This window comes from Apteryx mantelli, chromosome Z (genome assembly GCF_036417845.1).
Source record: "Apteryx mantelli isolate bAptMan1 chromosome Z, bAptMan1.hap1, whole genome shotgun sequence".
Lineage (NCBI taxonomy): Eukaryota > Metazoa > Chordata > Aves > Apterygiformes > Apterygidae > Apteryx > Apteryx mantelli.
In genome coordinates, this window is record NC_090020.1 from 68,692,074 (window position 1) to 68,836,252 (window position 144,179).

Consider the following 144,179-nt stretch of genomic DNA (forward strand, 5'->3'; position numbering starts at 1 on the left):
ATATACAATACAATAGTTGGAAGAGCTATAATTATCAGAACTTTTGTTTTCCTATTGCAGACTTAAGGACTCTCTAGTGATTGTAAAGGGAGCTCATGGCCTGGAAACCTGAACAGTAGGTGGTCTGAATCACCTACCTGCAATTCCTCCTTAATATGCATTGAGATTAGCAATTCTGGCACCACGTAGGGTTTAGGCAGAAGGTGGGCTCCGTAAAATCTGGTAAAGGATCCAGGAAGCCCAGACTTTAGCAGCTGCCTAACCCCAAATGAACTTAAATTTACTTGTCACCTATGTTTTATAGCACGTATCATCAAAATTTAGAATATAATACCAGTATAGAAGCGCCTCTAAGAGCAAGGTATCCTTCCCTATCTGAGACCCACTGTGGTATCAGGGCCAGAGTGACAGCTGCTTCCTGGGGTGAATAACTTCAGTTCTAAACAATCAAATAATTTAATTGCATAATTAATTTCTTTTTATGCACTACCTATTTGTCAAATGTAAAATGCAAAAGCAGTCCAAAAGGGCAAACTCCTCCCAGCTACCTGCCCCAAACATTATTCCACAGGCAAGATCTGCCTTTGCTTGTCCTTCCGGATACATGAATATACATTCTGGGATAAGCAGAGAGCTGATTCCAAGAGCAGAGGTGGAGAGAGCTTCTCTTGTAGTGCTTTATTACCTGGTAGCAAAGACACTTCTCGAAAAGCGAGAGGGGAGCCTGAATTGCCACCAGCCTGAATCATCCCTTCTCAGGCAGCTACTTCTCGAGGCAGAGCTCAGGTAGATGCCAGCCTCCAGGAAGGACTCCCCACTGCAGCAGAGGACAGAGGCACCTAATGCAGGGGCCTTCAAACCGCCCCCTCTACCTAGGAGCTGACTGCAGGAGCCTTCCCGTGCTGCAGGCAAACTCTTCTTTAAGCACTTTAAAAGTGCCTAAATGTCTCTGCTGAGTCCAGGCTACCTAACTCTGCCATCCTGAACCACCGCAACTGGGGCAGGGAGCCTTGGTTTGGGGTGCTGTGGGACCATGTCCATGGGATGGCAGCAGCCGCTCTCCTGGCCTTGAACACGTACACAAGACTGGTGTATTCAGATGCCCATGGTCAGGTGGGTGACACGCTATCTCTAGTCAGAGTTCAGAAAGAAGTTATCTTTTCCGTAAAAAATGAAACTATTGTACATTTTGGAGACAGAGAAAAGGGCCCACGTATATTTAAGAAGTGTTTTCTGGAGATAATACTTGCTTCCACAAAAACAGAACAGTTGCTTTTTGTCTTCAGAAAATCAAAGTCCATTGTAATTGTAATCAACCTCTGAGAAAGACAACTCCGGAGTCTCTTGGAATATTTTCTTTACTGTATTTATTCAATAGGATGAACTGGCTTTGGGCAGTTTGGAAAAGAAAAGAAAACAAACAAACAAAAAAACCCCAGAGACAGCAGAGACAGTGAAATGAAAAGATATTTGGCCGGAGTCAAATGAATAACTATTATTAGCAAAGCTACTAAAGGACTACTATCCAAGCAGTGCTGATGGATTTTTTCTCTGTTTATTGTTTTGCCCATCTTAAGAATGTTATTTCTTTTTCAGTCATTTCTGCTATTCTAAATTTGACCTATTTCAGGCTCATCTAAATGGGAACTCTGTTTGGTGGGCATACTTCAACAAATTGTCAGGCCAGTTACTAAAATTATTTTTTCACTTATGAAAGGCTAGCTGAATTCTCATTTGAGAAATATCAGCCACATATGAGTTTAATATCTAAAAAACCAATCAGTTCTACACATACCTGAAGTATGGCACACATTGATAACCCAATTTTATACCACGCAGAAGGAGTTCTGGATTAAATTGCTCTCTTGTTAATTATTAGAACATTACTCATATTACCTTATTACAGTTTTCAGTTAAGAAAGTAGAATAAGTGAACAGTAATTTTATGAAAAACTATTTCTTAAAATGTTGTGCCTCTCTTCACTGAACAATTACTGCTCTCCTCATCTTGAAATAGAAAATGCAAATATTGATATACACACTGAAACCTTTTCCAGTTTTCTTGAATCTTAAGCATTCTCTATTGCAATGCTATTCTGTAACCTTCTAGAACACATTAGTTGATCAGGGACAACACACCATGCTTACTTCCACTTCAAACAGATCTGTACCAAGGGCATTTTTTCTTTATTTTACTTACCTTATTGTAGCACATTAGTATTAAAAAATCCTGACCACTATTTCAGGACCTAGTTGCCTTGATTCAGGCAACCACTTAGTCCTTTACCTGGTTTTAAGCATGGGGGTAACCTCACTAAGTGAACAGGACCAGCCCAGAGTAAATTTAGACTTAAAGTTAAGTAATTTACTAATCTGCTGTTTTAGCAGATTATGTAATTAAGTAGGATTTCTTACTCAATGCACTTTCGTAGCCCAAGGAAAACATAAACCACCTATGGCCTAACAGAACAGTCAAAAGAACAGTGAGATCGTGAGACGTGACCACTGCGTAGTGTGGGAAAGGCATGTAGCCCCTTAGCTAATTCGGCTAGCGTACCTGTGGGCGGCTGCCTTACTCTAGGTAGTGCAGAGCATGGCACAAGCACACCCCATAAAAGTGCCTGGCTCACAATTTCTCATAACTGTGCCCAGCACAGCATTAAGCTCACATGAGCTAAGTGCTGGTTCACTATTCCTCATTCAAATAAAAGTCTGATATTGCAGTCAGACAAGATAGTTCTTAATTGGTTATTCAAGACACTCAGGTCTCCTGGTCATCTGTAGTCTTACCTCTATTGATTTAATACAGTTTTGTATCGCAGCTTTAGCACAGCATCAACTGCTGCTGGCTTCCTTGTATGTGGGTCGCGTATAGACCCATATGTGACAGATACGTAGACAGACAGATAAATGGATGAACAAAGGTAAAAACCTAGTTCAACCTTTCCGCCTCCACCCCCAGAGAAAATGAACTCTTAAATAAATATGAAAACCACCCTCAGATTCCAGATTTCCTTAGGTAATTTTCTCATTTAAAAATGGTCCCTTTACTGTATAATACGCTCGCATCCAGAAGCATGTTGTTCACAACAGTTCTTCAGGAGCATTCTTTATCATCTGTTCTTTAGAAATAACCAAACATATTAGCCAAGGAGATTTATATGATTTAAAAAAAAAAAAACTGTATGAAATACAGGAAGAAAGAACGATGAACTTGGAAGCAGAATTAAAAGGGCAAAACAAACTGGGAATAAGGCAAGAGAGTTCCAGCATGGCTGTGCATAACTACCATGCCATTCACTCTGTCTACCAGTAATTTGAAAGGGACAAAAGGATCTGTGACATTCATCACGTGTGACATTCAAACATGCAGATGCCATTCGGTTATCCATAAAATGTATTTGCTCTTACAGCATTCAGAGAGTCCATGTTTATCTTATTTCTTTGACTGTATAGTTTCTTTTTTAAGTCCTATTAGATTTTTAAAGAATATGCATCTCCAGGAGAAAATAAAGCTAATTTAGTCCCTGAACAGCATTTTAGGATCCCAAGAGGACTAATTCTTATTCAAAGTAACAATTACTAGCACTCAATATTGTATTTATTTGATAATTCAGAACTACTAGCCTGTTTTGTAGGTTATGGTAATGCTCACACAGCTTGTATTGACTTCACTGGATGCTTTAATTATTCTTCACTTCCAAAAAAAAAGAGTGTATCATGAGCAGAAAGAATGTTATCTCATACTGCTTTATAGGAACGCATATTCACATGCGGTTAATATAGACAGAAGGTACCATTAATCCAGTCTAATTCACATTAATTTATTTTTATTACTCTTTCATCAGTGCCAGGAATAAGGGTTATGTTCATTAACTATTTTGTATAGCTACATGTGAGTCTTTCACTTAAAGGCTTATAAATAAAAATCCTTCTCCGTTACCGTTTTTAGCAGAAATGAAAACTAAGGCCAAGACGGTTCTCTGATGTCCTTGACTAATTTGAATGGGAACAGTACAACCAATTTATTTACACAAAAAAATAAGCTTATCAACTTGTTTTCTCTCACTTTACAGGGTCTGAAATCCTAACAGAGCTCTGTATCACAGGACCAGAGATCACTCTGTGAAAAAGAAGTCCTAAACATTAAAACCTACTAATGGAAATGTCCTAAAACAAGCCGATAACATGTGTTGGTATGCAAGTGCACGGCTATGCCGATGAGAGCCAGCCTGCGTCCTGTCTGCATTTCGCCACGGTAACCATGGAAATGGAAAGGGCCTGCACAAAGCCCAACAAAGGAAACCTTCAAATGAAAATAACGACAGTGGTTAGAGAATGCTGAAGATTTCTCCTGGTGGAAATGACTTGGTTTACGCATCTCAAAATGTATAAACTCCCTTCTACCTGTATTAGCCCTAAAGGAAAGTATTTTAGTCACATTTAGCTGTTTGGACATCCATCCATTACATTGGCAGTTCCAGTTCTTAGCCTTCAAGAAAAAATATCACATGAAATATATGCAAAAGCTATTTTCGTTCATTCAAAATTAACAACAGTGAAAAAGACCACAATGAATAACATTTATATAGTGGCTAAGAAAACTGTAAAAACAAGCAGTATCAGTCCTTTAACTTAGCTTCCTAAATGAAAATTCTGTAATTGAATCAAAAAAGTAAACAATTCAAAAATTGTTCAGAGTCAGGCAGCACATGCACATGGTTAAAACTTGTTGGTAACATCTCATGTTTACTTTGCCCAAATTATGCACAAATAAATATTAACTGTTAATGTATTTAGGAGTGTGAAGGTAATACCCTGCACACTTTTTAAAATAAACATCATTTGTACAAAATACAAGTCCAGCGACACAGTATGAAAGAACTCTTACTTCAGTGTGCCATGCTGTGAAAGGCAAAACTCCAAGAATAATATATAATAACGCTCTTGCTACCTGACAAACTCTCTTAAAGTAGGAAAAACCAGAGATAGTTTTGATTTCAGAAAAAGTGTGAGAGAGAGTGTGTGTGTGTGTTACAATCACACACTGCATTTTTATCTGCACTTTTGGCTTCATTTATTGTACAAAGTGGACAACTTTCACTTGCTATTCAGTTATCAGTTTTCTCTCTGTTGCCCAGTACGTTGCCTTGTACTTTCAAGATACACTATTCTAATTTACTGAATTAGCAGCTTCCTTGCGGATACATCGCTACATATTTTGGCCACATCTCTAAATATTTTGGCATCTATTTGCAAATGCAAGTGAAATTATTTTTGAGCACTTATAAAAAATGAGAGATTATACTCAGCCCCATTTATAGAAGGGAAACAAAAGATTAAGGTTGAAAGTACTCACCAGTTCTGGATATCTAACTTGATACAGCTAAAACCTTATTTTTTCAGAATGCTTAACACATTCAAAATACAATTTCCTTTGATTTCATTAACAGCTATGAATGCACAGCAGCTTTGCAGTCAAGATGCAGTTTTACAACCAGCTCAAGCCAGTGGAGGTGCTGGCTACTAGTGAAAGGGACTTTGCCAGCTTCCCTCCCACCTCTGGCCAGTGCTAGCACTTGAATAAATTGCACAAGTGAACAGGCTTAGTTTAACCAATCCCTAAAACTGACCTGACCCCAAAAAGGGAAAAGGTAACTCCTCAAGCAGATGGGTCCCTGACCTGTTCCCCAGACCAAGCTCTAGTGGTAGCCCAGGAAAACTGGTGGGAACAGGCAAGCAAGAGTGGGAGGAAGTCCTTGCAGCAGCAGCCCCACATTTAGGTCAGCTTAACCAGATGGTGAAAACACAGCTTCAGTTTTCAGAACCCCTGGCTGAGCAAAGAGAAAGGGAAGAACACAAAAGCTCCAACCACATGTCAAAGATTTGATTTAAATGACTTGCCTGAAACTGCACTAGGCTTTTGTGACAAAAAAACAGAGAAAGAATCCGATTCTGCAAGGAAAAAAAGATATCCTTTCTCTTCAGCCTACCCTTCTTCCTTATTCCTAGAGCACCTTCTAATTTCAGCAATAAGTGAGGCAGAAGTCTCAGCCACTTTTCTGATCACACTACCTTCCACTACTACAGGGAACTACCTGTGGCCAAAGCAGTGCGTGATGCACTGATGGGCAAAGGAGGCAAATCCAGATCGCTAACTTATTTCTGGCAGTTACTAACTTTTGAGTGCTTGACTGTTCTTTTATCACAGCTTTCACATATATAGTTCCCTGGGATTTAAACAAAAGCAACCTGAAGAAAAAGACTACTGCAGGGCAATATTAGTGGGATCTTCCTCTATCTCACGATACAGTCCCACAGCCCATTGCCTACAAGGTCAATGGGATCCTACCGCTTCCCTGGTACAACAGGATGCTTTTCATCAGCAAGGGTCAGATATTTACTGAATGACAGAAAAGGGGTTGCACTTGGAAAATTTAGATTCTATCCAAAGTTTCAGAGAAACCTCCTTTTACATTTTCATATAGGGCTGCTTCCTCTTCCAGGCTGCCCTGGATCCCATGGTGCGGTTATTAGCTACGTCCGCACCACTAATCCCCCCGGGCCCTCCTGGCCGCAGCCTTCGGGCAGCGTGCACAGCAGTTCACACCCCACTCTTCAGTGCCAGCCTCTGTAAGGGGACTGGGAGTACTGACAGTGATAGCACTTTGCTGAAGACTTTTTTGGTCCTCAAGTGGTACTCCTGTGGCCATAAAAACATAAAATTTAGTTGTGATTTTTCAGTTCTGAGTGCCTGAAATAGTGGAGGGGTGTTTGCTTGACTGAGTGGTGATTTTAAGGACATGTCAGAGTTATATTGTCCATGTCCTGGGTTGTGGCAGGATGGTGTGTGGTAGGCTTGAACATGAAGGCCTGCTGAGCTGATATAGATGAGAACACACTAAATCTGGTTCCCTCCATCATGCCTAGTCCTCCAACACTGTCTCTTGAGAATAGACTCTGAAGGATATTACTCTTAGGAAGGCACTGGGTTTTGTCTCAGAGGGAAAAAGTCGGTTCACCCAGAACCCAGGAACCAACTAACAGTATGCAGCATGGACTAGCAGAGAGCCAGGATCCAGAAGCTAACTAAAAAGCAGTGTGTCTCAACTAACAACACGGATTGTTGTAAAAATATTAAATAACAAGAGAACACAAGAGGGATTGTTCCTGTATTTACAGGTACAGACCCAGACTTCACATAGGTACAGCTGCACCCCACCAGAACTCAGTTGCACAGAAAGCCCAGCTGAGCTCCACACGAAGGACCAAATTTATATTAGTAAGCTGATAAAAATCTATTTCTTTCCGGAGGAATGTATTTTTCCAAAGGTTTGTTACTTGGCCAAATTTGAGTAGATTTTCAAGATGATGCACCTTACTGCCAAATTTTAAATATCTATTCTGAAACTTGAGGGCTTCTCAAAGAAAACTTTACCAGAATTGAACCCAGACACGGCACTGTATTTTGCACCAGCCTCACTCTCAGAAGGAGCTGGACTATTTTGACTCTGATTATTATGAACAGGCTAAGGAAGAAACCTGATACTGAAAAACGTACACTTAAAGAATAAAACGCGACAAACCTATAAACAATCAAAAACAGTGTCTTGCAACAGAAAGCATCAGGCTTTGTTGTACAGGCTGTGCTATTAAGTCTTTCAGTCACGATTAGTTCTCATAACATAATCTGCTTTTATCAGCTGCATACTTTTTGCCAGCAAGCAACAAGGTTGGTAGCACAGTTACATTATCAAAATGGTAGTTTTTCAGTATTTCTATTTGTTTTTGCAGTATGTAAAAAGCCTTAATCATTTTCCAAACACAAAAATACACACCAACAATAACTCAACTCACACCTGTCCTAACTGTTGCATTACTTTTAGTTGCGTTTGGAGCAACAACTCAATACCCTTATGTGATACATTTAATACAGCTGATAGTTCAGAAATGAACATAAAATCCAGCTTAAAATAAACTTGGCCTATTTTCTTACAGGATTGCTTGATTCAGCTAAGCTAGCCCAAATGAATTCAAGTAGACTGCCTTTGAAGGTGACTGAGAAATGATTATGGGAAAGCTACGATAGTATCACCACAGCAGCACCCTAAGTGGCTCAGAGATAACACTCCCTACCCAAAACTTTCTCTTCTTCCTACGGAGTCCTACAAGATCAAGGAAGGTGTAAGTGAGTATTAATTCAGCAATTACATCCACCAACATCAAACGTTACGACACATCTGAAATCAGAATTATGACAGCTTTGAACTATATAAATGAAGACAAATCTGCCTGAACTGCACGTATGCTGCCCAAACAAAGTCAACCTATCCACTTCAGTCAGCTCTCACTGTCAGGGGAATCTTGCTCTCACAATCAGTCCTTGTCTTCTACTTTAAACATCACTCTACAAAACTTTGCAAGTCTCAAGACTTTGACACCATGAATTACAGGGCATATTTATGTTCCTGGCATGCAGTGACTGTAACCAGGAGAATAAAGGATTGATTAAGCAAAAATGCAGAGTGGGGTTTTCCACTTTGATGCTTTAAGAATTCTTCTTTTTTAAAAAATTACCAGGTTGTTTGTATAAAGTATGTCTTACCAGAGGTTAATATTTTTGTATTTGATTTCATACCCTGCAGCCGCACATTCCACTGCACTTTTTTTCTATAGTTACTGAAAGAACAAGTTGGAACAGCTCATCAGTGAAAATTCATTTTTTATGCTTCTTCTTCAGTAACTTGGTAATTAAAGGTTCATGAGAGCATACAGAATATTTAAACCCTGAAAGTGCTTGGGAATTCACTCATCGCAAATGAATATGACAGCTTATAGTTCCCAGGAAAATATAAGTAATGGTAATTTAGTCAGCCAAGAGAAGATGTTTCAAGTTTCCCTGTCCTTTTCCAAGGAGCAACATCTGCCCAACAGGGTGGGAACAGACCTAAAGATTTCTTGCAAATTAGGAACAGAATTCATAATAAAAAAATATATAATTTTCCTTTTTATAATGGCACAATCGCTATATGAGTGTAAACTTACACAGCAAACTGCACCCACTCCACACACACACACACACACACACACACACACACACCCGCGCGCGCAGCTTCTGGCCCAGAAGCGCAGAGGGGACTGGGAGGGGGCAGGCGTGCCCAGCTCGGCAGCCCCCCGGCCCTCGCCGTCCCGCGCCGTGCACAGCGCCCCGCGGCTCCGCGCCGCGCCCGCACCCCGCCGCCCCGCGGCAAGACCTACCCAGAGCCAGCAGCAGCAGCAGCGGCGGCGGCGGCGGCGGCAGCGCCGAGCCCATGTCGCGTCGCGGAGCGGAGCGGTGCGGTGCGGGGGCCGGGCCGGGCAGTGTCGCTCCCGAGCAGGCCGCTCTCGAGCTGGCCGCTTCCCAGCGCGGCACTGAGCGCCACCTGCTCCTCGCCGCCCCGAAATACCCCTCCTCCTCCTGCCGCTCCTCCCCGGCCCTGCGCGCCGCGGAGCGCCGGCGGTGCGGAGCGGCCGGAGGCAGCCCCCGCCCCGCCGTGCCCGTGCCCGTGCCCCGGCGCCCCGGCGAGGCCGGCGGCGGGGGGCAGCGGCGCAGGCCGCCCTGCGCCGGGCCCGAGCGCCGGGCTGCGGCGGCCGCACCGCCCCGGGCTGCCCTGCGGCGGGGTCGGCCTCGGCGCTGCTGCCCTCCCTGCTTCCTCCCCAAGCTCGTGGCCCAGAGGAGCCCCCCGAGGTGCGGGCGGGCGTGCGCCCGCTCCGAGGCGCTGCCGCAGGAAGGACGGCACCTGGGCGTGAAGGCGCTGCCCTGGTGGCAAGGACAGCCGTGGGTACCCCAAAACAGCAGTTTGGGGGGGAGGGACGTGAATTCCCCTTTTCAAGTGTCATGAGTCATTTGAAGCTGCTGAAAATGCAGAACCATGATAAAACAATAATTTACGCAACTGTGTAAGAGTGGGTATCTTCCACATGTATTAAATTTCGTATTCAATTATATTAAGTCTGCACCTTCTCTTTTAAATGAAATTGGCTGAATGCTTATTCTGCAGCATGTGAGAGCGCAACAGGATCCAGGAAACTTGCCACACAACCGATGGGAAGTTTGCCATGATGCTGGTGCTGTATTGCCTATGCAGAATACTGGCCACAGAGTCTTAGGTGCCAGGCTACTATCTAGAAACACAGTATGAATTGAAGCCAGTAAAAATGTGAAGGTGAAGATTTCCACTTGCAAGTAAATCAGAAAGCTGTGTAAAGTGCAGGATACCTGTATTCTGTGTAGCTTTCAGCCTATTTAGCATTGTCAGCACTGTTTGAATACTGGATATTCAGAGTATTTGAGAAACGTTCCTTTTCTCCATCCCACATTTCTGATATGTATCAAAATCTGTGCTACTACCTTCTCATGTTGGATATATTCTATTTTGTAACAGTGATTTTTGATGAATAAGTTTAAACTTCCTGGTATTAACATGGAATGAAAAAGACAGTTTGTCTGGAAACTTGAAATAGAAATGCTTCCTTCCTCCCCCCTTCTCACCATCTAGGTCATGGTCTTTTTGGTGTGACACAGACCTTAGCTTTTGTTTCAGCAGTGTTATAAAAATACGTGTGTTGTCTCAGTTTCTCATTTCTTTTTAACATTCTGAGTCTGAATTCTAAGTTAAAATGAACAAGTCTGTGGAACAGGCAGAATTGTTCAATTGTTTGGACACTGCTTCTTTACAGCATGGCATAGTTAAGGAAAACTCCTTTGGGACATTAAAATAATTGATGAAAGTCTAGCATGGACCTGTCATTGTATAACACACATTGATTTCTTTCATGTATTTACCTTCTTAGGACACACAATTACTTACTCATTCTGACATCTGAACTTACACATAGGCTCACTCTCTGCGAACGCTCCCCAGATCATAGTCACTTCCTAACTCTGAAATATTCCCTCTGAACACTCAGTCAATCATTTACCGAGAATGACTCACATGTCTCTGAATACTGTCCCTCAGTTTCCTCTTCATGGTGTCATAAAAGTCGGGCAAACAGACACTTCGAGGTGCGGCTACCTAAAGGAGGAAGGACAGCTTGAGTATGAAGTGTGATGTACACACAAATTAAGATTGGGAGAGCAGTACTGGCTGCTTCTCTTCCAGTCCACGCCAAGTGCATGAGTATGTCTGCAGCTCTGCGACACAGGGGGAAATTTGTGCTTCCATGAGAAGAAGAGAAATACTAATTACTTGACACAAGCGAAAGGACAATAAAACAAAAATCCACAACATCGAGAAAAATGATTTCTTAATCAGAGAAATATACCTAGAATCCCCCTCTGCCCCACCTTAAAATAACCTCCACAGAGTAACTAAGATGTCTCCATTTTCTAAGAAACAATGTCTTCGATTCAGTTACATCATTCTAATTATAAATGTACCCTAAGGATACGAAACCTTCTTCCTCATCCAGACACACGCAATGTTGAAAAATAGTTTCTCCCACACAAAGGCTGTCTCCCAGAGTGTTGTCTCCCAGACTAACATTTATCTATATATACAAAGAATAGACTGTAGGAGAATAAATAATGTGAATTATTATATTCTCTAAGAATATACCCTTAGATGGATACTTCTGTTTTAAACAAATTGAAAGGCATTTGATAACAACACTGTCATATCATCCTGAACTATATATTGCATATTATGGAAAAACAGATTTTCTGTACTGTGCAGTATTTCTTCTCTTCAAATCTCTTCATCTACATTATGCATATTATATGTATTCAGAAAAAAAAAATTCTTATTATACTTCACCAACACTAGGAAAAAAATCATCCAGCGAACAGTTTAGTTAGTGCTGTTTATCTTTTGTAATTTAAAATGGGGCCTTGTAAACATCCTTTGCTCTACATGTCTTCACTGTTTAATGATGCCTTTTATAGCACCCTGTTGAGTCTGCTTGTCCAGTGATCATAAGGACGCTTGCCAAAAATGCCATATCTGTCTGATCTGATTTGCAAAATTTCAGTCTTGGTTTTATGCAAATATGGATTTCTTGCACATTAAAAAAATTATTTTATTGGTAAGTGCCAAAGTAACTTTCTTTTTTCAAGGCAAAGACTGAGGGAAGAAAGTAACTTGATCACTTCCACCACAAAAAGATTACTATAATATTTGTAATTTTCAAGAAGAGCAAAAAACTGGAAAGGGAAGAAGCTGAACAAATATTTGAACTGTTTTTTAATTTTATTTTTAGTGAATACATACTGAATCATCTCTTTTATCGTGGGAATTTACAACTAATGTATATTTTCATAGCTTTTTAATATGATGACATATTGCAAACTTTATGCCAACCTTCTCAGAAAAACATTCAGATATTTCCATATTTGTCATTCGTGAGGGGTGGCCACAGACTTACAGTTTCTGTGGTATGCAAAACGGATGATTATTTTGTTAATGCATTTCTGGGGGGGGCTCTCACAAAGGCGATCTGATTTGCACACAGTTACCCCAAGGTGTATGGCTCCAAGATACTCCTTTGATGTGATTTGTCTGAAGATGTTTGACAGAAGGGCTACAAATTATTGGAAGAGTTTGCCAGTAATAATAATGAAAGATAAAATTCAAAAGCCATGTATTACAACAGCAAGCTACTTGAGAAAAGATTGACAATCCAGAATAATATAAAAATCAGGTATCTTCCAGCTTGGACAAGACTCAGCAGAAAAAGTATCCCCACAGGAGACATGATGCCCCCAGAACATCATGGACTGGTGTCCTGAGTGTTCCTGACTTCCGTTCTCTGAGAATTCAAAGACAGTGAGAACCAAGTAGTTTGTACCTCCTTTTCCTCATAGTGTCTATTTCTGTTATTGCTTTTATGTTAATTAATTTTAGGCTGTTAAAAATCAGAATGTGTTTGTAGGTGTGTGTGCATCTGTACACAGATATTTGAGTCTTTGTAGAAAATGTAGCATAAAGAAAAGTCCCTCAGCTTCAAAAAGCTCCAACATACTCTCTCACAAAATCCTCAAGAGTCCATTTTGTGTTTAATGAACACATGAAAATCTACCAATTGTCAGTTATTATTTTTGGCAGATAATAGTTGTCAGACTTATGCTCAACAAAAACATTATGTTAAGGGCTGTACAATAGTATCTCCACTGAAGGAAAAAAGAATAAGCTACCAAAAAGTTAAAATCTAAAAAGGAGGTGTTAAAATTAGCTGTGAGGATGTCATTTAGACATTAGAAATGGAAAAAGCTCAAGTAGGGTAAGGAGGGTGTGAAATGGCCTCAGTGCAAAGGCTAATTAAGTAAGTTAAGATTCTTTAGTCTGGAAAAGAGGTATCTTAAGAGGAAATATAATAGAAGTATAACATTAGAAGGGGCATGGAGCCTGCTAGTGGGGTCAGTTGTACACTTTCACAGTACGAGAATTCGGGTTATCTGATAAAGCTAGCAAGTGGCAAGATCGGCATGAACAAAAGGACACAGTTCTACTCACGCGTGTAAGCAGGTGCCACAGAATGATACAGACGTTTAAAGTCAACTTGAATTCCCAGCCATGGGCAAGGAAGAGGAATCCACCATGGATTACTGAAAACATTGAAACCTTCCTGGCCTGTAAAGATGTTCAGCTGCTCCCCCGACCCCCCAGGCCCCTTTTGAGGCAAACTGAATCCCATGGTTTAGCGCCTGACCCTGAGCTTAGTATTCTCAGTTGAAAAGTCACTGTCTAACATCTGCAGCAGTTTATTATCACAGCTGCAATAGGTGACATATTCCTGCATTCTAGCTCTTTGGCTAGGCTTTTATGGACGCCTAAACCAATGTCTGTCTGTCCTAATGCTCCTCTTTGCCCTAGCCCTGTTCTCCCAACTGCAGTTCTTGTGGTGACTCTAGCACTTGAACAGCTGCATGATGAGGCACGCAGGGGGCCTGACGGGGCTGCAGACTAACACGCACAAAAAAAAGTTGCAGCTGCATTAATCCTGACAAAAGGCAGGTGAGTTTAGAAAGGTGTGGAGCTGTCTCCTCCACCTCCCCATGCATCTCAATCACTCACATCCATTTTAGGAAGCTAATTTTCTTACAAGGTACAAGATCTTTTCTTACAAGATCTTTAAATGTAATCCAGCCATGAGTAAAAATTGCAAACCAAATAATCTGTTTTCCACACAAACTGTTAAAACTGAACAGAAAAGAGCTAAAAGAGATGACAAAGACTCAAAACAGACAATGGCAAAATGTTTTTAAGTGCAGTTGTCAGCATGTACTTGGTTTCTTAACAGGGAGATATTAACTTTGTGGGGACTAAAAGGGATTAAATATTGAAGAAGCGAGTATTTTAGGGAAAAAACACAGAAGCCATAGTTTAATGCTTGTTTCACTCCCGGCAAAGAGAAGCATACCAGTGGCTTGATCTGAAGAGCAGTCATGCAGAAATAAGATTCAGAGCCTTCAGAGTGAGGCTGTTCTCTGAAAATTATATATGAAATTGATATTCAAGCAGGATTCAAACAACTCTAGTGGCTAGTCAGCCTATGCAACATGACTACAGTTGGTCCAAAGTAAAACCCCAAGAGACATATAGTGTGGACATCATGTCCTCAGCACTAGCTGTATCACTCTCCAGTTCTGCTCATTTTGCACTGCACTGCTTCCTACTTCATACATGTCAATGCATATTTACCAACTGCATGTTGTTTTGTCTGAACTACATCCCACCTAATATATATATATACATATACATATATTTTATATATATACACACACACACACACACATATTTTTATCGATTAATTTTCCAGTTGAGCAAAGTCTGTGATCACCACGGGCAAATTATAATCACAGGAAATGAGGCAGCCAGTGAAGAAATGTTCCCATTCACTTGTGGCCCTAAAAGTGAGGCACAATACAGGAGCCTGCTAATGCAGTTCACATAATTTCATGTTCTCGAAAACAGTCAGAGTGTTTCCCTAGCAGATTCAACCCATTTACCAAAGCATTAACCTTGATGCAATTCCAATAACCACTTGAACCCATAACAATAGTGGATATCTTCCTCCAAATATTACTCAGACAGGAGTTGTAAGTACATGATGGCAAGACTGGCACTTCTATCTCCTCAAAATATTCCTTTATTTACATTTTTCATCATTTTTATTTTGAAACCACATCAATTGTTTTCTAGTTTGTGGAATTAAAACCTATTTATTCTTCCTTTTTATTTCTCCATCAGAAAGCGTTTCTTAATCATTTGGTAGGCATTTTTTACACCAAACTTGACAATCTTAAAAATTCCCACTGAATCACATATGAGTTTTAAATGAGTAAGATGAGACGGATTTAAGACTTAGTGCCTTGTTGTTTTTTCTTTATATTGTTTGCTAGCTTAAACCTGTTAAGCTACTCAAAAATAATACTAAATCTCTAAGAAAATACTTTTCAGTATATTCATAACTCCTGAATTGGACCTATTCTCAACTGACTATTTGTTAACCTTGAGTTAAAGATGAAATATCAGATAGGAGGGTGGGAAAAATGTGGTACCAGGGTCAAGTATCATCTAGTTGACCAGATGTATCAAAAGTGTTGCTAATCAGATTGCAAAAATTTTATCCATCCCATAAGAAAAATTCTCTTAGCTGTCCATCAAAAACTGGAATGAAATCTGAAGGTGCTTTGTATTATGGTACAAACCATGTTGCAGCAGTATCTTATAAAACACATATTGCTCTCTAAATGTACTTGCTAGTGATTGTTTGCTGGTAGCTATAGGCATCTTTTCAAATACTGGAAATTTATGTAATAAAGAAGACCACAGGCTTTGAATGAATTTTGTAATCTGAGATCCTCAAAGGGCAGATCCCTCAGATAGAAGGACAAAAACAACTCAGTAATTTTTGAGATTCTCAAGACATACAAAACTGATACCACCAGACAGTTTTTGAGATATTAATGTCTGTTGTGGCATAGTGTAAAAGGACTGAGGCCAGAGTATTGCACTGTGTTATCAGTGACATTTTATGAGCTGGCAAACAACAAAGTGAACATTAATGGCTTTTAATTTCAGCCATCAAAGGAGAATACTCAGCAAGGTTTGTGTATACCGTTCCCCCAAAGCAATAAAAGGAATTAAATTTTTCAGTCTACTTAAAAGTCAACTGTCACAAAATCGCAAAACTTCACATGCCTGGGTACTGGCATAAACGGCAGGGTTTGGATAGCCGGGCCCTGTGTGGGAGGAGGCCATGAGCTGGCCTGTGCCCATCACGGCCACTTCCGGCCAGCTCTGAAATGGCAGCAAACAGCCCACTGCATGCCAAAACTTCAACTGCTCAGAGGAGCCCATGGCACCGCTGCTCAGGGACACACAACTGAGAAGAGGTGGTAGCACTAGGAGCGGGGGAAAGGGGAGGAGGAGGCATGTGAGGATGCATGTAAGAGGAGATACTGGAGGACACACAAAAAGAAAGATACAAGGCAACACAAAAGGAGAGATGTGAGGAGAAATGCAAAGAGACCTGTTTGGAGAACTGGAGGAGGCATGTGGAATGGGAGGTTGCTGGGGACATGGCTGGAGACACGCTACTGGAAGGAGGTGCTGCATGCCAGAGGAGATAAGCCCCCAAAGGGACTGCAGCTGAGGGGGATCCACGCCAGGGCGAGGACACCCCCAAGGGACCACAGCCGTGGGGGACACATGCCAGGGCAGGGACATCCCCAAGGGACCACAGCCATGGGGGACCCACACTGGGGCAGAGACACCCCCGAGGGATTGCAGCCATGGGGGATCCATACCGGGGCAGGGACACCCCTGAGGGACCACAGCCGTGGGGGACCCACGCCGGGGCAGGGACACCCCCAAGGGACTACAGCCGTGGGGGACCCATGCTGGGGCAGGGACACCCCTGAAGAATTGCAGCTGTGGGGGACCCACGCCAGAGCAGAGGAAATGAGTAAGAAGCCAGGAGCGGTGGTAGAAAAGAGGCAGAAGCACGGAGAGGCAGACAGAGTCACGGAGCCCACCTGCGCCGCTCGTCACCTCACCGAAGGACCTGGGCCTGAGTGTAATGTGGGGCAAAAGTAAGGGAAGTGGAGACTAGGAAGGGGGGACTGAAGCTGAGCCTGGAGAAAAGGAAGGTTTAGTTGTTTATGTCTTCTTGTTCATGCTTATTTATTTGTTTATGACTTGTTTCTCAATACCTCAATCAGTAATTAAAAGTTTATGTTACTTGGCAATAAAATAAATTAAGTGGAATTCCTTGAGTCAAGGCTGTTTTACCTATGACAGCTTTTCAGGGAAAACTGAGGATATCCTCTGTTAAGAAGAAAAGGCTCTATGACATTAAGAATATATGAAGGAATCTTTCAGAGAGAGATTGACCCTATTCCATTAACTCGGAGGATGAATGGTAGCACCCTTAATGTGAATAACCCTTAAGAACCGTATGCAATACTGAACCAGATACATGAAGTGTAACAGTAAATATATACTCAGTATCTTCCAGTCCTAAATCAAAAATTATAAGATGAACCGTAACCAAGAAGCAGGATTTCACAGTGGGCACCTCGGAAAGTGAACAGATAGCACGGAGAGAGGAAGTGTGCCAAGACAACTGACCCCCTGGATCTCAACAGGCAATACACTTTGAGCAGTTCTGCTCTCTCTCCCCTTTCTGTATAGCTGCCTAGGAAGTGAAACATTCAGTGAGTCCCTGAGGAATGTCTGTGATTTCTGAAAAGGCTTAAAACGCTGAGAAAAGGAGGCCAAAGGGCTAGTGCATGAGAGGTGAAAAGCAGTAAAGAAGCACTATACCCTGCCATGGCAGCACCAGTGCAACAGTGAGCAGAAGCAGCTGCCTGAGAACCTTTTCATCACCTTTTTTTAAGACTGGATATGCAATGTCCAACATTTCAGGGGTGTCAGCCCTGAGCCTTTGTAATTAAAACAAGATTGAATCAAGGATATCTGATTTCATCATCCATTTCTTCTTTAAATAGAACGTAGTTATGCTTTCCAAACTGCAATATCAGCCAGTTGTTACCAGAATTTCAGCAGTAATTCAATCTATGACTCTTCATTGTTGCAGCAGTCAAACGTATCCACTGCATGAACTGCTATTTCCCTCTAAGTGTTAAATATTAGGGATGGTCCCACTAGATGTTATTAATTATAATCCAGTTCTGTGCAACTGATACATTATACTGCACGAGTCTTGCTGTAAGAAATGGATTCTAATTTTTTAAAATTCTTTTTATATATAGTTTACTAAAAAGCAATTTAAAATAAAAAAGAAGTGGCTTTTCAATGATTGCTGTTGACATATTTCAAGGGAAAGTTTCCAGAAAATTCTAATTATCAGATATATACGGTGGTGTGTTTAGTAAGCACTCCCCTATGACTGGACAGGATGTTGTCAGGAGACTTGTGATTCACCATCAAAGTAGTCTCTGATGAGAGACTAATTACATATTTTGTAATTTTTTTTAAAAGTTAATTGTGACATAAAAGGCGTAATCTTTGTTTTCTAGGAAGTCTTGATGCAAATGTTTTATTAGGTAGTTAAGGAAGACGATGCGACTCATTTAAAACTATGCAAGACAACTGACTATTTGGGTTACAGGAATAAGTTGCAGAGAAAAAACTACTGGATAGGAAGAAAGGTTAGATGAGTAGATATGTCTTCTACTTTTATGTCTATAATGTCATGAAAACAAACCTGTGCCACAGAATCTCATTATGGTTGTTTGAAAAGCTTTCAAATGTGGCTACAAGCACAGAATCAGTACAATTAATGGCAATGTCCTTCTGAAAGCTTGACAGCTTATTTTAGTTGCAGTACTTCCAAAATTTCATTGATGTTATGCTGTGCAATGCTTATTTCTACAATAGCTTTCTATTGAGAGGTTGATAGATTTGGTTTTAGGTACTGATATTCCTTTATATTGATTCTGTGTCATTGGGAGGCAAACAAATACATTACAAAGGAGGTTCACTAGACCCATTTTTTATTTTTTTAATCAATAAAACACAAGGAATAATTTTACAAGAAAAAGAAATGCAGTGCAGAATGTTGTGATTTTGCTTTCTTAAAGAGGATGCAAAATTCCATCTTATTCCTGTTAAGTGGTATAATTAACAACAGCGCATTTTGATTCTCTTGCTCTGATTTTTTTTTCTGGATGGCATCACCATATTAAAAAAACAGTTAATCCAAGAAATTAAAACAATTAGATAATGTGGAACCATCAATTGTACATATATGAGCATGACCCTAACTCCAGCCTCTCTGTTCCCAGTGAAATGAGACGCCTTGGTTCCAAGGGAAGGTGGATTCACCTGACAAGCTCTGCAGAAGAGGGTCATCGTGCTTAAAATTACTTGGCCCAGGAGACGTACCAGGGGCTAGGGAAGGGGTCAGGATAGGTGAGGTGTGTGTGTACGTAGCAAGGGCTCAAAATGACACCGTACAGGCACTGTAACATAAGCAGCCGCCTAGGGAGATTTCTCTATTGTAGATGTGGCTTTCTAGGTCTTCCTAAATTATATAGGGGGATCGACAATTTCTAGAAACAGTTTCAGATTGAAGCATTTCAAGGTTCTTGCTTCCTTCCAGGAAAGTTCTGTCCTACAGAAAGAGCTTGTCTGTGCCTCCTAACGTTAGGTACTTAAGTGCTGAAGTTAGAAATTGAACTGGGCTAGGCTCTCTCAATAGTGTCAGCCCTGATTATACACCCAAACTTTTTTTTAAAGTTTTTATTTGAATGAAAAAAATGTTTAGCTCACTAGTTTTTAGAATCATATTACAACCCTAGTGTTTCTTTTTATAGGACTAAAACATATTACAGGCTGTTCTGATACTGTTTGTGCCTGCCAAATTTCTATGAGATGTTCCTGGAGTTTGCAATAGTGATGTCAGTAGACTTTTCTGTTGTATATTGTGAAAAGGAATACAATACAGGTCTTGCAGTGCTGTGTAGAAAGGTTCTATGGCAAAAAAAAGTGCTTTTAGTAATTTAGTCTGTGTGAAAGTAACATGTGCTATTGTGATATTCCCTTTACATACTAATATTTTAAGCAGATATTACAATTGAAAATCTGATAATAGGACAAAAGTGAAAAAGAAGAAAGCACCACAACAGAAACAGGAAAGCAGTGTGGTTATATGAAGCTTATTATTGCTTTCACAGTGCAAAGTGAGACTAAAAAGAATGGAACTCTGATCTCAAACGTACTTTGCAATGATATAATACTACTGTATTTTTATGTAGTCTTTATCTAGGGAAATAGACTGTTCTATTGATGTATATTATTCAGTTAGGCTGATCCTCTAAAATTAAACAAGAAATTTCATCAGAAAAAGTAAAAAGCTCTGCTTAACAGATTATCATAACTGAAAAGTGAAATGCTTAAAAAAATAAAAGTATGCTACAAAAAAATGATGTGTGACCTGCATAACTTAAGTAGAGGGATTAATTTTATGAAGCCAGGAAAAATGACCTTATGGTTAACAAACTGGGTGAATAATAATAAAAGTATTTCCTCTGCTACCACAGACTTTCTATTTGTCCATAGGCAACTCACAGTCCCTTCATAATTCTGTTCCTTTACAAAATCGACAGGATAATAGTACTGCTATGCCTTTACAGAGATACTGTAAGGATAAAGCATTTATAATTCTGAGGCATTCAGATCCCATGGTGATATGTGCTATGCAATTATTTCAGACAAATTGGCATAATCTTACATTTTTTAAAAATAAAACCTGTATCTCTCATTGGAATGAAAACACTTCTGCAAATATTAATTTAAGTTCATTGTTCAACAAGTGGATTTTTGCCTTCCTTCAAGGACTACCTAATTTGCATTATGAATGAAGCAGGGATCTTATCCACAACTCTTCTACTTCATTTTTTGCTTCCATTCAAGCTGTCATTCTATGCTCAGATGTTAACACATCTTTCAGATCGCTTCAGATCAGGTACAACTTTCAGATGTGCAGACGAGCACGTGACTCAAGTTCACTGACTCTGGTGACTTCATCGCGACTCTCAGGCTCTGCAAGGCACAGCTGCCCACAGAGTTCCCACCGAGGGCTTTGTCCTCAGCGCTGAACCCCCCTACTTTATACAAACTGTTGTTAATAACCACGTTTCCCATAGACACAAGGACAAATTACAAATGATTTCAAACATAACCATACTTGCTGTATTCACATAGGTTTCAGCCTTTCTCAGTAATTTCTAATTCAAGAACTAGATAGAAGGGACTTAAGAGTGACAGAATCTTTTAAATAATAAAACACGTTCTGGCACATTTCCAGAGTTGGACTTGCCAGCATGTATAATGCAATCCATGGTCTTTTCTTAAAGAAAAGAAAAAAAACTGTATAAAATATATTATTACTTCTTAAGCTATTACCAAAAGTCAGTGGAGCCTATCAGTATGTTACAACCTCTGGGGAAACTGCAAGAATTTTTTCATATCAGTGAGAATTGTACCAAGAAAAGGAATAAGTTATGCTGGCTTCTTCGGCAAGACAAAGGCATTCCCACAAATGAGTATATTTTATAGAAGTACTCCTCAACCTTTTTTGATTGATTGGCAATCTTGTATCATGCTGATGCAATGTTGCACTTTGCCTGCTGGCCCCCGCTTTCTTCTGCTAATTTTGTGTTGCTGCAAGAAATGTGGGAAGGACTCAAGGACAACATATAGTCCATGAACCCTTGTTGTAGAAGGAAAACAAGTGCGTGAATGAAAGGAGGAGGAAGTTTCCTGTTAAACTGAATGTTCTAAATAGGTTTAAAGAAATAGTTTGCTAACTACATTTCAGTGTATTCTTATATAAATTTTAAGTCTTTGACACAAAATAAACATCATTTGTTAAGTGCTTATTTAATATGCAAATTCTTCATCACTTCTTAAACTCATAAGTAACAAAGATGAGGTGTGACTGATAATACTAGAAGAAGCTTGCCAGTGCTAAGTTTCCTATCTGTGCTCCTGTTAGTTATCACTTTGTACACTTTCAACTTATTGGATTAAATAGACACACAATAAATTTACAGTGACAGTTTATAAAGCACCCTCCTAGCTACTCCAAGATATACAGCAACAGTCAAACTTTCAGGGTACCTCTAAATATTTTCTCTATAAATATGGACACTTCATTTTGCAGATACAATTGTGCCTCTGCTTATTTAAGTACAGTGTGCAATCAGATGGGCTTGAATATGTTTTGTGCATACATTTTTAGGCCTGCAAAAATTTGTTTCAAGTTCAAACAGTTATATGATTTAATGGCTCAATCCTTAATGGATCAATCCTTAATGGTCCTTTTGACAATAAAAATCTCTTTCTTGAGGTATCCTGGGTATAGCTGGACACACTAAAATGAGCAGAAAGAGAAGTCCATGGAATTTCAGTATTTTTTCACCCACAATCCTGCAGGTGCTTCTATCTTCTGAATTATCATTGCATTGATATACCATACAGGGTTTGATGCATTCTCAAAGTTTGAACTTTCTGCTTCACAAACTGGCAGTCCATTATAAGATATAAATTTTGAATATAGTGCTTTTTCCTTTCGAAAATCATGAAATGCGATAGAGATTGGGATTGCTACATACAAGCTGACTTGTTGCATAATTTGGGATGAAAAATGATTCCACATATGTGTATATACATATAAAAATATGAATGGGCATTCTTCCCCTATTAAAAAAACCTTAGAATCTTTGAACTGAGTTACTCTGCAAAAATGAGTAACATTTAAAGTTATGTCCTTGAGTATCATAGAATACCATAAAGCTGTTTCTTCTTCCTTTGCATCATTCACCTGTGTATTCAATTTGTTTGCTTGGACTTGTTCTGCTTCTTTTTTTCAAATGCACTGGAGTTTAGAAAACATTGTGAACACTGTATGTATATTTGAGTTTGTAATTTTACAGCCACATATTTGAGGCAGACCTGAGAAAAAATTTCTGCATTTTTTTCCTTCATTTCTCCATTTTCTTCTTTAGTGGTCTTTTGAAAAACCCAGCCTACAGAAGAGAAAAATAGTATTTAATAAATAGGATGCTGAAAGCATACAACTTGGTACATATTGGCAGCATTCACACACTGGTTCTTATTACTATTTTAATGTTTATGGATAAAATAAAAAGTCATTTAATTCTCTATCTGTGAAGTACAACATTGTTTTTCCTGGAATGGAAAAACTAAAGAGATATCTCATGAGAGCAGACAAACTGAGTACAGTTTATATACAGTGAGTGATTGCTGAATCATTGTTATGCTCACAAAATGTCAAAAACTAACAAGCTTAATTAGAGTGGTACTCATTTGAATAAATAATACTTTATTTTATAGTTGTCAAATTTTTCAGGAGAGTATGCATGTTGAAATTTATAAGATGTAACCTTCTAACTGAAGCATTAACTGTATATTTAGCCTGGAGAATACTGCCCACTTGTGGTAATACTTAAAGCACAGGCTTAGTATCTAGTGCAAAGAGAAAACGGCCAGGTTAACAAAGGCCGCAGCCGAAGTTAAAACAAAAAAAGCTTTGGAGTGCTAAAATCTATTTACATTTGTCTTTTCATAACATACTGGTAGTACAGGTGCCAACTGGTGAGCATGGCATATTACACTTCGGAAAAATGCAGTTTTATTAATTTACCATTTCTAGATCTCATTGTGCTTAATAGATAATATTAGTGTCTGTGAAGTTCTAGTTACAGGAAGAACAAGGCAGAGAATTTAAGCATATTTGTTTATTTTCATGAAGACGAGAATGTGCAGCTTACCTTCCACAAAGCAAATATAAGCAGTGCAAGTATCAGGAGTCCAGCAAAGACACTCAGGAGAATAACCCATAAGGGGACAGTACCCGGTTGGAGTTCTTTGGAAATCTTAATCATAGTCTGAAAAGTGTTAAGAATGTAAAAAAAAATAGCATTTCCCTTTAAAGTGTCAACAGAGCAGCATAACTTTTATCAGTAGGCACTGATTTTCCAGAGTACCATTTCATTTTAAATACAGGAATTTGTAGGAGGGAATTGAGAAAAAAAATCTCCAATATCAAACTTTGTACTTATATATCTCATGATGTATATTAATTTAATGAACATTGGCCCTGCTGTAAGTCAGTAATCATTGCTACAGAGGATTTAGGGAAGAGTAGCTAAAATATGAGCAGAAAAAGTCTATGTTAGGGAGTTTCTTTAGTAGAGTCTTTATCACTCACTGCCTGCCTCCCTGAAAGATGGCAGTAATTAACAAAGCCTCTAAACCAATTAAATTAAATTAATACAAAAGGTTGTGTGGATACTAATTTAATTTTAAACCAGGTTTGTTTGATGTAAACTAAACTGAAATAAGGAACATTAGAAGAGGACAGTAGTTTACAACAGGTAGCAAACAGTTCACTAGTAATGAATGACAATGAATGATTCAGTAGCAGAGTAAAGCCTGTGAAGAGTAAATCCATGAATTATCATGTGCTTACCTCTAGTTTTTGATGGTCTTTTCTCAAAATCAGTGATAAGTTTTCACTTCTAAGTAATGCTTTTACAACAAGGGTTAAGCTGTGAATACTTGCCTGGAAGAAAGGAGAAATGCCTATGGTTTATACTCGATATTTTGAAGTAGACAGCTTTGTAGAAATAAGAAGGGTGAGGGAAAACTTAAGGATAAAGAACAAAGTTTTGTGATGGATGCATACATAGTGGGGCATCTTTGTTGCCATTGTTAAATAAAATTGGGCAAAACAACAATTTTACTATTGAAACTAGAAGAGTGCTTAAACGGTACATTAATCCTGCCCTTGATGCTAAATTCTGTCCATTTTCAAGAAGAAAGAGACAAAGAAATAGCATACAGGGATCTCTGGCCCACCAGGACAAATTGTCCAGAATCCTCAGCACGTGGAAGGATGAGCCTCAGGAAGGGCTCAAATTCTGGGACTGAAATAAAAAGCCTGCAATTAAACCTGGGAGAACTTGTGCTGCTGCTGCTGCTGAAAAATGTGCGCACATAAAAGTCAGTGAAGGTGCTCATGCATGCCACCTTTAGCAGCACATGCTGCAAGACAGCAATATCGTTTTAAAAGAGCAAAGATCAGAGATGACAGAGAAATACTAATTAATCTTGACTACTTTGACCACAGAGACAGGCTTTTTAAAATTCTGCTGTGTGGAGGTTCCCCCTCCCCTACCATCCTGTTATTTTCCAGAAAAAGACAAAGACACAAAACACAAGTTTGGTGTCAAAGATTCATCAGCTGAGCAAAATAAACAACTTCATGATTATCATAAGCATCAGACAACACTGAGGTGTGCTCTGATGTCTACTCGCTGTCCTCTGTCTGCTCCTTTTGATCACAAATCCTTTCTAGACCTGAGAAATCTTTCCAGACTACAACTTAATAAAAAATGATAGGTTTCTATGTACCCCCCTTACTTCTGATGAATTAGAATTTTGGATGCATAACTAACTAATAAAAAAATGATCAGCATTACAGAACAAGTGAGGGTTAGTTTTTCTAATATGTGTTTTGAATATCTTGTTAAGTTCTAGGTACCTACTTTAAAGACAATAAAATGCATGCAAATTAATTTTGAGGAAATTTAGAAAATCGCAAGAGAAACAATTTCAAGTACTAGAGGACTATTGATACTTAAGATAATTAAAGATATAATTTCAAAAAGACATTACAATATCTTATTTTTTTCAGACCCAAGAGTATTATAAACACAAATGGGATTTACTTACTTTTATGATGGTAGGTTTCCATACTCTGAATGAAACATTCACTTGAGTTATGTCAGATGGGACCAGGGCACAATTTATAAATGCACAGCTGTATGTATCACAGTCCTGTTTAAAAGTTACCAGCATGAATTAATAGTAAAAGATTTTTAATATTACTACAATAAAAACATGTAAACACACTATGTAGAAATCATAGATATGCTGTGACATCAACACTAAGTTGATGTTAATTACTGGAGCTTTTTAGATGAAAACTACACTGCAGTAATTAAACAAGTTTTGATTTTCACTCTGTGGTAGAAAGGTCCCAGTTTTTACAGCATAAGCTCATGATCAGAGATCCCTGAAGGAGGCACAGCCTGCCCCCTCGAGAAGTGTTTTTCTGCCAAAACAGCTGTGGCTTCCTTGCAGTGTTTCTTAACCCTTTCAAACTGCTGGACGCCTGAACCTTTCACATGGGAAAAAAAGCTAAGTATCTTACTGCCCAGTGTCATTTGCTAGTTGGGAGGGTAAGAGAAGTTCAGTACTTCAGAGACATCTGCAAGGCTCTGATTACTTTCAATGTCCTGATGACCAGCACTCTGCAGCCCGTATGCTGAGACACCTACACCTATATCACCTCTGTGAAGGATGTATGATAGCATGGCTAAATTCTCTTGGCATAGCTTCGTGGACACCAGAAATTCAGCTTGTACAACTATGCCAAATATGCTGGTTTCTTCCTGACTTACTTACCAACATAACTATGTCAGCAAAATTGTACTCTGCAACTCTTCTGTCTCAGCTAGTGTTAAATGTGAGAGGCCAGTCCTTTTCAACTGGGATCATCAGTTACATTTCTACTAGTTGTCTAGAAAATCTGTCACATCAGAGTGGTAGCATTTGAAAGCATTTTTAACTGGATGTCTTAAAATTTTTGAAAGGGAGATGAGAAGCTTTCAAAATACTATTATTTGTTAATTACAACAGGTATACAGAAGGTAAAGATTTACTCAGCTATCAAGTGTGCTACCATGATTTACACATCTGCTAAGAACCGGTCCAAAATTCCACTCCATATACAGTTCTGTAGCCAGAAATAATAAAAATATATAGTCAGTCTGATGTAAAGAAGGGTATTTTCAGGGTATTAAGACAAACAAAGTCAGTTTCCATGTAGTTTGAGAGTCAATTTTATACTTTTATTGCAGAAATACTCAGCTCAAAAGATCTGGGTTAATACCTATAAGTAATATATACACTTTGTGTAGGCTTACCATAATTGTATCTTTTGTAGGTTCTTTTATGTTTTGCAACACAAATGGTTTCCCAGAGCTGATCTTTAAAGGGTCTACAGGGTGACTAGTTTGGCAGATAGCATTCTGTTAGAAGAAATACAAATATTATTCTTATTGCCTGAATATCCAGTCTTTTACCCCCCTCCCCCCAAAAAAAACCCCTGCCCTTCTTTCCTCTAAAGCCTAAAAGCTCTGTGTGATGGTGTGCTCTTCCCTGCCCCATGCCCTCACCTCTGCCCCCAACCTGACCTCTCCACAAACAGCGCATAGTCAGGGGCTAATTAAGCATGCACCCCCCCAAATACAGCTGGTATGCAAATATGACTACGAGTCACCCATCTTACGCCATAAATAGGAGGTAGCCCAGAGCCTGTTGAGCTCTCCTGCATGGCAGAATTACCTCTTGAGTAGGGATGCCCCTCAAGGTGATGGGGTTCCCTACCCATGACATACCCTTGGTAAGTGACTAATAGCGTGCTGAAACTTTGCAAACTTTGCTAAGTTGCATCTCTGATTGATTGTGCACATAATCCTTTAGATATAAACTGTTGACCAAGTCTGGGACTAAGACTGGATTCAGCTGCACCCAGACTCCTCTGAGAAGGAGTTTGGAAAGCAAGGAGATCCACTCTGAACCTCATGACTCATTGGGAGGGTCTCCTTGACACTTTTGTCTGACCCTGCCCTCCATGCAGTAAATAACCAAGTGTGCCTTGCCATTGTATCTTGTTAAATCAGTTTTATCTGCCATTGAACTTTGTTAAATCACTATCTTATCTCAGTAAAACATATTGCTGCTTCTCCCTTTAGAGTGAATTGCATCACTCATCTGTGACACTCTGGAAACAAGCTAAGATTAATAATATTTATTAAGTGTACTAAGCAGCTAAATGCAATAAAACTGCATATTGCAAGCGTGCAGAAGAGCAAATGCAGATGGCATAGCTATCGAAACACCATTTTTCAAACAAGTGAACTTTTTATGAGATAATTTAATCTAAACTCTGCCCAGCTACTTAAACATCTGCTGTAGAAGCAAATATGAGCTTCCTGTAAGATGACTGCTACATGAACCAGCAAGAGCTGGCTATTAAGAGAACTGAACAGCTCTTGGATAGGAACACGCCTTCAGACTTAGTTTTCCAAAATCTGCCTTTTTTTCTGTTTCCTTTATCTAGATAGCTTTGAGCTGTGACTGAACAGATGAGTCCCCTGGAAGCTAAAGAACTTCCTAATCCCTAGTATTTACTAGAGCATTTATGTTAGGCTAGATCTTCTTAACTGCAGGAAGGAGATCCACAATGAGCAAACTGCTCAGTGGATTCTGCCTCCGCCCTGCTGCCTGGGGAGGAGTGGGTGTGCGGACACAGCTGCCTGTCCCTGCCTCCTTCAAAAGTAGCTGGCAAACCCTTCAGTAGTGGGTGGGGGGAGAGTGTTTTTTTGGTCCCTTTGTTTTTTTGGTCCAGGTCATTTACTTTCAGAATACTAGTGTGAAGAAGGATTGTGAATTCCCTGCAGTGAACTTTGTCACAATACTATTACTAGGGGGTAGCTACAGGCAGGTGAATTATACCTGAAGAAAAATGCAGATTTGTGAAATTATGTAAAAAACTTAGTTCAAATGCAGTGATTGGCTAGGAATGAAATAACGGGGGAAGGAATTTAGGAACATACATAATTTCTTTGCATTCTAAACATGAAATATTTTTGTTTAAAGCAAACTTTGAACTTTCATTTTGACCCTTTGTTTTGTTTCTAGTGGTGCAACACCTCAAAACTAAATGAAGTATTTGCGATGTGAATGTGTGTGTGTTTCTGAGTAAAAAATACAAAAAAAAGGAGCTTCAGGTCACCACTTAGTAAGATTTGGGTTGTTCAATCACTAAATCATTCATGCAGTTCTAGTTTTAATACCTATAGGAACCATGGGACTTGCTGAAATTGTGATCTCTCCTGCTGCTCTACAGGAATGAAATGGAAAAACTAATCACTCTTGAAATATGGCTGCAGTGAAGAGTATTTGAAAGATGTGACCTACCACACCTTTAAGATGTCTCAGTGCCCCAGACAAGGAAGAGGTCAGAGGATTGCTAGTTTTCGAGAGCAGATGTACAGGAAGGCTACTTTCAGTAACAGAAGAAAAGATTACTGAACAGGAGACTGTGCTCTAGATTTAAATCTAGCAGGACAGTCTCTAGCAGGACTAGAGCCTTCTCAAGAAGAACTGCTAATAAAGGAGATATAATCATAGACTCAGTAGGCAAAACAAAGCAAGAAACTTGTATCTCTGATATCCCAGCCTGGACCCCTTGTCACTTGGCAATATATCAAATTAATCTCATTATCTTCAAATTAGCATTCAGTGCGCTTTTCAGTTTGCTTGTTTCCTTTTGAGAAACTTTGTTTCTGTCTTCCTATGCACACTTTTACCTTCTACTAAAACACCAGCATCTTGTCTTTTAGAAGAAAATCAAGATTAACCTTGAAGCTATGCATAAATCCAAGTACTTGCATTTTGAAATTCCTTGCAACAAACAAAATCTTTTCCAAATTTAAACACCAATAATGAAAACATAAATTCCTAGCTTACGTTGGAAGGTGACAAGGCAGTAAGGTAGAGAAGACTGTTCTTGACTGATGTTTCATTGGGGAATAAGATCTGCAGTGTGAGGTTTGGCATTGGAAAGTGTTCACCTTTTTCAATCTGTAAGAAACAAGAAAAATATGGTTTTGGGGTTCAGTACTTTCCTTATTCTATTGGTATGTGATTGTGGGTTCTTCCTTTTCTGTGGTGTTTTTTTTCTTTTGTGTTTTTTTCGCTCCCCACCATCAGTCATGCCAAAAATGAGCGTGATGAACACTATTACATTTTCCCCAAGAGTAGCCTGTTCTGAATTAGCAGACACATTCTCTTGTGGTCTTCGTAATAAAATGTTTTATTGAAGGAAACTAAGAGAACAGGTGGAAAGGGGTATTTTGACATTGATTCCTTCCTTTCATCTTTTTTTATTGTATCTGCTTGCAATCTGGAACTTCTATGTATAAGCTAATTTCATTGTAATTTTTAAAAAAGCCCCCAAAATGCTTTAACATACCAGAGGAGCCACTGCTGAGAAGGACAGTGACTCCTTGTGGTTCCTTCCCAAGTGTGCTTAGGCAACAGCCTTCCTGCACATCCACTCCTTTCCCCTCTTTTCCCTGACAAGACATGCATTCCCCAGGTCACAGGACACAATTATAAGCTGCAGGTCCTTCTGAACAGGCCTTCTGTGGCAGAGAAAATGCATCAGTGGAATTGGTGGCAGGCAAATTGGTGATCCTGCCTCAGAAGCAGATGAGCTTAATAAATACTCAGGATCCCTTTCATGTTTTTTTCTTCTGACAACTTATTTATGATAAGCTGCCTGCAGAGATGAGTTACTCTTACTAGATCCTAAATGATATGCTTTGCAGTCCAACAGCTCCCTTTTATATTAAGAAAGGGAAGAATTAGAAATCAGATGAATAATGTCTTAAACATCCACCAAAAGCCTTTGGACTACTGGATTTAGACTTTTAAGCTAAAAAGAGAAGCTGAGTAAACACTGTAGGTGGGCTAAAATATATAACAAAACCTTTGTCATTGCTGTATAGAGAGAGCTAGACCTTTCCATCGCCCATTTCTTATAGACAGAAAGTTGATGATGTAGAGACTCTTATTCTTTGTATATCAGACCCTTGCTCAGCTTTGGACCTGACATTGGGAAACAGGGATTCTTTTGAAATGACTAAGTTCAGTCCTATTACCCCTTGAGGCTGGACTTCTAGTCCACCAAATATCTTTTCCATTCCAAGTGATTTTAGTTTGCAATTTTCTGTCAATCAGGAAGACAATGTTCTTAAAGCATGGTATTTCTTTTTCAAAGCTGATAGGTTTTTGGAAATATCTGTTCCAAACTGTAATGAATTTAGGTTGACTTCTAATTTACTAGCACATGCTTTCTTTCCCCTGCTTAAGGCAGTCGCTCTAAAGCCCACTGGAATTATCCCACAGAAAATGGACCACAATGAAAACCTCTGACTCGCATTATTCCTAAGCAAGACAAAAAAAGAGTTAAGCACAAAAAGCTCATACAGAAGGATTAATGTATTGCATACCTGCTACTTAAGCAATAGGTTATCACATTAAGTGAATCAAAGTAGATGAAAATATTTGAAGCCAGTGCCTATACCATGCAGTTTTGTTTCTTACCCTATAATGTAGAGTAACTTCATCCCCAATGTTCTCAGTTGTGTTAATAGCAGTAGGGACAGTATCATTTGCTGCAATTATAACATGGTACTCTTTGGAAACACTGCAGGTTAAAAAACAAACAATATGTACAAAAAACCAATTAACTCTACCAGATAATTATATAGATCTTTTCATTATTTTATTAATCCTCCAGAGCTAATTTTGCCACTAAAGTACAATTCATCCATTTTCTGAGTAGTGCTGTTTTTAAACTATTATGTATATTTCAAATGTTTTCAGTTAAAGCTAGAAATAGGCAAATATTGCTCCCAAAAATGATGCATCAGGGCCTGATTATGTCATCCTTATTTTAGCTGTGCCATTCCTTATTCTAGTACTGCCATGTGAAACAGGCAGATTCCTAAAAAAAAAAAAAAGGAAAAAAAAAGGAGAGAACAAAGAAAAAGCAGAGCAAAACCAGCTAAGTTCAACCTTGTCCCATATGGGACAAATGAAGGCTGGATTTGAACTCTGAAACGCACTCAAAATGAATTTAACTTAATCATTCACTCGCACACCATGCACTGTATTCTATGACATTTTTTATACACACTATACCTTTTTTTCACAGACAGACTTTAACTGAAGTCCAGTTATTTCTGAAAACAAAGTATGCTACAAGACCTGCATTAATTTTTATCTGAACTGATAAAAAACCCTGCAAGAAACTAAAATTGAGGATAATTTTTGAAGGTGGAAAGAAAACACCATACTATGCATTACCACAGTGATAAAAATTCCTGGCTATCAGGAAGCTGGAAGTGTGCTTTCTTATGAACCTGAAATGCTTCTGAATGAATGGAGCAAAGTACAAGAGTCAACAAAAGCTGCTGTTGTGCTTTCAAACTGCAGATCAAATTTAGATAAGGCGGAGCCTGATAGGGACAGTGACTGCTCCATTATTTCATACAACTGCTGTTTTCAATTAAGCCTGTGCTTCTATTCAAGAGACTAGAAGCTGTCATTTGTAGACGCTTAATCAAGCACAGCTCAACAAGAAAGCAATATTATATTTTCTTTGAGCACCTGCTATTTAATATGCTAGCAAATAGAAGCTTGGAGAAGCATGAATACCTTGCAAATATTAATCCTACTTCGTATTTTATTGGAATTGTAACGTGTCCTCTGTTGTCAGTCAAGGTCTCAGGTGGTTCTTCACTGTCACTAAAACAAAACATGTGCCACTAGGGTCAGACTGTGACATTCATCTGCACACACAATAGGACTACTGGAGAGACTGAAATACTTAAAGCTCTGGGTACAAAAACACACTAGTCACTTCCAGTTAATTATTAGCTACTAAAAGTAAATTCAAAAAGCTATTTCCAGTAACTAAAAAGGTAAGCCCTGCATGAGTCCCAGCTCAGAGACACATCTTTGTTAAAAAGAGAATACAGACTGCAGCTGACTGAATGAACATGGATCACACCACGGCCACTATTCTTGCACCACTCCTGTATTTTCCAGGGATGGCAAACACCAAGGGCAAGTGAGGTCCATTGACCCACCCAGCTCTATCAAGGCAAACTTCTGCAATGCTGGTGCTGTTTAAGGGCTGAGCCTTTCCATAGCATAGACTGCAACTTATGCTAAAATCTATGGTAATTTTGTAAGTGATTAAAACTTTTCTGAAGCTAAAACTCCTGTGAATTCTGACTCATTTGTGACTCACAGGCTCTAGAGACAAACAGCTATTTAGTCTACTCGATTTACTGCTTGTTACTCTTCAGTACATCTCTAAAGCTGTCTGCTCTACAGATTATTTAACCTCTTCTGAGTTTTACTATGAAACACAAAGCTGCAGTGCTTTCTCAAAACAAAACAAAACAAAAAAAAACCCACAAGACAAAAAACAACAACTGCAACTAACCTTGTTGCATATACATGAACAGTAGCATTTTCCAGTAGATAAGATGCATTGAACTGGAATGATATTTTGAAGGAAATCTGTTTGAAGAAATAAATTACACATTTTTAAAGGCAATAAAGGAAATAAAAGCACACTAATAAGGTTTGATCTGATGAAAAATGAGCTAAATTTCGGTACTTGTATCTATGGAATCCTTATTCACATTTTAACCCTTTTCTATGAAGGAATCCCCTTTTTTGATTTTGCCCCAAACAAGAAGGAAATCTAATAGTCACCACTTTATTAAACAATAGCCTCAAATTTTCAGAACTGAGAAGTCTCAATAAAATTTCTTACATATGTATTAGAAATACATAGCTAAATGATTCTTAATACAACCCAGCTGATCTTGCAAGCAATCTACCAAAACCACTTTTTTCTCCACTGCCTGAAGAAGGAACTAAATGCCAAAGCCTCACAACTACAGTGGAGATGAGCTGCTTAGAGAAGGCTGCTGGAATTTCACCTACAGTGTACAGTAAAATGCCTAGAATACTGAACAAAAATGTTTACAGTGTAAATAAATGACTACTGGGTATCACAAAAATTGCCTACTCATTATAACCAAGGCCAACATGGATTCTCCTGGCCTTAGAACAACACAGAGCAAAGAAACCTTCCCCACATAAGAACATTTTACCTCTTGCGCAGGTTTTAGAAATGGATATCCCACTTTACAGGTGATGTTGTGATTGGACTCGCAACTATCTTTCTGAATATCCTAAACAGAAAAGAAAGTGAAATCAGTTTTTTATAGTTTGACCATGTGCAAACACTTGTTAAATTTTGACCAAGAAAATAAACCATCAATGGTTTATCAAACCTATATAACACTGTCACTTTTCATCATCAAAACATTGTAAGAGTCAAAATTTTAGCTGAACTGGAACTAAAATAGGAAGCCACAACATCTGCAAAACAATTTCCACATATGGACATCTACATCAGTTAGTTGCCATTATTCCCTTCCAGTGAAAGCATTTGGAACGTTAACATTTATTATATACAAACTGGACCTCATGTAAATTAGTCACAGGGTCTAACAGATCAACATATGTATAAGTACGTAGTATTTATGTGTAATTTTGGAAACTGTGTACCTAACTTGGGATCAAAAAATGACATTCATTCTTCATAAATTATGGCCACAGGGTCACCAACAGGGCTATGGACCCTTGATTTCTCATAATATTCTTCAGGCAACATGAAGACTGTTGACTGAAAACAACCTTCTCAAATGTTTATCACCTGAGCTGGGGTGAATTCTTAGTCTATATACTGAGTCAGGCCCTTTGGTGAACATAAGCAGAAAAACAGCTACTTTGGAAATGCTCTGAGGTAGGTATGAGGCAGGCACTGAGCCGTGCTGCCCTTCCAAGGCAGTGCTTTTTTTGTACGTGTGCAAAAGGAGAATTTGAGGAGCTCAGGAACTGTACTGATGAATAAGAAGGCATTTCTGGGTCTACAGATGTACAAAGGATTTGTGATTTTGATATTCATCTCTTAGACACAGGCACTTACTTTCTGCCTTAGTGTCATTGTAAAACTTGTGTCTGTCATTAAGGGAGGAGAAGCCATAGTCCACTCAGGTCAAAATAAATACACTATCTTAGATGTGTAAGTGAGGATGGCACTCCCAATGACAGCTCTTCCAATTGACTGAGAGGATGCCAGAGCAGTAAAATTCAGGCCTTAATATAATGGATTCCTCAGATCTCCCTAGCAATATAGATTATGATAAAGATAAAAGTGAAAAATTCCTACCTCAATTCCTGCAAAAATAATATTTGGAGAATACTGAACCAAAACTCTAGTATTATAGGCACTGTCTTTTTTGTTCTTGACAGATAGTTGGATGGTGAACTTATCATTTCGTGACTTCACAATGAATGGAGAAGAGCTGTAAAATAAAATAAGTTTGTTGGACATCTTAACTTTAAATCTGTTTTCTGATTTGGAAATTATGCCATAGTGTTATCTTATTAGAGTACAGAGTTTATAATTTACATAGAAATTTTGTACAGATATTAAGTGATACAGTAAATCCAGTGTAGTTACCTGTCTCCAGCTATGCTTGCTTTTACATTTAGAACGAGATCTGAAATGCATTTATTTTTGGCTCCACAATCTTTTCTGAAAGAAATCTGCAACAATAGTATTTTCTCAATTTTATTACATTTATTATCAAAATTAAATACTTGCATTTAATGCATTATCTTATTTTATATAATAAGGTCTTCTGTCTGACAGTCAAAGAAGTCTTTCCTAATATTAATCAGTACATGTAAAGTGTGCAGGTGAAACATAACCTTATAAGTTATTCCCTTATAAGTTACAAACATCTAGGTTACAAAAAGAGTCAATAGTAGTATGAATGATGCCTAGCACCACCCAAAGTATATGACTAACATTCCCCTGCTCTATCCACGTAAAACAGACAATAAAATTGCTTGTACTCTCTTTTATCTTCTGTTAACTTTGGACAGCTTTAAAACCCAGTGCTGATTCCCCAAGCTCATTGAATTGAGCTCTTCACTCCTGGAGACTTGTTTGGAAGAAACATCTTCTGGACAGGCTCAGCCACCCTTCCTCTACAGCCAATTTGTGGATGATACTTTCAGACCTTGTGTGGGCTATGAATTTTACCCTAAATACTTTGGGTATTAATACAGACTCTTACTGACTTACACATTTATATACTGAATTTGTCAAGTTGCTGTCAAGTACAGGTCCACTCTCTGGATCAGAGAAATTGAATTCCAGCAAAACCTTTACAGGGTCCTGAAAGTCAGGCTTGTCCTAGAAGATAAAGAAAATGAGATTACTGTTATGGACATTCACTTTAATATCTAAGCGACTGAAGGAGGATTAAAAAAAATACAGAATGCTGAGATAAAATATTTTCCAGTCACACTGTTGCCATCCTTACTGTGCTAGGAAAGCATTCAAATGCCTGTAACTGATGACAAAGCATTTAGTGTGTAAGCCAAACCTTATAAATACCTACTGTTGTTTTTGTGTGTCTCATCTCATCATAGAAATGTCACATAGCCCAAGCATTTCCAACACAGATTTATTTAAGAATGCCTCAGAAATGTCAGCTTGACCTTTTCTTTTTTTATTGTGCTTACAGGATCAGTAAGATGAACAGGAGCAGTATCATCTTGTGTGAAGTCAAAATTGGGAAATGTATTGCATATTCAAGCAAATACTAGGTATCACTTATCATTAGTTTTGAATTCAGCTACAGTTGTGAAACTGCTAATATTTTAAATGTAGCTAGCTTATAATATACATCTCTGTTCACTCTGCACATTAGTTATAATCTGGACAATTTCATACCTACAGTTGCTAATTACATTCCTGTTTTACAGTGTATTAGTATTCTTTATCTCAAACCTAATTTGAGACTTTTTTGATTATACAGTTTTACTAGAAGGAATCCAATATGCAAATTAGCCTTTCAGCCCCCATGCTCCTGCTGAGTATTGAACGCACCTAAATATTAACCACTACGGCTGCGGAATTCAACTAAATGTGTTATGCTCTTTCTAAACACAGATACATAGCAGAGACAATAGTAAACAGTCTTTACATATAAATAAATAGTTTATAACTATATGCATACACAAATATACAAATCCTAAATAGTAAATGAATTTCATGTACACTTCTTAATTATAATTCTAGATGCAGAATTTTCATCCAGTTTATAATTAATACAATATATTAAAGACTTATTACAATATCAACATGAGAAAAACATAGCCACTTTAAATGATTTACTTGCCAACATGTAGAAGTTATGTTTAATACATTCTGACCCTTTGATGGTAATATTTTTTTGCATTTTCCTCTCATGGCTCTCTGTGAACAAGCTTCGAGATATTTGTCTTTGTGAGTCAAGAGTAATCCAATACTGTAGACCTGCAAAGGAAGTTCAGATCAGCATTATGACCAAATTTACCTCTTTTTTTTTTGCCAATATTTTAAATGCACTTTGAATACTGAATTTAAAAAAGAGTTACATTACATTTTTTTGAGAAGTAAACTAATGTGAGTAGAGTAATGAGAGTAACAGTTCTATATGCAAAGATTCTATAGCTTGGTGCTTGTTTACTTACTGGATTCAAATACATCTTCCTTAGATTTTAGTCTGGTTTCAAAACAAATTGTGGCATTTATGCATATGGTTTTTCTTTTATTTATCTGACAGTTTTGCTGTTGGATATTGATTTCTTGGGGTGTAAACTGCATGGAAGCAGTTACTTCAGCCACATCACGAGACCTTAACAAAAAGACAAAAAGGGAAGGAATCCCCTGAAAATAACAGCAGCAACTTTTATAACTTTTTAAAAATGAACCTATAAAATGTGCAATCCTGGACATTAAAATACACATATTTGATGATGTAGACAGGTAATTAATAACACAGTCTATACAGAGTACCAGTAAACTATATATTAAAGATAAAATGGTCACAGGGTTTCTCTACAGTGCTGTACGTCTTATAGAATGGGGTACAAGATGAAAGGAAAGATTTTCAAAAGCGTTTAAGCAATTATAGAGCCAGTTCTGTTTCAAAAGACATTTTGACATTTCAGAAAGCTCCATTTCGGAAGACTCAGACCCATTCTCAGTAGCAGCCGCAGAGGAAGAAGTTACTACCCATGGAGGATAGCACGTCAGCTCTTAGGCTATGGGTAGATAAACAAGCCGCGATTCACTAGCAGCTTGCACCACTTGAGCTCCCCTTTGCCCTTCACCCCTGTGCCCGCAATGCGTTACTTCGCTCTGGCTCAGTTCCTTGTCTGAGCTCAATACGGAATATCCCAGCATACTAAACCAGCAGAAAGCAGCTGGCGAAGTATCTTTCTTCAGCTCTGTGATCCAAGCAGCGCAGGGAAGGGGCAGGTGAGCCCTGGCCGCAGGGAGAGCCTGGTGGGGGTGAGTAGGCACTGGGCTGGCAGGGAGAAGGACAGGAGCTGTGGCAGCAGCACGCAGGTCGCCGACCCGGCAGCTTTCTGAAGCAGCTTGGGCAGTCCTTGCTCTTGCTCTTATCGCCTCCCTTAACTTAAATGGATGAAAGTTTTGATGCTGCTGCAAGGTGAACAGACTGAAGCTCAGGTCGAAGTTAAAAAATGACTTTCAAAAATAACGGGTGGAAGGGGAGGGGGTGATCTTTGTTCCAGCTTGATCAGTTCCCTGTCCCAGCTCCCTGCACGGCTGCACAAGCATTTGGAAGGACTGCAGAGACCGGGTGTGATTGCTTAGCCAGCGCTGTCCCTGGCAGATGAGAATGCCAGGCTCTTCTGTATGAAGAAGTATGCCTGTGTCCACAGCAAATATGAAGCAGTAGGCATTAACTTAAACTTTCATGAAAGGATTTTAAGCAAAAGCATTTTACCTCCCAGTTACGATGGTCAGCTAGTGCACAGTGACTTGCCAAGCTACACCAACCTGACCGTCGAGCCTTTAAGCACCCTGGACCCCAAATCTCACCGAGAATCAGTGGGATTTGCACTGTGTCCCCAGCCAATAAAAATATTATTTAGAGAGTTCAGATCTTCAGAAAAAAAACACCCAAAATATTTGTTGCTTTTGATGCCTCCAACATATAAACTGGCAAACTCAATCATGCTGAAGGGACAATAAATTATATTAATGTAACAAGGCAAAAGCTGCTGTAAGCACTGCATACAGCTGGCAAAGTTGCAAGAAAAATGATTCTTTTACTTGTCTCAAGACTTACTACAGATCAGACATCCACTGAACCAAGTAGTAAAAAACTTGCAGAAAATATCATTTCCCCCTGGGGAAGGCCCTTGAAAGTCTTAATATGAATATCGGGTAGTTTGCTTATCATTCTAGAGGTGATCAGTTATGGAGAATTCTCAGCTTTCATAAAAATAAAGAAATAATCTACCTCATCATTATTTCAGAAAAAAGTTTGTAAATGTCATCAAAATTGAGGGTAGAAACTATAAAACAGGAAATCCCTAACTTTTTGTTATGATATTAAAGTTCAAGTCATGTTTTCATTCTGTGAGGACTGTGGGTCATAACTCTTAAAAGTCTGGAGTCGGTAACATTGAGTTTCCTTCCAAATCATCTTACAGTCTTAGAACCTGATCCTACAGAGACTTTGATGCATTCTTCTCTGTACTGAGAGCTGTCCTACTAGTTTTGTGGAGATGAAGTCCTAAAAGGCAAAACATCTGGGAAAGGCAATGCAATGGGCTAAAAGGGTAAAGGACAAAAAGAGCGTAACACAACGCAACAGGATGTATTTAAAAAGGATTAAGACTTTGTGTCACCCTTCTCATATGTTAGGCTGTAAGAGCTAAAAGTCAGGTGTAATTGCACAACAGTGAAAGCAATCAGTTGGCTTAGCAATTGCTTTTCCAGGGAGAAAGCTGTGAAATAGCTTTAGTTCTGCCTTAGGAAAGGGATTCCATGTTATCATGTTTATTTATCTTACTGGTATTTTTTTCATCTCCCTTTAAGAATATATTGCCCATTAAACCATCTGAATCATTTAATTTTGTAGAGAAAATGAATTCACTGTTCAGCAGAATGTTTAATTTAATATTTCCAAGTTTCTTGGTAGGGAGCCAAACTAGAGTTTTCTTAGTGACACCTTTATATTTGAACCTGCCCTTGGTATTGCTAAGAAGACAATATGCAATGCAATGTAATAAAGAGAATATTTTTTTTTTCTGTTATACTTTGTGCCACAAGTGGAGCAAGTTTCTATTCTGAACACGATCTAGGAGATGAACTTCATACTTGGCTATCAAGGTTTCTAAAACATTTCTGTGTTATTATTTTCCATTACATTTTATACTACTTCCTCCAGAGAGACATTAAAATATGATTTACAGCTAGTGTCAAAGTATGAGATAAAATCTGATATGATTAATAGATATCATACGATAAATTATTTTTTCTACCCTGACAGATGCTGCTAGTATCCATACCAGAAGAGGGTAGCACCACCAAGGCCTCCGATAGTGACATCAATCAGCCCGTCATCATTTAAATCCATTTCTCCATGCACAGACTGGCCAAAAAATTTCACTTTTTCCCCATCTCCACCTGATGGAATACGCTGTGAAAAGCATTAACAGGTTTATGCAGTGTATATTGATGAATATTATAAAAACCTTCAAGACGCATTTGTTTGCACTTACAGGGCTTTTAAACTCTTTAAATATATTAAGTTTTCATTAGAATACTTCTGAAAGGGTTACTATGGTGATGAACACACTATAAATTTTCAGAATTACAAAATACCTACTTTTCTGGTTGCAGAGAACATTTTAGAAGGTTTCTAATGAAAACATGGAAATATATTTTATAACAATATTAGAGTCAAATTTGGCTAAATCAGACTGAGTTTAAAAGTACAGAGCATTTTAAAAAAGAAGCTGCCATGACAGGTGAAGTCAGTTTGATCTCGTGTTGGAAAGACAAAGGAAAATGAGGATTGTGCTACATACACTTAAAGCAGCTGCCAGTCCTTAAAGTTTTACTCCATACCTGTGTATATTTTTTACTGATCGTGTGGCCATGCCCATGATAAATATAAACAGCTCCCCGATGATCATCCTCTAAGGGTGATCCTATTACAATGTCATTATATCCATCAAGGTTGAGATCCTTTACTGCAGCGATCGCAGTTCCAAAGCGTGCACCACAAGGCTCATTCTTGAGAACTTTGCAGGTATCATGTTTTAATGGAGAGCAGCATGTTTGCTTTACAGGTTCGAGACTCATCTGATATTCAAACTTTGTCTGTGAAAGAATAAATTTAGAGTTTGTGGATTTCCATCAGCATTTTGGCAATGAAGGTTTTTAAGAGCTCCTGTACAGAATACAAACTGATGAACTAAATGAAAAATTACATCCCATTCATAATGACAGTGTGCTGGAAAAACTGTCATTCTGGAACTATAATTCAAATGTTCTTTTTAAGAAGCTGATGGGAAAGTCTCTCTCTCTCTCTCTCTCTCTCTCTGTATTTAGATGCTTATACACATTTCTTGAAGTTGCAGGTTCACAGGAAAGCATACTATCATAACAGTGTTTGGATGATACTATAATTAAAACACTTAATTCTTAAGATACTGTACAGACTTTTTCCAAAGACAGTCTCTTAGTCTGAGAAGTAAGTCAAGTTTATGATGGATCACAGATGGCAGTACTCTAATTCCAGAACAAAAGACAGCATTTCTCTCACAGAGGCTGAATTCTATCCTCAGCACACACACATACACACACACAGAGTACATACATATTCCATGTCCTTACATATGTATTCTTCTGGCCAACAGTGTCCAATGTGCATGAATCCTAGATCAAACCCCCAAATATGGTACGCTATGTATCTAATCTATCCAAGAAAGAGATTGTCCCATGGGTTCCATGTTAGAAATGAACAGCAGCAAGAGGTTGCTTCATCTCCTTTGTTTGGAGACGGATAAAAGGAATCACAGGGAAAACAAATTTAAAACCCTTGCATTATTAGAGGACATGGAATTCTTGTTTTCTTGCCAGCCCTATTCACCAGCGAGTTGTTGTTAGCGACATGCACGTAGAAACTGGAACAGCTCCTTGTCGAACAGATCCAGTGTCCTCAGGCCTTTTTCTTGCAATAGCATTTCAGGATACCACTGCTGCTAGGACCTACTTTCATAACTGTTAAGGCAATACACCTTGGTACTAGATTAAAAGAAGAAACAAAGAAGAAAGAAAAAGCACTCATAGACGTTGAGAAGGAGGAACTTATCTATCCGCAGTCTCTGAAGTAGAAGTGATGTACAGAATGCTCAAATTCCCTTCAGGGACTGTAATAGAAAAGGGATTTAGTACTAAGAAGCAAGAGGGGCAGTATGACACTGACTTATGGATATATACAGGGAAGATACAGGCAGAAGCTAAATGCAGTTATCACATATATATACTAGGCTGACACAACTGAGTCTAGAAGAGCTCCCTAATGTGTGAAAGCAAAATGAAAATGTGGATAGAAAATTAACCCTATAAATTTGCATTTTATGCCACATTGCAGTTTGCAGGATATACTGCTTGTCTACACAAAATACTATATTAGAAAAAAGGTGAGAAAACAAGAGTTTGAGAAGAAAATTTTCCAAAAAATAATCTGTATTATACTCTCCTAATTGTCAGAATTATGTTTCTTTGTTTTCAACAGGTCATCTCCCCCAGCTCAAATTATCACATTTGTTTAAAATAAGGCTGTAAGGATAGAAGATAATAAGGAGCATGTTCTGTTCGTGTCCAGTAAATATCATCCTTACCTTGTTGAGAGCATACACATACACTTTTCCTTGCTCTTCTTTTTCAGTTCCCATATACATAGGAGCTCCAACAAGAAGAAGGTCTGTAAATGAGTCCCTGTTGATGTCTATTGTGGTAATAACACCCCCAAAATACGACCCAATCTGGAGGAGGATATAAGGCATAAATCAGAGGCATAGTCAGCAGCATAATGCAAGATTTCCTATTCAGAGACCTGTTTTACAGATGCTTACAACAATGTCAAATTTTAACCACAAAGACAGAAATTTTCTTTGCTACCTATCAAGGTTTTTTGTTTGTTTGCCTTTGAAACTTGTTTTTTTTGTTTTGGGGTCTGTTGTTGTTGGATTTTTTTAAGCATAATCCAAAAAAACTTTTAACTTTTTTGAGTTTGAAAGGTACAAATGGTGCCTCCTAGATGGTAAGGGGAGTTAGACCTCTCAGGTTGTATAGAGAGAGACAGCATTTGAATAGAAATGCCTTTGGGATGCTAATTTTCTCTTTGGTTCCAGCAATAATTAATAGAAGGAACAAAATCAACGGTTTTAGGCTAACCGGGGAAAAAGGTAGGAGAATGGATAAAATGCCCTGAAACAACACAGTGTAGACAATCTCCAAAATTCCCAAGTCACCACTGAATGCAGAGGAACAAGAGCTGCTCAAAGACCTGAGACATGTATAGACCAGGCACAAGGTGTGGGATTCATCTGATTACATTCAGCTGACAGCTAAGCTAGTCACCCTGAATTTTCTTTATAGTCAGCATAAGAAACAATCTCTTCTAGTGCATGATGCTTCTTATCCCACAGAAGGTGCTTCAAATAGGCCAGATCACTTAAACCTTAAAAATGCGTACTTTCCTAATTTCCTACTTTCTCTAAAGGGACCCAAGATTGATTAGGTGAGCTGTAGACACCAACTATAGATGTTGAAAATTAGGTAACCTGAATTCTACTGAAAGAATATTGTACTGCAGCCTGAGTAGACTTGAACAAACAGGTCTTTCAACCCTCTTGTGTGTAATATTATACTACCATCTATAATTATGTGATTACATGTTATTTTTTCCTGTAGGAACAGCTCTCAGTGAGCTGCTACTCAGTACATCAAGCATCTATTCAATATTTTTTGCTATCTCAGTTGATGATCTCCCACAAAACCCTCCTTATCACACCCATTTCCCACCCATGATATACCCCTTTCATTCAAAGGATGGACAGAATTACCAGTCCAGAGGCGGCTATAACCACTTTGATATCAGCAAAGGTTTACCACACACAGAGAAAATTTCCACGGGACTCTGACTGCTCTAAGTCCATTTACCATTACATATTAGATCAGAGAATCTACCTAACCTTTGTTTCTGATCTTGCTTACAACTTACAATTTCATTTGCTCTTCTGGTACAGAGTTCTCATTTGAAATCATTACTTCTATTTCTCATGCCAAATTTCTCTTATATGTCAATCTAAATACATACTTACTTGTTCTCCATTTAACCTCTGAAGTACTTGCACCTCTTTTCCTTCCATTTTGTAAATGATAACTTGGCCAGTGTGATTGTACCGAGGTTGCCCTGCTATGTATAGTAGGCCTCCAGGTGTCAAGGCTGAGTTCACAGTATATCCTAGGAAACATAAAAGAATACAAGATGCAGTACACATAGAACACATCAGAAAAACTTGCTGTGATTCAGAGCTCTTTTAAGGCTTGATTCTACAATTTGACGTTCAGCCTTACTTATTCTAGAGAATGCTAGTAGAGTCAAATAAAAGGGCTGGATGTGTATTTGCCTACAGTCTCACAGAGCCATGAACACCACTGAGCCATTAAACCTGTAGACAGGCTGATATGTCCTAACTTCAGCAGAGTTTTTGACACTGTTCACTTTGCCATTCTTACATACTGTAAGATGATGAGAGCACTGGTGAAATAACTGGTGAATAGTTGGTTGAAAAGCTGCTTTCCAAGAACAGTTGTCACTGGCTCACTGTCATACTGATAGAGCCTTCCAAGCATGATTCTGGGAGCATTTTGAACTTCTTCTATTTAATATTGTCACTAACAACTTGGATGATGGAAGACTTATGAAATTTGCAGATGAAACAAAACTGGGGTGGGGTGGGGAAACAGAATCATGAGAGGTATAAAGCCTCCCCTAGGGAGAAAGTAAGGCAACTGAGTACTTTTCTACAGTAAAGGCTGAGAGGAAAACAGTACTCTGCCAATATGCAAAACACACATAAAGAGGTTAGCGGTAATCTCTTGTTCTTGTCCATTGAGTGAAAGAGAAAGCAATTAACTTAATTTTCAGCAAAGAAGATTTAGACTGAACACTATATGAACATTTTCTAGCTATGAAGGCAGAGAAAACCTTGAGAAGAATACTAGGGAAATCTTCCTCCCTGAACAAATTAGACATCTCTATGGAGGACAGTCTAGATATGCTTAGGGCTGTATGCATTCTTACTAGTCTTTTGATTGCAGAAGTAATGATTCTTTTTCTTTTAAACAGCAAATCATTATACAGATTAAACATCCATACATTATAAATTTTCCCAGACTCCTAGAAAATAGGATAATATTTTGTAGGAGAATCTTTGTTAATGAGATTGAGAGAGGACTTGTAGCATTTGTTGAGAAGTGTTATAAGATACCTGCTTCTCTTACCTAGATAGGCTGCAAGGGGTTCATTTTTTTCTGAGTGCCTGTCACGAAAAGTGTCATTAGTTGGCATTGAAATACTACTGTCCTTCACCATGAGCACTGTGCCATTCCAGTCATATGCTCCAACTGCTCCAAGCATGACCCAATCCTTTTATAGAGAAAAACAAAACACCCTGTTCTTTACATGAACCATCTTTAGATCTATGTTAGTCATGATTTGCATGTTTGGTTAATGCTTCCTATATGCGTGCAAGATTTAGCCCTGCTTTTCCCACTATAGTATGGCCCCCCACAGGCACGATATATCTCCCCCTCTTTATTAAAAACAAATGCAACTAAACAAGCCTGGGCCAATCAGGAAAAGCAGCACAGTGAAACATGACTCCTATAATTTCGGTGTGCCATTTCATGCAAAATAGAAAGACAAAGAGGAAGTAGCAAAGCTCATTAGTGCATTAGTACATTAAATGCATTCCTCAGGTAAACTTTAAGAAAGTTGAACCTTTCCCTGTTGAACCTGTGAGGATTTAAAAAGAGCCTTTTGTAGTCAATGTAACACCTGACAAACAGTTTGCTGACCTTTTCTGCCTAAAGGCCTGAATATAGCCTTCTAGATAAGAAAGACACAGATCCTGATTCTGTCAATGTACCAACAACTGAAGACCCACTTCTGAAGTGAGACTCTGATGGCAGCAAGACAGTTCTTTAGCATCTTCAAGCATCTGCTCTACCAAATAGATTATTTTATGAATCTTCCTTGGGCTCATCTCAGGATGATATCTGTTTCTAGGGTCTGAATCATAATGTACAATTTCATAGCCCAGAGAGTAAAAACAGATGGAGAATATTTCTGCATTAAAGTATTTATGTCAAATCATATTGAATAATTTTTTTTTATTCTCTGTTTCACCAGTGATATGCTGACCTGTATACAAAGTCACGTTGCAGGTCTTTTTACGGGAGTCAGTTTGTCTTGGACTGCCCAGTGTTTATTCAGTTCAGTTACTCTCCTATAGTGTTATTTTCCACTGTCACTACTTTTTAATATCTTTTAATATCCTTTTGATCTCATGTATAATTTACATTTCATTTGTGTACACTAAGCAGATAATCATAACGGATATTTTCTGCTTTTCAAAAATAAATAAAATACGTAGGGTGTGATTTTCTGCCATTAAAAATTCCCAAGGATTTTTGCATACTAGTTTAACAAATATTTAACCCTTGAAAATTGAGGTATTCAATGTATTAATGGAACTAAGAATATGTTGTGTTACTAATAACACAGTCATATCCATTACAGAAACTATCCGTTATACACATCTTCTGTTTAAATGTCAACAATACAATACAATAACTACATAGTAATATTTATATAGAATACTTACATAGCTATTAACATTTTATATAATATTTCACTGATAAGAAAATGCTATGTGAACATAAAATTTAAAGTTAATGTGAACAAGTTACTTATTCTCTTAAGAACTCATTGTTTATAATTATTCTTTACATATATTTTACACAGACTAACTGAATTATAGGAAAATCCAAAACTTCCAACAGCAAACAAGTAACAGAACTGTACAAAGAATTCTGAAATACTCATTCCAAATTCATGCCATTACCAATAAAAATCTACACTGAAAAAGAATTTGTATCTTTAAACAGTTTGTTTACCTGAGAATAATGAGCACTGAAACCAGCTTGAGACATTTCCATTTGAAATGAGGCTGCCTGCTGGTCGGTTGTTGCTATTAAACAGAAATGTATAAATTTTAAAAATAAATAAATTTCAATTTGAAAAAATGTCTAAATAGTGTAATGAAAATGTTGATATGCTAGTAAGGGATAACATAATTAACTAGAATATTCAGAGAGCGTAGTTTGCTATAGAATTTTACAATAAATACAGAAAGTGCATTGTGTATTAAATGCTACCATTAAGTATGAGAAGCTGTTTCCATTTTAAGACTGTGGATTACAACTTGTCCAGCAAATATTTCTGGACTAAAACTGACCAGATTTGACCTCAGGCCGATGGTAAATATGTTTGGAATGTTTGTTTAATACGGTTAAGACATTTTCCACTCAAGCTAAGTGAACAACAAAACACCATCCATGCAACCCGGGCCTTGTATTCACATAACTAAAAATTTGTAGGCAGCTGGTAAGATTTAAATGAAAAATGTTTGATGTTTGGATTGTCTGAGCCTCCGTAAAAAACAAGGTAGGAAAATTTCAGCTGTCCAAGATTCATATGCTTCAGGGAGGGGCTTGGGAATTGTAATCCTTCTCAGAAAGCTGCATGAAAATCTTCCTGTTTTCTCTTAAGTGACTTTGAATAAAAAAAGGAGTTAGGTGATTTAGCACTACTGTCATTATTTTTTCAGGTAGTCAAATGCTACATATTAAGCTCTAAAGGGACTTCAGGTTTCTTTGCCCTCAGGTACACAGGAAATATCTTCAGGGAAGAGAGAGTTTTGTCTTTTCCTCTACTTAAAAACAATACCCAATGACTATTTCGCTATGAGAAACGCCAGAAGCAAGTTAACTATATTCTGCATATTGATTCCTCCTTCAGAGCAACATATGGTAACAGGAAGTGGAGGGGAACTATGAAAACTGTTCTGAGGCTTATCCAGGAAGAATTCACAATTTGGTGCCAGCTGAGTACTGAGGCAAACTTTCAACAGTGTGAAGGAAACTGATGCCTAGCAAGCCATGGTCGCATGAAGTTCAGGCATCAAGACTATCAAATAAAACTGAACTTGTGAAATTTGGCAACTGAACCACACAGGTTGTTCATTTGGACGTGGTATCTTTGCCAGTTGTGGGGATTTATGACAAGCCATGGGAGGGAGACATGATTTCAAACACAAAACGTTTGACAAGCAAACATGGTCCATCAAATTTCGCAAGATGTAACTGCTTTGCTAAGTCTGAAAAAAATATAGTCCTTTTTATGTATAAAATTCCTAAGCTTTGTATTGGCTGATAATTAATATTTTTCAGTGACAGCATTAATCATTCAATAAAGGATGTTCTTTAACGATCTGAGAAAGACAGGACGCTTGTAATTTCAGGCAGAGGACAATGCTGGCACTGTTAGTATGCGCAGTTCTGAAGGCTGCTTAGATAACGGCCGCCAGTCTAACTTTCCATTGAGTTTCAGACTGCCAAGCGTTCTACAAAGGATATTTTGTCAAAAACATTTGTGCCAGCCTACGGACCGGATAAAACATAAAACTGCTGTTAAAACCAGAAGTCCATGCCATTAGACACAGAAGCATATGAAAAAGATTATGTGTAAAAATGCACTGGCTGTCAAGCATGGGTTTTTGTTGGATTTGATTTTTAAACTCTCTTTTTTCCTTTGTTGATTTTTTTTAAAGACCAAAACCAAAAAGAAAACAAGATATCCAGGAGAAAATCAAGGTACTATTACATTAGTAGGAGGCTATTCAGATTGAAAACTTAAATGCATTCAGATACAGAATTCCAAGAATCACATTTCCTATGACCTCCCTGTTACGTACAGAAGTTAACTCAGCTACATTGTATACAGTTAATTCATCTTTTCCAAATTGCACACATCCAATAAACAGAATTTGTCATAAGAAAGCTGTATTGGACAGAATTAATCTATTTTTCTCCAGAATAATGTATCCACGGATGCAGCTGCAAATCTAGAATATCTCCTGGAATGCTTTGGATGGGACAGGAAACCACGGCTGAAGAATCAACAGAAATGGATTTAATCAGCATCTTCTAGCTCCAGCCTTACCAACCCTGGATACAACTCAGCCTCCCTAAGTTTGACATAAAGCTAAGATCCCATATTTCAATTCCGTTCTGATTTCCCATGCAGCCATTTCTGAGAACTCCACAGGTAGTGTAGGGGGCATAATTTCTTGTCTTGTATCATAGATATCTTATGTAGAAATCTTAGAGCAGACTCTGAGTTCCTAGCACAGATCTAGAAAGGGGAAACCAAGAAGTCAAGGAGTGTGGTGAAATTAGCTAGCTCCTCTCCATTTTTTTTGTTTTGAATACATATTTTTTGTAATACAACCATGTCTATCTAAAACAAAATTTGAAAATAAGGCATATATATCAAGCCATAGATATCCTAATAGCTTATAAAAAGTTTATGTTAACTAAAAATAATAATATTCAAGAAATACATATTTGCTACTGCATCTTTTGCAGAAAATTAAATCACTGAATTCAAGGACTACTGCAGAACTTTTTGATACTTAGAAGAGGTGTAATAAAGTACCAAAATTCTGAAGGACGTGGTGGCCAGGATTAGTCAGCTAATGCTTGGATATTTTATTAAGCTGCATAAACTGTTTAGTGATCAAATGCTTTCTCATTTTTTCTTCTGTTTAGAGGAACAAATTACTAAATCAGTGTGAGGTTTAGAGCTCATAATACAAAGCATCACCCATCAACAGGGAGTTGAAGTCAGCACAGCTCACCCCACTATTTGGGCAGGTTGGGGTCCCATGTGACAGCTAAGCCTATCCAACGGCTACCTACTGCTGAAAGTGGCCAGGTGGAAGTGTGATGAAGTGAGACTGTCTGTCCCAATGGCATCTAACTGTTCTGTGGGTTTAGCTGTAATGTGACACCTAAGTCTGAGTGCACATGGTGTGCTCATGTCCAGAAGTTCAATCACTTCAGATTTTATAATCATATCCTTAGTCCATTGTCCTGGACTAGTAAAGCAGTTGAATAACTTTTTATTATATATCCAACATATTGAATAGGTATAACTAATATATTTTACTAATAAAAGACAATAAGTCTTCTCACTTTTCTAACAGTACAAAGCACAAACTGAAAACTAACTTTTTGATTTTTTTGTCCCCTTACATTTGAAATATTATCTCTAACTTTCAACCAACTATTTTTTCACTGAAAGTTTATTCTTCCCATTAAACAGGGACTTAAAAGAGCCCCTATGCAATGAACTTGAAAATACTTAATGAGCTTAAGTGGGCTAAACTTTGGTCTTTAGAGAGATTAAATTCTCTTCAAATAAATTTGTCTTACAAGTGAGGAAACAAAATACTTCATGAAAGGAAAAGTAAAAGAATATATAAACTGGAAAAATATTTGTTAAAAGTCCACTGAAAATAGTAATATTTGATCAAGCAATCAAGATACCTAAATATGTCTAAGAAGTATAACTCCAATTTAAAATGCTTTAAAATAATCTGGCATATCTGTATTATTTCTTGACATTCAATCAACATTATCCTTTGTTCCAGCTATAAACTGCACTATTCCAGCTACTTGGAAAGTTGAGATATTGAAAAAGTAAGTCCAAGCAGATGTTTTCCTTGTATGACACTAATCCTTTCAGAGATAGCCAGTATAATTTATAACTAATAAACTTAGTCTTCTGTTACTAGTAGTGTGCTTGAAACAAACAGAGTTGGACAATGTTGCCTAATTTGGATGGAGAATGTAAGCAGACATTATGACATGGTGACTTTTCCCTATTAAAATCCAGATATCAGGAAAATTTCCAAAGTAAAAATATATCCTGCTAACTCTATACACCAAGTGCATGTTAACTTGTATATCAAAGTACATTGTAATTAATAACTAACCAAAAAGAGAATTTAAAAGTGTAGGCAGATGAACACATGATCATGGTGTAATCTAGGATATGATCTTCCAATGCTCTTTTACCTAGGGAAAGGCAACCTTGTATTTGACCAGGGGTAAAATGATAATGGTTACTGTAACGACCCTTATTCTCCTTCTAGGCTACTGTCTCCATCTATTCTAACCCATCTGAACATATTTCATGTCGTTTTCCACCTTTTTGATATTTATTGTTAAATATCTTTATGACCAGCATGATAAAAATATATGTATAATACTTTTAATGCAGCACAATACATTACAAAGGAAGACCAGAGCAGGTGGTCTAGTGTTTGGTTCAGCTGTAATGCAAGCATGAAGTAAAATGTAAAGAAATGTCATACCTTCCAGGGCAAATATTCTCTCTCCCAGTGCTTCAACAATAGTTGTAAGAGCTAATTCATCTGAGACATTGAAGAAATGTTTTTCAGTAGGATCACTGGCAATTGATTTTATTTCCTCCACAAATTTCTCTGTGCTTAAATTTCCTCTGCTGTAGCTGCCAAGAATCTAAAAAGAATTAAAGAGAAAGTCAAGGATACATTTTATACTTTAAAGATAAATTTGAGGCAAGCTATCAGAGAATACTGGGAAATCATTCTTAACCTTAATTTGTTCTATTAAAACCTCCCTCAAATTTCTAGTCTAAATTGATTTAAAGCCATTCTTTTTCAGTGAGAACAGAACTGTATGAGGTCTCAGTTTTTTTCTGAAAATACCGACCACAGCAACCAAAGCAACTGTATGGTGTAATGTCTGCTAACCTCAGCTGTCCTTTCTTCCCCTTCCTTTATAAAATTCTAATGACTTGTTCAAGTAGACTTTAGTTCAGGAAAAAAACAAAACAAAACAAAAAACAGAATACAAAATTGCAGTGGCTTCTGCATAGGTACCACCAGTTCTCCTCATAATGCAGTAGGTGGACAATTAATGACATGCCTAATTAGGCACAGGATAGTTCTTTGTTGCATGCAAATCTACAGCCCTATAAATATATAAAACAACACCATTTCCATTCAGCGTTAGTGACTCCATTGGGATAAAAGACTTCAGATTTAGTTTCCAGCTTTAACACTGCTGTCATAAAAACTCAGTTTGCTTCAGAACAAAATGACTCACTTTAATTCCCAGACTGAGGAATACTTAACTGAATTTCATAGGAAAAATTGCTCTAAAGACTTACTTGCTTTGAGAGGGGAATCAAAAACAAAGTTCCATGTCCTAGCATTCCTGGACACTGGAGCGACTGAAATTTGGTTCTAGACAAGGATTTTATTGTCAAGAATTACTGAGCTTCAGTAAGGAATTTTTTTTAACTGATCTCTAGTTTTATGAAGAAAACTAATGAAAACCTGTGTGCTACCACAGTCTACTCTAGCTTTATGCTTTTTTTAATTTAAAGATTACATCTTTTTTGAAAGTGTTTGGTTCCAAACTACCTCTTTGTAGCCAGTAGCCTCAAGCTGCTTGAGTATCCAGAGATTTAAGGTACAAAGAGGAAAAGGAAAACTTACACTATTTCATTTGTTTTTGGAGTTGGAAATTATTTGCTCTGCATTCAAAACAGGGAGCATTGTAAAAGAGGTGTTCTTGTTAGAAAATATATAGAGAGATATGAACAGAGAAAAAAAAATTCCAATATACTATAAAAATCAACCAGAGAAAATAGATGATTCCTGAATAGAACACAGGAACAATAGAGAGTTCACACAAAATCTGTCCTTAATGTCTCCGTATTTGTCTATATGAGTTAACCTCCATCATGCTCATCCTCCCGTTGAGCCACTGAGTTTGCTTAACGTGAAAATAACAACTTTAGACTCTCAGCACACAGAACAGCCGTGAATACACCTGCTTTTTTGTTGCTGGTTTATTTCCTTAAAACATAGTGGATAATGTGTCTTTAGCAAATGATCAGAAGATTCCAACTAATCCACTCTGTTCACTCCTGCTGTTAGCAAAAACGACCAGATTTTATAGGCCCATCAATCTTTCTCCTTTTCTTCACACGCACACACACACACACACACACACACACACACACACACACACACACGTCACCACCAGAAAGACAAACAGATTGCTTTTTCTTATGTGCTATAAAATCAGAAAGCAAATCTTTATTTTTTTTAAGCTTTTTTACCTCTCTCAAATGATTATACTTCCATAAAGATTCTGTGAAATAAACTTTTTCAGTCATTACATTTGCGAGATGAAACACGCTTTTAAGATTCAAATTTTTCACATTACATTTCACTTACAGCAATAGCAAATCTCTGAATCTTTTCATTTTCACAATTATCAATCACTTCTTTTAATCTGTAGTTGTCATGTGATTCCCCGTCAGTCACAATAACCATTACTTTTTGTACTCCTCTTCGTGCTCCATGAGCCTCAGTAAAAGCTTCTTTCCTAAAGAGAGTATAAAAGGGTTGAAGAAGGTCAAAGTCAGCATTTACCACACACATCATTTTACAGAGTCAACCATAAACTAAAACAAATATTAACCAGGAAGCTGGAAAAGGAAATGAATATTAACCACGAACAAATACAAACAACAACAATTGGAACTTATATTACAGTTTGTACCTGAAGAGTTTCATACGTATTCATTCATTACTCATATATTTGTGACTGATAGCATAAAACAATGCTGGATGGCAAAGAATTCTTCTCCTACCCAGATAAACTTTTGGCACCTTAAAAAAATGTGCAACTTTTCTTCCCCAAAATCCACACACAAAGAAAGAGAAACTATTTCCACCCTATAGCAGCACTTCAAGTGGTCAGGTTATTTATTCACCTGCCAGCACCTCCCCACATCTACAGGGCAAAATTTGATGTTGTGGATGTGGCAGAAGTAGGTTGCAAGTGAGTGGAGGTGGACGGGGGCGACCTGTTGATTTCTACAGCTGTGGATGGGGAAAGGGGCACTAATGTTTTTGGAGGGCTGTTCTTACAGGCTGGGGCAAGGCTTCGGTTATACAGAGGACCAGAAAAAGTGAGGCTGGCTTAGGCATCTGGAGGAGAAGGAAAGGAGCTGAGTTTCCTCTTAGAAAAAGCTCACAGAACTCTTCTGTTTGACACTGCCCACACTGATAAAAGCAAAGATCCACCTTTGACAACGGCCAAAAGTGGATGTGCAGTAAGAGTGCAAGAACAGAGGAAGCTTTTAATCATACTTCCCCTACATACAAATCCACAACAGTCTGTGGTGCTCAGTGACTTTTTGAGCCACATACGGTTTCTGTGTATTTAGTAATTCTCAACTGGCTCTGCTTTCATGAACTTGTTCAGTCTCCCTCAAGCCCCTACTTGTTTCTAAACAAAACAGCTGCTAAATATGTAGGAATTTCATCAGATTAAGTGGTAATATCAACAAAACTTGGGTCAGATAATCAGAATAGTTCATCAAAAAATGCTGCACATTTCAAGTATTTTTTTTTGGAAAGGGAGAATGTATTCTCTTCTGGAATAAAGTCATGCTGTCATGCCAGAAAAAAAAAAAAAGAGAAAAGAAAAGAAGAAAAGCAGAAAAGAGAAAAGATATGAAGTGTTCAATAATGCAGATCATTGCTGTATTCATGTATGGAACTGAGCTGGTCCATTTTTAGGTGCTAACACTATGCTAACACTAACTTTTTGTGCTAACACTATCACTATGAGCATTTTAAATGACTCTGGAAACAATTTCCTCAAAATGGACAACAAACAGCAAATTTTCACTGCCCATTTGAGCAAATAGTAGAAACTACTGATTTTAGTGAGTGCAGAATGAGGTCAATATTGTATGGTTTCAAAAGTGTCCCTCACTTTTTTGTTTATAATTGTTCTCTGGTTCCTTATCTTTCACATAGTCCATAATCAGGTTTGATGAGCTAGGAGTGGGAACAGATAGCTGCCTGTATCACTCATCTGAGAGTTTGATTTTGCATTTACTTTCTATTCTGCAAAAGTTGGATTTCATTTTGCTTATGAAGGAAGCATTCCTAAGTAATGCCATTGATACAATAGCTCTTTAATCTCCCAGTACTCCGTAAGCTTTATGGATTTGAGATATAATGTCTCTAGACTTGCTGACAAACATGGGCTCAAACTCTGCAGTACTCTTAGCCTCAGAAGGAAGATAAATTAGCACTAACAAGTTCTATTTTTTTCCTGTAGAATTCTCCTCTGAAAGACTTAATTTCCTCTATCCCTCTACACACACACAATTCCTACCTGCTCTGTGCAGACATCAAAAATTTTCAGCACTTTGCGTAGGTCTACAAGCATGTTCTGTGTCTTTCTCTTCCCCTATTTCATCCATTCAAAAGACAGCTGCCTTTTCAAGGTGCTATGCATAACTGCTGTAGAGACTGGACAGTCTGTTATCCACTGTCCTTCTAAAGTTTGTTTGCTTAGCTAAAACAAAGTCAGATGTCAGCCACATCTTATTTTCGATTTATAAAATCCGAACTATCACCATATCTGTTTATATTTGTTTCTACTTTATCCAAGACTTCATAATATTTTATGAACGTACCTTGCTGTATCTATTCCAAGGGCTGTCATAGTCTGTGTACCACCTCTCTGGACTATTCTCGTGGCTGCAGCCATCACATCTTCTGTTGTTGAGTATGTATTCAGGAAAAATTCATGGACTACAGTTTGTCCATACTGAACAATTCCAACCTGAAACATACAGTTCACGTTAAAAATCAGCCAACCTTAAAGAAAACATCTGTGCCTTGTCAGCCTCCTTCAGTGGGTAAAATGCCCTTTTGTACAGAAAGCCAGGAAAACTCTGTGTGTTTCCCCCCAAAAGTAAAACCTATTAGCATTTGAGCAAGACTGACTAATGCAATTCAATCTCATGAAACATTTTGAAGTCTCTAAATTGTTTTATTAAAAATAGGAACAAAGAAAGAAGCAGGCTCAACTCCTTACCATTCCTGACTTGCAGTAACCTGACATGCAGCTCTGCTCTCCTCTAGGCCATGGCAGAACAATGCCCTAACCATCAATCTCAGCTTTTCAAAATAGTTTTCCATATAGCATACAAGGCCGTGTTTCACTCACACTCTGGTTTCTTTCCAAATATAATACTTCTACATCCAACAGGCTATTTACCCTAACCCTGGACTAGGAATAGCACTGCAATGGCAAATTGAGGCCCTCAGGGTGAGAGGAAAACCAGTGTGCCCTTGTCTTGATGAAAACAACAGGACAGTACAGAGCATGGCCCTTCTCCCACCAGGAGGTAAGCCAAAGTAATAAGCCTGACAAGTACTTGAATAAAATGATGGGCTCCTGGAATGGAGGAATGAGAGGAAAACTCAAGATGACCTCAGCAAGACAAGTCTTTGTGTGAAAGATCAACACATGGGACTGGAACCAAACCACAGGTGCCTGAGAGAACCTACTGCAGATATGAAATGCAAACTAAAAGGAAGATAAGCACTATTCTTAAATATTAATTAATTTCTCTCATTCATCTCAGTCTGTTTTAATGCTCTGGCAGGTTCTTGACAGCTTTTGCTGGGAAGAATCCACACAATGTTCCATTAGCATATTTCAATTTTATGTTATACTTGACAATTTATAGGTGTGATTTAGGATAATGTAGTTTTATGTGGCATATTTACTTCTTACTCATCTATTATTAAAAGCACTCTAGCATTTAGGTATTGAAGATCAATAAGACCTGTGATGTTTATGCAGTCATTTTATTCTAGAGGTGGCTTAGTACATACTTGGCAATTGCTTTATAGGTGGTTTTTGAGCCCCTTTCATAGCCTCTCAGTTTGTGCACAATGTTTGTTTGTTGGCATTCATTGCTTGCATTTAAACCAAAAGGGTGACTTGTAGTAAAAGTGTTAGAGTTGGATAAATATCTGAAACTCAACATTGATATCATGCTTATTATAAAAAGCTAATTACATGAGATTATGGGTATAATTATAATAGTATGTAGTAGCAAAATCTATCCTGCTTGATTTCTATATCCTTTGGAAAATATAATCAAATTTGCAAGAACAGATGTATGTCCAAATTTACGACATTACATCCTTTTAAAATATTTTAATTCTCTCTCAGAAACATGCTCTTCTCCACCTATAACTGAGAATGCCCAGAGGCTGTTATGTTCCTGTGGACAGCAGCATATTGATTCTGCACAGTGTGTATCTCTTGCTCAGTTTACACAAAGGGCTGGGGCACACACAGTGTCATTGCTCCCAGGAGTGATTCTGTCTGTATCTGAAGCTGAAGATAAAATTCTTAACCCTTTGCCTCCAAGGCACCTATTTTGTGGCATATATCTAAAGTGCGAGAAACACTCTGAGGAAACTCGCTGTGATCATTTCCGTTCTGCGGATTAAGTCCATAACAGAGTTTTCTCTCTCTTCTCTTCCATTTCATGCAGCAGCAGTTAGCTAATTATTTCTAAGCCGTCATTATCTGACTCTTTCATACAAAAAATCTGAACAAGATACTGTTGGTCATATAAGAAGATCCCCATTAATTGGTGATAAATGACAGGTTTTCATCGTGCTTGCTCTGTTGGGAACGGGAAGAGTGCCTAATGTGTTCTAGGAACATGCACAAGTGTAGCCAGAGACTGATGTATGCCTGCAAACCATATATGCAGATTCATGGACTCCTAATCTGCATCTTTGAGGATTTAATCCAAGGATTAAATCAACTGTTAGCTGCTGCCAGGATTGGGGTGGAAAGTATCTGCCAGTCTTTCATGATACCTGGAACCCATGTAGATCTTGTCTTTTTCCTAAAAGAGGGATTAAAGGCTGAGACACTGAGTCGTATCATTTCCTATTTGAAAGGAAACGCTCTCCATGATCACAGCAAGTAAGCATTTTGAGCATTTCCTTCTCAGGAAGTGAATAGGAAGAACATCTGAATCTGAAAACTGCACTGTGCTGCATAGCTTGTAAATCAGGAAGGAAGGGGGCGGGGGGCATGTGGTTATCTCATGGGATACAATTGTTCTGTGGGACCCTTTACTAGGACTAAGTTTGAAAACATTGATCATCATGTTCTGCATATTTCATGGCATCAAAGATGAGTCATTCCTCACAAGGGGTAGCATAAGACTTCCCGGAAATGGCAAAATACAACTAGGCTGTATGTCCCGGTCTCCTGAAAGATGATAGAATGAAGTCCACCTTTTAAAATTAGAATGATATTCTAATAGCTAATATTAGCAATGAAGGTTTAGGCTTTTGCAGCCTTTTAATCTAATGAAAAACTATAAATGACACAGACCTTTGTGATGTAAATGTGCCTTTATGGGACAATAAGCTTATTCAAACTCCACAACTTTAGCAAGACACTAAGACTGATAATTACAAGCGTTGCATATCTTGATTCGCTTGGTTTAATTTAAATCTAGAAAATGCAGTAGTATTACACAGAAGGACATAAGTCTGTTCTGCTTCAGGAAGCCTAATATTTTTCCCAGCATTACTGACCACAATCTATTGAATATCTTTTTAATTCCTAAGTTTATATTCCCTTCCCTAGCATTTTATGGATTTTATACTACACAAGGGAATAATTCTTTAATTGTTTCAAGTTCCTGTGAAAAAAGTATTGTAGGAGAGAACAGGCAAGTGAAGGATTGTTCTACATTGAGACAAAACATTTTTGAGGGTAATTATTTATTGTTGTTCTTTTTATTAGTGAACACAGTCCCTTATTTGGAAAGCATATTCTGGCTTTCCCAATAAATTATGAAACAATTCTATTCATTAAAAAAGAAAAAAAAAAGAAAAAGAAAGGAAAACCATTTAGTATAAGGCAGTGATATACTAGGATTTTCCCCATTGGGATGTGTTGGAGAATGAGAAACCTTTTTGGCTGTAGACCACTTAAATCAGAGTAAAGGTAAAAGAAAACCAGAGAAGTCTTGGAAAACACTAAAGGAAAATACATTATATTGTATGGAGAGCTTGCTAAAAATTCCTGACTCAAAGCAAAGTTGAGTTAATTCCATTACATTTTGTTTGGTCTATGATGATTCCAGCGACTCAGACAGAAATTACCTTTAAACCATTCTAAAAGCCTTTCTTCATCCTGAATGTTTTAAATCTCTTTTATGCACTTCCATTTTTCTGGAGATAAAAGCGATCATAAGATTTAAGCTGCATGATCTAAGTGGCACAATTTAGTAGTCCATTGATACAGTCCCTTTCGAGATATAATAAGGTAGAGGCCAAACACCTGTAGCTGCTTCTGTCACATATTAATGGAACGATAAAAAGTGTGAAAATTTCTGAAAGCCATTCCAACATAGACCTAAAGCTGGAATTAAACATATTAAAATATTCTGTTTTCTCTTTTGATGGTCTTCTACTACAGAAGGCTGCTATATATATCCTATATATAGGATTAAAAATACACCCTCATGTTAAAAGGACAATTATCTCTATAGAAGTTAAAAGACAGGGAGAAAAGTGAAAGTGATCTTGCATTGCAGTTACATTAAAATGTGGAATAAGGCAGGGAGAAACATTTTGTTCCTCTTTTTTGTTCCATTTTTTCTCATTTCCTTCCTTCTTCCCCTTTCCTTTCCACTTCCCTATCTTCACTTTCCCTTTATTTCTCTTATCCCTATTTCAGGAGAAGGCTCTTAACCAGCAATAGAGCACTGTGGATTTTTTTGGAGAACAGCAGGAGGAAGGGAAGGAGGTACTTCTGGAAAAAAAAAAAAAAATACTGTAAACTTCTTTTGCACCTGAATCTTCTGGCTTTCACTTTCAAATTTTCTGAACCTGGAACACTGAGGTGTTCTCTTTTGACTTAGCCTTTGTTCATGGAAGGGGTAAACAAGAATGGAGAAAAAAATTTCCCAAGCCTCTAATCAAAACATAGTTTTGAACTAGTCACACCCAAACTGCTAAAGAGTTATCCTGTAATCACCTCATTCCTTTCCCATGCAAGAAAACACAATCTGAAGTCAATGGAAGTCCACTTAATTTCAACATGTTCAAAAATACCCAGAAGATGAACATGGTAAAAATCAATTCAGACAGAAAGTAAACAACTATTCCTTTATTTCTACCTCACTGCTCCCAGAAAAGAGGGGAACGACAAGCCTGCTCTGCTTTTTCTCCTCCTCCCTATTCAATAGTCATCTAAATACAATTTGTGAGAAAGCAGATGGTGTGGATGGAGGTGACAGTATAAACTTCTCCTCACTACCTTTGGCTATGGCAGGATTCTCAAACAGGGTGTGAGGGGAAAGGAGAGGGGACAAGGTGTAGGAGCTGTATTCTGGGAGGGGGAAAGGTAAGAAGTCCCAAGAAAAGTCCATCTAGCTTTTGCCTTCTATTCCCACTTTTTCAACCTTTCTTTCCCCTTCCCTTTGCCATTCTTATCTATCTCTCAAAAGTTTCTCTTCTTTAGCAACCAGTTGCCAAAGTTTGGCACGTGCTTGAGAGAGTGAATAAGTGTATGTTTGAGAAGAGGGGTAGCTTTCCCAAATCACGGAAAGAAGGGATTTTGTAGGTGGTGACGTCTGGATGTTGGGGTACAGACCAGCAAGTGGACCTTTGGTGTGTGAGCTGCACAGACAAGGCAGGATTCCAGAAATAAAAATAAGAGAGGTGTGGCAATGTAAAAATTTGAGAATTGCAGGGTGAGGAAAAAGGGTGAGGGTGCAGGAGAATTGATTGCCCTGTGTACTATTCACATGAAGCCCTTTGGGTATAAGGCAGTGATGATTTCCATGCAGCCATCACTCTGCGCTGGGAAGTTCAGTTTGAAATATTTTCCTAAGATGCCACGTGTTTCAGTAATCACCAGCTTTATGGACCAAGAAGAATTTTTCCTTCCTTTCTGGTAAATTTGACAAAGTGCTTTTCCCTCTTCCTCACAATATGTGGATGAAGAGTGTGTTTAGGACACAATTGTAAAGTTGAGAGTTTATAAGCAAGCTGATAATTTTATCAGCCAGTGTTCAGCACAGCCAACAGGAGAGCTGGGTGGTAACTTCCAAACCTTTTGACTTTGAAAATGAAGGGGATACTCTCTGCAGGCAGAGGTATCCTTTACATCCACTCACATTCTCCTTTGTGGAGGCAGTCTGAGGAGATTCAGACATGAACTGGAAATTTGGAGTGAACCTGAAGTAGACACTACCCTAAATACTGGCCTGCAGCATGTGAAATATCATAGATGACCCCAGAAAATCATAAATTTTCAGAGGGAGGAAAGGGAAAAATGAAAGGAAGGCCTGGTTTCCTCCATTACTGTTAATAAAGCTTTCTGTGTCAAAACGTATCCCTGTGCCTGTTACCCTCTTCCTTGAGTTTTGTTCAGATTGCTATTTACATACTCTGTTCAGCAGACTGTGAAACATATGTCAGATCCTCAGCTGGGCTAATTGGTTGTAGCTCCATTAATTCTGATGGAACTGTGCTGATTTATAGCAGCTGGGAATTTGGCCCGCTCCATTTATTATATAAATGCAGCTTCTGCCATTAATAACAAAGACATGCAGCTTTACAGTCACTCATTAATTATGATTTCAAAGGTTTAAAAGCTATATGCTCAGTGCTCCATGATACAAAATTTTGAGCACTGTTTCAAAGATCTTGTAATCCAAGACTATCTGAACCACATATGTGTGCCTTGGAAGAGCAGTAATGACATTTGTGCTTGTGGAGTGATTGTGGAAAGGAAGGAAATGGGGAAGGACAATGTTCAAACTGTCTCACTTTATGCACTTAACTTTTGTCTCTAGATTAGAAACTCAGTTTCTCCAAACTGCCTGAACAGCTGGGGAGACAGAAAACCTCCCTGACACAGTTACTTGGAGTCAGAGACTGACTTAGTTGTGATTCCAGTTATTTTGTTCCAGTATCCCACTGCCATAAGCTCTTATAACCACAGATGATGCTCTCATTCCATTTCCTGTAAATCCTAATTTTTTGAAAATTAAGCAAGAATAAAATATGCACCATTTTACCTGTGTTTGCTGGGGACCTATATCCATGTTTTTCAGGAGACTTTTTAGGAAGTCTGTGACACTATCCCATGGATAAATGCTGTTGGAACCATCAAGGACTATGACAATATCCAACTGGGTCTTACACTCTGCAACACAAATTGACACATAAGAATTGACACTAACAAGGATCACATATATACTCACTCACAGCTCCAGTTTCTGCTGTGATTAGTAAGAGGAACATACCCTTTTATAGTGGGGCTGAAACGTCCTGTTTCACACTAACTGTAATTTTACATGGCATTCCCTTTATCAGCAAGGCACCTTCTTGTAAGCAGAAATTTAAGAATTGGATTACATAATCACATAATTGGAGTATTTATCAGTAACCCCAGCTTTCTTCAATTTCACACTGTTTCTGTTTGATTTTCCAGTGGACCAGGTCTTTAAGATTTTATCTATATTACTGGATTGGGTATTAGGTCTTGAGAGCATACCATAATTATTTGAAAGAAGTCTTTTGGCCATAAGTAAAAAAACACAAGTGGCTATTTTTAGTAATTATGTTTGGATGTTACATAGCTCTCTAATGATTGTTTATACTGAGATAAATTCCAAAAGTAGCAAGAATTTAGGTTATATACTGACAATGAAAACATTTACTTAACTTGGTAATGCTGGTAGCTAAGGAAAGTAGTCCATGCTTTTTGGTATGCCTGTGTGTATACATTTGTCTTGCTTGGCACTTTGCATTTTCAGACATACAAGAATTCCTGTGGCATGCATACCTTGCACAGATGGAGCAATGGCCTCGACAGTTTCAAATTTGGAGCTGACATTAGAGCAAACTCCAGTTGTGTAATGCAAACGCCCACACTTATAAGCATAAAGTGGTCCACATGCCTTTAAAAGATGAAAAAGGATGAAATGTTTGGTATGGTACCTGGGGAAAATATAGACTTATTTTAAAGTTGGCAATAACGCCTTTCTTACCAGAAAGCCTCCTTTTGGGTTAGTCACTAAGGTTGTTCCAAGAGTCATGTTTTCTTTTACTTCCATGACGTTAGGAACTGAAGTAGCAGCTATAAATAGATTAAAATGTTAAGTATTTGAGAACGTGAAAACAAAATGTTAAAGTGTATATCCGCTAGCATAGAGCTTCCAGCCTCCAAAATATAGCACAGACTGACATTGGTTCCATCAAGTATTTTAGCACCCTTCCTCCTCCTCCTTCAACTGCAAAGAACAAGGAAAAATTCTAAGACTGGCTTTTATCCCAGAAAATTTGTCTGGGTCGCTGTCTCAAATAGTTTTCTTGAACCGCAAAAAAGAAAAAAGTAAAAATAACAGCACAATGAAAGCAAGAGATTACTGTTCAAAAAGTTTTGTTAATTAGAAAAAAAATTCATTTTTTTATCCTGTCCTGATATATATGAATTATAACTTTCATTAATGTAAAATAAAAATACAAGCATGATATTTAGGTTTTCGAGGGAAAAGAGGAGCTAGAAAGTAATCAGACATATATTTAGTGAAATTCATATATGTAGGAAGTCTCTGTCTGCATCCAGTATCTCTTGACACGAGCAAAAGAACGATGAATATTTACCTAAACCCTATTAAGGTGCTTCAGCCTTGTTCTGCCTAGTTAGGTTCTCATCAAAAGCCTACTGATGGCATTATAGAGGCTCTTGGCTTCAAAAAGCCTTGGAAAGGGTAACCCATTAAACTGTACTCCACAACCTTTCTGCCAGGACTGCTGACCACAGTCAATTAATGCCAGTCATAATAATGTTTTGGAAACAGAGCCAACTGCCCAGTCTAAAATTATCAGCATGTTTCTCAAAGGCAATGAGATGCTTTAAAAGAATTATTTTTGATGTTTACAACACAACTTCCTTCAGATTTAGCTTAGGAGTCCTAAACAAATTTTTGCGACAGAAACAGCTTTTTAGCCAAAAATCTCACAGATTTGACGTCTATTATTCCTCCACATGACACAATTTTATTTTCTTTCATACCTGGTAAGTTCAGTTTTATGCAGGGTGATTGGCTGTCCTTTCCTACAGGGCATTTGTATACATCTCCTGTTCTTTTCTCAGGTTGGCCAACTAACGGAGAACCAATAAGCACCCTGAGAATGAAACACATTATCTGAATTTTCTTTATTCTTAAAAGGCATGCAAGTTAGCAAATAAAACTTGCAGAGAGCACAGCTACAGCAAGCTCTGAATGAAGAGTATAGGATACAGCAAGAAAAGCATCAATTATGTTAGTTCAGATACAAGGAAAAGCAGCCATTCTATTTCCTCTGTAATAAAGGACACTGAAAGGAAGCCTGCCTATATACCAAATTACACAATAGAATAACATTAAAAAAATACCACTGGAAAATAAAAGGAGTATTGGTGGATGAAAAGTACTACAAGTAATAAAGGAAATATCTGCTTTATTTAATATCTCCTTGATCGTTAATGTATTTTAGAAAATAATACATTTTTAATGCTAAAGAGAGACCCAATGTCAAAGCAGATACTTATAGGTACCCAAACCAAGAATTTAGTCTTAAATAATGTAAGCCAGCAGTATAAAATACATTGTTTTCCCTCTCACTAATGATAAAATATTGTCATTACAATTAGTAAAAGCAATTACCTAATTTTAAGGCTTTTTTATCCTGCCTACAGTGTTTTTTCAAAATTTGATATGATCAGAAATTACTGTTCTCACCCTTAAATCCAGAAAATATTTTTCAGCAAGAAATTCTGCTGTTTAGAGATGAAGACTGTTTTGTTCTCAAATCTTCATTAGCTACACTAAATATCCCAGCACTACCCAGCAAATAACAACTGCCTCCATTTAATGTGTAAAGAACTCAAAATTAGAATTCACAGCATATATTGCAAACACAGAAATCTCACCATGAAGAATAATATTTCAGCAGGATTTGCTTCTGGACACTTAGGTGATTGTGAGGAGTTATTGAGTGAATAACTTCTACCTTTAATCATAGATTAAAAAGTCCAGATAGAAGATATCTGAATTTAAACTCAGTACACAACTCAGCTTCTAAACAAACATACTGGAACAGCTCATTGTGATCCATTAGGATTTTTTAATTAATAACTTCAAAAGCAAAATAAAATGCTCTGAGTATATGATGGATCTGTCTGATATTTTTTGAGCTATATGTTGCAATGTATGTACTTTTTACAATAAAACTTAGAAGCAGGCACCACACTCTTAAGCATCCTTGACTTCCATTTAACTGCAGAGAAGCTGAGTGTGCTTGACATCCCACGGGAGATGATCAATGCTCAGCAGGACCATGCTCCCATGCTGCTCTTTTCTCAGAAAGAGCGAGTGAGCCCTGCGAACAGACAGAGGTGGTTTGAAAAGCTGTTTTGCCTGTTTGCACTGGGGATATTTTTAGGGGACTGGTTTTCTTGAGAAACAATTGCAGAGAGGTTTACAGAACACCTGCTGCTGAAAAGCTCTATCTTTGTGGTATCTAGGTAGTGTTTTAACACTTGATGAAGTATCACAAAGCTTTGTATATTTATTTTTAACCATCAGCATACAGATTTCCTGCTCTGTGCATTGCTGTGCTGAAAGAAATTTGAAAGCTTGAAAATTTAACAGCAACTCTGGAGTTTAATGTCAGAGGTGTTCAGATCTAGCACACTAGTTTGGACTCGTCTTCTTTCAGCTACTGGAAGAGTAGCCATTTCTGGCTCATATTATTTTTTGCTTTTGAAAGGTTTCAGTACACTCTACAACCACATAGCTTACTTTGCAAAATCCCAGCTCCTAGAATGGATACCATTTCCTGAGGGTCTAAATTAGCTCAAAGATAATCAGTATCAGTCATTCATGATCACAGTGCAGATTTATATTTAAAGATCCTGCAAGCTGTACAATCAAGAACAACCATTTTCAAAATCAGACTCTGCAACTTTATTTTACTGGACAGTCTCTAGGGCTAATAGCAAATGTTGGGTCACCGTGGCGGACAGATTGCCAGAGGCCAACAGGCCCGGCACTTGCCGAGCGGATTAGCTCAGGCGCTGCACCGTGGTCCGACCCGCAGCCAAGCAGCCACGTGCTCTTAGTCACAGGCTGCCTGGGGGAGTCATGGGGGTTTATCGAGAATGTGAGATTACTGGGGCAGCTCTTGCAAAAACAGAGAAATCCGCATAGAGCGATGTCTCAGTATTCCCCAACCCTTTCACCATTCAACGTTAAGTCAGTCCTCCAGCCAGTCAGTAACCTGTGAAGTTTTGTCTGTTTGTTCTGAAAAGCGAAAATCCTTTGTAGCTGCTTATCGAGAGACCGAGAAGCAATGATATTAGTGAGCACATCAAAATGCAACTTCTAATTCAGGAGAACAGTTACAAGGAAAAGACATGTTAAGAAAGCTCCAAGTGCCAATACCAAGTAAAAGACATTATTAGTCAGCCAAAAGAGAAGACAGAGCACTGTGTTACTAAATATTCTGACACAGAAATCTTCCTACCAGTTAAAAAAACTCAGTGCAGATAACCACTGACAGAAACCATTATAAAAAATATATAATACAGATTAGTTAAGTAAAGTGGAAGCCGTCTCACTGGTGATATATTAACACAGGAAATGATAAATAATTTTATTCAGTAAATTGAAAAAAGTGGACTCAGGCACAGCATAAAATTTTTTCATCTCTAGCAGGGCAGTGAATGGTCTGCTTTGAGTACTTAGTTATGTCTTTGAGGAAATGAATAAAGACTTGAACTTTGCATCTTTCAGTCCCCCCGTGTTTGCAGGTTTCTTTGGGATGTCAATCAGTTTAACAAATATGACTAAGATTGACAGAATCCAACCCTCATTTATAGGGAATACTTTCCAATAATAACAAATAAATACTAGTATAATACTACCAATAATAGTATATAAATAATAGCATAGCATCTGAGTCACTGAACATCTGATAATTTGGAGTTTACACTTAAAAACAACTTACCATTTTCCTTCCTCATTTTCATACTGTTGAACTGTGTACCCAAACATGTCTTCCACAGGTCCACTGAAGGTCATTGCATTTTTCACATCAACATTGGAGGAGCCGATGAGGTGAAAGAGAGCTTTAAAAAAAAGTAATATGTAGCAATATGCATAAAACCCAAGATCTTTAAGAAAGCACGGTTCCATTATGGCCTACTGATGGTATAAGACTGCTGTTAAAAGTGGCATTTTGGGCAGCACTAACTTAGTTTTCTAACTTTCTCTTGTAATATTTAATACTTTTTTTAAAAAAGATGCAATTGTGGTTCTGTCTATGAAAACTTAATTTCAGATCTTATTTAGCAATTTTGTTTCAGCTCTGAAATTTAGATGATCTTTAATAGTTTAAAGGAAGAATTGCCTGGATTCTGGAGGAATGAAAAACAAGAATGAGGACCTTTTCCCAACTGGTAATAAACTGTGCTCTGAGCTAATTCACATATGAAGTATTTAGTTATTTTGTATTTACCACAGCTGGTAATGGGTTCAGGATGTACTTTCTCACACATACATATGCAGCTTTGAACATATTCAAAGATGCTAGCCACTGGACTTCTGTATCCCAAATCTAAACATTATTTTACACAGTCCATCACTCATTTCTAAAACACATTTACAATAATAGTTAGTAAAATAACATTCGCATTAATAGTAAATAAAATGTCATTTTAGTTATTTTTACTCGCTCTGTTTGCATGCATTTCTAATGTGAATAATTCACAAAAAATGTTCCTTCCCTCATTCAAGGTAGTAGTTTTCAAGCTCTGATGAATCCGAGAATTGACTAACTTATTTTCAGCTAGTGGCATAAGACACACATAGCAAAAGAACAAGAAAAAGCTTCAGACATACTTAATTTTACTCTAGATTGGAGAAAAGAATAGTTTTCTCTTAATTCTATTTTAGATTGCCTGTAAACCTTTCATATTTGGAAGACAGCACAAGAAATTTTTCATATAAGCAGATGTTGTTATCTCAAAAGTACCCGTAGGTGACTATTTACAGATATCCACCATTTATCTACTTAGGGAAAGTCGCTCTAAAACAGTGTTGGACTACAAAAAGATCAGTCATGAGAGCAGATGCCTCTTTGGACCGATTTCCCGTACACTAATATTCAGTGACAATCATTGAGGAAAATACTGCAAAAATACGACTACACAGCAAACTTCAGAAAGACAAAGCAGATAGAGCAAAAATCCCAGCTTGAAGTGATAATCATATCCCACTGTGAAACTCATTAAGAAGCCAAACTTGATATTTATACATAAAAATAGGGTTATTTAGCTGTTATTCATTCTATTTTTCTCCTGCAGTGATCTCTCCACCCTCGTACTGTTGAAATCAATTTCAAAACCAACCACTGACTTCCCTGCTGCAGAGCTGTGCATTTAAGCCTCCAGGGTCAAAAAGGAGCTGCATCTGTAGAATGACTTCAACTTGTCTTAAACATAGCTAAACACAACTTTCATTTAATTTTAGAGAAGCATTTCATGATCATTTGCTGACATTTAACAGCTACATAAAAATATCCAAATCCATAATACTCGCTGCATGTTGAAACATCTAAATAATGTCCAGATACTAAAATACACTGTTATTCACCACTGAGACGATGATATTCTCATAGAGAGCGCATTACTATGATTAAGCTCCCAAATGGTCGATGCTAATCTGTCTCTCTTAACATCTTATTTCCTGTGCAGTGTTGTAAAATTATTACAAAAGACTATTTATCAGTGAGTAGGTATTTCTGGTTTCACTGGACAGCAAAAAATAAAATAAAATAAAATAAAATAAAATAAAAATCCTTTTGTGTTATTTTAGTTTCTCTCTCTCTCCAATCAGAGCCAGGAAATACAAAGAAGCGAACAAATTAAAACAGAGTTTACTTTTATTCCTCAGAAAAGATTCATGGCAAGCAATAAGAATATTCCCTCAGACAGACTGAGGGAAATAATTTGCTGGAAAAGTAAATCATGCCTCTATTGTCTTTCTTAGACCTTAAAGTTTTCTGTTAAACAAATTCTGCTATGCCTGTTCGTGTACAAGAAGTGTTTTCCTCAGCTACTCTCTTGACATCAAAGCATAATTAAAATGACAAAATCTGCCTTTTGAAAATTCAGTAGAATTAACATTGGTGCCAAGCTATTCTGTTAAACCTCAGGGTAAAAATAATTGCTACTGTTATTTTTGACACTGCGTTGGGATTCAGACTGCTTCACTTAGACTCCCAAGTTACCTCTTTGACAGTGAAACAGTTCTAAAGAAATATTCCGCTAAAGCAAGAATCTAAGTTCCTTATTTAGTCAGAGAAGAAAAGCAGATGCCAAAGTGTCGCCTTGCTTCTTAAAGACCTCCAGAAGCCTGCTCACTTTAGTCCCCAAATAAGATGGACAGAACCTCCTTCTATAGGTCTTCAAAGACATGTTTCCTCCCCCTTGCTCACCTTATGATGACATTTAAAACATATTTTAATAGGAAACACTAACAGCCACAGATTCCAGCTCATCTCTTCAAATACATTCTCCTAAAGCTACCGAAGGTTACACATGCATTCTGTGCTCTGTATGAGTCCACCGTGATTCCATCATCTGCTCACAGACAGGGAATTTCTTCACAATAATGAACTATGGACGCCTACTGTAATTTTTATAGTATACTCACTATACTAAATGCTCTTGAAGTTTCATGAATCTAGGTTAATGCGGCGTTTTCAAATTCATAATTTGAAAAGAATACATTTCTAATCTTCATAGCTACAAATAAAAGTTTGAAAATGTGAAAAGCTAAAACAAAAAACTTAGAAGACAAATAAAAAACGCCAGCTGTTTGCTACTAGCCCCCAAGCCCTCACGATGCTGAGTGAGGTCAAACCAGAACTGGCTATAACGGTAAAGAATCTCCCCCAAAAAATGCAGCTAAAGGAGCCAGGAGGGGCCAGACTGATCACAGACGAGAGGAGGTGACTCTCCACACAGCAGGAACTAGCTCTGTGGAAGCTGCAGACGAAGGATGTTTTGGATGCTAGATGTTATGTAAATTCAAGGGGTAACCGAGCGAGTCCATGAAAGAGAAAACTACTGCAGGTTACAAACCACACAGAAAGCACATCTGGCTAAGAAAATCCCCTCAGCTGGAACCATTCGGAAGCTGGAAGAATACAAAAGAGGAATATTACACATGCTCGTCTAGGTCTTTTTTCTCTAGGTATCTACTTACATTTACTGCTAGAGCCATACTGGACTAAATGCAGTCTTGATTTGATCCAGCATGGCTACCCTCATGCTTTCTCAACTTCTTGCTCTATTTCAGCCAGAAATTAGATGCTTTAAAGTCTGATTTTGTATACAAATCAGGTGGCATGTTTTAATATACAAATGTATTATATGACCTTCTGTGGATTCCAGGGGCTATGCAACAGCATTAGCCTAATGTTTTTGAATAAAAGTTTCACGATCAGCAGCATAAGATTAAATTATAAATAATTAATAAATTTAAAGCTATCTTATTACATTTTCCACAGATTCCATAAAAGGAAATCTTACTAGTCAAAGATACGTTCAAATCCACAGATGGTAAATGGAAAATAGAGTTACTGTGACCCCCATTACATGGTCAACTGATAATAATTTACATCCTTTACTTAGAGTAACCTGGAATTCGCAATTTGTTTCATTTTTAGTGCAAAGAATATTGCACAACATAAGCTGATGATTCACAACATTTAAAAACATTAATGACTGTGAAAATCATATTTTATATTAATAACAATATGTAGCTTGTACTCTTCCAAACTTCCAATTTCTGTCTGATATATACACATTCTCATCTGTCTCTAGCAAGGTTGTGTAGATAAAGCGAAGAGACTATTGGCAGAAGCAGTGGAAAATGTTGAGCTACAGGGAAGTTGAAGAGAATTCTTTCGAGATTTATGTGGATTGAGGAGAAAAACACATTTTTGTGAGGCATGTAGTATTTGACTACATACTTAAGCACAACCACTATACCTAAATTAAGTTATCAGGATTTTGAAATACTTCACATGGTGTTAACAAGAATCACTAAAACAAAATTCAGATCAAAGGACTAATCAGAAACGCTGAGAATGAATGTGTATCAAGAGATAAAACTCACATCCCAGTTTTCACGCTCTTGTTCAGTAACAAACTGGGCAGCAGAGACGACCTAGGACAACCTCCCTCTCACTGCTGATTTGAACTGAATTAGAAAACTATCTAGTGCAAGAGGCATTCTTTGCCGAGCACAGTTTGTATCTACACACCAAAGGTTAACACTCAGTCACCCAGACAACAACCCAAATATTATTTCTATTGTAAACCTAAAGTAGTAGCATATACTTGTCTAGTAGCCACTAATACAAATTTTTCAGTTACAGGATCTTTTAACCAGACTTTCACACTGAGTCTGCCTGGTTCTTCTGCCTCTAAACTGTTTGTACAAAAATGCTTAAAACTGAATTCCCTGGCACTTGTCTGTGCGCGTATGACCTGGCCACTCTAATCTCTAGCAGAGAACTGCAGAATAAGTACTCATGCTTTCCCAGAATAGACAGATATAAACACAACCAGAACAGTAGCACGAAGTCTAACACTTGGCTCCTTTCTGAGGAAAGGAAAATCACCACAAATCACCCACAATAAATGACATCATGTTTACTGACTTAACCCAGAAAAGAGAGTAAATTCAGGATAGGTTATTTTATCCATGTACAATCTGAGGCAAATAACCATTGTATGCTCCATTGTGGTTATTCTGAGAAATACTCATGTTTTTTGCAAAACTTGGAAAGGAAAAAATTGCATTTGGTATTCAACAGGGGTTACACGTTTACAGGGATTACCTCTCTGTTACCTTTGTTCTATTTCTCACTTACTAGTATAGCATTTCAGATGCCTTTACTAATTTCTCTGTATTTTTCAAGAAAAGACTGAAACAAGCAGGTCTGATTGCAATAAAGGAGGAGAACAAAACAAGTAGAAATATCTTGCAAAAGCGTGTATAACTGGAAAATATTGGGAAACTTCAAAAAAAAGCTTTTAGGAGAAAAAAAAACAGACTACATCTATCCTGGGCAATAAAAGAGGACAGAGAAATTTAAGATAAAGATTAAAATATTTTATGGAGTTCTCTTATTCATGGATCTCTTGCAAAATAAAATACTGCTATAATATCTTGTATAGCACATAGTACATCAAACAACACTGTAAGCATATTTTAAAGACCTGCAAATATAGAGGAGTGCATCTGATAAAAATGTACTGATAGTTAAGTAATATTAGGAAGGATGTCTGAGTTTATAAGTCAAATATTGAGTGCCTTCTTACCGTATTTGATGTTGATAAAGAAACAAGACTATAGCATTGCAAAAGTCTGCCCACCTCTGCTTTTATGAAATACATGAAGCAAACACAATAAAATGAAGTACCTCGGTTGTTGGTGGGCTATTCAGTGAGGTGAGCAGGACTGGGTATATTGGTTCAGCCTCCCACAAAAGCTTGATGAGGAAAAGGTAGCAAATAATATCAACCTTTGCACTTGAGGAAACTGATAGCATTGAGTGTGTGGTCTTTTGTATGTATGTGCAAGCTTGTACTGCTGTTCCCAGCTAGCTGGAACCAAGCCAGTTATAGAAAAGCAGTGCTGTCCTTGGGAAAGTGCAGCACTGAGCCCAGGCAAATGAATTCTCCTGGAATTTGGGTCTTCTAGCTACAGCAACACTACACTGTGGATTTAGGTTCAGAGCTGGACTGCAGCTGGCTGGTAGCATGGGAAGACTAAACATGCACCTGATTGTAAAGACATACCTATAAAAATGCTACTTGTGAAGTGATGGGTCAAACATGTGAAAGCGGATTCTTTGCTGGTACAGGAAGTGGAAGAATCTTCACATTTTGTTTTTTGCTTCATATGTGATAATGCCACTTCTGGATTATATAGTCTTGTCTTATGAAAAAGAGTTGTAGTCACAGACTTTCCAAGTGGAAGAAAATATGGATGTGTGGGACAATTGCTGTCTGTGGGCTCGGAGGCTGGAGTACCTTGGTCTTACTGCAGAAGGCCAAGGCGGCTGTGGTAGGAGTTCATGCTGCATTCAATTCTGGCTGGCTAAAATATCCATGCATTTCAAATAAAGCTGTATATTTTTAAAAAAAGTTTTCAACTTGTCAAACATTTTTCAGCAGAGCTTAAATCAAGCCTTTTATTTTTCAGGGCCACAAAAGAACTTTTGTATAATTTTGCCTGCAGCTTTTTTTCTTTAATCTTTAACCTTTGAAGAGCAAAAGACTGACTGCCTGGAATGAGTCCAAACACTTGGAATCCAAAAAAAAAAAAAAAAAAAAAAAAAAGACTTTATTATTAAAAGTAGATAAATATCCCCAAAAGACAAAGAAATATATATTTGAAAGTGGTTCCAGATTCAGTAGCCACAAGCTTTTCAAAGCCAGTTAAATGTTTTCTACAATCCATTAAATAAAGCTTCCTTTGCTGGCTTTGGACCAAATAATTTGTACTGGAGAAGAGCTTTAGAAGGCCTGAAAATGTACTGAATCAAAGCTTTGTAATGTGGTCCTAGATGAGTAACACAATGTAAAAGACAAAACTTTTAGAAATACAATAGTAGAGTCCAGGAATACATGCCCCACTCAGTTGACTGTCAACTGAATAAAACCATTTTGTTTAAAAGTTTGGAAGAAGTCCTCTCATCAGTACAATTCTTAGCACTTTGCAATTTCTCCTGGAAGGGAGAGAAAGCCTTAAAGATGTGCAGTCACATATGGAAAACTTTGTGAGGTCACTTATGAGACCTGCACAGATGTATGCAAAGAGGCTTAGAAATCTAGCAGCTTGCTGAAGGCCAAATGGCAACTCCTTGACAATGCTTCAGCTCATCTCCTGTGATCTCTAGTCCATCTTTTGGACAGAGCCTTTCCATCAACACTTAACTCCATTCAGTTCCCTACAACCTTAGTGTTCCTCTCCAGGCCATTCTCCTTTGCTCCCAAGACCATTTCCTCTTGAACATCCCACTATAACTTTTGTTTCCTACCATCTAGCTTTATCTACAAGCCCCCAGGAACCTTTACCTATTGACTTTTTATATTTTTTTTAAAAATAACACTATATTTATAGTCATCTATAACTCACTCAAATTTCACATAGAAAATGTGGTTAAAATGACTGTGTAGTTATTTTCCTGAAATAAAACACAGAAGCTTAAAAAGCAACAAGAGATTAATTTCACGCAAAAGGTTAAGTGAATAAGCATGGGCACTTTAACCTAAAGAAAAATGTATTGTTCACAACCCTCTCCAAAACTGCTCATGGACCATCCATTTGGAGATTTTCCTCCACAACAAATTTCTCTAGGTTGACAGGAAGAGTCAAGTATGATGTGTCAGCTTGTTTTATACAAGCTTCCTTGTATAGTGCAGTTTTGCTGAATCTCAGTTTTGCTGGCTGCTGTGCTGCTGCTGTAAGCTTTCCTCTCTGCAGCCTTGTCAGCCAGGTACAGCTGTCCCTGCAGGATACACAGTCTAATCCTTAGCAAGCCCCAAAGCTAGCATCTCTTCTCCCATAGTGATTTTTTCATCCGACTCCACACTGTTAACAGGACTGCTTTTCCTACATTAAAAAGCATAGTTAAGTATTAATGATTAATTCTGTTACTGTTACCCTAAATAAAAAGGCCAAGCAGGTTCAATATGAATCTTATGTTTTATTTTGAACAAAAACAAGTATGATGCTACCTGAATATCCAAAACCTTATTATTTCTAACGTGCTATAAAATTTCTAAATATTTTTAAGTATTCTTTTCAGAGTCCCTACAAAATTAAATTCTGTAACACTAGCTTAATTGGAGGAAGCAAATCCAAGATTTTCACTCAGAAACAAATGGCCTCCATACCTTCTCTAACTTATATAATCACATAAATCACCTCAGGCAAGAGTTTCTTCAGCATTATGCCTATGATATAACCCAAGATGTAGCTAGGTTGTGCAATAGGTAGCACAACCAGTTAGGGAGGTCAACTCAGTCACTACGTGCCAAAAGTATGACTCTCCTTACACAGCACCCCTCCACTATGGCTAAAGATCAGTTAGCTTAAATGTATCTTTGAATTAGGGAAGCATTCTACAATTCCAGAGTTGAAGCTCATGTTAAAAGCACAGAAAAGCTTACAGGAATATATCAGAAATTCTGAGGCAGAGATGTTTGAGCAATATAACAGTATGTGTTATGCCTGTCCTCTACCTAAAGGAGAATTTATTTTGCTAAGATAGAGAATGATGACTTTTGCCATTGTGGAACATGCTCCTGCGCTTTTATGATCTATTAGTATAGCGTGAAGGAAGGAGAAAGCACTGAATAATCATCACACTGTGGCCAAACCTCTGAGCTGGAGTACCACCTGTCAATATTCAAATGTGAATTGCAAATGCCATTTTCTACATATTTTTAAGTTTCTTTTGAATCTGCACTTTGTACTTATGCTTTCCCTTGCCAGCTAGCATGCAATCTTTAAAAAATGAAATAAAAATAGTCTGTCAAAAATTCAGGGAAAACTGCCAAACATTGCAGTCAAATTAACATACTTCTGAGGATGGATACATTGCCACTATTCTGATTTTTAATGTATAAAAAAATACTGTTCTCTTAATATAGCAAGAACATGAACCACATGTGGATGGCACAAAAACTGCTCTTCATCAGTCTATCCAAGTGAACTTAAAATCACCCATCTATAAAACTCCCCAGGAGGAGAGAAATGATCACAATTCCCTTTGAACATTCTGGGAAATGTAATAATCACAGAACTGATGTAAAAATAATGCCTGGTTGAAAATTCATGTTACTCTCTCCCCACCAGGACCAAAGGCACTTTTGTTTTTGCCTTTCTGACCTATTATCATTATTTGTTAATTAACTTCCCCAACTGCTTTTATGGATTTCTGAGTAGATTTTCTCAAAGGTCAGCAATCTTAGGGCAAATATCAGAGTGGAAACGCTTTGGTGGCAATAAAAGCTTTCTGAAAAGCAGCAACTTTTTCCATTTCTTTACTTCACAATGGCTACAAACTCATGTCTTTCATTGCCTTATGCTCAGCATAATCACTGGCTTGCTCTCAGCTGAATCACTAAAGGTTTCAGGAAGAGAAGAAATCCTCCAGAAGGAAGTACAAATATCCTGACATGACCCTCTCACACTCAGCTGGCCAAAGCACCATAAAACTTAAATCCAAGCCAGTTATTATATAGTACAGCAAAAACACATGCAGTCAGCACGCATGCTAAAAGCTATTAGTCCATAGACTCTGTTTATCTGATGTCTCTGAAAAGCATCAATATCAATTCAGCTATTATCCAAGAAAACTGTAAAAAGTGCAGTGGAATGCACAAGATGGAAAGTCACAAATCTCTCTCTCTTCCTTTGACCTTATATACCACTTCTGTGCAGTGTTGTAGTGGAAAAATTACCAAAAACCAGAGAGCTTGACCAAGGAAAACTTGAAGATCCCAGCGGGGATATAGACACTTCACAGTTAAATCTCAGATGTGCATATTAACAACAACAACAAAATCAACGTGCAAAGTATAATCAAGTTGTACACAGAATGTCTTTCCTAATATTTTTGATAACAGATCTATGATAATTTTCACTGGATTATAGTAGAATAGTCATTTTCTTATCTGAGCCACCTTCTACTTGAGTAAGAGGGAATCATTATGCTACTCCATCTTCTTATGTCCTGACTACATAGAAAAAAAAATCCTTCCTCCCCCCACCCTCCGTTGAAAATATTTACTTCCTTACTTTAATAGGGACCTGAAAACTCTTACCTTTTTAGTGTAAACACTTCAGAAGAACTTTGTATTCAAAGTGCAGCTAACAAAAGTTGCAGCAAAATGTAAATCAAAAGGATTTAAAAGAAACCCTGAACTCTGGTTGAATTGCATGGGGAGACACTACCGCAGCCTATAACAGAAAGCATTTTTACAGAAGTAAATATTCTAGTTAAGTTTAAACTGATGTTTGCAAATTTAAATAACGATACTTGCAGTTTTCTGAGAGCAGAACTGGAAAGTAAGGGATGAAATTTGCTGTTGGTAAAACAAATTTTGAAAAGTTAAAAATATTCTTGACATTGAGTTTAGACTGAAAAAAAGGACCATCATCCAAACAGATCTGATTATCTATTGCTTTTAATTCTTTGCAAGGAATAAAGTGGTATCATCAATAATATTGTTCAAGATGTTGTTTTAAGCATTTTCTCACATCAGTAACTAGAAATCATGACTGCAGTGGGAATATATTTGCTAAGACATTGCTACAGGCAATAATGGAAAAGAAAGTCATTATTTGTTGCAGTGTTGGAATTCTACCAAGAAAGGGCCCCAGATGCCAGCATTTCTCATATCATGAGGTCAAATGGAAGTGCCTCTTCATCCCCAAATGCACAGCAGAAATTCCAACATGGAATAGTCTGCTCTGCTGTGTGAGAACACAGCACAGCAGACGCTGTCTGTTTAAACGGATCAGTATTAACCTACTTAGTAGCAAAATCTGAGCTATTCTTAAGCATACATTGGCCCGGACAATCACAGTATCAGCTCTCTACAAGACTTTTAGAGGTCTTCCAGTTTGCACCTTTTTCCTGTTCATTAGGGAAAGGGAGATAATCCTCAGCCAGTCTCTTTTTTTACTCCCCTCTTCAGTTTTATGCTCCTGAACCTATGAATTGTTAACTGTGATAAAAACTCTTTGCTTGCACTGCACAGTTGAAAAATATGGCTCAGTGACAACATACATTTTACATTTTTAACTGAGAAATCCAAGCATTTAGGAATGTGGGAATGCAAGTGACCACAGTGGTCATTAAATCCTATCTTCCATGAACATAAGTAACCATAAAATAGCTGCCTAATCTAGAAATAGCCACAAAAACCACTTCCACATACCACAAGTCACAAAAGATACTGCACTCTAAGAAAAAAACTTAAGAATAGCAATACAGAGTTTGTTCATCATTCTACACTCCACTTTGACAGTTGCACAGAAAATGACACAAGAACAACCGGTATTGCACTAGGCAACTCAAACTGCTGCTACCTAAGCAGCTTTACTCATCTCATGGCCTAAAGAAAGCACAACAAAGACTTTTACAAGCTCCCCATTTTATATATTAGTGTCTCATCTTCAGTGTACCTACAAAGTGAACATAATCTACAGGCAACAGACAAAAGCTAGTTTTTATGTGAATGAATCAATGTACCAGTAATTCAAGGAGTGGCATACAGCGTCCAACAGGGCTAATCAAAAAACCTGATGAAGTCAAAATTCCAACTTTGCACCAGTATATCTCAGCTGAAATGACAGCACAAAATAATTCTAGCATATGTTAGAAACTTACTCCCTGAAATTCTCATGTGTGATGTCTTTGATGTGGAATATACTCAAGATATGTGCCCCTACCATTGTCATTTCACAGTGCAGTTTGGGAAATAAAGTCATTGAAAAAAAATGCGTTAACAGTTTATAAGGGATTTAATATTATTCTTTTCTGTGTTGTATTTTGTACACATATTTTGTTTTTAACTTCAAAATTTAATACATTTTCCAAAAGCTAGAATAACACCATAAATTATCAATATTGAATAACAGCATATAATATATAATATGCATATAATAATATGCATCATCAACCGTACCTACTAAGTCTGAAAGAGAAATAGAAACAGATACTCTAGCAACAACAAGAGCATATACACCTCCTTCACTGTACCGTTGGTGGAGGGATTTTATCTGCAAGCCAGTTAAAAGCATTACAGAATTAATCTCAGGTCTTTTTACTGCAAATGTTCCTTTTCAATGGTCAATGAACAATTCAGGGAAATTTGGAACTAGCCATGAAGAGAACATGAGAGGAAGGTTTGTTTCCCCCCCAAAATTAAAGTCAGACTGTGGAGAAAGGAAAAACATCCTGTTTTTTAGATGCAGTTTAAGATAGAGCTTTCGACATGAATTACTGGCGCTAATATTTTACATTTCCCACCCACAGCACATGAAGTACACTCGTGATTTTAAGATATCTGTCCAGCCCAGTTCCGTTCAGAAAAAGTATTCTAGAATTAACAACTGTTCGATAAAGATTCGGTTGTTCTTTCTTTTAAAGATCTGTGTCAACTTCGCAGAAGTACCATGGAAGTTTAACAGTGAGGAAATGTTATTTTCTTGAGTAGACATCTCTTGTTCAGGACAAATGGAAGTCTGAGAAGCTAAGGTCAGCTACTCCATTTCTGGTTATATTTAACCATGACTGAATTTTCCAAAGTCAACAGGAGCTGCAAGTATTCAATACTTTTTTTTAAAAAGGACCTTTTAAAAAAGGCAAAAAGAACCACGTACCACCAACCTATATTTCACAATGCTCCTAGAACTTTTGCAAGTTTTTGCTTCCATATCAAAGATCTGCCATCAGCTTTACACAAATAACATCTGACCTACAGTTTCAGCAGTAGTGAAAGAGCAGCAACCGATCGCTTTCAGTCAGCTGAAGTTTGAGAAACAATCCCTGCTACTCCAGTCCTGACACGAGTTCTGTACTGCTTTGCAAACTGGTCTATCTTTTGAGATGCACTAAACATACGTACTAAGAATTAGACTGAAACAACAGCAACAAACTGTCCGCTTCTGTTCGGAGCATAGGGTACAGAACTGCTGAGTTGATTCCTATCTGTCGCTGACAACTACAGCATATTTGTCAGGGTAAACAAGCTCCATACTAAAGAGACCCTTTGCTCTGATTATTCTTACCAGAAGGCTATTTCCACTTCTCATTTTTCCAGTACTAGAAATCTTACACACTGCAGCATACAGTTATTCCTGGCCAGTTCTTCTGTCAAAATAAAAGTATTTAAGCTAGAGAATGAATTAGTTTTGAAAGTGTCCTGGAAGTAAAAGTGAAAACATTCAATATCAAAATACTACTGTCTCAGGCTCTAAACATTTTCAGTGACAATTCAATAAATGCCCCCCTTGAAAAAAAAGACTCCTCTAAATTTTTAAACCTATCTAGGCTAGAAGGACAGGTCTTCAAAATTAGGAAGGGTTACATTTGCAGTTGTCAGTGCAACATTAATTTGGTTCTTTCTGAACACTTAATAATCTTTGTATCATAATAAAAATAGCACATAATAATGCGAGTAAAGACTTGCATAAAACATATGCAGACGACTTGCAACGGCTTAAGCAATCATAAATCTGTTCTTTACCAAGATCAGACTGCTTGACTGGGCAACTAAATGACTGTCTATCAGTAGATTTTTAATAACTGATTTTTGAGACTTTTAAGAGAAAAAAGGCATAAAAACTTACCATCAGAATGGCTTGACTAGTAGTCTGGTAATTTAGAAAACAATGGTTTAGTTCAAATATAACCTGAAACACCTGTTAAAATTAAAAAATTATTAAAACCTTTCAACACGATCATTTTTTTCTGCCTTTCTCTTACTGTTTCTTCTCACTAAACTCCTGTTCAAAAACCCTGGAGGGTTTATTTCAATCATCTTCAGTTGATTTTCTATGTCTTTTTAGCAAGTTTTCCTTTGCCTATCAAGCCAATTGCCACCACAACACATCTGCCTGTTTCATAAAGCACTACATACTAATTTTGTTAAAAGAAAAAAAGTTGCATTCACAGACGGGTACAAAAGAAAAAAAAGGCAGTCTTTCACATCCCATAGGTATATCAATGACTCCACATGTAACATTTCTGTAGCAGCCCCATCAGAAATTATAGTGACTACACAGTGACGGGATTGGCAAGGTCTCTTGAGCTCTCAATATCAGGCTCAAGGCTTCTCTACCTTGGGTACAAGCTTAATCACAGTAGCTGGTACCTTACTGTTGCCCTAAACTGAGGATGAGTTGTTGGAATCAAGTGCAAACATTTGAAACATCCACTGCTGCTCTCTTCAGGGAAGAGGTCTTATGCTCAGCAGTTTCTCCTTTTTTTTTTTTTTTTTTTTTTTTACAGAACCATAGCTTTTTTTGTCTTTCCTCACTGCCCTGGAGGTGGGAAGAGCTCCCTCACTGAAGAGCCGCTCCTCTTCTCCCTCCTGCCACCTGCCACCACTGCACTGGCAGTTTCCAGGTACCACCTCACAGCAAAGGTGGCCACCACGCCAGAGCACTCAGCCATCCTGCCAGGCACTGATGCTCCCCCAGGAACATATTTAAAGAAAGTCTATTTAAGCATCATCTATTTAAACTTCTCTTATCTGTACCCTACAGTGGTACAGCAATTTCCATTCAGGAGAGGCATAACCTACACAGGATAAAGCAGTCAACTTCACCTAAGGGAACTGAAGTGGTCTTAGGGCAACTATTTAGGTAAGATGAATAAATGTAATTAATACTCTCACAGCTAAATGAATATATTTATGCCAGTATCAAACAACTGAATAAGTCACTAAACATTGTAGATCAAAGAGGATGCAATTCTCTTTAGCAAAACCTGCTGCAGCTTACAGAGTGCAGAAACCTTTGAAGGAAAAGTTCATGATCATTTGTTTGATAGCCCACTGTCAGACATCCTAAATGTAGTAGTTGTTACCAAGCTCTTCCAACCGTAAATGCTTCTTGAGGTCTGAAGATATAGACCAAGCCTGCATCCTAAATCATTCCTTCAGCTACCAAACGGAACTACAAGCTAAAAGTCAAGTTAGAGTCTTTTAAAAAGTTTATTAAGTTACTACATTCTTTGAGACTTCTTTCTTTCCTCCTTCCTTCCTTTTTTCTTTTTTTTCTCTCTCTCTCTCATACACTTTGTGTTTCATTTCCTGGGTTTTAAGTCCTTCAAGTTAAAAGTCCTGCATAAAAGTTTGTCCTAAGTGGCTAAAACTTCTAAGGATTTGTATTGAAGCTGTATGGGAAATTATCCGCCTGTCTTTGAAAGTTGATTTACTTGACTGCCATCAAATCCAAAACCTTTTTGAAACATGGAGCCCTACTCAGGGCTTTTTTCTGAAACATGAAGACCACGGTTGTAGTATATTAGGCAGGAACAGTCCCAGCTTTAAATCACTTTCCTGTCCTGTTCAGATCAGAGATCTGAAAATCATCTCCTGCATCCCAAGAGATATCCCACACGAGTGAGACGACAGTTGTGGTTCAGTTGTCTCAGCCAAAATATATTTAGTTATTGGTAAGTACTATTCCACACTATAAAAGAGACTAATAGAAAAGGGAGCATCTTTAGCCTCTTGCTAACTGTCTAAGGCTTCATATCTTTTGTCCCATATGACTCCTTTGCTACTCTAAGCTTGGCTTTGATTAGATATTCCATTTTGGACCAGAGGGGGGGAAAAAAAACCTGTCTAGTCTGATATGTACATTCCTAAAAGGAAGGACTGGTTTCAACTAATTAAGATTCTTCAGTGAAAAGCTATTTTGTCAGAGGATTCCTTATCAGCTCTGAGTTGAATTCTAAGTAATTATTAGAGCAGCATGACAGCAATTACATTATCTGTGAACATTGCATTTCTAAAATTGAGAACAATAAATCAGAGATCAATACAGAAAAAATTGACAGGAGCTGGCAGTGCTCGAAAGCTGCTGCTTAATGTTGGATTTCCCAGACAACATTGACTTGGAAGCAAGTGCGGCTCTGCTATCAGCTCCCCTCTGTTTCTTGTACAGCCCTCAAGTGGGACAAGAGGAAGCATTATTTTCAGACAACAGAACAAACAAAAATGATTACAGAGACCTTTTCATCACACTCCACTTTAGGCTAAGACACCTTAGGAGAGAATTTTTGCCACAAAAGTTATACTGCATTTCTGATACAGTCAAGTTGATAAGTTTAGAGAAAATACATGCTACAGTTTGGCGTTATAATGGAGACATTTCTTGCCTTTATATTCTACATCATGGAAGCGGTAAACTTCAAATCAGTCTCACCGCACTATATGAGTCAAGTAGAAAAAATTTGGCTGGAATAAACATTATGTTATTAAGTCACACAAGCAACTTGACAGCCTATGTTTACTCTTTCCACTACTGAAAAAGCTCAGGCTTAGCCCACGTCAGAGCTTGAATTAAGAACTATAATAATAATCAAAAGATCCAAGTGCTTAGGCATTTGCTTAAATCTAAATTAGCAGAGTTGTAAGTTTGTAGAATATGGTTTTCCTACACAAAAATTGAATACAACAGTCTCTTAACACAGGTTGTGGCTGTAATAAGAGAATCACAGAAGCTTCAAAATCAACTAGTGTAATGTCATCTCTCTCTTCCATTCCCACCATAAGCAAACCAAACTAAAACTGAAAAATCATAAGCTCCAACAGCAAACAGCATTATTATTTAATGACATCACAAAAATTTGCAGGTGCATATTTAACGAGAACTGAGGTGGGAGAGAATGGCTGTCTGTAGAGCTGTAACCTCCCCCACATTAGCACAGCTTGACGAAGAAACTTTTTTCTTTTTTTTAAATAGTCATCAGTCTGAACCACTCCAGATCCACCTGGCTTTCCATTTTAAGAACTTCATTCCATAGTAAGTATTTTAACTGCGTATTAAAAAATGGGGATTGACAGAAACAACTGGTATATCAGAGAGCAAGAAAAAAAAATTTACATAAGGCAAAACTTCAGACTTCAAAGTATGGAGCTAAGTGGATTTCTGAAGCCATTCCTTCTTTTTTTTGTTTTATTAATTTATCTTGAAAGGATTCCAGTTGTTGTTTATAAACAAGGATTCTTAATTGCAGGCTTTCAAATTGCAGTTTCACATTTTGCATGTGTGCATTTTTCACATTTCCTGTGTAGAAGAAATAGACCAGACAGTGCACAGAAGTGGCTTAGGATAAAACAGCATAAAATTTTTGAGAACATGTTTTTCCTACAACACTAGACATTTTGTTTATGAAACAAACTTATTTTCTTTAAAAACAGAAATATGAAAACTTCAGAGAAAAGAAAAGCTTTGGCCAACTAAAAAGTATCACATGCACATAGTTTTACCTCCCACCTTGCCTTTATAGAACCAAACATAATTTCCAGATGGATGATGCAGCTTCCAGACAGAAATTAAAGAAGCTCAAACTATTAATAAGTTAACTGAGAAGGTAGCTATTACATACTTTCACAGGAAAAGGCAAACCAAGGTCAGCAGCTTAGAAGTAAATTCAGTAAATCTTCAAAGGGGAAGACTGATTTTACTTTCAGGGCTACTTAACCTTTAAGAAAATAGTAGCGAATGATCAAAATTACTTCTGACATTTACATGGCTTTAAAAATAACATGCTAGTTACATCACAAAGTAAGCTGAAGTGCAATGGCCTGCCTTACACAGATGGTCAGAAGGATTCCTCTTGCAAGATCATTTATTACCAGCATTTTACTCAAGTAGTCTACACTGGGGAATACAGGAAGGAGGAAGATGGGGAACTCCCAGGACAAGTAAAGGGCTTTACAACTTTACTAAGAGATTTATGTTGTATTTTGCTATATACCTAATAAGATTCCTTAGTCTATTGCTTGTGGTGACCTTAAGTTTTGCACCAAACTTTATCCTATAAAGGCCTACAAAAACCTGATATAATCACAACAGGATTTAAATGTCAAGGGTGACACAACTAAAGAAACTCGGATCTGCTCCAAAGTATGAGTTTGCAAGAGAAGCTCTATGACCTAAATCAATGAAATTATTTGCATCTTTGGAGCTAACTGCAGACCAGACTTCAAGATCAAGCGAACTTTGTATTTTTTAAAGCTTCCCACAAAACTTAATAAATATTAAAAAGTGTTACAACGTGTAACCATTTATTTTGAAAAAGGAAAAAGTGGAAGATAAACCATGTTATTAATTCACAGAATTACATCAGAATCAATCAGAAGCAAAAATTAGAATATTGTTTGAAATTACTAAATACTTTAGTATTTAGCACTCTTTTAGTTCTCTTAAACCTAAATACTTTAGGTTTAAGAGAACAATTTCCATTTTATGGACAGATTTTAGTTTATTATTTAGTATGTCTATTTCCAAAGAAAGGACAAGAAAAATATTTTCCCATGGCTATAGCACTTACTGATTTAAACTGCAGATAATATGCATCTTTGTAAGTGCTATTGCAAACAGAAGTTAGGGTCTTTGTTAAGCAAATATCTTTGCCAATACAGACTTCACAAACCATTCAAAATTCCCTTAAATGTAAAAGATACTAACATCCCTGGAATTTTGCCAGGTAAAGCATCTACACTACTGAGCATAGCCTACTTTCAAAACCAAGCCCTTAAGCTGTTTCCTGAGACAGGATGCATTTGTCTACATAATGATTGTGTATCTACTCTACTACAAAAGTGCTTAAAATAAAAAAAATCTCACCCTCCCATATTTTGGGCAACTAGATATATTTCTTTCAGAGACTTAATGCTATGACAAACAGTAGCTAAAAAAGGAAAAGTCATGATTCATAAATTATAAAGTTGGTACCGAGTTTTAACTCTAACTCTAAATATTTCAAAGAATCATTATGAACAAATTTTCTTACCTAATGCTTGCTGTTATACCTTAAAAGAAATATCAAACAACAAAATGGTAGTATTTTTTCTTACTGAAACACTACAAGACACAAAGACTTGCAGAATTGCCACTGTAACCTTCCTACAATGTGCAGCAAAAATTCTTCACCATTTCTTTTTCAACATGGAGTAACTTGGCTCAAGTTGGTCCAAAAGAGTAAAACATCCCACAGTCTGGGAATAGTTTGATTCTAAATAAGTTATATTAAAGTGTTTTATGCCTCTTTCAGTTTGCTGGGAATTAAATTAAGAATTAAATTAAGACAATTTTAACCATAAGTAGCTTTAGCTTACAATGGCAACAAATTGCCAAAACTTATAAGCACAGAAATATTAATATAGTAGTTTAACTTAAAAAGAGAAATTAATAATTATTTAGACTGTATGAGACTGTTTAATGGAAGTATTCATTTGTTAAATAATAGTTATTGAAGGTCTGATTCTTCCAAGTGTTGAATACATTCTTTATATTTAACTTAGAGTATACCAGGAATCCAGGTGCTTGAGAACTTGCCAAATGTTTAGGCATCTTAGGCAGACTTTTATAAGAACAAACAACATTTTTAAATTAACCAGTCCTAACAGTTAAAAGAAGCCCAGTTAAGGATTCTGGCATGGATGGCATTCAACACTACTCAAGACAAAACTAAGGCTCAAACAACATAGTTGTTCTGTACTCTAAGATAACTGTTATAGGGCTTGTCTTCACTGACAGGAGAATTGACATCCACATAGACTAAAGAGTGCATGAAGAGAACATGAATTAGAGCTTCACTAACATTATGTGAAAGACAGGATGGAAGAGGGCTTTTAATTCAAAACGACTTCCCCATTAATGGGTTTAGACTAAAGTTTCAGTTGCTACAACTTAGCAATAGATAATATTATCAGATTCACAGAGCTGGCATACATCAGCATTATGGGAGTACCTTTAAAAATACTTTTCTCAAGTAATTCTGCCTAGACTGAAAGTTAAAAAAAAAAAAAAACTTAAGTTTTTACTCTTCCATTATTATGTCCCTGTTGGTATTTCACAAGCCTTTGGTAGGTTTTCTTAAATTTGATTTTCATTTTTGGCAAGTTTCTCACATCACCTCTCATTTAAATAAATAAATAAAGCTTATTTACACACATAACCTACACCATCAACCTGGGGTTTAAATTAAACAATCCCCTTTCAGGGAATCTTGTCAGAATCTGAAAGTAGCTTGTGTTTCCTCAACCTAAGATATCATGTTCACTGAAAACAAAACTCATCCTAGTTCTGGGAGTACTTTTGTTATATTAAACAACTGAAGAAGCAACACTGACTTTTACAGTTATCAGTATCTTAGGCTGAAGTTGTGTTTATAAAATTGCAATTTATATATACAAGCTATAAATTGGAAATAAATATTTTTAAATGGGTACACTGGTAATGAAATAACAGATTATGAAATTATCACAACTATTAATAGTCAAAAGATTCCTAACAAAAACCAGGCATCTGTTTCTGTAAACCATAATTATATTGATAAGGTTCTGCAGAACTGAGCATGAAATAATCCCAATGCCAATTCATTAGAAAACAGTCAATTGAAAAATATAGCATACCTCTTGTTAGCCCTCAGAACAATGTTCCAAGAAATCATCATTTAAGAGACACCTCAAATGAAATTACTGAGCTCCACAATTTGTCCTGCATCTGCTATTACATTAGGGAGGAAATAACTTAAAAGGTCTAGTTCCTGAAAGATTGCTTCAAATATCACCAAAAGCATGCAAGTGTACAAGTATACTCATGCACCAAAGAAAGCCCCTGAGAGAAGACATTCATCCCATTCCTCTGCCCTTCTTCCCAAGATGCGAAGAGTGAGTACCTAAGAAGATCAAGCTTAGTTTGGAAAGGTCTTGCCTGAGGAAGTTTTTAAGATTTATTTTGTAATACTGCTTTCAAGCACTTAAAAACAGAAATAAAGACAGTCTGGCATGTTTTTCCCTCTTAATTTATTATATTTTCATACATATTTCAAAACATTAAGCTGCCAATCTGCATGAATATGCAAAAAGAACAGCTTTTGGGAGTGAAATCAGTTTCTTGTATTGCTGAAAGACCAGGGTGTAACTTGCAAAAACAATCAGCTCCAATCCACAGCGTATCCATAATTTGTCATAGAACAGATATCTGTTAAGAGCGCTGAGCAGAGCTGAGAAATGCTCTAAGAAACGCTATCACAAACTTAAATTACATGTCATGGCACATCTGCACATAGTCTTTAGGAAGGGAAGGCCTTTGTTGTCTTTTCAACGTGAACTGGGAAAAGAAAGGGTGGAATGAAGTCACCATTATCAATCTTCTTCAGAGCTAGATTCATCTTCCTGGTCAGAGAGCTCAGCAACAGGAAAGCGCAGGATGGCTGCCACCCCTGTCAGCTGCCCAAGCTGCTCCCCAGACACATGAAGGCTGGAGAAGATGCGCACTGTGCCCATGTTCTCCCGTACACTATCTACCAATTTAACATATCGAGTGCGTGTAGCCACATCCTGGTGCCGGAAGAGCTCATCACTGATCAGCAAGGTGTCAATGGCCATGGCTTCATTGGCCTTCTCCACATGTTTTAGACCATAAAAAGCCCGGTCTGGCTCATGCTGCAGCATTTTATAGAAGTCATCTAAGGCTTTGACCTCACCAGCTGCCTTAGTGTCAGAGAGACGGCTAGTTACAGCTGGGTCACAAAGGGCTTCCTTCAATGCGTATTTATGTCCCGAGGAAGAGTGGACCTACAGTAAACACAGTTAAAGATATATATTTTTAAAAAAGGACCATTTTATTGATTAACCAAGCACAAACATAGTTTCCACTCTACATAATATTTATCTCACTAATTATGGTTATAGCTTTTATTTGAAATGTAAATGATTCTTTTCCTAGAACAGCTCCTCTCCTGCAACCCCAAGCTTAACCCAAATCTCTCAAACTTTATATTTTAGGAAGTTTAGGAAAGATGCTTCTCTTATTCAAAGACTGTCCTATATAAGCAAGGTATTGTACAAAGCCCCAAGGTACAACCATGTGGTTCTACTGAGAAACTAGGTCTTCTTTAGCCTTTAAAGTATTTAAAAAGAGGAAGACCTCTTAAGGTTGCAGAGATATAGTGCAAAAGCATCAAGCCTTGCATTAGAGGTCTGCAAACACACTAGCTATGCAGTTGTGTACATTAAAGCCTTTCACACTTTTTGTTGTCATTTTGCTACAAATGCAAAAACAGGCTATGTGCAATTTAAGACTCCTAAACTTTGTGCCCATTAAGTACTGGAAACCCCCCCCCCCCCCCATAGTTCTGAAGGCCTAGATTACAGCTCTGCTGTAATTCAGAAGTGAGATAGCCCTATGAAACTTCTCTTTTTTGTGCTGACTTTGCCTTTTTTAGTGAATGGGAAACAAGACACTCAAAGAAAGAGATAGCTAAGCAACAGGAAAAAAGTTGTGGTTTGCATAATCTTTACCTATTCACTACAAAACAGCAACATTAACTAACCTACACTACACCCAGGTACTTCAATATTTTTCTTTTTAAAAAAAGCTTTAGAAAGCTGTTATTAAACTTACATGCCACACAGCATAGCAGATTAACAGTACAGTTAAACCATTTTCCAACTTGTACTTTAGTCTTAATGAGGCAATAAATACAGACTTTAAGCTGGTTTCAAATATTTAGTATTTTCCCTGTTCCCCTTTAAGCTGTCCTAGAAAAAAAAATCTGTCTTGCATAATTAGCCTATAATTTGAGAGGCACCAGAATAATTTCCTCATGATGACAGAAATTTATGTTCTCTAGAGAGTGAATTACTTCCCACCATCCTCTTAACTCTATTCCATTACCACAAGCAGCTCCCAAACCTCTGTGATCACCCACTATGGAGGCAGTTTAGCCCCTTACCTGCAGGAACTTGGACCGGTTCTCCAGCAGGAGCTTGTTGTCGGTTTTGACTGCCTGCTGAAACATGTAGTCACAAAACTGCTCCCGCACGAAGCCTGGGCTGGCCACCAGCACACACTTCACCACCTCGAAGTTGATGTGCCGCTGGATAGCCTGCACCACCTGCTCATAAAATCTCTCCAGGGCCCGGTCGTGCTGAGAGCAGTTCCCTTTCCGCTTGCGAGGGATGTTCACCTCCACTTTGGCACGCGTGAGGGTCATGCTGGGGGTGACGAGGCAGATGTGAGCGAGCCCCTCCTGCATGACCACGGCCGCCACATCGGCACTCCAGGCCGGGTCGCAGGCCTGCTCGATGCGCTCCAGCACCACACTGTCCCACTGCTTCTTGGCCAGGGTGAACTGCCGGTTGGGCTCCAGCTCAATGGTGTGGTAGGCACCCATCTTGACGTACTCGTTCTCCTGGATGTTGGTGCCCTTGACCCGCAGCTGGCAGGCCTGCGAGTCGAAGTCGATGGCCTCCACGCAGAGGGTGAGGGTGGTGCGGATGCGGTTGCTGCCCACGCTGCCCGTGGCCGACTCGGTCTGCACCTTGCGGATAGTGGAGGCCCGCAGGCTGTCGCCCACCTGCAGCAGGTTGTACGTGTGCCACATGTCCTCGGGCTCCTCGGGGATCAGCGTCACCTGCCCCGCGTTATCCTTCTCCAGGTCCTTCCGCACCAGCTTCATCCCGGCGGCTCCCGGCGCCGCCGCGCCCTCGGCTTCCCCTCGGCCGCGCCGGCAGGCCCCGGCCCCGGCCCTGGCCCTGCGCGCTCCCGGGCGGCCACCCGGCCCCGGCGGCCACCCTGCCCCGGCCCCGCGGCGGCGAGGCCTGCGCTCAACCCCGGCCGCAACGTGTCGGCCCCGCTCGGCACGGGCTCCCGGCTCCTCGCCCCGCTCCTTGCGCATGCGCCCCCAGCCCCCAGGCGCTCCCCTCCCCCCGCGCATGCGCGCAGCGCCTCCGAAAAGGCGCCGGCGAGACCCACGGCTCCCCCGCTTCTTGGCCGCTGTGCCCGGCACGCATGCGCATTACAGCCCCCGGCGCAGCCGCGTCAAGAGCTGGCGCATGGGCACGGGCTCCTAACCGTCAGTGAAAGCGGCGAGGGCCTGTGGTAACCCTGCCTGCCGGGAGGCGGGGGAGGGGGGCAGCCCTGCGCCTGTCCCTGCCCCCTGCCCCGCGGGAGGCGGGCAGGACGGTCGGAAGAGGAGGGGGAGTCGCGGCCAGCCGTGGGCAGGCAGGCGGCAGGGATCTCCGAAGGGAAAGCTTGTCGGGGTAACGCACCTCCATGCTGCGGGGCGGCAGCGGGTCAGGGCCTTCGCTGGCCCTTTCCCCTTTAGCTCTTGAGGTTTTTGTGCTGTCTTGTGTTGTGTCGGCACATAGCACATCAACCCATTTCGAAAAGAGATTATTCAGGCTTCCAAAAGCCTTTAACACAGTGCCTCACAGGTTAAAATAAGAGAGCTGCGTAGCTGTGCAACTATGTAGGTGTGGAAAGGAACTCTTACAGATCGAGGAAGAGGCAAGAAAGAAGTAGGGCTAAATAGCCAATTTTCTTTGGGGCAATAAGTGAATGCCATGGTACTTCAGGGTCATGGACCACAGCCAGTATTAGGTAACATCTGTTGATGTGGAAAAGAGGCCACTAGTTTGATAACATTTACAGAGTGGAATGAAAACCAGTCCCTGACTGGATCAGAACCCAAACTGTTATTCTGGCATTGCACTTAAACCATAACTGAACTTCAGCCTAAAGTTTATGGTTAGACTTGCAACATCCTAGCTTCAGTTACACTTGAACCTATACTGAAACAATTGAAAACTTGACCAGCTTCCTGAATCTACAAGTTATTTCAATAAGAATGAGACAGTTTTGAGAGAAGCTTTAGGGACAGCTAAGCACATTCCAAATGAAGATTGAGGTTAATAAAAGTAAGTAATATTCATTGGAAAAACCTGTAAGTTATCATTAAAATGTAGATTAGTTCATTGATATTTGCACAGAAAAGGGACCCGAACAATAACAATATGCAGCTCAATGGGCAGCCTACCAGAAAAAAAAACAACAACCCAAGATTGTCTAGGGAGTGGGATTAAAAAAACCCAACAACGTTATAGTGCCATTATATAGATCAACACTGCTGTTTCTTCTGAAACATGGTATGTGGTACTGGACACCCCTTTTCAGAAAAAGTGTTGCAGATTTAAAAATAGGAAAAGAAAAGGAAAAGAACAGAGAATGGAAAAAATTGTATGAAGAAAGATTGAAAATATTTAATTCAGAAAGCAGACAAGCTAATGTGCCAAAATATATGTATATAAAATGGCAACTGGAATAGAGAAAGTAAATCTGGAGTGTCTGTATACTCAGTCTGCTAATAGAAAAGGAAATTTAAAATTTTTAACAGAAAAGTTTTTGGATTTTTTTTTTGAAAAACCACAGTGTGGACTGGCATGGGATGGCTTTGAGGTCAAGGACTGAATGAGATATAAGACCATGGTAAGCAGAAATTATCCCATATCTCCCACTGTGGTGTATATATGTTTCAATTATCTAGCACAGGTCACTGATTGGGACAGGACACTGATCACAGGTCAGGTCCAGTAATGTGTGTTCTGTGTTTATAAGGTTGATACTGATGTAAAAACAACTTTATCAGATATTACATAACAGGATTTATTTATGAGACCTCAGACTCTCTTCCTGTGAACACATATGCTTAGCTCTGTTAGCATGAATAGTTTTACAGAAGGAAACAGGACCACCCAAGGGAATATAAGGTAAGCACGTGCATAATTGTTTGTTAATTTTGGGCTTGTATACGCTTGTTATCTTGTGTCCATATTTTGTGGCTTAGGCAGAGGTCAATATTTTGTAGCTTCAGCTTTTCTTTAGAAGTCCTTTCACTTATTTTTGTAAATGCTGCATGGTGAATTTTCTTTATGACTGTAAAATTGCAGAGGTAAACCTCATGCTATTCTCTCAAGTAAGATTAGCTGTAGTGCATTTTAACCTTTCAAATTAATATTTATATGTCTGTACATATTTTTACTATCCATTTACAAAGTTCTTCGATCATTGGTTCCGGTCTTCTAATTCTTATATGCAGCCTCACATTCCTTGTGATGCTATGTATTTCAAATAAAGGTTTCAAGTTGGCATCCAGTGCCAATAGACAATAAAGATTCAGCTCATGCAAGCATGTAACTTGCTGCCAAGGATAAATACAGTTGCCGCATTAAAAAAAAAAAAAGAAAGAAAGAAACAAACAAACAAGGTTGAAATTCAACATATTAAATTGACTCTTGCTGAGTTACAAAAAACGATCTGCAAATATGCTGTAGCAACCTTAAGCTTGAATGATGCTATCCACAATTAGCAAGACCATCATTGCCTTAAAAAGGAAAACATTTCTGAGATGATGATGCTTTGCCTGCTATGTTAAAAAGTAGCTTCTGGTTGTTGCTATTCATTTGAATGTTAAAGAATGAGCAGTAGAAGAAAGAAATTACGTGTCCAAAAATTTAAGAACCAAATAACTATTAGTTTGAAAATTCATGCTAATTTTGATAAGGCCAAGGAGGAATATGCATTTGATTTCAGTAGTGCCAAAACAAGCAGATACTCTACATACAATTTTAACACAGAAGTTCAAAATTACATGTTCTGTTCCTGTATTGGTAAAAGAATAAAACTAGATGCAGAACCTGGGAGTTCTTGTCCTTTATAATTTTTTAAAAATGATTTTTTGAGATACTAATACTTGCAGCAATTTGGCATCTCTTTTCAGACTTTCTTAAGCACAGTACAAGACAAGATAAAACGCTGATAGCATATATTCACTAGATTTTCAGAGCCATGCTATTTTTGCAAGATTGTTGTTTTGAAAACATATGAGACACTGCCCTACACCTTCAGGTGACTTAGACCTCCTTTGTGGTCCAATAGTCTTGATCAGCTGCTTTACAAAGAAGGGTATTGTACACATTTTATGCAAGACAAAGTAATTTTAATAGGATCCCTCCACCCCTTGTTAAGCCATTGTAACTAGAATTCATGCAGAAGATACCTTAGTCCTGTGTAAGAAAAATTAGCAGGAAAGCGTCTCACACATAGGGAGAAATCTGCTGGAAAATGTTGAAAGTTTTTCTTACAAGAGCGAAGGAAGTTAAAAGATATAAAAGGGTAGAGATAAACTCAGAAAAATGTGTGCATTTTCACCCCTTCCCCACATTGCGCTTCTTTCCTGCCTGTGCATGGTTCTGAACAGAAACAGTTTTCTTGTCCGCCTACAGTTCTGTTTGTATGGCAACTGGCTTTTTCTATGACAAAGATGAGTACTCTAGTACCAACAACACGACCATCATCACCAGGAGGGAGAGGGCTGAGAGTAAAAAGAAGGAAGTGGAGTTAAAAGCTAATGAAACTTTCTTGGGTTGATTTCTTTCTTTCTGTCTGTTGAAATGTAGGGCTAGGATCCCTAGGGATCCCTTCAGCAGATCCCTAGTCCAACCACTTACACTGAGGTGAGACGAAATAAACCTCAGCCATCCCTGATAGATGTTTATCCAACTTCATAAAAACTTTTAGTGAAGGAGATTATGCAGTATTTTAGGTAGCCCCAGTTCTAATGATTCATTACTTGAAAAGTGAGAAAGTTCTACTGAATATTCCGTAAACTTTCTGCATAGCAAATTAGGTAGATTTTCACTTGTCCTTTGATGGACAAAGGGAAGCAACTATTCGTCAGTCTCTTTATAAGCCAACATATGCAATACAGAAAAAAAAAAAATCACAAATGAGTACTCTCACTCAAGGAAGCAAGCATTGACTTGAAAAAATATTCTCAGGTAATACTTCAGTAAAGATGCATATTTGCAATGCTCAGTACTCTTTGTCTTTAGATTTCTCTTTTCTAGATAAAGAAACCTAATTCCTTCAGCCTTTCTTCACAGTCATATATCCTCAACTTTTATCAAGCTTGTCACTCCTCTGTGCACCCTCTTCAGTTTGTCAGCATCTATTAGCCTTCCTGTACTCCGAACTGTCAGAGGCCTCACCAAGTTGAATAGAACATAAAATCAGTATAAATACACAAACACACACCTCTATGCACCTCCTGTATACTACTGTTCATGCATGCCAGAATGAGATTTGCCTTTTTTCCCCCTCTCTTTAAGCAAGAGGAGCACATGACCAATTTCTATTTTATTTTTGATTCCACTGTAATTCTTAAATTCCTTGTCCTTATTTTTATGACATTTTCATTTTGTTTATTTAGGACTATTGGTCTTATTTATCTGAGACAATTTGAATCCCATTCCTGTCTCTGTAGTGTCTCCTTATATTTTCTAAGTATATTTCATAGCAAGTTTTAAAAGAAGAAAAAGAAAGAGGTAAGATTTGGATGGGACCTCCTTGAGATGTCTTCCTGTCTGACAATAAAACTTTTTTCTTTACTGATGAATCATCTGCTGGTAATACCAGTGGTAACACTGCAAGCCTGAAAGGAAGTTGTGGCACACTAAATTGTTGCTACTGTACAAAGACCCCTCTGTAAGGGAACACAAACAAAAGCATATTTTGGGGAGAATATCATTATGCAATAAAAGTAGTAAAGATATCTATGAATGAGGGCTAAGTACAGAAAGCCAAAGTACTACATTCAGATTTTCACATGCTCCTGTATCTATCCTTTCTTGCACAACAAGCACGAAGTAAAGGGGGAAAAAGCCCCACCTAGTCTTGCCTTTCCCCCCCTCACTGCTGCTTGCATTTTGATGATTCTTATGAAATGGATTTCGTCCTCTGTACTGCCTCACCGGTGGAGTTCAGACTGCCTCAGGTTCACTGTGTGTGCTGGTTGCTAGCTCGAGGGCTGCTGGGGAGCTCAGTGTCAATGTTTCAAAGCACACGAGTCTCAGCATTGCCTTAACCTCTTTCCCATTTCTTGGATTGCCCTGATTTCAGATCCAAAACGTTACCACTAGCTAGGGAGGGCGTTACTTGCAGTGTTTGTATTGCTGTTTTGCTAAAAAAAAGAAAATAAATCCCTAACAATATATGAGACCCTAAAAGGAAATATTACATGTTTGATCTCCGGATCTTTCTGAAGTTAGTTGACTGCAGTTAACTGCTTCCTCACTTCCCCTTTTACCACTTAGAACATCTGCAAGCCAAAGGGAGGAAAATAGAACAGCTGCCCTAAGTAAAAAAAAAGTTGCCAGCTGCACTTCTTTTCCCCAACAAGGTTCAATTACAGTATTTCTTCTCACCCATTCATCATCATCATCTCGCAGTCTCTTCCCCCCCCCCCCCGACTGTAAGATTATTTTAGGAATCAAAGCCCCAGTGAGAAACAAACCCAAGAAGTCTCTTAAGAGCTCCTGTTGGCTCGGGCAGGGCATTCCCAGGGCACGGAGAGATCAAGGGAATGCCGAGGGGGGGATGCTGTCCCTGCGGGTGTCAGCCCCGGCACGTTCATCCCCCCTTCAGGAGGGGATCTCCCTACGGCGCCTGGGTCTTCCAAGGAAGAGAGAAAGGGTTTTTTCCTCACCTGTCAGCATCCAGTAGGAGGCAGCCATGCCTGGGCTCCTGCGGGCCGGGGTCGGCAGCCCGGGCCGGGGGCAGGGGCGGCGGGAGCGGTCCTGCCGCCGGCGCGCCCGGCGGTGCCTGCGCTGCGAGTGGAGTTCAGCGCTCTGCGCCTCCCGTCCGCCTTGCAGCCGAGTTAGGCATTTCCTGTTTGTTATTCAGTCTTTACGTTTTTTCTTCACGTCAAGAAGAATTTAGCTTCTCCCCCCCACCCCCAGCACACAACTTCCCTCCCACCCGCCCCCCTCGCCCCAAAGACCTCTGAGCTTTGGACACCCCCCCCGGAGAGCGAGCCCAGCACTGAGCTGTACAAATAAAGTCAGACCTTCCCCCCCCCCCAGCCTCCAGCTGCAGCCTGCGGGGAGCTGAGCAGACCTTAAAGGGGCATCTGCCCGCTCGTAATTAATCAATAGGTGTCTCCCGCCAGCCAGCCCCTCCTGGTAGGGCAGGAGGAAGCTGGCCTTGCCTCACGGCCACGTCTCTCTCGCTCCTCAGCGGGAGAAACACATCGCTGAGGTAGGGGATGTGTTTGGCTGGTCAAGTTTTATTTCTCTTACACCACCCCTTAAAAACGCGCTCTAAGGCCGGTCATTTGCCTGCAGGAGGAAGCCAGCCACCCCCTCCCCATTCTCAGTGGCTCTGGGGTTGCAGTAACTCTTACAAGAGAGGACGATTTTGCCAAGTCTTTGCTACTCCCTGGGCTTTGCTGTGCTAATAAAATACTAGACAACTGCCTTTGCCCTCATCTACCCAACGTTTGCATGGCATACTTCCCCTGCTTCCCTGCCCCCAGAATGACTTCACTAATAAATCACTGAATAAATCGCAAAGGTAATAATCAGCCAGGTTCAGACCCATAAGCCTTGATTTTCAGGGTTCATTAAACACCCAGTGAAAGAGCAGCTTGCAGTACTTTTTGTATTTACCACAGCGATGGTCAGGTGGGGTGACATTCCTTCAGCAGTGTCTTGAATTCTCACACTGGACCTGCTGAAAAATCATTTTGTTGTTTATAAAACAAGAGAACCCCAAGATCTCTATAGCAAGAAAAAGAGCGGTCAAAATATTGCTAAGGATTTGTGGATCTTGGTCCTATTAGAAAAAGCACCTATTTTCTTTGAATTGAAGCAAAGAATGTAGTGAATAATTGGAAGTTCATGGATGTTTTGTCAGTTCCTCTGAGGCTAATAAACTACAGCTGCTAATCATCACTACAATAGTTAAATACATTTTCCGACTTCTGTTGTGCATTTTATGAGAATACGCTGGGTACACTTTTACTTGTAGACTCCGTGGAAATGCAGATTTCAGAAAACAGTGCACAATTTAAAATCTGGTTTTAACAGTAAAAGTCCTGATCCAGCAATAATTTATGCACATGCTTGACTTTATACATTCTAAAACGTATTTAATTACCACAGTGGGACTACTCAAAGTTGATGAAATTAAGCACATGTGTAAGTTGTGCAGAATGGAGATTTTAGCTGTGTTAGTACCAATTAAGAGACTAAACACATTTTTTCCATTTAAAAGTGTTCTGCATAAAATTAAAGCAAGCCAAAGTTGTATTCAAGCAAAAAGACAACTGAGATTTTGGAAAAACCTGTATTTTTTTTAAGTGTACAATTGTATTAGTACTGCTGGTTTTACCCCAGTTTCAAAGAGGACCATGATTTCCCATATTTTTTTTTTTTAAAAAACAAATCTCTGTGTTACCTTTGTTTCACTATATTTAACTAAATGTACAGCCTATGGACTAAGCTAGTCAGTTCAAAAATCTTTGAACTATATGGGATGTTCGTTATGTAGGTGGGGAATGTACATTCCCCATGTATCATGATGTATACTCATCGTGGTGAAAAATAAGACTTCTTGACCTTAAAAAAAACCTTTCCTGGTGTATGATTATTCCTAATTTCTTCAGAACTATTCTTGGTATTATTATTACTTTATTCATTTATTTTTTGTGGTAATGTCCTATGCATCTTGTATCAGGTAATGTCAAAAGAAAGACACTGGAGCAGATGAATCACTGGACTGATCTAGCATTTCTTATTAACACATTCAAAAAAGTGAAATACATCACAGACCATTACTTATTTTGGAATGCCAAACTAATTCAGACAAAGCAAACACCTATTCATTGCTTATAGAACAGCCATTCTGCATCTTTTTACAGTCTTTATTGCTTTGGGCTCATCATTCAGGCGACTGTTCAGAATATATAGCTAAATACTCTTGTTTGAGTTTAAGATTTTATACACTAGTAGTAATGAATATGTGTATATTAAGCAGGCATCTCCAGATGAGATATGCTAAGGCTCAAAAGTAATTAAGATATTGGATAATTTCAATGTCTGCACAACAAATATTGTTAATTTTAGTAGATACAATTAGTACAGAAAATCATTGCCTATAATGATGAATAAAATAAAAAGGTGAAATTAATTTCAAGAATATCACTTTTTTACACATTCTTTTATGCCTTTCTAATATGACACAGAATGATGAGGAAGGATTTTTTTTCTGGTGCTATAAATTAAGCATGATTTTCCTTTTTGAACTCTGCCTTCCAATCCAGTTCCAGCAAAGTATTTCACAATATGCATAATAAGTACATGAGTAGTTCCATGGAATCTTGTGGAAATATTTGCGATTGCAGATTAATTTAAATGCTTTGAAGGACTGGACCCTGCAAAGACAACAAAATTTAAAAATTTTAGAGACCCAATTCTTCTCTTTTTCAGTGATCTCCTTTCAGATTATTCCTACAGAAAACAGTGGAAATGCATTTTATTCCAAAGGTGAGGGGATGAAAGAACAGCAACCAAAGCTTTTAAAAGTTTCGAAGGCAGGCAGTCTTCTAAACAGTGTGACTACAGTGTACCTGGAACTCATTTTCCATGGAAACTGTTTTTCCATTCTTATTGAGGATTTGAACAGTTTTGATATGTTTATTAGGTAAAAGGATCTCTAACCTGTAGCACACAGTGAGGAATGGAAGACGGACTTCAAATAGCCAGAAGTATGCTTAACTTACTTCCATTAAAGGAATAGTATGACAACATCAATAATTGTAATAGAGACGATGTGATGTTCACTGTTGTTATTACACTATATTATGTACTGCTGAAAAAACACTACAGAGCTTGCTCCTATACTTTCTCGGTGAAATTTTGTCATTGAAAGCCTGTATTATCATCTCTGGTGGTTTACATTGTGCTGTAGATTAGTGATATTTACATTTAAATTTTTTCTTACAGTTGCTTCTGCATGGTCTCCAAGATGTCCTTCACCTTGATTGCTATGTTGTTCATTTTCATAGTCTCCGTTTTTTCCTATCTGATTCCAGGACCATGTTAGAATTTACTTGGCAGAACTTGTGGAGCTGTGGTCTTATTTTTATTATGTCTGAGATACTCAAGGGCTCCGTCTTGAAGTATCAGAACTAAGACCTTGCAGGATTTGGTATTGTTCCAACAATACTGCATGCATAAATCTTCATGTTTTACAGCTCAGCTTTTAGCTGATACTTGATATTCTTGGAGAATGCCCATGTTCCTGTTCCATCTATATTAACCAGTGGTACAAATGTGCCAAAAAACCTTTTTACTTTAGAAAAGGATCTTCATAAAAAATTGTTTTGCAGCTTGTACTAGTTTAATTAAAGTTAGTAGGAAACATTATGGAAAATGTCCTTTGTGTTTTGTGTTAAATTTATTCTCTACCAATTTCTTTTATGTCTTCTTAGTTTGTCTTTCTTTGTCTATCACAGAGTATTCCTGAACCAAATTAATATACATTCTGTATCCTTACTAAAATAAAATAGTCTGATTTTCCAGTTTAATAGATTGTAAGTATCTCACATCCTTAGTCATACTGCTTTTCTTTTCCACAATTTCTCAGGGCACTTTCTTTTCAAAATTTATCCTAAGTTTGTAGAGCCTATCATGATTAAAACTGGCTGTATCACAAAAATACAGTCATCTAAAATTCTCTGTAATTTTTTATTCATTTGACCTATTTGCATGTGTGATGATCTTAGAGCTGGAAGAGATGAGTTTGTATGGCATTATTTACTATTATAAATCTGCCACCAACCTCTTTATTTTATGAGTGCCATTTTACTTTCATGTAGAAGGATTTCTATATGAAATAGCATTTCAGATTCTTACAGAAGATGCTTCTACTCTTTTTATTATATCTGTGCTATTTCTATTTCCATTGAGTCAGCTTCTTACAATGAAAACATTTTATTTAAATCCTGATTCAGTTTTCTCTTGCAACATAGTTTTAACTTTCTGCTTGCTTATTTACTTTATTTATATATTATGACAACAATATGTCTTTGACCTTTCTGATGTATTACCAGACCTTAACATGAAATATATTTCTTCAAAATGTAAGCTACAGATACAGCTAGGAAAGCACAAACTTGTTAGCTGTTCAAGTAGAATGAAGTTAAAATCATACTGATCTCTCTTACCTCAGTATTTCAGCCTTTTTCATGCTGAAGCACTTTTTCTTCAAAATTAAAGCCACTGGAGCTCTGGCATTCATTCTGAGGGGAATGGAACTGGTAACTTAAAGTCGGGGGGAGATTTGGGGACCAAATTTAGATTTGATTGCATAAAACCAGAGGACCGTACTAGAAATTCTAATAAAGATGCAGGTAACGTATCAGCTAATGTTGGCCTATCTGTGCTTTAACTCTGCCTTAATATACAGATGAAATTTTATGAAATGAGGCCAGAATTTAGAGACAGAATTAATTTATCGTTGTTATCATCTTGGGCTTTCTGCGCTCCACCTGTGTTTCCTTTTATTACAGCATTTTAATCGTCACAGTTTTTCTTTCAAGTGGCTACTCATGGGACGTTGCACAATATTATTTATTCTTCAGATATATTCCAATTATGAAACTATGTAAAGGGATCATTCTTACTTCTGAGAGGGTACCTTGTCTTATGAGATCTTTGAAGGGGACTAACTAATAGATGACAATAATTTCTCAAAATAATGACGTAGTTAGTCTAACGGCTTCTTTAAGATTTTTTTACCTTGCATTGCATTACATTCATTCACAGCTGAGCTGCGTAATAAAATTACTTACTACTCTTTGGTTACAGAAAAAAGGTAGCTGTGACTGCAATAATTATGTTGAAAATCCTCACTTTGTTCACTTTTCTTTCTTCCTACTCCAGTATAGTTAAAAACTTTGACTCCCCCCTTTTTCCCTGATGCACACACACATTCCTCTTTCATTTCTGTCGTTTTGCTCTGTAAGAGTTAATGCAAAAGCAACATTTAAAAACAGAGCACTGCTCAGGTTTTCCTTTAATCTTCATGATCAGGAGAAAAATCTTGCTTTTACGGGAATGTGAGCCTGTTCATGATGCCAGTATGTGTTTTATGGCATACATTAAAGAAAAAAAACAACACCTGCATGCAAGGAAAATATCCCTGTAGTGCAGAAATTTCGGCTTTTGCAATGATGGCTTTTTTATTTTTTAACTATGTGACAAAGTATGAGTCAACAAATTATGAGTTTGCCACAATCCGTCTATAAGGAGCAGCATATTGCTTGTCCATATCATGCCTTTAGATATGTGATAAGTGTGTGTGTGAGCTCATGTGATGAAAAAGGGGATGCCAGGCCCTCAAGAAAGAGTGTGGCAAGAGACAAGGCTGTCAGGACAATTCATTTATTATGCTGCCTGTTCTATGGCCATGTTCAAATAGCCTTCAGGCAGCCAGAAGAAGGGACTAAACATGAATTCTTGTGGTCTGGATCCATTCAGTCAGTACAGGTTAGTTCACTCATATAAGAGTGTCCTGAGCATCATATAGAGTGAATAGTCCTAGGAGAAGGAACAAGAGATCAAGACTCTATCATCACTACAATGAGGACATAGCCATCTTGCCTAAGGATTCAAATTTGGGAGATTTTCTTTGGGGTGCAGGACGTGGCTGTGAATGTGTCCAGGCTGAGAAGAAAGTGAATTCAAGTCTCCCAATTTCTGGATGAATTCTGTAATTGTTAAGCTGTTACAAAGAAGGTGGACTCAGCCTCTCCTTCTGGCCATGCCTTAAAAGCAACCACAACTGCAAAAGCAACTGGCAAATGGATTTTGTGAGCAGACCAATCCTGTCAGTTTGTTCTAGGCATGCTCTGAGTGTGCCTAGAAGGTCTGACTCTCCAGGAAAATTGAGGGGAAGAATGTCTGGTCTGGAGATCTGATCCAGACACTACAGTGCTTTTGAAGCACTGTTCTCAAATTACTTTGGAAGCAGCATTCTAGCCATACAAAACAAAAATACTAAATGCCTGGAGAACCTTACAGACTCAAACAGGGTAGCATCCAGAGTAGGTACCTCCAGATCTAGACAGGAAGTGAAGAAGAATTTTTAGATCACAGTTTTGGATGTAAGCACTTCAATTTCAGTTAGGAACTGTTTTAAAAATATCATTGTATCTGGATCTTGTGTCAAGCACAGCCTCAGTCTTAACATATAGAGAGATGTCTTACAATATTTTAATCAAATGGTGGCAATCTTTCCTGAAACAAAAAGTAAGCAGCTGTTTTCCATTTCTGTGAAATGATCCTTGGGTATAACAAATATAACTTTAGAACTTCCTAGAAACTGTTTAAAACATATAGTCACAATGAAAGAGCAAGTTCTGCTCTGACAAGATGATAACAGTTTGTGATCAATAGCTTTTTCTTAGTCTGAAAACTCATCTTCTGTGAAACAAAACAAGGTTGTTCTTGCTCTATTATTCTTCTTTTTAGCTTATTGGCAACTGAGCTAGAAATTAATAAAAATCATATTATGTGTGTGTCATTGTTACACCATTCGTCTGTTGTCTTTAAACATTTTCTGTTCATATAAAAGTATTATCTGAAAAAAGGGAGATGCAGATATTTCTTCCAGCTGGCAGGAACTTAGGACAGACTTTAGAGACCAGAACTAACTAAATACTCAAGGAGCAAGAAGAAAGTTATTACTTAGGTAGAAATCTTCAGAACTGATGGTTATCACTGTTATAAATCAGGAATTCTAAGGAAAGGTGTGCAGTATAATTACCCTGCAGGGTAATGTTGACTCACAATACAACATTAGTAGAAATAGCTCCAGAATGACCTGTTTTTTGTACACAAGTGGAAGGCAAAAAAGTCCTTATTTTCTATATACACTTGTAAGATCTAAGGAAACAGTTCTTTTCATCTTCAGGATGTTCCCTAGTGTAAGAAGCATGAACAAATCAACCTGTTCACCCAGACTATGTCACAAGCTTTCTCTTTAAAGAAATTGTGTCCTCTTTATCAAAGATGGTTTATTAGAGTATAGCTGAGTCCAAAATTTGAGTGACCACAACGGGGTTGTGGTCACTGCCAGAGGCAGAATTAATTTTATTAATAATATTGTGCTTATTAGTGAGTCAGTAGATATAAGTATTATGCCTGGATTAATTTGTGCTTACTGTCTATGGAAATCGTGTTTCTCCAGTTGGGCTGGGCTCAGAGCCAAGACCTTGGTTCAGGTCAGCACCCTTTGCAGAGGCTTTAAAGCTAGCTCAGCAATTCACATAACTCTCTGTGGAGCAATTCAGGAGAACATTCCCCCAAAACTCTGCAGCCAAATTAGACTTTTTGACCTTGTTCAGAACTATTACAGGTTGCAGCTTCTTGATTAACTCAGTCTGGCACCATTATCAAATACCTGTGCACCTGACGGGCATGTCTCTGCTTGAGATCTTCAACTTTTTTAGAAGCTTTCCAGGCTCTAGTGTAAGGTCTTGGTTTAACTGTGGCTGCTAGAAGAACAGCATTTGCTTGTTTTCATGAATGCTTTTTGAATGCTCTTGCTGTGCTAACATGAATGGTTATACCCTTGATCATGTTTGTTCTCGTTCCCATTTCCTTGCCCGTTCAGAGGCTCATGGCTTTTCTGAAAGTATTTTACCCAGTCAGGGAGGAATACATATCTCACAGATGTCAAAACTTTATTTCTTCTAGGAAGCTATTGCCTCAGTTCTCAGCTAAATAATTATGGCTATTGCAAAGCTGGTTGAAAAAGCCAGAAGAAAATTATTTTTGTAAGTCTTTGCTGAGATGTTGAAGTATTCTGTGGAGATGAGATAATTTTCCAGGGATGGTCCAAAGCTGGTTTCTTACAAGCTTGCCTACCTGACATCTGCAGCCCATGGGGCCAGCCATCAGGAAGCCCTAGCAGTCATGTTTTGTAGATTCATAGCACCTCATCAGACATGGTTCCTAGGCTCCTGGATTATTGGTCTGACAGGAAGCTGAATTCCAGCTTCCAGGTTTACCATTTCTTGAATACCATGGATATTGTTGTGTATAGATCCAAGGTAGTATGCTAGGTGGACCGTACCAGTCAAGAAAGTGAGGCTTGTGGTGCTATGGGGAGATGAGCTGGTCCACATGAAGGATTTCACTAACTTCATGGAGGAGATTAAGAACTTGGCAGTGTTCTGAATTTAAATGAAAACAAATTACACAGGATAAAAATCACTTTTTCCAATACAGCTGCTTAAATTACATTGGCTATACTGCAGTCATTCCTATAACTTGTGTAATCACACTTGAACTGTTTCATAGCTAATTTTATAGCTACATTTAAACTAGCTATATGTTTGAACCGGGAAGCCAGCTAGTACTCAGAGCAGCATGCAAACACTGCTAAGTGGCAGGAGGAAGAAAGGGGTGCAGAAACAGGAGAATTTAGACCATGAGGATCACCACAGTGCTGTGGCTTGTACCTCACAATATCTAATTTAAGTTAAGACAGCCATCTTAGCTGTAGCTATGACAACGAGATTCGCAGTAGTGATTACGATGCTGAAACACCATTGTGTGTTTCACATAGGAAAGAGCATAACTGTGGAGAAGATAGGGCCTTGAAAAGTCACTGAGTTTCTAACCAGAAAAAAATAAATCCCCTCAAACTAAAAGAGAAAGAAATTTTAATTAGAGATCAAAATTTTTTGCCATTATTAGCCATCTGCATCAAAGAAATTTAGGCAGCTAGGTATAGGTATATAGTAAGATTTTCTAAAATGACTGAGCAAATTAAGAACCTTACAATTAATGAAATCTGATCTGCTCATTTGAAATTTTCTGCAAGGCATCAGTATGTGTTTGTACATGAACAGATAAAGTTATGAATTAATGTCAAGACCCTTCTGAACTTGGTGACTTATTTTAGTGTTACTGACTTTTCCATAATTTATTTGCATACAAAGCTTGATTGGCAAATTAGTAAGGCATTGGTTTATAGATCAGGTTGATAGTAAATTCATTCATTTATTAGGATAAAATTAGAATAAATAGTATAATGATGTAAGTACTGCAATGATAACATTATATGGTAAAACTGGCTTATAATTTAATTTAACCCTTCTTGATAAACGGCATTACTTTTATGCTACATTTATTGTTTACATCTTGTTATCACTGTTTGTTTTTTAGAGACTGTTAGGGAGGAATAACCCCATGCACCAGTACAGGTTGGGGGTTGACCTGCTGGAAAGCAGCTCTGCGGAGAAGGACCTGGGAGTGCTGGTGGACACCACGTTAAGCATGAGCCAGCAATGTGCCCTTGTGGCCAAGAAGGCCAATGGTATCCTGGGGTGCATCAGGAAGAGTGTTGCCAGCAGGTCGAGGGAGGTGATTCTCCCCCTCTACTCAGCCCTGGTGAGGCCACATCTGGAGTACTGTGTCCAGTTCTGTGCTCCCCAGTACAAGAGGGATGTGGCACTACTGGAGCAAGTCCAGCGAAGGGCCACAAAGATGATGAGGGGACTGGAGCATCTCTCTTATGAGGAAAGGCTGAGAGAGCTGGGCCTGTTTAGCTTGGAGAAGAGAAGGCTGAGAGGGGATCTTATCACACAGAATCACACAGAATCACTGAGGTTGGAAGGGACCTCTGGAGATCATCTAGTCCAACCCCCCTGCTCAAGCAGGGTCACCTAGAGCACATTGCACAGGATTGCATCCAGGCGCATTTTGAATATCTCCAGAGAAGGAGACTCCACCACCTCTCGGGGCAACCTGTTCCAGTGCTCTGTCTCCCTCACAGTGAAAAAGTATTTCCTCATGTTAAGATGGAAGTGTCTGTGTTTCAGTTTGTGCCCATTGCCTCGCGTCCTGTCGCTCGTCACCACTGAAAAGAGTCTGGCCCCATCCTCTCGACACCCTCCCTTCAGATACTTGTACACATTGATAAGATCTCCTCTCAACGTGTACAAGTATCTGAAGGGAGGGTGTTGAGAGGATGGGACCAGATTCTTTTCAGTGGTGCCCAGCGACAGGACGCGAGGCAGCAGGCACAAACTGAAACACAGGCAGCTCCACCTGAGCATGAGGAAAGACTTTTTCACTGTGAGGGTGACAGAGCACTGGAGCAGGTTGCCCAGAGAGGTGGTGGAGTCTCCTTCTCTGGAGATATTCAAAAGCTGTCTGGATGCAATTCTGGGCAACATGCTGCAGGTGACCCTGCTTGAGCAGGGGATTGGACTAGATGATCTCCTGATGTCCCTTCCAACCTCAACCATTCTGTGATTCTGTGATTTTGGTGGGAAAAAAAATCTTATAAATTCAGAGAAATGCTTTATTTTGTGATTTATTTAAGCATTAAAAATCCAATATAGAATATAATATTAGAATAATCCAAGTTATTCAATCAATCTGATTTTTTTTCTATTATATTATCTTTGCCCTTCAGAGATGCTGTTATGTTATGTTAAATAAACAGTTCCTTGGATATGTTTCAAGACATAATTTATTGACTTTTGCCAAATCTTTAGGTCTGCAAAATGCATAAGAAAATCTGTCACAATGGAGAAATTGTATTTTCAGTGAGATGGCCAGAAATCTATTTCAGGTTGAACAGATTTTAATGCCAAGGGAATTATTATGGCTGTTTAGTCTGACCTGTTGTAGAGCACAGAGTTGGTAGATGCCACCTGTGGTCCGTAAAGAACTACCTAGTACATACTGGCTGTCCTTGCCTGCAGCTGAACTAGGTCCTGTGAGTAAGGTTTATCTGACTGGATGTAAGTATCTTTACCTGAACTAGTCACTTTAGGCTTTCCTTATAATCAGTGAAGAGAACAGGCTCTCTCAATGGGTGAGAGGTGTCATATTGTAAGAAGACTAAAACAGATTAGATAACTCATGACCTGAAGCACCCTTTTTCTCTTCATTGCCTGTAAGGCACTCTGGTGATAGCCAAGATAAGTAAGTCTGTACCGTAGATATGTAAATTAAGGAGTTCTCCAGCCTGAGAGTGAAATCCTTAATTTAGAAAATTCTATTACAAAACTCCTGGTGACTTCAGTAGGGACAGAATGTCAACATGTATTCTAAAAGGGACTTACATACCGTACAGAAGGTAGCTAAGATTGCAAAAAACCTGTTTTTCTACTAGATTTTCCACCTATGCAATTGATGTAGCTGCCAAAAGTTTCTTATGTGCTCATTTTTAGGGAGAGAATCTTTCTTACATTATGGTAAGATAATAGATTAATAGATATACATAATAGATATGTGGAGATTTTGTTGTTCAAAGGATTGTGAGAAGATTTAAGAGAGAAGCCACTTCTGACATTATTTATTCAAAGAATTCCAATGGGCGTTTTCAGAAAGAGAAATGAGTCAGAGTTAAAATGTGCTTGATGTGCATCTATAGTAGTTACCAATCTTTTGTACATATGTTAATGACAAAGGAAAATTCATTACCATAATTAGGAAGGGAAAAAGAATATAGTTGCTTTAAGGTAGCCTACAACAAATACTGTTTTCACATATGTTGTGATGGCTGATATCTATCAGTGTTCATTGTCTGGAATACATTACATGAATATTGGGCCAAACTTTATGTTTTGCAGTGAGGTCCCCTATCATAGAAAGAGAAAAAGGGAAAAAAAGGATGAATAATGAAGTGGGGAAAAAGGGTGTCACAATATGGATAAGGCTCTGGAAACCCATCAGATAGCTTTTCTTTTCAGCTTCTCCTAAATATTTATTTGGTCCATGTTGTTAGCCTGGAAGTGGCATATATAGAATTCAGAGTCATAGTGCCTAATCTTTGTCATATCCCTTAAAGGAGATTTTTTTCTCTTTTCATTCCTTTGTCCTTACAAGGGCCCTGCTAAAATGTAAGAAAATTTTGAATAACTCTGGTGACCCCATTTGGTCAAGAAAATAGTGTTTTCCAACAATGACAAAACTATTCCTTTTTTAGCTTTTGATTTTCCAGCTTTATTTTTATTCTCCCTTCTTGAGTCAAGGATTGTGCAATTATGCTGTCAGCTTATCAGTTTGATTGCATATCTCTTATTTCCCCCAGTAATCTTTGAACCTAGCAGTCAATTTCAGCTGATTCAATTTGAGGGAGAAGCAGAGAGAGGACTAAGAGATAAGTATGGTCTCACAAGTCTGCGAAATATTGGTCATTATTTAGAGGACTGGGAGCAAGCTAGAGACTCATCTGTTCCACCAATTCCCCTGAAAGAGGATGTTAGAGCCTCTATTTGGCAGTAGACATCTAATCAAGCAGTATATCTTATACTTGATAGCTAATTATTATGTTCATAAGTTCAGTCTAGCACCAGCGCTGTTGTCTCTTGTTTGTGTATGACTGGGGAAACGTGTTTGTTAGGAGATGGGGGCAAAAGGAAAGAAGGAAAAATTGAGATTGTTGCAGTAGGGGAAAAGATTTATGAGACAAATCCACAAAAAAGCCAGTTTTCATTAGTTTTGTTAATCACAAAACATTTTAAGATTACAAAAAATTTACCTCATTTATTTTTAAAAGTTTGATGCAAAAATACTAAACCTTTTTTGTCTTAAATCAGCTTTCAATTAGATTTGAATGTGAAAGAATTCTATTCTTTTTATCAGAAACAATAAAAGACTGAAACTTTTGGACAATTTATTGGAGTTCTGTGGCAATATTTAGGAACCAATTGGGCAAATGTATCCATTTCTAGTTACCAAACAGTTTGGATGGCTAATGAAAAAAAGGTGTTCTGACTCTCCAGCCCTTGTTTTGGAAAATATGAATATATTTTAAAATTTTCAAGAGATATTGAATTCCTGGTTTTTACACATATAATATTGAGCAAAAATCAGATTTTTGGTATGCTTAAGTACATTTAATAACATTTTAAAGAAATTATTTTGAAATAACAGCCATTACATGATACATGATATTTTTCTATTTTTTCCTCTGTTGAATTTTCTCACTGTGAAACAGTGAGCAAAATCCTATAAAAGCCATAAAAAAAAGAGAGAAACTTGAATTAGAATAACAGGATAACTGTTCTAAATAAATTATGGTATGTTTTTAATTTTGAAATAATTAGCAATTTGAATTTGAAGTAGTTTTACTCACTGTTGGAGTGCAACATCTCTCATTAGAGGTGTAACTGTAATATGTATTTTTAGTTACTGAGTCAAATAGTTACATAATGTGACAAGTTACATTGCATTTTTAAACAATATTTACTTACTATTTGCTTATCAAGTGTTAATAAAATAAGCTGATAAAGTAGATTTGTAAAGTTCATTTTCAGATCCAGCCTAACAGCTTGTTTCTCCAGTAACTTGAACATAAATGCACAGATTTGCACCTATGTCTTTCTGCAGTGGAACTGTACCAGTTGTACTGTGACACAAACCGTCCAGGACTGCAGAGAATCTAACACAATAGCAAGAAAGCCAGGATGTTATTTATGTTTTTTATCACCAGCATTATTGGGTCACTTGTCGTCTATTTCCTGTCACAGAGGTCAGTATAAAAACAGATGCTATAACAATTAATAGATGTTATTTTCACATCTATGACAGACAAGGCAAATTTTCACATTAGTTTAAGTTCTATGATGTATCTAGAACAGATACATTTGAGTGAAAACCGTGTACTATATTATGCTGTAGCAAAAATATAGGAAGATATATATTATCAAATGAACAGAAGTTCAGAAGTAAAAATAGAAGTAATAAGAAGTGGAATGGATTTAGAAGCTTTACAACAAAGCAAATTCCTTGTAAACATAGTTTTCAGGAAATTTCGTATGCAAGTTATCCACGCCTTTTCCTGACAGTGCATTGTATGATATCTCTGAAACCACAGTTCTTTATCCCATGTCTAACACTTACAAGGATTTTAGTTATCTTAAACAAATAGAGGGTCAAGGTTTAGTGGTTTTTTTTTTTTTTTTTTAATAAAGTGCTGAGGAGTTTTACATGAAAGAATAGGTGGTTTTTCAAACAATGTGTAGATGTCAGTACAGAGAGTGCCTTCAGATTTGGTGGAATTTATTTTCTCAAACTAATCATAGAATAATCCTATTTGTGTCACATGCTCCTCAGATCTACTGGCTAGTTCAAGCCTTTCATAGTGCTTGAAATATAAAATCTGGTTTTCTAAGTTAAGTTCATACTATATTTCCCATGAGAGATGAAATCAGTCTAATGAAATTTCCCTGGCTCTGTTTTTACTGAGTCAGATAACATTTTTTATCTTCTTCCCCCAAAATGACAATTTAATTTTTAAAAATCCTCATTCCATTGAATAGCTAAGTTATTCTTTACCCTTTAAGAAACAATTATCTGTAAAATGTGCACTATTCGCTTGCTGTGATGTCTCATCTATGTTAATTTTTACCTTACATGATAAAATTATTTGACAAAAACAGAATTCTTATATGAAACCTAATAGATTAGAAATATGATCCTTTGAAGGCTGGAAAAGGGACATAAAATCTGAACAGCAGCCACAAATAAATCAGATTCAGCCTTGAATAAAACCAGTACAGTGCATATCAGACATAGGGATTATGATCATTGTTTCCGTTACAATTCTGAACAGCCCTCACCCTGAAACTCCTGTGGACGATTCCTTAGTAAGTCACACGATTGCACTTTGTGGTGAGATTCATCATTCCCATGTGAAATCTAGCTGTCTAATCTAAGCCATTTGTCAAGGCTTGTCTTACAGTCAATGAAAAGAAGAAAGTATCCTCATAGGCAGATCTAGTCTACTTTTCGTGACCCAGGTACAGATTCAGATCTTCTGTACCTTCTTTCTCCATCAACTCCAGAGGGAACCTACCTGCTGTCTTAGGCTAAGAGTTTAACATTTAGATGGCTAAAGGCAGGGGAAGTGAAGTCTACCTTTTGTTGAATTTCTATGTCTATATTTAACAAAGAAGTATTCCCGTTTTATTAATAGGAAAATATCCATTAGTATCAACTGGATCATGGTTTGATATAAATGGACATTTTTGTTTATTGCTTGTTTCCTCCTCCTCCAGTTTTCCAGCTTTGGAATATTTTATTTTCCCTTGTCAAATCCTTTTTTTACTATGAAAATTTGATTAATGTTTTCTTGGAAATTGTTCATAATTTTGGGTGTGTTTCTTTTTGTTCCAAGTTAATTAAATTGGAAGTGAAAGCAGCTAAACAATGCATGACCTTGAATAAACTAATGTGATTTTAACACAATGTAGGTGAACCTCCTGTCCAAAATAAACAATATGGCAAGTTGCTGAAATGATACAACACATGCTGTTAACCATTAGAAAAGCACTGTGTGAGTAACTGCACATCTGAGCTTTCAGGATACAAATGATTCACACCTTTCCCACATTCGCTTCAACATTCAGTCATGCAAAAAGACATTCTATTGCTCGTCTTCCAGTAGGAGGGCTGCAGTGATTTAGAAAATGAAGAGAGAGCTCTTATTTGCTGTCAGGTTTCTAGCTGGGCAAATAGGCTGAAGATAAGAGATGACAATTATATCTACTGAGGTTTTGCCTTCAACTAAAACTTAATCCATGCGTGGATAGAAACTAGTGTAGCTACTGCACAGGATAGAATAGCTTGAGAGGTTTTCAAGCAGCTACATAGAAGATATAATCTTGACTGGAATTTAAGGGGATTCCTCATTTAACCTCAAGAATTTGGAATATTGTCTTTTCTTTTTCAGTTCTTAGCTAGATCTGAATTAATATTTCTGACATTGACATGTTAAAAATACTACACTCAATCCTCAGTTTTGTTGAGCCTCAAACTGACTTGGGGTTTCTACATATGTTTTGCTAAAAGTAGGATTAATTATATCTAATCTTTGACATCTAAAAGAGAAGTTTAAGATAGTCACTTAAGCTTCCGCTGCAGTTAAAGAGGAGGGAGAGTTTCTTCAAGAGCTGATTCCTCCTATCTTGAAATAGGTGCTATGAACTGCTCTCTATAGAAGCTCTCTCTTTGAAGTGTATATAGAAGGAGCCTAGACAGTGAATTTAGACTAGCCACCTAACATATAGATGGCTAAACTTAGTAAGACGAATCACACCCCAAAGGTATATAATTTATAGCTTGATAATAAATATGAATCTTCTCTTTGCCTTCAAGAAGTAAGTCTGAGTTTCATTTGTAAATATTGTCTCCAAACTAACCCAATCCCTTAGAGGAGTCCTACTCAGAGAAAACAGAATCTCATAAGGGACAGTTATGTCCATTGTCTTCCTTGGAAATTGCTGGCAGCTCTGCTACAATTATTTTTAGATGGGTAAATCTTTTTTCTTTCCCTCTATGAATAGTTCCAGGAGCAATGACATACTAGGAAACTCCTATTAATGTGTTTATTGTGTTACTGTCTGACTGGAATATGGTGATTCACGGCCAACACGTGGATCATTCCAGTGTCTGACAGATTTCTGGAAATCAGTAAGGATGTCTGAAAAAAAAGCATATTTCATAAATGAAATATCAGTTTGTGAGGTTTCTCACCCAATAGAGGTAAAAACTATGGTCCCTGAAAGCCAGTTTCAGAGAAACTTCTATTTCCATCTTAATATGAGTAAGGATTCAGGACTGGCATCATGGGCAGTATTTCTTTCAGGAAGTCATGATTTGACTTTCATTCTGGCAGCCGTGTGTGGGCTGTGCCTCATATTTGGAAGTTGTGTCACTTTCTTTGACAAAAATTACTACAAATAAGGATGTGCGTTAGGTTTTACTTCAGTAACCAGCATTGGCTGTCCCAGTTTCAGGTGGACTTCCTTATAAAACTGGAGGAAAAGGCTGCTGGCTTTGTTACAGTTTGGCTGATGATTACCTGATGATTTCCTTAGGGACTTGATAGGAAACTCCAATGGTTGTAAAGATGACTGCAATGCAAAAATTGCAAAAACTGCAGACAGTTTTTTTGACTATCTGAGGCGAAAAAGAAGATGCTTGAGGAGTAAAACAGTTTTGAGTGAAAAAAGCCCCCAAACTTCAAGAAGTATCTTTGCTCTTTCTGCCGATATCACAGCAGATCTGAACATTAAAAGCTGGGGGGGTCATCAGGGGGTCCATCAGTCTTCATGTTTATTCACATTCTTAGGGGCATGGATATGTTAGTAAGCAGAGGGAATTGGTTTTGTCTCATTTTTGTTTTTCCATTCTAAGTGGAGAAGACCTGTACAAAGCACTTTTATGCTTGATAATCATTTGATGAACTCTTTCTGCACATAGTTGAAAATGATGGGGTTCTACAAAAATAAAAATTTGAAATAGCATGTGAACTTTTAAAGCAACAAGAACATTTTAGCTGATTGCTGACTGCAGTGGCTAAATCCTACTTTCTGCTGAGTCAAGTAATGACCGCTAGTTTCTTTTTAAAGGGAAAGTTCATAACAGATCAAGGCAATTATTGCAATGCTAGGGAGGACAAGGCCATTTGGCCTTCAGCCTTGCAACAACAATTACTTCTTTGTGCTTTCTATTGTGTAATTAACAATTATTACTGGTAGAGAAGCAGTTATTGAACTATGTACTTAACTAGGTTACTGTAGTCCCCCTCTAAGCAGCCCTGGTGAGGCCACATCTGGAGTACTGTGTCCAGTTCTGGGCTCCCCAGTACCTGGCACTACTGGAGCAAGTCCAGCGAAGGGCTACAAAGATGATTAGCGGACTGGAGCATCTCTCCTATGAGGAAAGACTGAGAGAGCTGGGCCTGTTTAGCCTGGAGAAGAGAAGGCTGAGAGGAGATCTTACCAATGTGTACAAGTATCTGAAGGGAGGGTGTCGAGAGGATGGAGCCAGACTCTTTTCAGTGGTGCCGAGCGACAGGACGCGAGGCAATGGGCACAAACTGAAACACAGACACTTCCATCTGAACATGAGGAAATACTTTTTCACTGTGAGGGAGACAGAGCACTGGAACAGGTTGCCCAGAGAGGTGGTGGAGTCTCCTTCTCTGGAGATATTCAAAACGCGCCTGGATGCAATCCTGTGCAATGTGCTCTAGGTGACCGTGCTTGAGCAGGGGGGTTGGACTAGATGATCTCCAGAGGTCCCTTCCAACCTCAACCATTCTGTGATTCTGTGATTATTTTCTTTATTTATTCACAGAGCATATATACTTGAAAGAACTACTTCTTGTCTATGCAAGGAGTCCTTTCAAACTGATTACATTTATTCACATGAATACATGTTGCTTTCATAATCAAAGATTGCAGCATTGAATTCCAAATCTAAAATGTTTTATTTCTTAGTTTGGATCTATATAGAATATAAATTAATGATTAAGTTAAGATTATTGAAGCAACCTAACATTTAGAATTTCTTGATTTTAAACTGGATTTTCTCATATGGTTATGTTAATAATTTTTATACTTGTTACAGAGGCATTCATGTCCTATTGCTCTCATCCAAAAGAAACAAGAAAATTTACAATGTGACTTGATTCCTATTCAATTCACCCCACAAAATTATATCCATACTTACCTTAGTGTCAATGGCAACATATAACCAATGGGATAAATCTTAACTCTTTTCTCCACTTGGCTATGAAGACCTTAGCAAAAAGTCTCTCACACTGAGTGAAATTTAGATTTATGTGGTGCTTAGCTATAAGCACAAAGATTAATTTCATTGACTGTAAATTGCATAGAGAAGTTTATGAAGGATGAAGGAGCAAAGCTGTAGCCTAATACTTTAATAAATCTCTGTTTAGGGTGCCACACTGTTTTATTGATTGGCTTAGATTCATCTCCTGTTTCATGATTTGAGTATATGTGAAGCCTGGACTTTTCTTTACCCCATGACAGCTTATTTGATACATTACGCATAAGCAACGCTTCTGTTTGGACTACTTTTATCCCATTTTTTCACTAAGACATACCAGCAGAAGGGCCTTCCTTTTCTTTGATTCTGGCTATCCTCCACCTCAGTCTCATTAATAAACTGTTGAATTCAACAATGCTGACAACTGAGCATTGCTGCTCAGATGGAGCTGAAGTCTGAGCTCCATGACAGTGCACACAAGGAAGCTGCATTTCCCAAGTGCTTTTCATGATCTCAGCTGGATTCAGAGTAAGAATCTGTCAAGAGTATTTGGACAGAAATTCATTTTTAGGAACACATGGAATTTTGTGGTCTAATTTAAGTAGTGTAGTTTGGAGTTATTATGGATCTGGATTAATGCAGGACCTGCATTGGGAAGAAAGCCAAAGGCAGTAGTGAACACCCTGGAGTCAAGAAAGGCCCTTCTCCTACCATAAGAAGCAATTCTGTTTGGGAGAGCGATGTCATGCTGGAGTACACCAGAGCTTCTGTGAGGAAGAATGTGGAGTGGTCTGTGCCTGAGGCCATTTTTCATTTGCTCAGGAATACTGAGGAAAACCTGAACAAAAAGCATCTGCAGTAGAACAGTCAGAATGAGATCTGGAGAAGAGAAGGGAGAAGGAGAGCTCCTGGGAGCCAGGTATCTTAAAAAAGATGTCTAGAATCCCTACAGTAACCTGACTGTCACAAAACCAGATTAAAAAAAAACAAAACACTTCTGTGGACTCATTCTTCCTTTTCAATTACTTCTCTTAGCTGCTTTATGGTAGATATTGTGAAACGTTTTGATGGGAGCATGCTTCCAACCCAGGTGCCTTGGAGACTGAACTTTGTCAGTCAAGGCTTACCCTGCGCTTCCTGGAGCTCCCTAGTCACTTCTACTGTAATGACCAATTCATGCAGTAGCACACTGGAGGGAGGAAGTGGAACCACGGATGTTCTTGGCTGACCCAAATCACACTGCTTCTCCATGAGTGAATCACTGTCAGCCAGTTAGCCTGAGCTAAGAACTATCCAAATAGCAGAAGTCACTCTTGAACTGTGATGCTCATGTCAACCTTTTGACCCCAAATGAGCTGGTAATGACATGAGGGGAACAGAGATTGCCAGATTATGAGTGATCAAATCACTTTTTTAATGCTCATTGCCATGCTTGTTTTATGCTCCTTCAAGCAAGGAGAGCTTAGGGGCAATCTTCAGATGTACCCTGTCTTTTCCTTCAGTTCTTCCTACTCTGGTGGTCTTCCCACTTCTGTAGCATGATTGAGCTTTGCCCTTAGGATTAGAGAAGATAGCTATGGCAGCCATATACTGGACTAAGGATCTACAGACCCTTGAGGACTGACACACTTGTTATCTTCTTTCCAGATTCCCTGGATACAGTCACTTCCAGACTGCGATTTCTGATCCCACCAGCCTGGCACCTATAGTATCCAGGGAATACCAGAGAGCATCTCATGGAGAACACTATGTCAGATATACACAGGTCAAGAGCAGTATGTGGACTTGGAGTAAGAGTAGGCTGCTCCAGTTCCACCAAGACCATGCCTGCTGCAGGTACAAGCACGAGACAAAGGTGTACTACTTCTGATACAGATTTACTGAGTAGAGTATTATCTACTGGAGAGATAATGGAAATGGCTATTTCCTTTGGAAAGTGTTTATTCAATCCTGAACCTCCATCTCGATGGCTTGATGCAGGCAGCGTCAGCAAGGAGGAGTCAACAGGGTATGAGCAGGGATAGTGACTCCTCCAGGAGACAGGTCTGCCTGATTTGCTGTCTCTGCAATCCTGACCAAATTTGTACTAAAAAGTGACATAGTAATGGACAGAACTGATTTAACAGCTATCTGAGTGTTGCCTAAGCGTACTTCACCATGTGCTAACTGAGGGATATGGACCAAAAAACTGCATGAATCTCTCATCTTTCTTTAAAAATTGGTTGCTGGAAAAAGAACAGAGAAAGTAAGCTTGCTGGAGTTCTCTGTATGCTACAAAGTTGTTATGCAGGATGCTGATTCCTCTTTGTTTTTTCTGAGAGTAATGTACTTGCTAGTTTTTATGACTGGTTTGCTTCATTGGAAATAGCACTCACTGCTTTAACACAGAGTTTTGTTTTTGGCAGGACACTAGCAGAAATAGCAGCAGCTGGAATGATGGAATCTGTAATTAAAAGTGTTTATGAAATGAACTGCAAGGAAAGGCAGTATCATCTTGGTGAAGAATACATATATTATATTAAGAAATATGGAAGGTGCCATTTATATTTGCTTCCCAAGGCTGTGTGGTATGTTGCAACATAGTAGTAATCCCTGCCTTCCCCAATTCCCTTCTCATAGGATTGTAACATTTTTCAGACTTGGATACACAGCTCTACATATTGCTCTAGATATTAGTGAGGAAAAACAGAAGGACATTCTAATGAGAAGAAAACATAGATCTAAGATTTAACTACCAAGCAAACAGATTGGGAGTTGAAGGACAGCCAGGCTGATTCTGATCTGGCTAGCTCTAATAGAAAACAAAAGTGTGATGCTATTGTGCCCTTTGTGTAATGCTGCCTGTGCCCTTTGCTAGCTGTGACCAAAAGTCTGTCAAGAAAATACAGCTCTGAATAGAGAATGGAGTGTTTTGCCGCCCATGAGGAACTGGGCAGGTACCAAGCCTGAGAAGACCCAATCTGCCAATACTGGTGAAAGCTGAGTTCCATTCCTTTGGGTGGAGTATGAGTTGTGTGGTTAGAATTTATGCCATGTTTTAGATATGGGTGTTAGAAAGGTTGTTTGTGCCTTTTTCTTTTCTCCAGCTCAGAGATGATTCTCAGTTCCATCCTTTGTCTTTTAGCCTAACGTAACCTGTCATGGCTTAAGAACACTGACATGGATCTCTTTGATGTTGTGAAACAGACACGTTACGAAGTGTACTATAAACTGACAAGGCTGTTATATGTGCCTACAGAGATCAATCATTAAGCCTTATAATTACCTATTCTAGAGGAAGTGCCCTACGACAATAGATGGCTAAAGCTTTGGTGAACTAGGCTAACCCTGTTTCCCTGCAAAGATAGTTTTGTAGAATGGAAAATCTCCAAGTCAGGCAAAATAAAATAAAGGGCTGATGTAAGACTTTCTGAACCAGAGGCTTGTTGGGTCAGCAATGACTCTCCGATACACACTACATGCTTTGGTCAGGAAAGGGAACAGATGGGCATGCTGTATGATTTAAATGTGCGGGAGAAGTTCCTGTTTAACAGATGGAGAACTGAGGAAGTAGAAGTGTGTGGGGGATCCAGAATTCTGAAGAAATGCCATACACGCAGTGACATCTTGACCACCTCAGATCATTCATCTGTTTTGTTTTCTTTCTTTTTTTTCAATTTATTTTTAGCATGATGTGTAAAGAAGACTGGAAAATGGGTTTAGGTGGAATTTTTTATTATACAAAGCTGTGTAAATAGACTTTTAGAATCCTAAACAAAGTTTTTTCCATACTTATCACGTGTCCCTGCTTATTAAATTGTACTGATGTGGCAGGCAGTAAGAGGAAGGGTATACTTCATTTGACTAATGAGTGGGAGGCCAGCACTGTCTGAGGGCTGAGGGGAGGGAGAAAGTGTTGCTGCCTGACTAGGCCAAGGGAAACCTCAGAGCCCAGAGGCCTTATAAACCAGAACCAGGAAAACAGTGTGTGAATTGTGCAGCAGGAGAAACATGACAAGAGCTGTAATCTGTCAAAAAGACAAGATTTTTTAACCTGAGCAGGATCATTGCGGCCAGTAAAAGTAAGGACATCTCAAGTAAGCTGTGACAGCAAGATTAAGTACTGAATGTTAAGTTTTTTTGAAAATAGACATATCTATCTATTTTTAACAGTTTTAAAACATATATGTGCTACTTCAGTATGTTGATATATAAACTCATTTAAAATATAGATGCAAATGAAGCAAAGTGTTAAGGGACAAAAATCCATTAAATAAATTGATGAAAATGACTCTGTTATTCATTACTGTTAGAATGACATTAGTGTCTATAGCATGTCAAGTATTTTTGACACGTCTCGGTGGTCTTGGGCCAGATTCTTAAACAATGTTAATAAGCCTATCATCAGTGACATTAATAGAGCTATACTGATTGATAGCCTCTGATGGTTTGCCCCTCTCCAGTTTTGGTCTGCAAATCTGAGAATGGGTCCAGGTAAATCAACACAGTAGCCAAACTTCTATTCCTTTCTGTATTTCTTCTTCACTCTCTGTTGTCAGTAGGATTTTCAGAAAAACAAAACAATACTGTGGGCCTGATACCAAGATTGCTGACGTCTAGGGAATCCATACTTCTTCCCCCACCCCTTCACCCCCGCAACTTGGCTTTTGGATCAAACCTGTAACTTAGGGGAGGAATACAATGTGAATACCTGCTGAGTTGTACTAACTTTTATTTTGGTTGCTAGCAGGAGAGTTGGCTTTTCTAAACAAAGATTTTTTGTTACTTAGTTGTCTTCATTTCCACACACAGCTTCTTTTTCCTCTTTTATCCTCAATTTTAAAATTTAGGAGTTGCTCTGCTTGCTTGCTAGACAGTCTATGTTTAATTATAGCATGAACAACAGATTTGTTAGGAAAATAGTCAGGAAACTTCTTAAACACCAACATTTGTTTCAGTGCATTATCTCTCATAATAATATATTAGTTAATTCAGCACTTTTTTGCGGAAAGTGGCCTTCACAGAAGTCTTCTGAAGAATTTGTTTTCAGTAAGATTTTCTGAAATACTAATCATACAGAATAGTACTTAGTCAGGATAAGGGGAGTTTGTCAGTCTTTAGAAGAAATTGCTCACATTGAGATTGTAAGCTTGTCGTTAATGCATCATGTAGTTAGTTCTTTCCTCCTGCTTATTGGTATTAATGAGGAAAATTGCATTTGGTTTTCCACATCACTCTGACAAGATTTTAATGGGCTTTACTGAGGATCTTCCTTGAGGCAAGATTTGCAGACAAATCCCCAAATCTGATTTCTTTCTCCTGCTCTTCTGAAGTGAACACAGTTTTCTAACTAAACTTGATTGCAGCAGGATGGGGTGGTAGAATCCTGGGGGGAAATGGGAGTAACAGAAGGGCTGAAATTCTGATCTTGTTGAAATCAGAGACAAAACTCCTGTTTCCAACTAAGGGAATGAAATACTTGGGGAAACATTTTTCAAACTTCTACATTCGTTCCATCTCCCTTCTTACCATTGTGTGTTAAGAATATCAAAATGATATAAAATTTATTAAGAACCAGAGCTAGCATCAGATGCAGGTGAAACAGCATCCATTTAGGGAAACAAGATGCTGGGATAGCCAGGAATTTGCTTGTGATGAAGAAGATGAGGATTTAATCTCCACTGCTTTCCTGCTCAACTTTTTTTCCTGCTGAGGAATTCTGAGGAATCCTCCTGATTGAGGCATAGTTGAATAACACTGACCCCCTAATGACGCCTGCAGTGTTCTCTGAAACCCCAATGAAACTTGCACTTTTCTCTGAAATTCCCATTCACTCATTTCCAGCTCACTTCCCCATCAACCTAGTGAGACATTCTGAAACCTTACTGCCCTTTATCAATCCTGAGTACTCATAGGCTCCCCCAAGCCTTACCAGCCCTTTTCTTCACCCTGACCTTCACTGAACCATTCCAACCTGCTAAAACTCCTACTGACATTTTCCAGGCTCCATCCCACCTCCAGAACTTTCTGGACCCTTCCTGGCCACTTGCACATAATTCCTCCCGTGTTTGTGACACCTCAGCTGTGAAGTGACAACTTTTTCCAACACTGCTGAGCATGGAATTGGCTCTGTTCAGGCAGGCCATTATCAAGTTTTAAGTGACAATGTACTGGAATGGAAAGCTTGGATTCAGTAACAGTTTGCAGACTGCAGGAAATGCTACATTTTTTATAAATGCTCCTTGGCTTCCATTAACTGGAAAGTGCAAGATGAAGAAGTTCTGTCAGAAATTGCAACCACTATTGCCATACCCCAAATCTGAAAAATATAATTTGTTTTAGGGTTCACTGGAATGTATACACTTCTCTGCACCAGTAAAGAATCTATACTTAAAGGTGCATAGTCAGAATCACTACAAGGAGGAGCAGTCAATACATATATGTTCTTCAAAATATCTTGTTTAAGAAGCAGTCCCTTTGGGTCAGATCTCCCATCCCTGATGTGATTACATAAAGCAAATTCAAAGCTGCTTTAAGGTAAATGTTAAGAATTCTTCCTGATATGAGAGGACCTTGGTTATCAGAGAGCCCATGAGCTCATTGTCTGCTCTACAACGTGCTGGGGTGAGCTACTGATAAGAGCTCCATCTTACATTCAATTGACTTATTTTGGGACTGATGCAGATGCTGGAACACTCATGGACTTTCCCTGGAAGACAACCATTTGCATCCTGGAGAGAATGGAAAAAGAAGAAGAAATATGAGGGTGATCGGAAGCTATTCATCAGTTGGACAGTAAAGCCTTTTAAACAGCTGGCCTATTACTATTGTTCTTAATACAGTCATTTTTTGAAGATACAACGTCAGCTCTGTCTTCAAGAAATATACCAGTGAGAAAATCAGCCATTTTTGACTTAAGCAGATAAAGCCGTTAAAATATTAAGCTATTAAAACAGAGATTTTCTAGATAAAGAGATGAATAGCAAAGGCTTTATTTAAACTATCATGGAAACAGGATTAAAGAAAAGAAAATGAGATAAAGCACAGATTGAATAGTGTTTTTGAAGCTACAAAGATAAACGAAGCATTGTAAAAATTAAACACATCAGAATTAACATGATCATCTATGGAACTGGGTACTCAAATATTGAGTAAGATATTTTAAAATATATGAAAAAACTCCATCAGTATCTCCTTAGTCCTGCTAAATGTCTCCCTAACCTACGAAACAGAACAAATGAACTTTATTAAAAAGAGATCTTATCTGGGTATTAATCATAGACAAGATTGTATACTGACAGTGGATAAAGCAAGCCTTTCAGCTTACCCACTTACCCTGTGCATTGCTAAAAATCTGCTAAAAGCATAGAGTTTGCTTCTCTTCAGTGATGAGTGAAATTACTCCATATATTCCTCTCTCCGTAATAGTTTGCTAATTTGGGGGTAGGGCATGATCAGGTTACCAAGGCTTAACAAGTTGCTTTGTGTCACTGAGGCTTAAGACTATCCATTTTACTTCCCATTTGCCTTGTTTGTGAACATTTACATGGTCAAGTGCTGCATTCCTTATGGCATTAAACCACAAAAATTAGATTGTATATTCAGGTGCCAAGAGATAAAACTGATCAAATATATTTCCTCAATAATAAAATGCTTAGAATCAAGAATATTGTTAAGATGACATTCACACCTGGCACATGCATGAACTTCCCAAACTTCATAGCATGCTATTCCCACATTGTCACTTTCGACTATGATGAGCCTACAGTAGTGATGCACACATTGAAAGAACTTTGACAAATATTTCAAAATGCAAAATCTCAGGTCTGAGCTGTTGGTGTTATTTTAAGTAATTTATTGAGAATTATTATTGGAAAGACTAGAGTTTTTACTAGCATTTATTCATAGTCTGCTATTTGAGATAATGAGGCAGTCCAAAATAAATATGATTGACTTTGCCACATAGAAGCACACCAGGCAGAATAAGCAAGGAAAGTTGCTTTGAGTCCCTCTCCACCTTTTGGAATGCATTATGTATAGATATTAGACAAGTGTATATGGACACAGTTGTTCAGTGTTATCTGAGTATGGAGTAGAGAAATGCAGAGGCTGAATTTTCTCCCATGATAGACCCAAAGACTTTGTGCTTATATTTTAAAAATGGGAAGGAAGGACAGAGAGAAGTAATGCTATGAGAAGGGAGGCAATGTGTACTATGGAAGTTTGGGATTATGCTAGTCACTTGTAATGAATTGTGAGTGAAGGTCAGCATGAATAAGGTTGGAAGAGAAGTGTTAGATAACAAATAAATACCATCCTATTGAGCATTTCTGTTCAAGGAGGAGGAACAAAATTAGCAGACTACTGCTAAAGTTACTTGGATGAATGTTTTGCCTATAATTCATGTATATTTGTTATTTTTATGTTCTTATTCCATCTAAATTTGTCCTACTTTAGAGACAGACTCAGTGCTTGTAAGGGACAATATATTTCCTCTTAAAGATACATATATGGTGTTTAGAGAGTATCTGGACAGGGGCTCAAACCAATGTTTCCTATTACTTTAAAAAAGGCTCCTAGCCTGCTTGAAACTGGCCCTTATTGCTGTTGACTAGACCTATACTCTGTCAAAATATATATTTGCCAACAGTATGCCATCTTTCTACTATAAAAAACTTTAAGGACCTTTCTTAAAGTTGCTGATACAAGCTATCTCACATTGCTTTCAACATTTTAATGAAATTTAGAAAGAATGATGTCTGTAAGAAAAAGAAAATATTCTCCAGAACTTTCAGAAAAAGATGAGATCAGCATTTTCAGATGGACTGTGCAGGGCAACCTTTCTTACAGTCTGCATGTTACCTGATTGTTAGAGGATTCTGCAGGAGGGAATTCTGCAGGAAGTGGAAACTGGGGGCTTGATTCTCCATAGGCAGCAGAAACAACCCAAGTTTGGTTTCCTTTATCTTGAATGAATGTCCATTTGATGCAAGGGTAGGACACATCCTTATGTATGAATGGGAGTGCACGATGGTCCTTGTTTCAGGCATACTTAAACAGGATAGTGGAGGAGATCAAGTGTGTACCTTGTGTGATAAATAGAAAGGGAATGTGCCCATCAGCATGTGGCTCCTTTCCCCTCTTTTTCTGTCTTGTCAAAGCTCACAGTAGCAATACATCCCACCCTGCCATATCCCAATCCAGCTGTGTCATGGCTGTCTTAGCATGATCCTGTAAAGGTGCTGGTAGTTTTATCATAAGCTATTGCAGTTGTCCTAAAGCTAGCTGGCAAGGGCTGGCAGCAAAACTTACCACTGCTCCCCTTTCCCTTTTTGAAATCTTCTCCTTTTTCAAGTCAGATCTCTCTTTCCATGTTGAGATAGAGCCTAGTTTCTTTGTTCTTATCCAAAACCAGTTTAGATTTATGCCTCTTTAATTTGACTCGAATTTGGCAAGCAGCATGGTATGTATTTTAAAGTCTTTTCTTGGTTTTGTTTGTCCTACATACTGTATTATAAGAAGTAATTTTCAACTATTATTTAAAGAAAAAGATCTCTAGCATCTAACATGACAAAAGTTTCTTTTAAGGAGATCTACAGTATCCTATAGGGACCTTGCCTCACAAATGAATAATATAGAAGACAAAACTTTGTAACAGGCATTTATTTCAAATAACCTCCCCTACTTTTTGGCAATTTTAAAGGTTCAGGACACCACAGACAGAAAAATTAACTACATACAACAACTCCATATTGCCTGTTCACAAATAAGAACTAAGAATTTAGAAATATTAGCAGATTGAAGACAGGTGTCTAACCATCACTGAATAACTCCATTATTGATAACAATGAGCCATGAGCACTAACACTGTATGAATGTCAGAGATACCAATTTTCTGCTTTTCTGGAGCAAAAATAAGGATTTTTTGAAGATATTTCATTTAATCTTTAGCAGAAGCTAAACAGGATGTAGAATGACAGAAATCTGAAGAAGCAGCTTTACCATGAAACACATGTATAATGAGAAGAGAATTTTTTTTTCAGCTATGGGTTCAGCTGTGCCTATTCCAGAGAAAATGACTCATTTTGTCTGTCTTTAGCATTGTTGAGTAACATTATTTCCTAGAAGTGACTGTTGGATTCTTAGAAATCTGGGTCGGCAGCAAATAGTACACAATCTAATCTTTCTATATGTGAAATGGAAAATGAATTGCACCATTCTAAAAGACATCACAGTGCTAAGTTAAGGTGGCATTTCTGGTGTTTGGAATGATATACATTTTATTTAGGCAATGCCCTGTCCTCATTCCTGTCTTTGGTATTTATCTTACTAAAATAGCCAGATATTTGTGATATTTTGTGAAGTTTTCTTCACTGCAGCCATGTCAGGCTATGTCTCCTTGAGAAATGAGTTTCAATGTAATAAAAAGAGGAAGAGCTCTGTTAGAAAGACAGGCCCAGTTAGTTCATTTCATCTCAGTTCTTCTACAATATATAGCAGAAAACAGTGTGGTCAGAACTCTGTATATTGTTAACTGGTTTTATTCCACACTTTACATTAGGGGAAGAGACTGCAATTACAATAGTCCTCCATCTTCTTCAGTTTGTGCTTCTTCCTCTTTACCTGTTGCAATACACGTTCTGGATTGTGAATTAAAGCAAAACAAAACAAAAAGCAGAGTGGTGCTTCAATGGCATTGCATTACCCTGGAATGGAAGTGGGGGAGCCAGAGTCTGTCTTAAAATTTCACTTGTGTGTATATTAACTTGGGCATGTCAGCCTTGCTAACTCAGTATTCTGGCCTTGTTTTTAAACAAGGTGTTTATCAATTTTTTTTTTGTTTTTCTTTTTGAAAACACATCACATGCCTTGCATGCAAGAAGATGCTTAGACATGAATTCAAGTTTCATTGCCTGAGAGTGAGAATGCAAAGTAGAAGTATAGTGAGATGGATTCTCCTTTCACTTATAAATGCCTTTATAACAGTGTATCCTCACAAATATATGGGAAACATCAGTGGTTGTGAGGGAAGAGTCCTTTGGATTCTATTTTTTGCACAAAATGTGACAGAGATTTCCCTCTCCTCTCTCTCATACTTGTTCTTATACGCTGAGCAGCTGATGCAGATCATGGGCAGCAACAGGATTTTTAGACTTGAAAATGCAGGAGCCTACTTGCTATAGGATTTTTAGATACTACTATGTAATGGTTTGTATGATTTTCTTTTCTTTTATATTTTATTTCCAGAAATAATATATTCAGGAATCATGCTCAGCTTTTCTTCCTGAAGATGTCAACCCAGGAAATGACATATATGACTCAATTATTTACTGTTTTTTCAACTTTAAATGTCTGTCTAGTTACTGGCAACTTCGAACAGGAAATAGAATAAAATAGAATAAAATCTTGGCTATAGAAATACTCAAGGCAACAAATAAATATATGTAGGCTTCATATCAAAGCACAGCGTATATCTAAAAGACCTAATAGAGTGAAACCGTTCTTAAGGACCCTGCAATAGTCCTTATTCAGACTGACATCAGTTTCAATAGGGATTTGTTTGGATAAAGGTTGTAGAATCTAATAAAAAAATACCTCTTGCTAATCCAACGCCAATGCTAGACCATTGCAATTAAGTGTATGGTTACTTTTTTCACATATTTTTTAATTTCTCCTGAAATATCCTAGTAGTTCATAGACTGTGAATCTCTTGTATACAAGAATCAAGTTCTAAAAGAAAAACGACACTAATGCAATTATCTTTGAAGTGTTAGAAGGGGCCCTGATTTGCCATGTCATACACCATTGTGTCTGCTCTTATCTAGATACCCAGAAACTTTTTTACAGTTTTATTCTCAGTCTTTCCATAACCTAGGAAAATGGATGTGGGAAGCATCATACTAATTCAGACCAGTTCTCCACTGAAACTCAAATAGAAGAAGGAAGTGCACAGAAGATGGAAGTGGGGACAGGCCACTTGGGAGCATTATAGAACTATTGTCAGAGTATACAGGGATGTGACGAGGAAGGCCAAGGCCCATTTGGAATTGAATCTGGCAAGAGATATCAAGTACAGCAAGAAGGGTTTCTTTAAATAAATCAGTAACAAAAGGAGGACTAAGGAGAATGTGGGCCTGCTACTGAATGGTGCAGGGGCCCTGGTGATGAATGATACAGAGAAGGCAGAGATACTGAATGCCTTCTTTGCTTCAGTCTTCACCGCTAAGACCAGCCCTCAGGAATCCCAGACCCTAGAGACTATGGAGAAAGTCTGGAGAAAGGAAGACTTCCCTTGGTTGATGAGGATTGGGTTAGAGTAGAATACATAAAGTCTGTCCGCATCTTCTTGACTGCTATTTAGGTTTGATAATACCTTAAAACTCATTAAATGCTAATATTACTAGCTTGTGCTTTACACCTGAAAGCTGAATTTTGAACAATCACTATCTATAAAGCACTAGCTTCTTATTCCAGCTTTTCCAACACAATAGTCATTAAAAAGAAAATTAGAATTGTAGTGGTGAGGAAAGAAAGATAGTATTCAGTTTAGTGTGTTTTGTATAGAACTAGAAAATCATTAGTTAGCAAGTACAAGTGCTCTCAGGAGCAGTAAAATGCTTTAGACGATGCTCTCAGACCAGGGGACAGTGAAAAGCTGTAAGTTTCTGAGTAAACATGTTTTTTGGTGATTATGGTTATGTGCCATCTGGCTAAAGTGCTTTAGGTGACTCTTATAGAATTAGATATGTAATTGGTTTTGTTAAGGTTTGAGTTGATATGGGATACAAACTCACAAGAACACATACAAGATTTTGAGTAAAACTTGTAAAAGATAGTTTTTGTGGCCAATTTAAATGGCAACTGTTTGAACAGCCATATATATGATATGCCTTGTTATATCACAGCAGTGCAAAATAACTTGTCCAGCCACACTGCAATTAACATTACTGGTCACTCTGAGATAGCATTCCAGTTCTTGCTAGCTCAGTAGGTAATTCATATATCTCCAAGGAATGCGCATGAAAATCAAATCAAGGTTGTTTATTTCCTCAGATACAAAGGTCCTTGTAGTATCTCCAAAGACAAAGATACAGATAATACAGATGCTTATTTTGCCATCTACTGGTTCTATTTTTACTTATGAACAATAAAAATGTATTTTTTTCTGTACGTTTTCTATGTAATAATTTTCAGAAGTTGTAAGCAGAAAACAGTTGCCTACACTAACTATGTCTGTAATGTTTGTTTGATCTGAGCTTTAAGATTCTGTGACATTTTATTTTGAGTTACTCGGTTATTGGTAATTATAACATAGCCCTGCCATTGAATTAAATATTAATTTTTCTCTTTCTTGTGTGTGCACTACAAGTACTTCCTAGATATCTTGAAAAGGTTGTGACTTTGGAAACTTTGCCATGCTCTTTTATAACAGAAAAGGAATCAGCAATTCCATAACATCAAATAATTTTGCTGGAAATCTTCTTTCCAACCTGGCTGAAATAATAATTTATGCAGTCTTCTGACTATATCAATAGGCCTAAAAAGAGGGAGAAAGAAGGAGAGAGGGAGGAAGAGAAGAAAACCAAAGCCTATTCTGAACATCAAACAGTAATTGCAGCTGAAGACAAGTAGCTGAATTTCTGCCACAAAGGGAGAATAGTGTTGCCAGGACCACTGCAATGGCCATTTGGCATTTCAGCTGTCGGCCCTGCAGCGTATAATCACAGGGTGTATTTAAGTTCTCCAACAATTGCAAGTCTGCTAAAAATGTAGTATTCTGACATCCATCAAGCTGAAGGAGTGACAGGTAAAAAATACATCTGAATATAAATTACATTCTTCCTGAAGGTGCTTTTTGTATAAAAAATGATTAACTCACATTTGAGTAAGGTTTTTTTCTTTCTTCTTCTTTGTACTCACTTGGTAACAATAACACAGTGTAATTATTTTACAAAGCTATTATGAATATTTAGCTTCATAACAACTACCTGTGCACTAGGCAGAGAGAAATTTTTCACTGCTGCAGTTCTGAGAGTCTTAGTGCCTTCGAAAAGTTCATACTATTTCCCTTGGCGTGTCAAACAGTTTTAGGGACTGGTGTGAGGGATTCTGAAACCACAGCTGTCCTTCTGCCCCGCCCCTTTTGAAGCTATGCAAGTTAAGAGCAATAATCTCTGCTTCCTTCCTGTGATGACATTCCCGAAGAAATGTCTTTTATCTCTTCTGTACTGCAGTGCAGCATCTTCTAGGACATAGAAAATAAAAGTCACTGAGTGGCCTATGTGGCAAAACCCCAAATGAAATGAAATGCCAGCATGTATATGACATAGGGGGAAAATGCCATATCATAGGCAAATAGCAGGTAAGCCCCTGCTTACCTCTATTGTTGCAAGCTTTGGACTGAAGGCTCATCTTCAAGAGCTAAATGATTAAGGTCCCAATCCAACATAGCATTGACACATAGTCTTAATGTTAACTGTACTGGTAATTCTACTGAAGTTGACAATAAGACTTCATGTTATAAAAGCACTTTCCAGTTAGGATATGAAATAGGCAGTTATACAGGCAGAATTTTGAAGAACAGAAGAAGAAACATAGTATTAAGCCACTAAATCAGTAACATCATTCCCTTGTATGCTGAAACATGACTTTTCTTCCTCTTCTGGAAACACCTTCCTTAAAAACTATTTTCCTCATCTCTGTCTCAGTAGTGGCACAGGAACAAGTTTGAAGGTCAGACAAAACGAAGCAAAAATCCCCCAAATCTGGATAAAAAAATCAGCTGGGGTCTTATCATTATAGGAATCTATGAAGTTGAACCACTTAAAAGATTAAAAGTCTGACTTAAACCTGGAAAATGATTTTGTTGTGACATTAGAATGGAAAGAATCTGTTGCGGCCTTTGGCTTATGAGGTATGAGGATGGGTGTTTCCTGGAAGGAAAACAGGCCCATGTGAAGAAGTGCAGTGAAATTAGTCCTGGAGCAAAAATCTTTGGTAACCACTGATCTGAGATGGTTTATTCCCTATCTCTAGCTGTTAAGTTTACAGATCTCAGCTGGGTCCATTTGGTATTTATCCTTTCTCTAGGGAGAGAAGGGAAAAAACAGTCCTCAGACTTCCCACTCTTTGAAAGCCCAGAATACTAGCTGTTACACTTCACATTGGCTGACCTCTGCAAGTGAGGACATGCCTCCAACTGGTTCAGCTATTTTCTCAGTAGAGATGTCACTGTGCTGCACACACTGTATGTTATTGGAGGAAACTTCAGGCACATCTTAATAAGGACTCCAATGAAAGCAGCTTTTATTTTCATGAGAAGATTCCTTCCAAACTGCAACTGGCAAATTAAGATTTGTCATTACTCTACTGTGTTTAGACTGAGTGACTGCTAAGCCAGACAAATGGTATTACTTCATAAACTAAGCATACATTTTATTGAAGTAATGCATCAAAGAATGATGCTCTGAGATAATTCTTTAGATAACTCTACAAGAAAATAAAACGATTACTTCAAAATATGAAAGCATAAGAAAGACTGCTTTTTACAGCCTGTGTTATAGCCTTTATGATCAAGATTTTAACTGCGTGTGGTTTAGTCATTTTCCATGACCTTCAGAACTGTGACAATAAATGTGGCTTAAAAACCAAGAGAGATTCTGGTCATAAGAGTATGGAACCTCTGACTGTCTAAGAACTCTTCTCTCTGTGATAGCGCATCAACTATTATAATCATACTATAACTGTATAAGGTTATGTCATAAAATAGAGAGAAAAAAAAAGCGTGATATAAGCTTCAAAAGAAAAATACTTGTTACTCCAAAATGCTCCACTGCCTGGGCCTTGAAAAGATCTCAAGATAAAAGGAGGACAAATGAAAGAAATAAAAGGCTTGTTCTTCTGTGCATGATGCTACAATAGAATGTCTTGCTATTTAGATTAGCAGCTTTTCAAGAAAAGAGAAGAAAGCTCTGAAGACTACGTGAAGCACCTAAACTTGTGGGTGGATTCCAAAGAGGGGTGGAAAAGACATACCCAGTGTTGCCTTAGTGATAGGTTATATTTTAGCACCCATTTTACAAGAATTTAAGAGAGTATTGGAAGGTCCATTTATATTTGTATCTGGTATAGCTGGACTCTAGGTAAAAGTGCTGGGAGCAGACTGAATGAAGAGGAGCCCTGGGAACTTGGGGGGTCAGTCTTCTAGACTTATTGGTCAGAAGAATTAATCTAGAGCATGTCTGTTGTAGTCTGCAGCTGCCATATGGCCACCTCATACACATTTCCAAGTCCTGATAGCAACTGGTGTGAGGTTCAAAATTACTTTTATTCAAGACTCTTTGTATTGCAAGTGAGAATTTAGTGGGTGCTGAATCCTTTCAGTTCCAATCAAACACAGCAGATGTTGAAAACATGCAGACTGGACCTCCTGAAGATACCAGTTGAACATCTTGTGGGAAAACTGTGCTACATGGTCATCCTGCTCCCTGTATTACACATCTTGGAAACATAAGATTAATGTTATGCAGGAAATACTCTAACAGGCCAGAAAACTAAACAAACAGCAGTCATCCTCCACTCTCAGGCATTTCATCAACTTTCTCCTGTTGTTACAGATGGTTTGATTAAAAACAGAGAGAAGTGAGTCCGAGCACTCCTCCTACAGCAAAATCTGCAGTGCAGCATAATGGTGAAGGAAATCTCTGCAAACTCTATTAGAGGGTTCTTCTCAGTCATTGCAAATGGGGAGGGGAGGAGGCAAGGTTTGCCTTCCTGTAAAAAGACACAGTGGTTATCAGCTACAGACTGACGTCAGAGTGATACTGGGCAATCAGCTGCAGAGCCAAACGGTTCAGCCTTGGAGGTATCTAACAAACTTTTTCACAAAAGAAAATCCCCAGGGAGAAGCCCCAGAAATAATAAAGCACAGAATCCTATTATGAAAGAAGTCCCTTGTAATTGTTAAAGGTTACATGACATCAAGGCCCTCCCAAAATAAAAACAAAAAAGATCATCGGGGAGATTGTTTCTGCTTGTTAGAAGATCAGAACAGCATTGCCAGTTCAAACACTCTAAAGAACATTTGTCTGAAAATCCATATGCTGCAGTTCATTGGACAATGGCCTGCACATGCAGCAAGTTGCTATTTAGCTGCGAATAGGGGAAGAAGAAATTGTTATGGAAAGAACAGGGATGAGACTGCAGACATAAGATACAGCAAATGAGCTAAACTTTTGGGGATCTGTGATTCGCAAAAAAAAAAGTTTCCTTTCTAGATGACAGATTAGCTGGCACGTATGGATTCCTAAGATCTGTTAGAGCTTCCTGTACGTATGACACCTCTGCACTGAGACTACTTCACAGTTTACTGAGCATGAACAGTTTCTGTGATATTCCTGACCAAATCATGATTTGGTGTGTCCTGAGCACAGTAAAGCTGGATGTCTTTGGAAAGAAACAAAAAATGCTGTAGTATGACAGTGGGTTCAAAAAGAAAGAAAAGCATGAGAATGCTTCCTTAAAAAGGGTAGACATGAGAAACAAGCAAACAATCTGTGAAACAAATGAAGAGAATGTATTCTGCTGAAGGAAAAGACTATCTACAACCTGAAGACTTGCCCATTCATAGCGTGCAACCTATAAAGGGAGAAAATGACCTTCAATTATAACTGAGCTGGAGTTTGTAAGTCAGAAATTAGTGATGAGCCTCATATTATGGCTCTGATAAACCTAGTCTTGTTTGTCATTGTTTCTGTCTTTTTGATGTTTGCCATAAATTTATATACAACTGAGTTCTTCAAGTTGTGGCATAACCCTTGACATTTAATTTAGAAAGTGTGGATATGGGACACGTAAACTGTCAATAGCATATCTAATTATTACCTTAACTTATTTGACTAGCACTTATATCCTCTGAAAAAGAAGCAGGAGGATTTAAGTTGGTCATCAGACTTTTGAGTTTCTGCTTTTAGAATGATCGACCTGCAATTATAGCAATTTATCCATTATTTTATCTGTTTTGCTATTGGGAGGCTTCCACCTACCTCTGGTTGCTGCAGGATTTTAGCCTGCATTATCCCATTGTTAGCTTTTCAAACAAACGCTGTTAGATCTGCTATCCTGCCACTTGTATTTGGAAGGAGATTCCCACAATAAGAATATGTCTGTCTCCTGCAGATCCCATCTTAATTTCTTTTTCCTGTGCTGCCTACACAAACCATTGCCTATTATGTTAAGACAGTACCATTATTGCCTGTACTGCTTCATCTGGCTGTATCCATTGGTTGATTTCTCTAGACTCTGAGGCCTTTTCAGCCAGGATCATGATTTTCCTATTTGTCCAGGGATTCTGATTCTGGTACACAAGCACGGCTCTTAAGAGCCCTCAAAACAGCAACAGCACCAAACAACAATAAAGTATTGCATATGGTAGAAATACTCTGTCTGGATAACTATATATTTAATAAAGAAGAAAGTAAATATTTTTTAACATTTTTTGGATTGTTTTTTAAGGAAACTAATGACATTACCAACATCAGTAAGGTAGTCCAACTAGACTGAAAGGATTTATGGCTGATTTCTTGTCATCTTCATGAAGTCTGGGAGTTTCTTGGATTATTTTAAGGGAAATAGCTAAATGGAAGTGGTAGGTTTTATAATTAATGAACTGATAGCTGGGATCTGTGCAGGTAGCCCTTAGTGACTGAGAAAGGAAGTGAAGACACAAGGGAGTAATATATACAAAGAGTGAACAAAGGAAGGAAAAATTGTTTAAAGTAAGCAAATGGTTGACAGAAAGGAAATTATAATAAGTAGTGAAACAGACAGAAGCAGGAAGAAAGAAAAAAAGAGAAGAATTTTGAGGGGAAAATAATCAGGAAAAAGGTACTGGATAGTTAAGAAAATCAACTGAAAATGCTTAAGATGTCTATCTTTTGAAACAAAACACTGAAATTATGGAAAATGAAATTAAATAAATTAAACATGGAGCATTTTGGCAGCCCAGCCAAAACCCAGCAGAATTAAAGTAATAATAATAGAGGGGTTTTTTAATAAAACATTTAAGAAAAAATTTTGTGAAGAAAGAAGTTGAAAAACTTTAAAGAAGTTTCAGCCCAATGTTACTGTAGCTTGGTATTGAAAAGAAAAGAGCAAAATGATCATGTTTTTTAGTATTGTAAGTTGGAACAACACATGAAGCAGCTAAATTTATAAGATGTACAAATTAAAAACTACCAGTAGTAGCAGAAGCCCACTACCCAAATATAAACTGTTTTACACAGATGACTATTTTTCAAGCTACAAAACCATATCATATTTGGTGGTGCACACACCAACCCTTTGAAACATTGTATTCAGGATTTGATCCAGCATTTCTGCGAAAGATTTTATCTTAGTATATAGTGAGATAGTAATAACAGAGTTGATATTCTATGTCCAACCCATAGTCCATGTAACCCAGAACTCTCTGACTGGCCATCAAAGATGATTTAGTTGAAGAATATTAGAACTAAAGCAAGTACTCCTCTATATGGATACACATGGCTTTATGTAGGGCATAAGGATGCTTCTGTTTTGTTCACCATTTGCTGGACAGCCAATCATTGAATAATATTTTCAGAGAATTTACCACAGTGACATTCTTTTCTGACCAGTAATAGCTAATTCAAACTATTATAGCTGATTCAACTATTCTTTGAATAGTTGAATAGTTGAACCCAACTATTTTTCCTGGATATCCACAGGAAGAATTGGGCAATTGACAGTCCCCCAGGAATGCTTATCATTTCCCTCAATAGCTTTGTGCATATTCTCCTAGAATGCTCCCAGGTGTTTTTTTCTGGGAAGCCTTGTTAAAAGTAAATTGTTGGCAAAGGCTGCCAAAACCCAGGAATGAATCCAGCCAGCCTTGCTGCATAGAAGGTGTACTGTGTGTGGCACAGTGCTGATATGCTGAAGTACCCCAGAATTAATAATTCTAGTCTTCTGCTGATTCTCATCATGAGAAAGGCAGACAAGAAGAGTTTGTGAAATTGCCTACCATGGTCTACCATGCAGTGCCAATTCTTGTTTTCATGAGGAAACAGCTGGGGAGGACATGCTGCAAAGAGTTTTGCTCTCTTCCCTTGAATTTTCCAGCTAAAAAGGACAACTGAGCCTTTAGAAAGGGCAGTCACAGACACACAAAAAATGTGTTTACAAACACAAAGAAAATAAGGATCTAAAAACAGAGTAATTTGTACATTTGTGCGGGGTCAAATTCTACACGCAGTTATAGCCATGATACAACTTTGTTGATTCTGTTCACACTACCCAAGGGTCAAATTAGCCTGAGGATGAGTTGGTCCCTTCTTTTTTGAATAACATGATTATTTGGAGAGGCAGATGTAGGGTAGTCTTAAACAAGAGGTTAATAATCTAGCTCTGTTTCATTGGCTAATAAAACTGTAGCATTTGAGTGTGATGAATTATGGAAGAAGACAGTAAATCCTGGGTGGAATAATAAAGAGAGGAAGATAAAGTCAAGCTTATTACAAATAGTAAGTATCACTGAGACGACACTTGGTAGCTAATGATTAATTTACTGCAAGGGAAACTGGAACAGTTACAGTCAGTAAAAAAGAAATATAATGACGTGAAAAAGAAGCATGCTGGATATAAATATAAAGCAACAAATACAGAAGATGATAAGATCAAGCATAAACAATTGTGACACAATCGGAAATGAAAGATACATATAAGAAATAAGGGCCCAACTAAACCAAAACTCTTCTCATTACATAAGGAATAAAGATCAGTTAAAAAAGATAGCAGGGCCCAGAATGTGATTTATTGACAGAAAGAAATAGACACAGCTAGACTTACAAAAAACTTATTTAACTGAGGATTCCCAAAAGACAATAAAAATAGTCATTTACCAAGGGAAGAAGAAGAAATACTGAAGAAAATGAAACACTTGCTAACAAAGATGATCAAGGAATTAAAATGTCTGAGGCCTGTGAAAAATCTCAGGACAGACAGATCCATTCCAGATCTCCCAAAGAAGCAGCGGGAGAGATAAGGAAGGTTTTAGCAGATGTATAATAGGCAAAGCCTTTCTGAAGGAGAAAGGGAATAAAGCATTGGCTTTACTTAATATTTTAGAAGATATACAGAGAAGATTAAGATGACAACTGACCTCTGAAGTTAAATCAGCAGGAAGACAGCACTGACCAAGATAAATAGCATGGTGGGTGTTCATGAGTCTCACAGTTATAACAGTGAGTTGTTATTTGGGTATTGGCAAAACCTCCACTTATGCCTGAGTTTCTCCATCTGGAAAGTTGAGACATTTGTATTTATTACAAATAATTTTAATTACATCTAATTATTTCAACTTTTTTACATAAGAAAAGGGCAAATCAGCTCCATTAATGAGAATTGGTCTATCATAATCTTACATATACTTTGGAGAATCCCAGTCTAACATTCTGAAGGCTTTGAGGTCCTCCTACAGGATCTTTGACAGAGCTTCAGTATCCACATTCCACACTGTTTTCACATGAAATTTGGAAGGTTCGGCTACCCTGGAGTTCAGCTCTGTTTGGTGAGATAATCCTATCCAAATCAGTTGTTTTTTGGTGATTTAATACACAGAAGAAAGACTCCTCACTTTCTCTGTACTAGATGGTTGTTGCCTTATGCTATAGCATTCAGCCAAACAGGAAATACAAAACACTAACTTCTCTTCCTAAAATTCAGTCATGTCTATTTTTTGAATCAGTTAGTGAGGCTGTAATAGATTTGATTTCCTCCATCTTGATTTCTATTCTTAGGATCACAGAAGTTATGGTAAGGTAATTTATTGAAAATTGCTTTGGTTGTTTTTAATGATCCGTGGTGTCACAGAGAACACTTAGAATTCATATTGGAGTTGAGGGTTTCTGGAGAGATGTTATGGTTTCTGCTAACAAACTAGGGATTTACTTCAATTTATAAAAGCAATAGGTATATTGTGAAAATAATATGTGTATCACTATTATAGTGGTTTCACATTAAATAATTTCACTGGAACAGCTTTTAAAATTGTACAGCAATAAAGGAACATAGTAAATAAACTGAAATGCTGTCATAGGAGAATATGTACTGTACTGTATATGAGCCTGAATAATTCCGAATACAGTAATATTTTGTAATGCAAAAGATACATATTAAAAAGGGAAATGGAAATTTGGATGAGAACTCAGGCATTTGTTTCATTAGCTTTAATAGGTTTGGAAAAGGCCAAAATGAAAATCTTATTGTGAAAATAACTACATAGTAATGAAAAAATAGGAGAAATGTTAAATAGAAATACAAAATATTTTGAATCTATCTCAGAAATGAGATCTTTTAGAGACTGATGACAATTGTCTGCTTCTGTTTGTGGGGAAAATTTGGTCAGATTTCAGCTTCAGAAACATTCTTCCTATGAAGTCCATATTTAGGCACTGATTCCCAAGCTGAGGATTCACTTGGGACAAAAATGAATCTAGCTCCAGCTGAAGTTATGTGAAAGCTTCCCGTTGGCTTTAAATGGGATTTGGAACAGGTTGTGTGTAAGAAAGTAGCCCCTAATCTCTTTAGCAGACCAATTCATCTTTTCTGCCTTTATAAATTACATTTTCTTGAACTGCCAGATGAGCCAGTTTCAGTTGCTAAAACATGATACTGAAGCAAGAGATTTCTAGCCTAGATTTTGAAGAACAAGGCAACCTGGTTTAACTAACTGACATTGAGCAACTTGTAGTAAGATAGCAACAAAACAGTACAAACAAAGTAAGATAGGACCAATCCAAAATAAAATTTGCCTCAAATCATGTACTGCTGCTGTTCAAAGTTGGACTTTGACAGACACTGATGAAAATTCATTTTTATCAGTATAGGTGGGGAATTTTAACATGGGCAAATGAGGAGGATCATTTAACTCTTGTGGTATGCCAGACTACTTCCTTTCCATTTCTCCCCCACTACCATCTCAAGTTCTTGTGTACAATACTATCGCTCTCCCCAGTTATACTGTTATGCTGTTTTCTGGAATAGAAAACGTCACCTGCGTTTGTAGGCCTGAAGAACAATGGAGAATATTTCCAGATATTAGGAAAATTAGATATTAAATGTATTTTGTAGTTGAAATAGCACCAGTACAATCATGACTTGTGCAACAATACTATAAACATCTCAAGCCTGTGCACTGAGATGTTGTTTTTAGGAAAAAACACAATTGGCAAAGAAGGAGAAATTATTAATAATTTCAGATCAGTCATTCTTAATGGCCAAAGCTCTGTAGCAATCTTTACTTCTACATAGTACTGGGACTGTAAAGAAAATCATTAGAGCCTTATTAATATTTCCCATACAAAGTTCAAGGGATACTACAGTCCTTTGGTTACAGAATTAATTACTTGCAAATAGCAACTGCAAACATTTAAGTGCTAATTTCTGAATATTTCTGCACTTTGGCCTTGATTCATCATCTATGAGCTATTTTAATATAGGTGATACTCTGAACCAGGGTTCTTCTTTCTACCTGAACTTATGAAAAGATTGTCAGATAACATGATAATTTTCAGAGACTGTAAATAATTTAAAGGATGGAAACAAACAAACAAAAAAAAGAAATTAGTGACCAAGTGTAATAAAATCTTTTTGTTGCAAATATTAACACACAAAGTTACGAGGAAACAAATAAAGTGGACATAGATTCTTGGCTGGTATACTTTGGCTCAGGAGCCTATTGTTTGATGGATTCAGCCTCCACAGTGGCTATCAAGCTCTGCAATTTTTGGTTTGGAGATTTTCCCACTTCACCACAGGAGGCAACACTAACATTAATTAATGTTTCTCAAGCCTCTGTTTCATACCACACTCTTCCTAAGACTGACTGAGCTGGAGGAGTAAGACAGTCATTCACAGGATCACTATGCCTTTGCAGAATGATTTCACAGATAATATTTTTGTTTACATTTTTGTAGAAATAAGTGAAGAGGAGTCAGAAGGCTGAAGAGGATCTGAAGATGTGGGATGTGTCATTTCTTCATTATAGGCTTTACAAACTGGTATATATTCATAGATTAAGAAGCAGCCAATTTTAGGTGTAATTACAGTGCACGTGTATTTACATTGCCATAAACTTTAGCTATCTCAGTTGCTAAACTTGAAAATTGAGAGCAATTGGTTCATAGTAGCTGACGCATGTAATAAGATGTTGCACTGCAGCTATGCTGTGTATTATTAATTCAGTTTTGATAATGCTGTAGGCCAAGGATGGGGCAGGAAATGAAAGGAAGGTGAGAAAATAAAGTGAAAACTAGGAGCGAGTTTCAAAACAAGTGAAGGAGCTAGTTCTTCATGCAATAGGTAGTAAACTGGTGGAACTTTCTGCCAAAGGATGCTGTGGGTAGTAAAGTGTACATAGGTTCAAGAGGAGACTGGAAGATGTAATGGAAGAGAAATTCACTGAAGAATTAGATTAATAACTGTATAGAAACCATCTATCTCATGAAGATTATGACCTGAGAGTACTTGAAGGCTGGAAGGTTTTAGGGAGAGGCATTTTATGTCCTTGTCCTGTTCTTACTTGAACTTAGGCAGCAGTCTGTAATCATTACTGGAGACCAGGCACTGGGTTTGACAGACTTTTTCACCCAGGATGGCCTTCTGATGTTCTTATGCTTTATGAATCAAAGTTTAATGTTTACTGAATGTCAGCAATACTTTTGTTTACTGTATATTTTAAATATAATATAAAATAATAAAATATATAAAAATATATATAATAAAGTAAAACAATATATAGTAATTATAATTACATACAAATACAATACAATGTATAATGCATATGTAATTATATATTATATATAATAAAAATAAAATTAAATATTTAAACAGTATATTAACACACATATAAAATATATATAACATAATAATATATAAAATATATAAAATATTCCGTATCAGAAAAAGAAGAAATATGTACCATAAATGTGTATAGCTCATCATTCTCTTCTGATGTAGTATTCCATGGAAGGAAAGTAATCTCATTGCATCACTATCTGTCTCCCTATGGACCATAGTCTCACTATCAGGAAAGTTTAGGCTGAAGGTGTTTAGAAATAAGAGTTTCATATGGCAATTTGAACGCCCAGCTTGTAGTAGCTTCATTTGCCCACTGTGGGTAATCAGAGTCCTCTGAATACCAGGTGTCTTTATTGGGGCATTTAAAATAGAAGCATTGGAGAATTTCACTGATGTAATACCTCCTTTTTCCAAAAAAAGCATTTCTCCTGGCCTAAAATGAAATACACATGTGCAAACTCCAATTGTCTTATAGTGAAAATCAGTGCAGGCAGAAGGGTCTACCATACAGATTAAACTGCAGGATTGGACTCTAAATATGTAACCACTGAACGTTTTCCAAACACAAAACAGGTGGTCAGTGATATATCATTTTGGATGCCTTTGATAGCATCTCATAACCCCTTTAGCAATTATTCTGCCTTGATATAACAAAAAGTGCCACGGATTATAGGGTGAGAACTCTTTGATTTATGAGTGTTTCAAAGCAGTAGTGTGTACTTGTTCATTTGGTATATGCAAGAAAGGAAAGCTTGGGTATCTTGCTTTAGTTTGTTTTGCTGAAACATTACAAAAATAGAGTTGTGTAAGTTTTAAAACTTATAAGAAGAAAATGCAGAATTCAATGCTATGTTTTTGAAGCCTGATCAAAACCCCTTGAAGTCAATAGGAGTATTGATTTGTTTTAGCTGGTCTTGGATCAGCCTTTTAGTTATCACACAAAAAAAATATTCTTTTACAGTCAGATCATATTAGCACAGAACTTTATATTTAACTCTGTACATTAATATTATGTTGATCTCTTTTAAAATAGATTTTATTTTTAATGCTTATTCTGCATGTTTAAATGGATTCCTTTTATTTTTTCAGTCATTCATCTGTAATGTCTAATAGGGCTCAGCTGTTTCATGACCATAATTCCTCTGTTTATGATTTATTCTCTTCCTACAATTAGTCACTCTTTTTGTCCTTGTAATACCCTGCTCATATTTAGAAATATTTGTAGAAGACTAAAGTTATTTCACTGTAGTATTTTTGCAAGAAGAATTATGTGGCAGTAAAGTAAATGATGAGAGGAAGGAGGTCATGTCTTTACTCTTTTCTTCTTTAAAGCAGGAACCAATGGGTGTGATTAGCAGCAACTTTTAGTTCAGCATCTGTATTTAATCAGAAGTTATTTTCTCATTTCCTAGACTGCTTCGTGTAACACTTCATCTCTCTCCTCTGCCAAACATGCAATAAAAGAAGGGTTTCTAACTTTCTCCTCTTTTTTAGCCAACCTTAATAAAACTTAAATATATGATTTTCTTTAAAGAAGTGATAACATAAGTAAAATAAATGGCTAGACAAAACTATTCAAAAGCCCTTTGGAGTTTTTGTGCAACACTTATACCTGTACAGGAGTGACTCAGCAACATAGAATGGTGTGAAAATATTTGAATAATTACCTACTTTTATCTTGAAGTTCAAATGTTAATTTCAGGTTATTGTAGTTAGAGATGCAAAAGAGCTGTTTTCTTGGGTTTTGGCACATCACTGACACTTTACCATGTATCAAGCATCATAACTTTGCACTAAGGAACCCCCTGCCTTGAATCTTCCCCAAAGTTTTAGCAACTTAGTTTAGTTTGCTCTTCCATATAAATAGTGGATCAAAAGTAATTCATATATACAAGGCAAACCACATGAGGAAACAATGATTTAACTATTTAAAATTGAAAGAGATTTTTGGCTTTTTTTTTAAGAAAAGAAGACTCATTTTTCCTGTATGAGGTTTATAGGCACAAAACATTAACATTCACATTCAAATACAAATAAATCTTTATAAGGTGCAAATGTCATTTTCTTCATATATTTATTGTAATCAGATACTAGACAAAAGATTACTTATATTGAAAGCAGAGTAGGAAACAATATCTTTTAAAACGATCTCTTCTCGTCAAAATCTGCCAGCAGGTTTAATTAGTGTTAGTGAGACAAAGAATTCCATTACTTTGAGTTAATTTCACATAAGCTTTATAATTACATTGTGTTACAGTTCTGCTTCTCATGTCTCTGACATCATGCCCGAATACAATGTAAAAATTGTTGTGTTACACATAATACATATAAAATATCATCTCCACAAGGATCAGTATGGATGAGCCCATCTGGCTATACCCAGAACATGCAGATAAGAAATAATCAGAAAAAAATCTTGGCAACTCTTACTTCCTGTAGCGAATATTCATGTGACCCTGTGCAGATTGAAGCTAAGCCTGTTCACTTCCAGATCATGAGAACTAGGGAAGAAATTAGTAAAATATGGAAAAAATATTTAGCAAATTTACAAGTTAAAAGTTCAGAATCCTTTATAAAATTTTATGATTTTAACAGACCTTTTGCAGAACTGTCCTCTGTCCATGAAAAGGAAGGATTTTTCAAAAACATTCTGCATGTAGGTTAAAATTCCTCTCTAGATACTTATAGAAGGTGATTCCTCTCATCTAAGATTTGAATTACCTTCAGCAGACATTTATTGGAGCTTAAACCCTTTTGGAAGCCTGCCTTATGGTGCCATGCTCTAAAGTACAAACTAAAACAGAAAAAAAAATTATGTTAAATTGAGTAGAAAGGTTTTCTACTACGCAGTATATTGCACAAATGCAGACAACAAGGCAGCTGGTATTCCATAGAAGTCTGGAACAGAAGTGGTTGAAAATGGTATTCAGCTCCCAAATTTTTTTTTCCCTCTTAAGAGTTTAAAGAGAGAAAATGAACTGTAGTTCATGGATTGTGAAATAAAATTTTAAGTCTTTCTCTTTAATAAGATTATGTTATATATTACCCAGGTTTTCCCATCACTGAACCTCCAGACACAGCTGAATGTTACCATTTATGTCATTAAGGAATGTCTGGGGGCTGGGTTTTGAGGGTGGGAGGAAAAAGCTGTGTAGTGGTTTCTTTTTTTAATATATGATTTTCTGATCTGTCCATCCATTACATCATATAAGTGGCTCAAATTTAAGTTATTCTGCTACCTTGTGGCTGTAAGTTGTAATACAATATCCTCAGTGGTTTGCTTTATAAAATTCCTAATTCTTCAGGATTCCCAGTTTCTGGTGTCTGACCCTAGTGAGGCTGAGAGTAGAGCATCACTGACTTAATATTTAAATAGCATACATATAGTGAGATAGTCTCTTATCTCAGTCTCGCCAGAATAGTAATAGTAAGATAATTCAAATAACTAGGATATTTTGAGAAATATTTTCTATAGCTTTATTTGCTAGCCCACCTTCAGATGACTTCTCATTGAGAACAGCTGTTGATCTGTCCCAGTATTTGTAACTATCCTTTACAGGAAGGATGACTCAATTAGCTTTTAAAATAGTATAAAATAGTGACCGAATAGCTTCCTTACAACATTATCAGGTCAAATTTTGGGGCAATAATTTCTTAGTGCTATTGACAATAACCATAAATAATGACAATGAATCATTATTGTTTGTCATATGCCAAATATGCAGAGAAGCCTGCATAACCTGCATAAATAAGCCTTCCTAACCAAGCCTGTATAACTAGGCCTTCACAACCTCCAAAAAGTATGGCATCAGATCAGATTTGTTGGATAAACTATCTTCATCTTCTTGTATTTTATATAAAAACACATTAATTAAACTTCACCGTATTGTTTTCCTCCACATATTTTCTATTATATTAACAGATTCCCAAGTATCATGCTTGATAGCTTTCGAAGTTCTCTGCTTAAGAGAAGGAAACAGCTTTTATTTATGAGTTGTCAATTTGAAATAACATGGGAGGACCAAAATATACATTTCAGTGTTAGTTTGTACTTTAAGCCTTAAATAAATTTTTGCTTTCCAAACTGATGGATGAAGTCCCACTCTTTCTAGATAGAATCACATGTAGCACAGAGGTAAGTACAGACCAAGCTCAGACGTTGACAACTTAAGGAAACATTATGCAACAGAAGTTATGCAACAGCTGTGTCTGAGGAAGCTGCTGATTTTTTTATACAAATAACATGTGGCTTGGCAAGCTTATTCATTTCAGGTGGCACAGGTGTATCGTGCAGACTATATGTGGTTCCCTCTTTGTTGTAACTTGCTGGGCTCTGGACTGGGCTCTGTGTTCTCCTCCATCCATTACTGTGCCTCTTCTATGCTCTCTCTGTTTGCAAGCCATTGCCTGGTGTGCCA

General features: G+C 37.8%; 2 protein-coding genes across 2 annotated transcripts; both read right to left on the reverse strand.

The window, feature by feature from the left end:
• Window positions 1-18,986: 18,986 nt before the first annotated feature.
• Window positions 18,987-96,149, reverse strand: ITGA1 (integrin subunit alpha 1). The gene is made up of 30 exons (XM_067315141.1): window positions 96,003-96,149; window positions 66,837-66,957; window positions 63,859-63,971; window positions 62,831-62,919; window positions 62,626-62,740; window positions 61,856-61,983; window positions 55,409-55,557; window positions 53,145-53,295; window positions 51,228-51,393; window positions 46,903-46,976; window positions 45,226-45,370; window positions 44,040-44,182; window positions 42,555-42,698; window positions 40,774-41,028; window positions 40,212-40,342; window positions 37,356-37,519; window positions 37,022-37,158; window positions 35,920-36,030; window positions 35,290-35,375; window positions 34,996-35,131; window positions 33,872-33,952; window positions 33,193-33,269; window positions 32,397-32,486; window positions 31,281-31,383; window positions 29,640-29,753; window positions 27,029-27,133; window positions 25,773-25,877; window positions 24,508-24,600; window positions 23,807-23,923; window positions 18,987-23,041 (listed from the first exon to the last, which is right to left on the reverse strand). Exons 1-30 carry the CDS (start codon window positions 96,028-96,030, stop codon window positions 22,997-22,999), a joined length of 3,516 nt encoding a protein of 1,171 aa, XP_067171242.1. The 5' UTR covers window positions 96,031-96,149; the 3' UTR covers window positions 18,987-22,996.
• PELO (pelota mRNA surveillance and ribosome rescue factor) lies at window positions 87,461-90,204 on the reverse strand. Its single transcript, XM_067315140.1, has 2 exons — window positions 89,412-90,204; window positions 87,461-88,251 (listed from the first exon to the last, which is right to left on the reverse strand). The coding sequence occupies exons 1-2, from the start codon at window positions 90,135-90,137 to the stop codon at window positions 87,820-87,822; spliced, it is 1,158 nt and encodes a 385-aa protein (XP_067171241.1). The 5' UTR covers window positions 90,138-90,204; the 3' UTR covers window positions 87,461-87,819.
• Window positions 96,150-144,179: the final 48,030 nt, after the last annotated feature.

Excerpts from the sequence above, each read along its gene's own strand:
- ITGA1 (XM_067315141.1), bottom strand. The coding sequence starts at position 96,030 with ATGGCTGCCTCCTACTGGATGCTGACAG. Across the intron at positions 55,558-61,855 it reads TAGGTCCCCAGCAAACACAG|GTTGGAATTGTTCAGTATGG; the intron begins GTAAAATGGTGC and ends TGTATGTTTCAG. Across the intron at positions 41,029-42,554 it reads ATGTGTATGCTCTCAACAAG|ACAAAGTTTGAATATCAGAT; the intron begins GTAAGGATGATA and ends ATTCTTTCACAG.
- PELO (XM_067315140.1), bottom strand. The coding sequence starts at position 90,137 with ATGAAGCTGGTGCGGAAGGACCTGGAGAAGGATAACGCGGGGCAGGTG. Across the intron at positions 88,252-89,411 it reads ACCGGTCCAAGTTCCTGCAG|GTCCACTCTTCCTCGGGACA; the intron begins GTAAGGGGCTAA and ends TGTTTACTGTAG.